Source organism: Perognathus longimembris, chromosome 6 (genome assembly GCF_023159225.1).
Source record: "Perognathus longimembris pacificus isolate PPM17 chromosome 6, ASM2315922v1, whole genome shotgun sequence".
NCBI classification, from domain to species: Eukaryota; Metazoa; Chordata; class Mammalia; order Rodentia; family Heteromyidae; genus Perognathus; species Perognathus longimembris.
Window position 1 is genome coordinate 86117930 of NC_063166.1, and position 135330 is coordinate 86253259.

The following is a 135330-nucleotide window of genomic DNA, read 5'->3' on the forward strand; positions in this document are numbered from 1 at the left end:
AAAACTGATGAACCTTTGGACAGATTAATTGATTTTTTTAAATGGAAAGAAAAAAAAGACACAAATGACAAATTTCAGGACTGAGAGGGTAGACACGAGCCCTGAGAGCCACCGTTAAGGGGCAGCGAGGGAATGATTTAGCTTGCCAGCTTCCTGGATGAACAAGTCCCTGGACTGACACAAACTACCACTCTTGCAAGGAGAAATGGAGAGCCAGGATAATCTCCTACGATTCTTCAAGGCATTTAATATACTGTTCAAGGCAATGAAAACGGAAAGAAAAGAAGGAAACAAAGAAACAAAGAAAGAAAGAAACAAACAAAACAAAGAAGGAAACAAAGAAGAAACAAAGAAGAGAAACAACCGCCCAGGCCTGTCCTGTTCCACTGGTGAATTCTAGGGCTTGCAGCGTGACCCTGGGGGGGGGCGCGGTGACCTGAGCAGCGGGCGGGGGGAGTCAGGGGTGCCTGGTCGGGGCTCAGCTCCCCGCAGGCCCATCGAGAGCCACACCACGCTGCTCAGTGTCTGCCTCTGAGCTTGGCGTTTATCTGCAGCCCCGCTGGAGCCCATCCTGGAAGGTGAGCCAAGCCATGTTCTCTTCGCAGAGGACCTGGCCCCCAGGAGCGAGCGAGGGGAGCACCTGCTCACTGGTCACCTGGTCACTGATCGCCTGGCCGGTGGGGCAGCAGCTGCGCTGGTGTCAGGAAGGAGGGGCCCGACAGGAGGGTTACTTCTGCCCCCCGTGAAGGGTGGCCCGGGCCAGGACCAGGCAGGAATGCCACAGCAGCGCCAACAAGGCCGGGGCCAGAATGGGAGTTGAGGACTCTGTCCAGAGGAGGGTGGACTTCAGGGTGGGGCGAAGGCTCTGTGTCCCAGCCCCACAGTCTCTGTGCTGAGCCTGTGGGTGCCGTGGGGAGCCTGGAGGACGCAGGATCTGAGGTGTGCCTAGAAGGAGCGGGACATTTTGGAAAGGAGGGGGGCATGGTACAGAAGGCTGAGACGCTGGACTGAGGAGCTGGGGTTGTTCCTGGCGCCACCAAGAGCCACGGCCCGCTTCGGACTAGAGTGCTGCGATGGAAGGGGTCAGGGCAGGGAGGGAGCTACAGGGAGAGGTGAGAGGCCACCAGCCAGGCGAGAGGACATCAGAGGTGGCAGAGGAAAGCTTGCGAGGCTCGTGTGGAGGCCGGCAGAGGCCCGGCCCCGTGGGAGCCCCACCACGGCCCGTGTCCGGGTGACCGGGTTCAGGACGCGTCTGGTCCACACAGCTGTGCATCTTGCTACCACTGCCGAAGACGTCACCGGTCAAACCGCAGGGGCCAGAAGGTGCCCTCTCCGCCCCCTGGGCTCAGGGAAGACCTGGCGGGACTGAAAAGGCCTGGATCCACCCTGCGTGGAGACCCTCACAAGGCCTGGCCCCCCGGCGGGCATCCCGGTTTGTCCCCAGCCCCAGCGTCCTCAGAGGGCCATCAGGAATGTCCATTTCTGAAGAGACCCCAACAGCCCCAGGCCCTTGCCACTGGCCACACCAAGCCCGGGACTCAGCATCCTCGTTTGTGCCACAGGCACCCACTGCGGCTGCAGCAGCTCCCGCAGCTCAGGGGAGAGGTGGGGACGGTGGCAGGCCGGGCTGGACACGTGGTAGTGCGTGGCCCAGAGCCCGGTGCCTACCTGGGCCCGCAGCAGGCCTGGGCGGTCAGAAGCCGCAGCCGGGCCGGTGTGACGGGACAGAGGGACGCTGTCTTCTTCCTTTGCTTTGCTCCCCGTGACACAGGACAGGCACTGACAGGGGTTAAGGCCCAGCCTAGCCCTAGTGCTACAGAAACGTCTGGGCACAGAGAAATGTGGCAGACACTGCAGAGAGCAGATAGACGAACTCCAATAATCATGGCGGCCCCAGGCATCTGAAGGCCTCCCTGACATCCGTTACAACCAGCCCAGGGTTCACAGACACCCCACCCCGAGCCCCTCTCCACCCACCCACTGCAGAGACAGGTGTCAGACAGGAGCTGCAGGCTGAGTCCCACTGAGCCGGTAGGTGCAGGCGCCAAGTCCAGGCACTGCTGCAAGGGACGCCATCCCGCCAAGGTGCTGATCCCACTCAGTGGAGCCCTGGAGATAGGGAGGACCCCCTGGGCAATTCCAGAGGGCAGAGGCCATAACCCTGGCCACGCGGCCCGAGACCCACCTCACCCAGGATCTTGCTGGGGACCCAGCACGAAGGTGCTGGCCAGCTCATAGCTAGGGCTCCGCCCTCCTCCCCCAGCTGGTGCTCCCAGGCAGTCAGGAAGCAGGACGCTGAGCTGGGGCCGGGAGGAGGTGAGTGACTGGGAGAAGCACCCAGGACAGTGGAGTAGCCCAGATGTCACAGCCCAGGCTACGTGCCAGTGTCCCGCCGACCCCGGTGGCTGAGGAGGCCTCTGGAGAAACAGGCCTAGGAGCCACTGAGGTGGGGCTTAGGGCCTTGTGTATCCTGGACCAGCCCCCTCCCCCTCCCCACTGAGGCTCCCCTGTGCTCCTCAGGGGCCCGGCTTCCAGAGCAGCCCGGGGAGCAGTTCCTGGGGACTCGGGGCACCAGAAGGCTTGTAGTCAGTCTGAGGGGCCTCGGCGGCCACGGCCAGCCCTCCCCAGTCCAGAGCCATCTCAGACCCGGGCCCGGGAGGCAAGCGACACAAGAAGACCACACTTCACCCAGGTTGAATCACTGCATTTTACTAAGTGCATGGGTCCACTGGGCAGCCATCAGCCCTGTGGCAGAGAACTTTCCAGAACTGTCCACACATGTCCTTCTGAGGGATTCTGCACCTGAAGCCCCCACCCCCACAGACCACACCAGCCTGTTTGCGTGTCCATGTCGTGAGGTTCATCTCTCAGCTAATCCATAAGAAAAGTAGAGTTCATTCCCTGGGCGTCTAGCCCTAGAAGACGGCGATGCACAGCGTCGAGATTGAAGTGTGCCCATGGCAACGTGTCGCCGAGAGGAAAAGGCTGGTCACGGTGGCCCAAGGGCACATACGAAATGGTTGGGGTGCAGTCAGTACAAAGGCATTATGAAGTATTCTTTGGAGCATGAACGAAAGTGCAAAGACAGCCAAAGGCAACCGCAGAGATGGGGAAGCTGCAGCCACGGCGGCCGGGGGAGGGAGGGTGCGCGAGACCGCGGGGGGCGGGGGCCGGCGGGGGCGCGGACGCCCTGCGCGCGACCCCGCGGGCTCCGGGGCGGCGTGGCCTGGGGCCTGTGTGTGACGAGCCGTGGCGGCGGCTCCCGCCGGCACCGGAGTCTACTGGCCCAGGGGACTCTCGAGGCCCGGCCGGGCGCCGGGGGCCAGGGCCCCCCTGCCCGGCAGGGGCTGGGGCGCCGGCAACCTCTGTGGATTGCTGTCAACAGGCGTTAAGGCAACAACTTTGTCAAACCCAGTCTGAGTCGGATGTGCGGTTCTTAGCGACGTGTGGTCCTGCCTCGGAGCCCCGGGCACGTGAGGCCTGGGGGTCTGGGACCCCTCCTCCCGTGACGGAGAGCCAGACGCCGGGGTGATGGGGGGGGGTCGGAGACCAGACCCAGCATCCTCAGTCGGCCAGGGGCACTGAAGCAAGCATACAGACAGAGCTGGCCCACCCCCACTTGGAGGGTTGGGGGGGGTCTCCCCCTGCTCCTCTCTGCTCTCCACAGACCCCTCCTGAGGCCTGCTGTCAATCCCACCAGGACGGCACAGTCCAGCCAGCCTGACCCATCGTTCTCACTCCGGGGTACTGGCGGGCACCCCGGGGTGCTCCGAGGCCTGGCTCAGGTGTCCCACGGGAGAGGAGCCGGGCCCATCCATGCCTCACAAAGCCCCCCACGCTTCCTCTGCTTAGCACTGCTGGAGCCCCACAGGGGGCCGGGACAGCGGCCCGGGGGAACTGACCTGACACAGCCGTGCAGGAGCCTGGTGCGCAGTCACCCCACCTGCCCTCTCCTCTCCCCACAGCCCACCGCCTGCATGCACAGGTAGATGGCCTACAAGGTCCACAAGGGTCAGAGGGCAGGCCCGTCTACTCTGTGGTCTCAGGGGTCAGAGGGCAGGCCTGTCTCTCTACTCTGTGGTCTCAGGGGTCAGAGGGCAGGCCCGTCTCTCTACTCTGTGGTCTCAGGGGTCAGAGGGCAGGCCTGTCCTCCCCATGGCTCAGGGCATTGGACAGTGCATTGGGGGGTCTGATGGCCAGCTCTGTGAGCTAGGACCCCTGCTCAGAACCCAGCCCCTGCTGCTGCAATGCAAAGCAGCCCCAAGTCCCCGCGTGGTGGGCCTCACCATCCAGACTGCCCCTCCCAGGTTCGTGTCTCGGGGTTGTGACCCAAGAGGTGGCTAAAGTGTCCCCTGCTGGCCTCGCAGCCTGAGGCCGGGGTGGGCGTGATGGCCTCCACCACTTACAGCCAGGCAAGATGACACAGACATTCCAGTGTCTCCACAAAGAACCATCCCCTGGCTCGGCTCCCTCTGGGAACGGCCTGGGAGTACCTCAGGACCAAGCTTGCACAGAGAGCAGAGTGGCTTTTCCCCAGCCCTCAGCCTGGGGCTGGAGCCCCAGGGCAGCAGAAGGCAGGGGGCTTCCCCTTCTGGCCACCAGTACCCTGGACCGAGACCAGAAAGGCCTCTGACCCTGCGGGAGAAAAGCTGACCCTAACTCAACGCCTCCACGCCTGCCGTCGAAGACATGGAGTAGCCTGACCACCAGGCTCCTGGGATGATCCGGTCCACCGCGGAGAGCTCCAGAGGGGTCTCCGATGTGCCAGGTGACTTTCCAGCCTCTGAGTGAGGACTCAAGCAAGGCACGCCCAAAGGGCTAGGGTGTCCTAAGGGGCCAGGCTTCTGATACCCGCTCTGCTCAGACCACACGTGAGGAAGATGTGGCCTGCTCTCCAGAGAGCCCAGCCGTGATAGACTGGGTCAACTCTCTGTGATTGAAGAGGACAGAGAGGGAGATGTTTGGATAGAAAACGCCAGTGTCAAATAGGCAATGGCAGCTTGGGGCAGGGCCTGGCCACAAGAACGGGCCGGCACTGGGAGCCAGCAGCACGGAGCGCTGGCCTAGCACGGAAGCATGCCTGGCCCCTCCGTGGACGCCGGGACCCCGCCGGCCCCACCTCAGCGTCTCTGTTACTCGCCGGTCCCCTGGACACACCTGCAGGGTGGGGCAGGCAGCGCGGCCCTGCGGAGCTCGGGCCGACCCGCTCCCACTGTTGCCCAGGAGCCTGGACAGCCGGCCCCCCGCTAGACCCGTCCACACAAAGCCTCTCGGGCCTCCCGGGCCTCTCGGGGCTCCCTCCCCAGGCCTCCGTCGAGAGGAGCCCAAAAGGAAAAGCGCAGAGCAAAAGAGCAGCCATGGGCGGGGGAGCCTGCGTGTGTGCGCACCGTTTGCGTACTCAGCGCGGGCTGCACGCGTGCACGTACACGGTGGAGGATGTGGGTAATGCACGTGTGAGCACACCTGGGTGGAGGCATGCACCTGCCGTGTGTGCGCGCGCGTGTGTCTGTATGTGCCTGCAGGAAACTGTGTCTGACATCAGAATGCACGTTGGAGTGCTGCGTGTGGCCTGCGTGTGTTTGTGCCTGTGTGGGCGTATGGGGGCTGGTATATGCAGAGGCCTTGTGTGTGTCAGGGGGAGCCATGTAGTGTGAAAGCATGCTATTCCTCCATGTGTCTGCTTGTGTGCACCCATGTGAATTGTGTGGCTGAACTTGTGTGAGGCTATGAAAGCGTGCGCCTGCCACGTGTGGGCAGTAGGCGTGCGCGTGTCCATGCATGTGCAGGAATGTGCTAACAGGCATGTGGGGACATGTATTGTAACACAAGTGTGCGGAGACGTTCCCCGTGGGTGGTCGCTGGCCCTCACACTCACGCTTGTCCTTACGCTCACCTAGGAAGGTCTCCCTGCTGGGCTCCTCTGATGGTGGGGCCCCAGGGGCAAGGGGCAGTGGCGCTGCACTGACCTGGAGAGGGGGTTCCACCCCATCATCTCCCAGAACGGGGTCCCATGCCACCCCATGGTGGTGTACCTCGCCTTCCAGGCCTTGCCGAGGCTTACTCTTGGCGTGAGGCAGGTGAGGCTTGGCGGGCTCCCTCTGGCTGTAACCCAAGGTCCCCTGCCGTGCCGCCTGGTGGCCAGGGCTCAGGGGCCCTCGCCTGCCATCCTCAGCAGCAGAACCCAGCCCAGGTCACCCCGCTTCTCCCCGGGACAAGGCTGGGGTCTGCAGGTCTGAGGCAGGGCACAGGACAGGAGTTCCCGGGGCAGAGGCGCCCCCTCCTGCAGCTCCGGGGTCTGAGCATCCCAGGCCTTGGGAGGAGTGGACAGGGCTGGTGATGCCAAAGGCCACACTCGTCCCCCACTCGTGCCCCCCTCCCATCAGAGGGCGGAGGGACCGCAGACGCCAGCCAGAAGGGCTGGGGGCCCCTCATCTACCTACATTCCCAGCAGCGTCCACACTTCGCCAGCACAAACGTGGTCCCTCAGAGCCAGAAAATTCCCACACGGAGCTATGTGTGGACAGACAGGACTCCTGGCTAGCGGCCTAACAGAGGGGCCCCCGGAGGAGCCCATGCACGCTGGGGGTGTGGGGCAGGTGTGCCAACCCACTGCAGATGGCAGGCAGAACTCCCAAGTTCCCATACCTGAGCACCAATGGCCAGGCCCAGCCGGCGTGCTTCCCGGTGGGCAGGACGGGTGTGTCTCCCTGACCACAAGGCTCTAGGCCACCTGTAGTTCTGCTCAAAATGGGCCTCCAACAAGGGCATGAAAGTGGCTCCATGGCTCTTCCCATGGCCATATTCTGGGGACGCCTACACTTGGCCAGCCCATCCCTGGCACACACAGCAGGGGGCCACAGCTGCAGGGAGCCCCCCCCCCACCATGGTGCTGTCACCTACAAACACAAGAACACAGCTGCAGGGAGCCCCCCCCCCCATGGTGCTGTCGCCTACAAACACAAGAAGTCTCTGGGATGGGCACTGAAGGGCCCGACCGGGATTCCACTCTGCTTCCTGGCGCTGGGCTCATGCTCTCCCACCCTTGCTGCCCCGCGGACCTCAGACACCCCGGAGGCAGGACGCCTCCAACTCTCCAAACTCCAGGAGCCCCAGCTGCGGGCCCCGTGTGTGGGTCCTCGGCCAGGCACAGGGGGCTCCCGTGGGAAGGACCCTCTGCTGGGCCGTGGCGTTGGGTGGGGGGCGCATGGCTGCTGGAGGAGGGTTCCTGGCTGGTGACCGTGCAGCCCCACCTTGCTGCTGGGGTCTGTGGGGCATGGAGCGTGGGTGAGGCGAGGCCCTGGCTAAGGACAGTGCCCGCCCGCCCACCAGCTGCTAGCCATGGCCTAGAGGCAGGCACCCCACCCTCAGGAGAGGAGGAGACACAGGCTGCTTGACCTCAGACATCCTGAACTGGGGTACTGCAGGCCCTCGCGCACCCCAGGGCAGCCAGAGACCCCAAGGACCCCCTTCAGGAGAGCCTGTGGTAAGAGGGCCCACGGGGCTCTCTGGAAAACCAGTTTGGGCCCTGCGGCCTCTGCCTTCCTCAGCTCCAGGGGCTCTGAACTTGGTGTGGCGCCCGCCACAAGGCCCATGGAAGGGGGAGGACAGGGAGGGTGCTGGCCGGAAGCCCTCTAGGAGCCCTAGCTGTGTGGGCGCCGGCACCGGCCAGGCGCTGCCTCGTGGGGGCGGGGGAGCGGTCAGGAGTCAAGGGGTAAACAAATACCTCAGCTTCCCGCAGCCTCCTGAGCTGCCGTAAAGCCGTCCAGATCCAAGGCCGGCCCTGGACAAGGGCCAAGCCTGCCCTCAGCGCGACGTCCCGCCAGGCCCTGCTCCCAGCCCGGGCCCCTCTGGCCACGCTCCACCCCCCACCTGTGCAGGGCCACCTGTCCCCAGTGGACTAGAAAGGGCTGGCCCTGCCTCAGGCGGCTCTAGAGGCCGCCAGGACCCAGCGCTACCGCCCGCCGCTGGTTGGAAAGGATCTTCTGTAAAGCGTCACCCCATGAGCCCAGGAGCCCAACCTGCCCGCCCCCCAGCAAGGGCCACGCGCGCCAGCCCCCACGGGGGTCTCCGCCGCCGTGCCCTTCTGTCACTCGATGAGAAGGCCCCGGAGGGTTCCAGCCCCGAGCCGGGAGGGGGGCCGGAGGCGGCAGGCGTGTCCGTGGCCCACGGCGGCGGCCTCACTTCCTGGGTCCGGCCCAGCCCACGTCGCCGAAGGGGCCCTCGCCGGTGGCGGAGCGTGGCGGGGGCCCGCAGGGCGTGCAGAGGTCAGAGTCCGTGTCGGACTCGCCCTCGGCGATGTAGGGCCTGACCTTGGCGCACGGCGCCACGGCCGCGTAGCAGCTGCCGAGGGCGTCCAGGTTCTCCCTGGACTGGGAGATGCTGAAGCCGCTGAAGGAGCGCTCCAGTTCCTCGTGGTCCACGGACGGGATGGAGATGGACGTGTCACTGTCCCGCAGGGCCTCGTGGGGCCGACCGGCGGGGGCGTCCTCCAGCCTCAGGAACTCGGTGCTGGCCCGGTTGCCCCCGCTGTAAGCAGACAGGGACCGCTCGTGGGCGGGAGGGGGCGGGATGCGCACCAGGGAGCCGCGGTCCCCCACCGGGGAGGTGCCGTGGCGCTGGTGGCCCTGCGGCTGCCACGACGTGGACGGCGGGCCCTGGGCGGGGGGCGCGGGGGGCGCGGCGTAGTTCCTCTGGCCGGTGGAGCTGGTGGAGCGGACGATCTTGATGATGCAGCCGTGCTTGTCCGGGTGCTCGCGGCTGTCCTCGGGGCTGTGGTAGGGCGGGGCGGGCTCGGGCTCCTTGGCCCCGAAGTAGGCCTCGGTCTCGGCTGCGGGGATGCCCATGCGCTGAGTGTAGATGCTCACCAGGAAGTCCAGCTTCTTCTCCATGGACAGGACCTGCAAGAGGGGCTGCTGCCGCGGGCTTCTGGGGCAGGGGACCCCCGCGCACCCCGCCTCAGAGGTGGAGGGAGATGCGGGGTTCTCCGGGGCTGGGGTCGCGCGACCCCCGTCCCGGGTGCCAGGCAGCTCTGTTTCTCACCCCACACCTGCGGCCTGGGGACAGGCCAGCTCCAGAACAGATCCCCAGATAGCGGCCATGTGGGGTGGTTTCTGAGGCGTGGGGGGTGAGTGGCAGGGGTAAGGGGGGCAGAGGCGGGGACAGCCGGTAGAGCTTCTGGCAAACCCCACAGCAGGTGACCTTCCTAAGTGACCTCGATGCGAGTCATGCCCAGACCCACCCGCCGGGATGTGGGGAGCAGCGGGCCTGGGGCACCTCCTCCCGGGACCGGAAGGGCACCCGGGACACCCCCTGCCTCGCGACGGCCATCAGAAGGAGACACCTCGCCCCGAGAGCGGCGGTGTCAGAGGCAGCCCGCGACGCGGCTGCTCCCTCCACGGCCTCTCCCACCTGCTTCTCCACCTTCCCAAGCCGTCCCATCATGCTGGGGTCCTCAGGCAGGTCCGGCTCCGCTGGGCCCTTGGTCCGGTCCTTGTCTGTTATCGCCGGGCCCCGCCCCACAATCTGGTCCACTCTGCCGGGAACAGAGACCCGGCCCCCAAGGGTGAGTTTGGAATCGTGAGGCTGGGCCCCTGCCCCCTCCTCCTGGGCCAGCCCACAGCCCCCCAGATCTGGGCTCCACACCCTCTCAGAGCCGACCCGGGGGGCGGCAGGCGCCAGGACAGATGGACACCGGTGCCTCGTGGTCTCAGGCTGCCTCCTTCCACTCTGGTCTGGTCCCCACTCCTTCCATTCCCATGGGGCCTGGCACATTACTGAGGAGTAAAGTGATGGTGCTTCTGCCTGGCCCAGCCCCAGCCCCAGCCCCAGCCCCAGCCCGGCCCTTGGCCTGCACACCCGTCACCTCTCTCCGGCCCCATTGCCACCCACATCTCCCCTCTCCTCCCTGGCTTGGGCTTCCAGGTCCTACAGCCAACCAAGCTCCCAGGGCCCGTGATGGCTGGGGCTCCAAGCACAAAGCCAGCGTCCCCCCTCCCCTCCCACTCTCTTGAGCTTTACTCCTACGTAATGCGCCAGGGAGGCCTCCACACCAACAGGTAGGACACAGACGACGTCAATGTCTCCAGCAAGGACAACAGAAGCGGGGAGGCGTGAGAGCTGTTGCTCCATGCTCCAGGACAAGGAAGGGAACACGGGCCACACAAGAAACTGCCACACACAACCACAGGAGAGGAGAGGGGAGGGGAGGGGAGGGGAGGGGAGGGGCTGCCGCCAACCAGAGGTTGAGTGTGTGCTATGTGCATGTGGTGTGCTTGTGCGTCGTGTGACCTGCGCACGTGTCCGTGCCGTGGGGACTGTGTGTGCAGGGGGCAGAATTCAGCTGAGCTGATCTCTGTCGAGGCCAAAGGTCACTATTGACAGGAAGGAAGGGGGCTGCTTTGCCCCGGTTGGGGGTGTGGAGCTTGGTTCGTCTGACGTGGCACTAATAGATCCTCAGCAGATCTGTGGAGAGGAAAGGCCATGCAGACCATGCAGGCCATGCAGGCCATGCAGGGTGGGCTGGGGACTACAGCTTCAGGAAAGCCAGCAGGAAATACGGGGCCCCCACAGGGCGTGGCTGAAGCGCACACCCCCGGCCGGGCCTGTGGTCCCACGGGCCCCACCACAGGGCTGCCCCGCCCATCTCGTGGGGTGCTGGGCAGCGGGACTCAGGAGAGGGGCGCGACTGGCGTTGGCTGGGTGCAGCCTGCTCATGCTCCACTAGCCGCATGCTGGACGCGTGCAGAGGGCAGGGGCTGGCGGGAGGGGCCCTCTAGCTCCAAGCGGATGCCGGCGGCCATGGCAAGGGACGGGGTCCTAGAGCTCCAGTGTCCACACGGTCCAGGCAGGTGCACAGCCCCTTCACCCTGCCACATGACGGGCCACCGGTCTGGTAAGCCTCAATGGGAGCCTTGGGTCAGGCTCAGCCTAGAGTCGCCTGCTGCTGGGGTGACCGGGCGATGGTCCCCGGAGGCCCCCACGCGGCCTCCTCCTGGCTTCCGCATGGGAATCAGATTCGGGCTGCGGTCCCTCTGGTGGAAAATGCTCAGCCTGTCCTTCTGGGCTCTTCCTGACGTGAACCTGCATGAGCGAAGGCTGGGGGAACTCCCAGCCACGGCCCAGACACCGGAACGCCACGCCCACAGCTCCCCGCCGAGACGGGCTCCTGCCTCAGGGTGCGGGGAGCCATCGGTGGTGAGCTGGAGACCCTCGCGGGCAGGAAGCACAAGCACAACCCCACCCCACCCTCGCCAGGGTCCTCTCCAGGGCAGAGCTAACTCGGGAATCAACCCTCAGCCTCCTCAGAGCCCAAGGCAGTGGGCAGAGGTGGCACCTGCCGCTGGTCTGGGCTCCGTCTGTACAGATCACCTGGGCCGCCCAGGGCCGCTCTGCCCCTAAGCCAGTGACGGGGCAGCACTGCCTATCTGCCCTGCACCTACCCCCGCCAGTCACGCTGGCTGGAGGGAGCAAGCTACAGTCTCTGTGGTCCCAGGAAAACCAGAAGGCCTTGGCATCTGAACTAACTACGCAAGGGCCTGCTTTTGCCAGCGGACTGTCCCGAGCTCCACCTCCCCGTCGGCCGGGAGGGCCACTGCCATGGTCGTGGGTAATGCCACCGAGGGCGTGCAGTGGCACCGTGCCCACACGCCCAGCCTTGCCCTAGGGCCTCCTGTTCACTAGGCAGCAGCTGAGGAGGCGGGTACTGCTGCGATCGCACCTCAAGCCGGAGGGGAGCCACCGGCTGGGATCCGGGCAGCCCTGAGCTCAGGGCAAGGCACATGCACGCACGGCCTGAGCCTGTGCCCAGGCAGTCACGAAGGCCGTGGCCTGAGCAGGGGAGGAAACCACTTCCTGGCCATCGATGCTCTCCGCTTCCATCCAGAGCAGGCCTTGCTAACGGGAGCCCCCGGGGCCCCGGCTGCTGAGGAGGCCCTGGCCCTGCCCGCCCTGGTCTGAGGAGGGCTGACCTTCTTCCTTACACGCATTTTTAGGAAGGGAGACACGCCCCCTGTTCCGTGGAGAGGAGTGCGAGGTGCTGCCGTCATGTGGTCTGGAGCGAAAGGGCTGGCCGTTCACAAAGACAGGCCGGGAAAGAGGTGCGGCGTCCTAACCTAGGAGAGTACTGGGGCGACTCTCTCGGAGGGGCCGTGGGTCCTTTGGTGGGGTACTTCTTGTGCCGGGGAGTTGAAGGGGGTGGGGGGCCCACAATCATATCTATCCTGGCAGTGTAAACAAGAAAAGAGACAGCAGCACAATGCATCGTCAAGCACCTCGCGGAGGAGCTGCGGGAAACGCACAGAGCCCGGGACAAGGCAGCAGTGGTTCTTCTGAGACACGGGCCACTCAACACCTGCCACGCCCACCTTGGCGTGGGTCACCCGGCTTCCCAGCACAGCACCCCATGCAGGAGCTGGGCCGTGGCGGGGGAGGGGGCAGGTCTCGCTGCTGAGCCTCCAGTGCCCCGTCACCGGAGCAGAGGTGCATAGGACAGGCTGGCCTCCAGGAACAATGTCCCCAAGAGGGGGCTGGCCACAGGCAACAGGAGCTCAGCGTCAGGTGCCAGAGGCAACCCAGCCCTCCTCTGGCCAGTGAGTTTTGTCTGCTTTCCAGACAGTAGGGAAGGGAAAGGGGAGATGTGGGCTGGAAATGCTGCCCAGCAGACACGGCTGTAGAGAGCCGTAGAGACACAGCGCAGGCCAGGGGCTAGGGAGTCCCACTCACCGCACAAGTCCTGCTGCTGCTTGGGGGTCCCCGAGGGGCCCTAGCCTGAGCCTGCTGGGGCCGTGATAGGGTCCCGCCTGTAGGAGCAGCTGAAGGCCTAAGACTATTTATTCCTTGGCACCTGTGGCAAGTGGGTGGGCACAGTGCAAAGGGTCGCTCCTCATGACTGCCGTCTGCAGGCCCCAGGCCGGCCCTGCTGGGCCTCAGTGATGATAGAACCAAGCCTAACCATCTGTCCACCCTCCATGACGACAGGCCCCAGGCTGTCTACCTGCCCACCCTCAGAGGTGACAGACCCCAGGCTGTCCACCATACCCACCCTCAGAGGTGACAGACCCCAGGCTGTCCACCATACCCACCCTCAGAGGTGACAGACCCCAGGCTGCCCACCATACCCACCCTCAGAGGTGACAGACCCCAGGCTGTCCACCATACCCACCCTCAGAGGTGACAGACCCCAGGCTGCCCCCCTCCCCACCCTCAGAGGTGACAGACCCCAGGCTGTCTACCTGTCCACCCTCAGAGGTGACAGACCCCAGGCTGCCCCCCTCCCCACCCTCAGAGGTGACAGACCCCAGGCTGTGTACCTGTCCACCCTCAGAGGTGACAGACCCCAGGCTGTCCACCATACCCACCCTCAGAGGTGACAGACCTCAGGCTGCCCCCCTCCCCACCCTCAGAGGTGACAGACCCCAGGCTGCCCCCCACCCCACCCTCAGAGGTGACAGACCCCAGGCTGCCCCCCTCCCCACCCTCAGAGGTGACAGACCTAAGTGCCACCTTCAGGCCTGAAAAAGCACCACAGCCCTGCAGGACCCCCTGTTGGCTGAAGTCCGTGGTGCACCTCAGAAGGGCCTGACAGACGCAGAGCCCCTGGCCGGTACCGTGGCATGTGTACCTGTTGCACGTTGTCTGTGGCTCGGCGTGGAGCCCTGTGAGCCTGGGGGGTTCCCAGGTCCTCTACGTGGGTGCACACAGGCTCTCACTGTGTCCACAAACCGTGTGCACGTGTGATTCGTAGGGAAAGTCGGGTCTCAAGTTCCCACACCCAGATGAGCCAGCAGGTGCCTGGCCGCACGCTGCACACACACACCTGGCTCTGCTGCCCAGCCAGTGGGACCCATCGCTACGGGAGTGGTGGGCAGCCGGAGTTGCAGGAGGACAGTGGTCCCTGCCCGCAGGGCCTATAGATTCATGAAATGCTCCCTCTCCCAGTCATACACCCATGCGTATGTGCGTGCGTGCACAACTCACACACACGTCACACACGCATGCGCCACACACATGCACGAACACACACACGTGTGTGCATGCTCCCATGTGTATGTGTACATCCACACTCGTGAGTACACATATACGCAGTGGGCACGTGCACACACAGCTGTACACACAGTGGGCACGTGCGCACACAGCTGTACACACAGTGGGCATGTGTACACACAGTTGTACACGCAGTGGGCATGTGCACACAGTTGTACACGCAGTGGGCATGTGCACACAGTTGTACACACAGTGGACATGTGCACACACAGTTGCACAGCACAGTACAGGTGAGTGGGGTGAGAAGGGAAGAACAGACAAACTGCGTGAAGACTCGGCAGAAAGCAACAAGAAGCTGACGTGGTGGGCGAAGGCCCCCGGGGCTGGGCACGGCCCCTGCCCTGCACGCGCCCCGCCCCAGCCCTGGGGTCCCCCAGCCCAGGCCTGGGCTCGGCCGCAGGGTCCTGCCCTTGCCAGCCTGGACAGGTGGGGCGCTTGCCTGGACTGCAGGCTCTTGATGCGGGACAGCATGTCCAGGTGTCCAGCCGAGTACTGCTCGATGACGTCCATCACGTCATATGGCCGGAGGCTCTCCTTGAACTTGCGCTTGGACACCAAGAACCTCATGACACTGCAAGGCAGGGGAGCCGTGAGCTCTGCGCAGATGCCGTCCTCCAGGCCAGCCCCACATCCATCTGCCGGTCGCCCCAACATCTCCAAGCCCACAGTCGTCGAGGACGTAGCCCTGCGGAGTGGCTGGCCCTGGCATCTAAGCCACGCCTGCCCCCCCACACTGGTCATTCAGTCCTGGCCTCAGGCTGACCCTTGTCCACCCCAGACCTTGCCCAAAGCCCCCACGATCCCTGAGCCCCAGGGGCCCAGGGCTCAGCAGGCCCCTGTCGGTGCAGACACAAGCGTCAGGAGACGGGGTGAAAAGGGGTGACCGTGAAGCTCCCTCGGGCCAGTGTCCCAGGCCCCCCGTGGCCTTTCCTCTCCAGGTGACCCAGGCCACTGGCTGCCCTGGCTGGCCTAGGAGCCCCCGCAGCAGTAGGCACAGGGCGGGAGGCCCCAGGGTCCCTCACCACACAGCGCGGATGCTGACTTTGAGGCCAGGGGTCAGATCCTCGGTCACGAACTCGCAGTTACAGCTCTTGTTGTCTTCCACAATGTCCTCGCCCGGGAGACTCGCTTCTGGGTGGAAGGAACGCAGCCCGTCAGAGCGTCTGCCAGCCTGGACCGTCCCCTTCCTACAGGCCCCCTGGGGTTGACCCTCTCGGCTGTGGCCTACGGGGAGTCACTGAAGTGGGGGTTCAAGTGGGTGAGTGGATGGTCGCGGGTTCCATCCACGTGCAGAAGGCAGCTCAGCCACAAAGGAAGAAACCCAGACACGTGCAGCACAGAGGACCCAACACCGTGCTGGGCGAGAGGCCAGGCACGGTGCATCCACGCCGTGCAGAACCATGCACACGACACGCACAGAAGAGGAGCTGGAGTCTGGGAGCAGGCCCCGGGGGCCAGGGCTGGGGAGGGGAGCCGGTGGTGAGTGGCAGGCTCCGGCTTCCCTCCCGATTGTGACAGTGCTCTACACCTGGACTGCAGTGGCGGCGGCAAGCAGTGTGGATGTGAGACACCACTCAATGGTGTGCGTTAAAATGGTTCACCTGACGCAACGTTTTCCTCGAAGCAAAAGGAACAGCCCCGAGCGGCTCCCACCTTGCTCTGTGTTTGGGGGCTACCTCCCTCTCTGGGCAGCCCCCTTCCCACCGAGGGGAAGGCGGGGCCACGCCAGACCCACCTTCTGAGTTCTGGCGGGACGCTGCGCCCTTAATGCGGAAGGCCTGGCGAGCCCGGCTGCGGTCACCAAAGCTCCAGCTCTTGGGCACCTTGCTTGGGCTGTCGTCGAGGCTCTGGTCAGCGCTGGGGGACCGCCGCACCGCCTGGGCCTGGGGGGACCCCTTCCCCTTGGCGGCCACGCCTCGAGGGCTGGAGAAGACACGATCTTTCAAACTGACCTTCTGACTGCTCCCAGGAGAACCGACGGGCGGGCAGACAGACAGACACACACACACACAGACAGAGAGACAGCAAGAGAAGTCACTCTGGAAAGCCCATGGCCGCAGCTTCGCACAGCCAGTGTCCTCCCAGAGGACAAGAGGGAAACGCAGGCCTGAAGAATGACCAACCCCGCGAGGGCTGGGCCGCGGAGGGCGAAGGGCAGGGCGGTGGGACACCAAGGCCGGTCAGCAGGTGACACGCAGACGCATCTCCAAGTGCCCGGAACCGGGCTCTTCCCAGGGGTTCCTGTCTGCACTGGCCTGGCCAGTAGCTTTCCTTGCCGGCCCTTCCCACTGCCCCCAGCCTCTCCCTCTGACTCATGGTCAGGGGAGGCCACCACGAGCCCGATGCTTGTCCACAGAAGCCCAGGCGCCTCCTGGCCTCCACTGGGGGCCACTGGGGGCCAGCATGTGCCCAGGGTCAGTGGTCGACCGCGCCTGGACTCAAGGGAGCACGTCTCCTTGTGGAGTAGCGGCAGGGACAAGGCCTCTCCATGGCCAGGTGCGACACCCACAGGCCCGCTGGCCCAAGCCCTGACCTCAGGGGGAAGGCACCAGCCACAGCGACAGGACAGTGGCCAGCCTCAGGAAAATGTGTATGTGTGTATGTATTTATGGCGGTACTGGGGTTTGAACTCAAGGCCTTGTGCTTGCTAAGCAGGTTATCCCTTGAGTCCTGCTCCCAGTCTTTTTTTTTTTTTTTTTTTTTTTTTTGCTTTAGTTATTTCTCAGGTAGGGTCTTGACTCTTTGACGAGGGTAGGCCTTGAACTCGGAGTCCTCCTACCTATGGCCTCCTGTGTGGCTAAGATCGTGGGTCTGCACGCCTGTTCAGCCTCCCCACAGAGTTGTTTTCAGTCAGGCTACAGTTTCTAAGCTTCCAAAGACCCTGCGTCTCTCTCACCCCCATCCTTGGCACCCATGACAGCCTGGCCCGGGTTGCCCACCTGCAGTGGCCTCCAGGTCCAGGCTGGCCGCTTGCTCCTCCCGCCGGGGCCCCCGCTATCACTGTGACTCCACGTGGGCCGGCCAGCCTTCCCAGGACAGCCTTCAGGCAGGGCCCATGACAGCCAAGGGCCGAGGAGTCGGGGTGGGGGGTCTCAGCGGGGCTCTCAGACGCCCCAACACATAGTGACACTTACTATGCTCAGACCCCACCCCCATGCCCCCCTGCAGTGGCCCCACCAAGGATCCACAGCAGACACACACAACAGAGTGCAGAGGTGACCACCACCGCGGAGAGTCAGCCACGAGGCCCTGCACAGCCTGGACACCGCGGACCTGGCCGGGGCCCTCCCACCCTGCTCTGGGCAGCTGGCCACTCGAGATCGTCTGTGTCTGCTCATCAAGGAAGGGGCAGAAACGGGGGCCAGCGGCCGGCCACACGGCCACTCGGGAAGAGCCTGCTGACTGCAAGGGGTCCTGGGAACATCAGGACCGGGGCCCTGCTGGCTTGGGACCTCCAGCCCGAAACCTGCACCTCTGTGCCCCCCCGGTCCCCTACCTCTGCAGCTCTGTGTCCCCCACCTCTGCAGCTCTGTGCCCCCCGGCCCCCACCACTGCAGCTCCGTGCCCCCCGGCCCCACCTCTGCAGCTCTGTGCCCCCAGGCCCCCACCTCTGCAGCTCTGTGTCCCCCACCTCTGCAGCTCTGTGCCCCCCACCTCTGCAGCTCTGTGCCCCCCACCTCTGTACCTCTGTACCCCCCAGCCCCACCTGTGCAGCTCCGTGTCCCCTAGTGGCCAACCCAGCCACATGGGAGCCAGAGCCACTCAGAGCCCCTGTGGCCTCTGCTCTGGCCTCATGGAGAACCCCAGCTGGTGCAGGGAGAGCTAAATGTTGGCACCACCTGCAAATAGCTGAGGACTGTGGTAGCACTTAGACTTGTCCAGCTCAGGGACACTCTGGCTTCTAGAATGTTCCTTGCTACTCTTTTGGATGCCTTCTCTATTACAGAGGCCGGCCGCGCAAACGCAGTAAAGGAGGTCCCTGTCCTCCGGGGGAGGCCCTGGCGCTGGGAGGATGTTTTCCGGAATCCCTCAAGGCCATCTTCTGCTCTTGCCCTCCAACTTGCACACAGAGGGAAGGGGGCCGAGCAGCCCCCTGGCGCCCGGTCTCGGCTAAGCCGGTGCCGAGCAGTGCGGGAGAGCTGCGTCTCAGCCCACAGCCGGGGCGTCGCCGCCGCTCCTCTGGTTTCCCGACAGTTGGCAACCGGGAAACGCATCTCCCACCACCCCAGGTGAGCTGGGGTGGCAGTCGGCAGCGTGGGGTCAGGGGCCGCCTGGAGAGGGGCTGGGGGAGTCTGCAGGACCCTTCCGGGGAGCCGTCCCAGGGCCAACCACTTCTCCCTGCTGGTGGCGATTTCCTCCCAGTCACTCAGCGCCAGGCCGGAGGCCCCTCCAAGGACCCCGGCTCTGCGCGAGGCCTCGCCCCCGCAGTCACCCCATCTCAGTGTCAGCTCTGTGTCTCCAGCTCTCAACACCGCTCCCCCCCAGGCCCTGCCGGAGGAGGGAGGATACAGAGGCAGCCCGTCCGCCTCCTCCACCACTGGAGCCTACACGGCAGCAAGGGGTTTGGGGGGGCTCCCTTCCCTCGCCTCTCAAGCCTCCCGCGAACAAAGAAAACTCCAAGAGGGACTCCCGGGAGCCTCCCGCACGCCCCCTCGAGAGCCGGTGGCCAGCCCTGACCGGTGCACCAGGCGCATGCGGGCCAGGGGTCGCTCGGGACCTGCCGGGAGGGCAAAGGAGCCCTCTCCTCTCCCCGCGGCGGCCTCCCCAGGGCGAATCCCAACAGGGCCCGGCAGTGAGATGGCCCCCGCCCCAGCACACAGGGGCCCAGCTCAGCAGTGCGGGGAGCCGGCATCCAGACAACTGCCCAGCCCATCTGGGGACGGGGGATGCCCAGGAGAGCGAGGAGACTTGCCACGAGTGCCCACAGCAGAGCCCTACACTTCCAGACGCTTCCGGTCACAAGCGGTCTAACGCCGGTCCTCTCTCCCGAGGGCCCAGCTGGACACAGATGCTCTGGGCAAGCAGACAGCTTCAGCCAGAGCTCAAGCAGGCCGCGGCGCCCGCGGGAGGCTTCAAGAGCCTCCTGCAGGTGCTCACTCCAGGACACAGAGAGCCAGGAGGCCCCAGGCGGGGGAGGGGGGATCCTGCAAGCCCCTCTCCCAGGTGGAGAAGGACCCGGAACATGCACGGGTGCAGATGCACAAGCATGCTGCTCGTGCTGACCGGCCGCATGCACACAATGGGGGGCTCTTGCAGGACGGCAGCGGCCCGCGTGGGGCTAGGCTGCACTGCCAGGGAGGGGTGGGCGGGGCAGGGAAACAGGAGGCAGAGGCCCCAGAGCAAGCAGGAGAACGGATGCCCTCACGCATGGACAGCAGACAGGGGGCAGGGGCGGGAAAGGTGTGGTCAAGGTGCAGGGGATGGGGAGCTTTTCCACCGTCCTGTTTCTGGTCTGCCCTAATCCAAGCCTGCAAGTCACCAAGTGGTAGCCATGGCTTCAGGCTTGTGGAGGGAGGGGTGAAGAGCCCAGAACACAGGACACAGCCTCCACGGTGAGGGAGCCAGCTCAGGACCGGTCCTCGGTGCCCAGTACAAGTGCCAGTCTGACCAGCCCAGGGGGAAAAACCTCTCTCTGATGGGCACCGTTGTTTCCGCATCAGTGACCCCGGCCTCGGCAGGGCAGGGCTTGGTGTGGAGGAGGGAGGCCAGGCGCCCGGCTCTGCCCTGTGCTCTGGGCATCAGGGGAGTCAGAGCTGGGTAGGGTGCTGCCGTGGCTCATCCCGACCTCTCGTAAGCGGGGAGGGCGAGAGCGTGCAGCGCGGTCAGTCCGTGCGAGCATTGCGTGGTACCTAGAGTGTCCAGGGCAGCATCCACACAGGCACCCTCGGCACGGTCTGCCTTTACTGGAAATGAGGAGAGCACAGTTAGTCCCGGGGGTGGGGGCGGGGGGGCAACAGGACCGACCAGAGAGCGGGGACACTGAGGCACGGCAGACCCTAGGTGGTCCTGGCTCGCGGAGCCAGCTGCAGCGCTCGCATCTGAGCAAGGGCACTGAGGGCTGTGCGAAAATCTTCAGCAGCCTGGAAAAGAAAGCAGTCCCCTATTTTTGGAGAGAAAGAATCCCCGTGGTTTCCTCCAAAAATACCTTTTCCTTCCAAAGCCAGAGTGTGGGTTCATGTCTTAAAAGATGTATTATTATTACTGCATTTTTTTTGTTGTACTCATGCCAACAACAACAAAAAAAAAATACATGAGGTAAGACTTTAAAGCAAAAGGCTAGCTGTGATAGACACGATCTTGGAAGTGACCACTCTGAAGCATGCGTGTGTTACGGGGGAAAGGTGCCGCTTAGCTTTACCAGTCAGTCAGCGAGGTTTCGCCATGCCAGCCTGTGGTGGCCCAGTCCAAATGGCCTCGGCGCGCCCAGGAGGCAGCGGTGGGGAGCTCGGGAGAAGGGGCGCCTGGGTTCAAGGACTTTGCCCGTGTCAGATCGCTGTGGTGAGGGGAACCCTAGGAGGGGCCTTGCCAACACCCCTGCTGCCTTCTCCAGAGCCCCCCGGACACCTCAGATTTGCATCCGCACTTGAAGGGGTGAACATGGTTAAGAAGAATCCTTCCCTTTCCTTCAGGCTCCTCCCTGGCCCCCCGCAGCTGGTCCCTCTCAGTTCCTCCAAGGAACTGACGTGTGTGGCGACGGTTTCAGATCAGAAATAAGCGGGCCAGGGAAGAAGGGGTTTGCGTCTGCTTTCCTCCCACATCATTTAATGTCAACCGGAAGTCCCCATTACATGCTGCCCACACGCATCTCTCCGTCTGGGCCTTGGGCAGCAGCCTTGGCCTCTTCCCAAGGACGCCCTGAGCCTGCAAGCTACAGCCCACATCCTTGAGTCTGCAAGCTACAGCCCTCACCTCGGAGTCTGCAATGAACTACAGCCCACACCCCTGAGCCTGCAAGCTACAGCCCACACCCTTGAGTCTACAGTGAGCTACAGCCCACACCCCCGAGCCTGCAAGCTACAGCCCACACCCCCGAGCCTGCAGTGAACTACAGCCCACACCCCTCAGCCTGCAAGCTACAGCCCACACCCCCGAGCCTGCAGTGAACTACAGCCCACACCCCCGAGCCTTCAATGAACTAAAGCCCACACCCCCGAGCCTGCAAGCTACAGCTCACACCCCCGAGCCTGCAGTGAGCTACAGCCCACACCCCCGAGCCTGCAGTGAACTACAGCCCACACCCCCGAGCCTGCAGTGAACTACAGCCCACACCCCTCAGCCTGCAAGCTACAGCCCACACCCCCGAGCCTGCAGTGAACTACAGCCCACACCCCCGAGCCTTCAATGAACTAAAGCCCACACCCCCGAGCCTGCAAGCTACAGCCCACACCCCTGAGCCTGCAAGCTACAGCCCTCACCTCGGAGTCTGCAATGAACTACAGCCCACACCCCTGAGCCTGCAGGCTACAGCCCACACCCCTGAGCCTGAAAGCTACAGCCCACACCCCTGAGTCTGCAAGCTATAGCCCTCACCTCAGAGTCTGCAAGCTACAGCCCACACCCCCGAGCCTGCAGTGAACTACAGCCCACACCCCCGAGCCTGCAGTGAACTACAGCCCACACCCCCGAGCCTGCAAGCTACAGCCCACACCCTCGAGTCTGCAGTGAACTACAGCCCACACCCCCGAGCCTGCAAGCTACAGCCCACACCCTCGAGTCTGCAGTGAACTACAGCCCACACCCCCGAGCCTGCAAGCTACAGCCCACACCCCCGAGCCTGCAAGCTACAGCCCACACCCCCGAGCCTGCAGTGAACTACAGCCCACACCCCCGAGCCTGCAGTGAACTACAGCCCACACCCCCGAGCCTGCAGTGAACTACAGCCCACACCCCTGAGCCTGCATTGGGCTATAGCTCACACCCCTGAGCCTGCAGTGAGCTATAGCCCACACCCCCGAGCTTGCAAGCTACAGCCCTCACCTCAGAGTCTGCAGTGAACTACAGCCCACACCCCCGAGCCTGCAGGCTACAGACCACACCCCTGAGCCTGCAAGCTACAGCCCACACCCCTGAGCCTACAGGCTACAGCCCACACCCCTGAGCCTGCAAGCTACAGCCCACACCCCCGAGCATGCAGTGAGCTACAGCCCACACCCCTGAGCCTGCATTGGGCTATAGCGCACATCCCCTGCTAGGTTTGGCTCGCTAAAGACAAGCAGCCTTAGGTTGCCTAGAGATGTGGAGCTGAAACTGCACTTGTGTGTGACCAGTTCACTACACGATGGCGCCATCAGCAAAGCTCCTGGCCTTCTGGACCTGGCTAGGGACGGCAGCACCTCCCTTCTCCCCTTCGGTGGTCCGCAGGCCACACCTCCAGGAACGTGCTCCAGAGCCCCTTCCCATCCCTCGGGAAGGAGGGGGCCCCAGGGGCCAGGCCCAGCTCGGCAGAGAGGATATGTCTGCCCCCAGCCACACAAGGCCCCTGAGACCAGGGCTGAACCTCTAATTGTCTGTTGCACTGAGTGTCACGGTAGCTAGTGGCCCCTGTGAGGGGTAGCAGGGCTTGACCAGGGCTGAGCAGGATGGGCTGCAGCCAGCGGCCCTCCTTGAACACGCTGCTGCTTGGGCTAACGTGATGTGGTCAGTTCCCGCTGAGCTCTAGGCCCAGGCAGGAGCTGCAGGCAGGCCCGGGATGGGCCCCGAGCCCAGGCCAGCCAGGCAGGAAAGCACCAAAATATACAGAAGGCCACGACCTGTGAAAGAGAGGAGACCCACCCAGCGGAGAGGCAAAGCCAGGGCTCAGAGGGCCCCGGGCACGGAGCGGGAGGGTGAGGAAAGGCACGGGAGCAGGAGGGCAGGTCACGAGAGACACATCAGAGTAGCACAGGCCTGGCCCCCTCCCCTACCCCCCCCCCAGACCTCCATCCCAAAGCCCCACAGGGACGCTCTGAACAACGCCACCCCCGTCACCCAAGCATTGCTGGAGCTGAGGGCCCCGGCCGGCTGGGGCCCACCACCGTGTGTCTGCCTCCTGGGCCAGGCACCAAGGACGCACACAGACACTGAGGGAGAGGCCCCGGGGCCACACTGTCTACCTGCTCAGACCGGCTCGGGCCAGCCATGTCCTGCCAGGCGGGAGGCAGAGATACCCATCCAGAGGCCGAAGAGATGTGGGCACCGGTGCCCACTCAACTGACGGAACCTGGGGACAGCGGGCAGCCACGTGCTCCCGGCTACCCGGGCTGCAGAGCCCTCTCTGAACAGCACCTACGCTCTGGGTGCTGAGGAGGAGCTCACGCTGCACCGCGGGGGTAGGGACGCCACCCTCTGCTTGCGGGCAACGGGCGTCGACCCCCAGGGAGGGGAGTCTTCACAGACAGAACCTGCTCCTCGCTCCACAGCACAGGGGCCTCCAGTCGCCTCCCAGCCCGGAGCCAAGTGTCCATGTGGAGGCCCTGGAAGCCCTGCTCAGCTGAGCGCTAAGCGGGGGTGTCGGGGGGAGGGCCTGGCCGGCGGGCAGTGACCCTCAGGGAAGGGTGTGGGAGGCACAGGCAGGCAGGGACCACCAACACGTGGGGAGGAGACAGGGGTGGCAGGGGTGGAGCGGGGGAGCCACGGAACATACCGGAGAGCCGGGGGCTCCCGTGGTCCTCACCTTGAGTCCTGCTTTCAGGGTCAGCACCTCATCCCAAAAGACAGAGCAGACGAGAAAGGGGCCCCAGAAGGGCAGTGACAGTGATTAAAAGCACTTGGGGGCAGCAAGATTTTCCAGATGGGGGCAGGAGAGGGAGAAAGAGAGAGAGAGAGGCTGAGACGAGAACCGCACAGGGAGGGAGGGCCGCAGCCAGGGCAGCAAGCGCAAAGGCCCCGCGGGCAGTCGCTCCCAGCAAGGGCACGGGGCCAGGCAGGCTGGGGGGTGCAGAGACGGGCGGAGAAGCCTCCAGGACCATCACTATTGGGATCCATCTCTGTCCGCCTCAGGCAGAGCTGGAGCGAGCCCAAATCACAGACAAAGGGGCGGGGCTCCCCTCCCCCGCCAGCTCTCAGCGGAGGCCAAGCCAGGGACTGAGGGGTGGGGTGGGCTGGTCTCCAGGAAGCTGGACGGCCTTTCTCCTTGCACCTGGTCTGGGGCCGGACGGGGCTCTTCTTACCCCACTGTCAGGGACGGGAGCCAGTGCTGCACCAGCCGCCCACCACACTCCCCAGCTAGCTCCCTTAGTGGCCTGATCACTGCCCACTGCCCACGGGTTGTGCTCAGTAGGCGAGGCCTCTTCCACCAGGACACCTCCTGTTATTCACCCTCCTTTCCTGGGGTTCAGAGGAGAAGGGTCACATCCATCTCCAATCGGCAGAGAAGGTGGGTCGGCCAGATTCCACCTCGTCCCACCGGAGCCCACAGGCCCGCACATCCTGCCGCCCGGTCACCCTAAGGTCCAGGCAGGTGCACCTGAGACCCGAGGTCTGGGGCTGGCATCGTGCCGCCCTGCGTGGATGGGCCGGGCCCGGGGTGGGGGAGGGGGACACGGTGCTCGCAGCCCCGCAGAGATGCCCCGTGGGCTGGAGTTTTAGACTGGGGCTTTGTGACCCCCGTCCTGGCATTCTTTTCAATGCTAGGAAAACAGGGCTCCTGTCCCCCTCTACCCAAGCAGAGCTGGCAGCGAGTGCCACCTCAGTGGCCTAGACGAGCAGCACGTGGGTCCCGTCGGAAGCTAGCCAAAGGGACCTGCGAGGTCTGGACACCCACGGAGGGCTGGGTGGGAGGGGCACGGGCCCCTCCCGAGGACAGGACAGGACAGGCTGGTGCTCTCCCACGTGTCCCGAGCGAGGGCCTCTGCCAAGTGTGCAGTGGGAAGCCCGGCTCTCCTTCCTCTGCCCACCCCAGCGGGGCTGAGGGCCTTTTGGTGGGGGGCGGGGTTCAGTTGGGGGGTCTCAACTCAGACTAACTGCAAATCAGGCCAAATGTGAACCGGAAGCCCTTGAACAGAAACACCTGCCCCCGGGCCCCTAGGGCTGGGGTGCACAGGGGGAGTGGGGTGGGAGCCACCCCAGAAGGCCCAGGGAGAGGCTTTGAGAGAGAAGCGGTGACAGAGCACACGGCAGCCTGTGTGCCCCGGAGGCGCAGGGCACACACGGAGGAGCGAGGCTGGAGGCTGGAGGGACTGACCTTGGTGACGGCTCCGGCGGAGGCTCCTTCCTTCAAGGAGAGAAGAAAAGGGTTAGTCACTCCTCAGGCGGCCCCCGGAGGGCTGGGGGCCGGGATGGCAGATACTTCCCCCCGCACGCGCACACACACACACACACACACACACACACACGTCACACCCGTCCCCATGTTTCCACGGTGCTCGGGGGAGGACGTGCTACCATAGAGAAGGCCACCTCTCGGGGGCCGGCCGTGGGAGGGGGAGTCCGGGCCTCGAGGCACCCTGCCTTAGAGGTTCCTTCCACGCGCACCGATGGACACACATCTCAACAGAAGGCACACGGTTTCGTGGAGTTCCAGACGAAGCGACTGCCGAAGAACGCTCCTAACTTGCTGGAATTTTTCCTTCTGTGTCACGGAGGCTGAACCGGCCAACTGTCCATCTCATTCTGCTTGTAGGGTCATTTCAGACATTTTCTGTCTTACAGGGAGTGATCTTGCTCAAACCCTGGGGACGGCGGCTCCCGGGTCTCCTGGGATACTAAGAAGGCTCCCTTGGTGCACTTGCAAGCACTGTGTGCACCAGGAGGCACCACATCAGTAGAGCACAGTGACAGCAGAGGAAAGGGACCCAGTCAGACTCCCTGCTTGGCCCAGAGCCTCTGAGAATGAGACTCTGGGTCTCAAGCCACTTGGGTTCCACATATTGATTCAGGAGCACTGCCTCTCAGAGAGGGTTGGCCCATGCGATGGCCCAGACTCGCAGCCCCGCAGCCGCCTAGCCAGCTAGGATGCAGACATCAGAGCAGCAAAGGTACTCACCGTGGGCCCCTCCCTACCCACAATGCAGTTCTGCCATGTTCTCCAATCTACCCACAGTGCAGTTCTGCCATGTTCTCCCATCTACCCACAGTGCAGTTCTGCCGTGGGCCCCTCCCTACCCACAATGCAGTTCTGCCATGTTCTCCAATCTACCCACAGTGCAGTTCTGCCATGTTCTCCAATCTACCCACAGTGCAGTTCTGCCATGTTCTCCAATCTACCCACAGTGCAGTTCTGCCGTGGGCCCCTCCCTACCCACAATGCAGTTCTGCCATGTTCTCCAATCTACCCACAGTGCAGTTCTGCTGTGGCTTGTCCCCCACCTACCCACAGAGCAGTTCTCCACAAACTTGAAGAATCTAACCTGTGAAGAATTTACTCTTCCTTTGTTCTGGAGGCCATAGAGCCAAAGCATGGTGTGACAGGGCCATTCTCCTCCAACGCACCAGGGAAAGTCTGCCTGCCTCTCTGGCCCTGGGCCTCCAGTCCTCTCCTTGGTCGCCCCCTGTCCTCATGGGACAGCTGCAACATAGCAGAAGCTGGGAACAACCACGATGCCCTCACCTCCACAAAGGCCCTTTTTCAAATAGGGTTGCATTCGAGGCCCTGTGTCAAAGGCTCAGTCTGTGGACAAGTTCAGAGCGGAATGGGCCATTAGGAGGCGAGGCCAGGTTGGAGGAAGTGGGTCACCATGGGTGTGGCTTTGCGGGCATGTCCTTCCTCTGGCCTCTTCCTGTCAACTTCCTGGCTGCTCTTAGGTGAGCAGATTTCCTTTTCCGTGATGCTCTGCCTCGCCACAGCCTAAAAGCAGTGGAGCCCAGCTGACCATGGATTCCAACCTCTGACACAGCAAGCCAAAATAAAGCAAACCTTCCTTTGTCACAGAGACAATCCCCAGCTAACATGGTACTTCTGACAACACCAATGGGGCAGTGCAAACTTCCTTGGTGGACCTCCCTTTCTTCAGCGTGCTCCCTCCAACCACCTTCCCACATCACGGGCTTGTTCTAGCACTCGCCTCACACCTCCGACTCAACTCCAAACTTAATTCCACATTTTTAGGCTTTGTGTTCCTTGTAGTAATGAGGTTTGAACTTAAGGCCTCATGCTTGCTAGGCAGGTGCTCTATCACTTGAGCCATACCACCAGACTTTTTTGCTATCATCACTTTTTTTAAACAGGGTGTCAAGTTTTTGCCTGGGGCCAGCCTCTGATCAAGGTTCTCCTGCACATACTTCAGCAGGGCCGGAGTCACAGGCAGGTCCTGAGAAGAGGGTCTTGCTAACTCTGAGCAGGCTAGCCTCAAACCACAATCCTCCTGATCACCACCCCAAGTAGCTAGGATTATAGGTATGGCTCCCATTTTTAGAAATTCATTACAACAGAACCCCATTTCCCAGGCTCAGAGAGAAGCTAGAACTGCCATAACACAATCCACAGTCTGGCAGCTTAAGCCACAGTACGCTATTCTCTTAGAGTCCTGAAGGAAAGAAGCCTGAAATCCAGGGGTCACAGGGACAGATTCCTTCCCCAGAGGAGAATGTGCCCCTCCGCATCTTCCTGAGTCACGTGGCAGGCGTGGATCCCCCCTGCATCTTCCTGAGTCACGTGGCAGGCGTGGATCCCCCCTGCATTTTCCTGAGTCACATGGCAGGCGTGGAGCCCCTGTGCTTTCTGAGTCGCATGGCAGGCGTGGATCCCCCCCTGCATCTTCCTGAGTCACGTGGCAGGCGTGGATCCCCCTGCATCTTCCTGAGTCACGTGGCAGGCGTGGATCCCCCTGCATCTTTCTGAGTCACGTGGTAGGCGTGGACCCCCCCCGCATCTTCCTGAGTCACGTGGCAGGCGTGGATCCCCCCTGCATCTTCCTGAGTCACGTGGCAGGCGTGGACCCCCCCTGCATCTTCCTGAGTCACGTGGCAGGCGTGGATCCCTCCGCATCTTCCTGAGTCACGTGGCAGGCGTGGATCCCCCCGCATCTTCCTGAGTCACGTGGCAGGCGTGGATCCCCTGTGTTTTCCTGAGTCACGTGGCAGGCGTGGATCCCCCCTGCATCTTCCTGAGTCACGTGGCAGGCGTGGATCCCCCTGCATCTTTCCGAGTCACGTGGTAGGCGTGGACCCCCCGCATCTTCCTGAATCACGTGGCAGGCGTGGACCCCCCGCATCTTCCTGAGTCACGTGGCAGGCGTGGATCCCCCTGCATCTTCCTGAGTCACGTGGCAGGCGTGGATCCCCCTGCATCTTTCTGAGTCACGTGGTAGGCGTGGACCCCCCCGCATCTTCCTGAGTCACGTGGCAGGCGTGGATCCCTCCGCATCTTCCTGAGTCACGTGGCAGGCGTGGATCCCCCCTGCATCTTCCTGAGTCACGTGGCAGGCGTGGATCCCCTCTGTTTGGCTGAGTCACATGGCAGGCGTGGATCCCTCCGCATCTTTCTGAGTCACGTGGCAGGCGTGGATCCCCTCTGTTTGGCTGTCACATGGCAGGCGTGGATCCCTCCGCATCTTCCTGAGTCACGTGGCAGGCGTGGATCCCCCCGCATCTTCCTGAGTCACGTGGCAGGCATAGATCCCCTCTGTTTGGCTGAGTCACATGGCAGGCGTGGATCCCCCATGTTTCCTGAGTCACGTGGTAGGCATGGAGCCCCCTGCATTTTCCTGAGTCACGTGGCAGGCATAGATCCCCTCTGTTTGGCTGAGTCACATGGCAGGCGTGGATCCCCCATGCTTCCTGAGTCACGTGGTAGGCATGGAGCCCCCTGCATTTTCCTGAGTCACGTGGCAGGCATGGATCCCCTCTGTTTGGCTGAGTCACATGGCAGGCGTGGATCCCCCATGCTTCCTGAGTCACGTGGCAGGCGTGGATCCCCCTGCATCTTCCTGAGTCACGTGGCAGGCGTGGATCCCCCTGCATCTTTCTGAGTCACGTGGTAGGCGTGGACCCCCCCGCATCTTCCTGAGTCACGTGGCAGGCGTGGATCCCTCCGCATCTTCCTGAGTCACGTGGCAGGCGTGGATCCCCCCTGCATCTTCCTGAGTCACGTGGCAGGCGTGGATCCCCTCTGTTTGGCTGAGTCACATGGCAGGCGTGGATCCCTCCGCATCTTTCTGAGTCACGTGGCAGGCGTGGATCCCCTCTGTTTGGCTGTCACATGGCAGGCGTGGATCCCTCCGCATCTTCCTGAGTCACGTGGCAGGCGTGGATCCCCCCGCATCTTCCTGAGTCACGTGGCAGGCATAGATCCCCTCTGTTTGGCTGAGTCACATGGCAGGCGTGGATCCCCCATGTTTCCTGAGTCACGTGGCAGGCGTGGATCCCCCCTGCATCTTCCTGAGTCACGTGGCAGGCATGGATCCCCTCTGTTTGGCTGAGTCACATGGCAGGCGTGGATCCCCCATGCTTCCTGAGTCACGTGGTAGGCATGGAGCCCCCTGCATTTTCCTGAGTCACGTGGCAGGCATAGATCCCCTCTGTTTGGCTGAGTCACATGGCAGGCGTGGATCCCCCATGCTTCCTGAGTCACGTGGTAGGCATGGAGCCCCCTGCATTTTCCTGAGTCACGTGGCAGGCATGGATCCCCTCTGTTTGGCTGAGTCACATGGCAGGCGTGGATCCCCCATGCTTCCTGAGTCACGTGGCAGGCGTGGATCCCCCTGCATCTTCCTGAGTCACGTGGCAGGCGTGGATCCCCCTGCATCTTTCTGAGTCACGTGGTAGGCGTGGACCCCCCCGCATCTTCCTGAGTCACGTGGCAGGCGTGGATCCCCTTTGTATTTTCCTGAGTCACGTGGCAGGCGTGGATCCCCTTTGTATTTTCCTGAGTCACGTGGCAGGCGTGGATCCCCCATGTTTCCTGAGTCACGTGGCAGGCGTGGATCCCCCCTGCATCTTCCTGAGTCACGTGGCAGGCATGGATCCCCTCTGTTTGGCTGAGTCACATGGCAGGCGTGGATCCCCCATGCTTCCTGAGTCACGTGGTAGGCATGGAGCCCCCTGCATTTTCCTGAGTCACGTGGCAGGCATAGATCCCCTCTGTTTGGCTGAGTCACATGGCAGGCGTGGATCCCCCATGCTTCCTGAGTCACGTGGTAGGCATGGAGCCCCCTGCATTTTCCTGAGTCACGTGGCAGGCATAGATCCCCTCTGTTTTCCTGAGTCACGTGGCAGGCGTGGATCCCCTTTGTATTTTCCTGAGTCACGTGGTAGGCGTGGATCCCCTTTGTATTTTCCTGAGTCACGTGGCAGGCGTGGATCCCCTCTGTTTGGCTGAGTCACATGGCAGGCGTGGATCCCCCCTGCATCTTCCTGAGTCACATGGCAGGCGTGGATCCCCCCTGCATCTTCCTGAGTCACGTGGCAGGCGTGGATCCCCCCCCGCATCTTCCTGAGTCACGTGGCAGGCATGGATCCCCTCTGTTTGGCTGAGTCACATGGCAGGCGTGGATCCCCCATGTTTCCTGAGTCACGTGGCAGGCATGGATCCCCCTGCATCTTCCTGAGTCACGTGGCAGACGTGGATCCCCCTGCATCTTCCTGAGTCACGTGGCAGGCGTGGATCCCCTGCATCTTCCTGAGTCACGTGGCAGACGTGGATCCCCCTGCATCTTCCTGAGTCACGTGGCAGGCGTGGAGCCCCTGTGTTTTCTGAGTCACATGGCAGGCGTAGCTCCCGCTGTGTTTTCCTGAGTCATGCAGCTCTAGGTGTCTTTGGCCTGGTCTGCCTTCGCCTGGCATCTCCGCTGGGACTGTCTCTGAACCTCCCTCTCCTTACTGGGCCACTGGCATGCGATCCAGGAGAGAGCTCAGTGTGGCGTGGATGCTAAGGGTCGTCCACGGGCGCCAGGGTGTGCACGTTCCAGACCCTTCTGTCTGGACCAGGACTCTTCAGAAACAACACTGTGGGGGCAGGCCTCCCCAGCCTTCCTGCATGCCCATCTTCATGCGAGCACCGTGAGGGTCACTGCTTCTGTGACCAATCAGCAAGTGCCACCGGCAGGCATCTCCATCCCAAACTGTGGAGGAGCCACAAACAGGACCGCCTGGTGCCACCTCACGCCCCACTCCTCACCCTCTCTCTACCACCCTGCCGCTCCTCTGGAGACAGCAATCTCCACCCAGTCGGCACCAATGGAAAGAGAACCACACAAGGACCAGTGGCCCTTCCCATCCCAGGGCTCCCGGGACCCGGGAGGCAGCACCCAAAGCTTCTTGCTGCTCACCACAGCAGCACGGACCCCGCACAGACCCGGGGCTTCTCATCCCGCCCCAAAGCCCCAACCCATTCTGGGAGGCACCGTGCTGACCTGAAGGTGAGGCCCGATTTGCTCTTGAGGTTCCTCAGCAGCTCCAGCTGGTTGAGGGGTGGGATGAGTCTGGAGCAAAAGAAGGAGAGGCCGGTCAGCCTCGCTCTGCAGAAGCAGGAGGGAAACGGCAGAGGCCCACCCGCGGACCGGACCTCCACACGGAGCCCCCTGGGCCCGGGCCCGGGCTCTGCCTCTGCCCTGCCAAGCTCCAGGGTGTCTCCACTCTGGGCAGGGCCAGCATGAACACCATGTTGCCGGGCTGTCATGAGACCCCAGCCCTGAGTCTGTAGGAGAGGGCACCACCTCCCCTCCTCACCCCAACTCCTGAGCACCACCTCCCCTTCCCACCCCACTCCCGAACATCCCAAGGGCCAGTTACAGCCACAGACACAGCACAACACGCTCAAGGTCCTTCTGCCAGCCTTTCCTGCCAAGGCTGGGGTGATGCAAGGAGTCACGAAGGAGCGCTTGGCTGGGCCGGGAGCAGCTTATTTCCGCATCTGTAGAAGCAGCCTGGGCAGCGGAGGCCGGAGTCCTGGCCTCACCAAGCCTGCAGAGATCACCTGGCCTACTTCCTCCTCCCCCCCAGATCTGGCCTTACCCCAACAGCCTGCTTCCCGGCTTCCAGCTGTCGGCCTCAACACTGGACACCCCATCACCATGCCCACAGGCTCAGGGACAGGGTGCAGGGCTACAGGCTCACCTGGGAAGGTGGGTGCTGGTGTAAGAGGTGAGCCCCCCCAGCTGACTAAAACTTCTTCCTTGCCCCTCTGGCAACCTCTAAGACCTGCCCCAGGCTCCCAGCCCCTCACCCCCACGGCCTGCCCCAGCCCTCACCCCCACAGCCTGCTTCAGACCCCCAGCCCTTCACCCCCATGGCCTTTCCCAGACCCCCAGCCCTCACCCCCATGGCCTTTCCCAGGCCCCCAGCCCTTCACCCCCACAGCCTTTCCCAGGCCCCCAGCCCTCACCCCCACGGCCTGCTTCAGACCCCCAGCCCTTCACCCCCACGGCCTGCTTCAGACCCCCAGCCCTTCACCCCCATGGCCTTTCCCAGGCCCCCAGCCCTCACCCCCATGGCCTTTCCCAGGCCCCCAGCCCTTCACCCCCACAGCCTTTCCCAAGCCCCCAGCCCTCACCCCCACAGCCTGCTTCAGACCCCCAACCCTCACCCCCACTGCCTCCATGTACTTTCTCTCCTTGTTTGGGGGAACATCTGGGGGATGGTGGAACCCAAGTCCAAGCTACCCCTCTCTTGACTTGGTCTCTACCCTGCTCCAAAGCCTCCCGATCCGCAAAGCCTCATGTACCCCACTTGGTCCTCAACCCCTGGAGCCCCAGCCAGACTCCACCCAGGGCCCCTAGACTCTGAGGCTCCTCGCCAGCTTGTCTCCATGTCTCGATCCTTCCTACCCTCCAGGCACAGAGCACAATACCTGCCTTCTGCACCCCAGGTCCTGTGGAAATGTGGGCCCCCGCCCCACCATCTGCATGGCCTTGCCGCCTCCTCGGGGGTGCTGGGCGCTGTGTACCTCACTCAGACCACCTCTCTGCCAGCCCCATCCTATAGACGCTCCTTACCCAAACACCCAATGGCTACCATGGCCTCGAAGACAAAAGGACCCCGAGCGCCCTGGCCTCACCCAACTCCAGCCTCACCCGTGCCCAGATCCAACCTTGCTCTTCCATCCAGAGCGGCCAGCACGCACCCAGTGTCCACAGCCTCTGCCACCCACAGACCCCTGCACAGGGTGCCCCCAGGGCGGGAGACCCCGGGGTGTCCTCCCGAGAAGGAAGCACAGGCACCGCAGGCGTGGCTGCCTGGGCCCCTGGCTACGAATCTCACAGCCCAGGAAGGCCAAGCCCTGGAGGCACTCTGAAAACGCTAGCCGTCAGGGGAGAGCACGGTGAATTCTGCCTCCTTCTTCCGCCTTCCCCCGGAACCCCTCCCCCAGGTCATCCACCGTCCAGCAGATCAGCTCCGAGCAGGAGCCAGCAATCGGTCAGTCCGCTCCTGCTATGGTGCGGCAAAGCCCAGGGGCCGGCCAAGCCCGCCCTGGGATGCAGCTGGCCTCGCAGCCTCTGTCCATCTGTCCATCCCACCACTGCTCACCCACCCTCCCCACCACTCAGCCACCCGCCTCTGGGCCTGGAGCAAGTCCCTAGGAACACCTCCCACCCCAGGTCCCATGCACACAGTCGCAGGCCAGACCCAGCCCCTGAGCCAGACGGGACACATGCCCAAGACACAGGGAGCGGCCAGCAGGGCAGACAACATGGGGCAGAGCCGTGCACAGCCCGCCCACCACGGCAGCCGCAGAGGCCGAGGGGGCGACGTGGCCCTGGGGCGGTGGCAGGGACGGCCCCAGGCAAGAACTCGGACTGGCCAGGGAATTCAGCCAACTTCAGGGACAACTCAAGCCATGTAGGCTGGCAGAGGGCCATGGCACTGCCTGGGCAGGGGACATCCTATTTCTTTCTCCCAGTTGGCTGGCAGTGATGGGCAGAAGGAGCCACCAGATCTAGGGGAAGCCTGTCAGCACCCATGCAGACCCCGCCCACAGGGAGCAGGGGGCCTGGGGATGCAGGAAGAAGACACTGCACCTTGGCCATCCACACCTCTGTGGTCTGGAGGGAGGCGTGGATGGCCACGGGGCCTGGCCCACGACTGCCAGTACACAACCACCCTTCCTGGAGAAGTGTGGCCGACAGACCGCTGCTCCACGGAAGGCGGCCCAGCCTAGGGGCCAGGGCCGACTGGGACATGGGCCACCAGCTAGCATGGGGAGGGGACCCTCATCCTGCACGTGAGCAGCGCAGCAGCCCCAACCCCAGCCAAGAGCGCCATGTCCTACCTCTACCTACTTGGCTGAGCACAGCCCAGAAAAGCCACCTGATGGGCACTCTCTAGAACAGGGAGAAAGGGCCGCTGGGGTGGGCACATTGCTCAGAAGGGGGCGGGTAGCTGCTCTTGCTGCTCTGCTCCTGGGGCCTGGGTAGCTCAGGGGACACAAGCCCAGAGAGAGACTCCAGAGGCAGGTGGCCCAAGCAGGGCCTTGGCGAGAGAGCCTGCCCTGCTGGTCTGGGAATTCTCAGCCAGGATCTACTCCCGCCCGGGACGCGGGCCCCCCAGCCACACCGCAAGCCCTACAGCCAACACATTGCTCCGTCCAGGTGTGCGGGCAGGGGCTGGAAAGGGGCAGGGCAAGGGGCCGCAGTTCTAAGACAAGGCAAAAGCAGGCCAAGGAACAGCAGACAGACTAAGGACAGGGGTCACAACAAGAAAGCAGAAGGCAGAGCGAGGGAGGAGAGCTCACACTGGGTCAGGGAGAAAAAAATGGTTCATGAGCTCCAGGCAGGAAGGGTCACAAAGTGACGAGGTTGGCAGTGCTGGGCATGAGGACCACAGGGGCGGTGCTTTGGAGTTGGTAGACAGTAAGACTCCCAAGGCCTCATCCTCCCAGCCCCGTGGAGAACAAGAAACACACACACGCACGCACGCACACGCACGCACACACACACGCGTGTGCACACACACGCGTGTGCACACACACACACACGGCTTTAGTCCCATGCATGTCCTACCTGGAGGCCCCGTAGGTTTGAGTTTGCGAGCTTTCAAGTGTTTTCACGCACACACACACAGAGGGAAAAGAACCAAAAATTTTTAAAGAACGGGATAAAAAAATAAAAATGAAAAAGAAATAGTCAAGGGAAGTGGGGGAAACAAAGAACAAAGAAAATTAGCACAAGGCTCCGTCCTGGGCTGCGGCCTGGCTGGAATCACAGCACTGGGCAACAGGGGTACCAGAGTGTCCCAAGGGACAGCAGGGCCAGGCTCAGCACTGGGTGACAAGGTTACCAGAGTGTCCCAAGGGACAGCAGGGCCAGGCTCAGCACTGGGTGACAAGGGTACCAGAGTGTCCCAAGAGACAGCAGGGCAGGGGACAGCACTGGGCAACAAAGGGTACCAGAGTGTCCCAAGGGACAGCAGGGCCCGGACAGTGCTGGGTGACACTGGTGCTGGAGTGTCCCAAGGGACAGCAGGGCCCGGGACAGTGCTAGGTGGCACTGGTGCTGGAGTGTCCCAAGGGACAGCAAAGCCGGGCTCAGCACTGGGTGGCACTGGTGCCGGAGTGTCCCAAGGGACAGCAGGGCCCGGGACAGTGCTAGGTGGCACTGGTGCTGGAGTGTCCCAAGGGACAGCAGGGCCCGGGACAGTGCTAGGTGGCACTGGTGCTGGAGTGTCCCAAGGGACAGCAAAGCCGGGCTCAGCGCTGACTGTCAGGCTGCCCTAGGGTGGACAGGTGAAGCGCTGTGCCTGGCTCAGCCTCACCCACCTAGTAGGAGGACACCAGCCATGAGGAAGCCACCAGAGGGGCCCTGGCCTGGCAGCCTCAGGCTACGTGGACTGTGCCCAGCCCTCAGTACCTAGCCTAAGCAAGAGACCAGCACTCACAGCTCCTGGGAGCGCTGCCTCCGCTGTCCAGCTGGCCCATGGGGACAAAGGCCTAGGGAGCTCTTTCTTCTTTCCTGTCCCAAACATTATGGTGTCCTGGGCTCTATCCTAGTGAGGGTACCTGAGAACTGATGGCAGTGGGGTTCCCAGCCCTGGGCTGACCCTCGCTCGACAGTGGGGCTCCCGACCCTGGGCTGACCCTTGCTGGACGGTGGGGCTCCCATCTCTAGGCTGACCCTCGTTGGACAGTGGGGCTCCCGGCCCTGGGCTGACCCTCGTTGGACAGTGGGGCTCCTGGCCCTGGGCTGACCCTTGCTGGACGGTGGGGCTCCCATCTCTAGGCTGACCCTTGCTGGACAGTGGGGCTCCCAGCCCTGGCCTGACCCTCGTTGGACAGTGGGGCTCCCAGCCCTGGGCTGACCCTCGTTGGACAGTGGGGCTCCCGGCCCTGGGCTGACCCTCGTTGGACAGTGGGGCTCCCGGCCCTGGGCTGACCCTCGTTGGACAGTGGGGCTCCTGGCCCTGGGCTGACCCTTGCTGGACGGTGGGGCTCCCATCTCTAGGCTGACCCTCGCTGGACAGTGGGGCTCCCGGCCCTGGGCTGACCCTCGTTGGACAGTGGGGCTCCCGGCCCTGGGCTGACCCTCGCTGGACAGTGGGGCTCCCGGTTCTAGGCTGACCCTCGTTGGACAGTGGGGCTCCCAGCCCTGGGCTGACCCTCACTGGACAGTAGGGCTCCCGACCCTGGGCTGACCCTTGCTGGACAGTGGGGCTCCCGGCCCTGGGCTGACCCTTGCTGGACAGTGGGGCTCCTGGCCCTGGGCTGACCCTCACTGGACAGTGGGGCTCCCATCTCTAGGCTGACCCTCGCTGGACAGTGGGGTTCCCAGCCCTGGGCTGACCCTCACTGGACAGTAGGGCTCCCGGCCCTGGGCTGACCCTCGTTGGACAGGGGGGCTCCCGGCCCTGGGCTGACCCTTGCTGGACAGTGGGGCTCCCGACCCTGGGCTGACCCTTGCTGGACAGTGGGGCTCCCATCTCTAGGCTGACTCTCGCTGCTGGACAGTGGGGTTCCCAGCCCTGGGCTGACCCTCGTTGGACAGTGGGGCTCCCAGCCCTGGGCTGACCCTCGTTGGACAGTGGGGCTCCCGGCCCTGGCTGACTCTTGTTGGACAGTGGGGCTCCCAGCCCTGGCCTGACCCTCGTTGGACAGTGGGGCTCCTGGCCCTGGGCTGACCCTCGCTGGACAGTGGGGCTCCCGGCCCTGGGCTGACCCTCGCTGGACAGTGGGGCTCCCGGCTCTAGGCTGACCCTCGCTGGACAGTGGGGCTCCCGGCCCTGGGCTGACCCTCACTGGACAGTAGGGCTCCCGACCCTGGGCTGACCCTCGCTGGACAGTGGGGCTCCCGGCCCTGGGCTGACCCTTGCTGGACAGTGGGGCTCCCGACCTTGGGCTGACCCTCACTGGACAGTGGGGCTCCCGGCCCTGGGCTGACCCTCGCTGGACAGTGGGGCTCCCGGCTCTAGGCTGACCCTCGCTGGACAGTGGGGCTCCCAGCCCTGGGCTGACCCTCGTTGGACAGTGGGGCTCCCATCTCTAGGCTGACCCTCGTTGGACAGTGGGGCTCCTGGCCCTGGGCTGACCCTCGTTGGACAGTGGGGCTCCCAGCCCTGGGCTGACCCTCGTTGGACAGTGGGGCTCCCAGCCCTGGGCTGACCCTCATTGGGCAGTGGGGCTCCCGGCCCTGGGCTGACCCTCGTTGGACAGTGGGGCTCCCGACCCTGGGCTGACCCTCGCTGGACAGTGGGGCTCCCATCTCTAGGCTGACCCTCGCTGGACAGTGGGGCTCCCATCTCTAGGCTGACCCTCGCTGGACAGTGGGGCTCCCATCTCTAGGCTGACCCTCGCTGGACAGTGGGGCTCCCAGCTCTGGCTGACCCTCGCTGGACAGTGGGGCTCCCAGCCCTGGGCTGACCCTCACTGGACAGTAGGGCTCCCGACCCTGGGCTGACCCTTGCTGGACAGTGGGGCTCCCGGCCCTGGGCTGGCCCTCGCTGGACAGTGAGGCTCCCGGCCCTGGGCTGACCCTCGTTGGACAGTGGGGCTCCTGGCCCTGGGCTGACCCTCGTTGGACAGTGGGGCTCCCGGCCCTGGGCTGACCCTCGTTGGACAGTGGGGTTCCCAGCCCTGGGCTGACCCTCACTGGACAGTAGGGCTCCCGACCCTGGGCTGACCCTCGTTGGACAGTGGGGCTCCTGGCCCTGGGCTGACCCTCGTTGGACAGTGGGGCTCCCGGCCCTGGGCTGACCCTCGTTGGACAGTGGGGTTCCCAGCCCTGGGCTGACCCTCGTTGGGCAGTGGGGCTCCCGGCCCTGGGCTGACCCTCGTTGGGCAGTGGGGCTCCCAGCCCTGGGCTGACCCTCGTTGAACAGTGGGGCTCCCGGCCCTGGGCTGATTCCTGTTGCGGCTAGGCTCACTCGCCCACCCCTGCACAGACCCAGCCCCTGCTGAGGACAGGACCTTCTGCCTAAGGCTGTGGGCTACCAGCTCCTGCAGGGCATGGTTCCGGAAGGATCTAGTGCCCAGGCCATGGGCACCTCAGGAGGGACTCCCTCATGTCCCCTCACCACACACAGCAAAGTGCAGGAAATGGGGGCAAGAAACAAAATCGGCGTGCTATAAATCAAAGGACAAAAACAATACTTTGAAAGAAACCACACTGAATTCCTTTTTGAAAAAGACATACATTTTAACAACAAAAAATAAAGAAACAAAAAGATCAATCAAAATAACAACAAAAACGAGGCTTGGCCTCGAATTAAACAGTTAACAAAATGACAGCACGAAGCCTGGTGCCGGGCATGGGAGGGCGGTACCTGTACATGGGGACGGTGACCGTGCGCTCGTAGTACTGCCACGTGGAGTGAAGGTCCGTGCGGGACAGGTTGGTGGCGTAGAACCTCCAGGCAGACTGTGGGGGGACAGGGCGGTCAGCAGGGAGGCAGCGGGACACGGAGCCCCCCCACTTAACCGGCCTGGGCTTCTGCTGTCTCCACGTCACACCACCATCCAGGCATCACCACAACCCAACTCCACAGCCTTTCTGTGTCCTGAGGGCATGGAGGACCCCCGGGGCCTCCCCATGGCTCTGTCCTCCCTTGGAAGTTAGAAACACACCCAGGCCGTAGGCCTCCAGAAAACAACTGGTCCCTGTAACCCAAACTGCAGCACCCGGCCTTAACAGAACACGCAACTCCATCAGCTTCTCTCCCACGGAAACTGCCCCCTGGCTGCCCATCAGAGCCAGGCTGAGACGTCCCGGTGCCGGCCTCAGTGGCACAGCTGTTCTCTAGACCTGCCGCTGCCGGGCCACCTCGGAGAGGAGGTGCAAGGTGGCCATGCCACATTTATCATTCCCTGCTTAAACCTTTAACCACGAGGATTTACAGTCTATTTTTTTCTATTCTCAATAGTAGGGTGAGACTGTGGGTAGTTTTGTTCTTCTTTGTTCTCTTTCACAACTAGAAAACAATAACCATTTGGTGTTTTATGGTGAAGGATAAATGCAGGCACCCAAGGTCAAGACCACAAGCACCACAACTTCATCAAAGAAAGCTGGCCCCTGACAACCCGCGTGCCTGGAGGCTCTCCGCGCTTCGACTCCATGCTCACGTGGCCTCGGTACCCTTCCTTCCTCTGAGCAGGACGGGAGTGACCACAGCTCAAGCTTGGGGCCACAGAGAGGTCTCAGGTACTACTCAGGACTGGAACAAAGACAGGAGCCTCGAACCCCACCGCTGTAGAACAGAGGTGTGAAGGGACCTGCCTCCCTGGGGGGCACTGGGACAGGGCCACCTTCTGCATCTGCACTACGGCTGCGCTGACTTGCCTGACCATGACTGGCTGGACGGACTCCTGCAGGGGAGCAGGGCCAGGGCCCGCCCCCAGTCAGGCCCATCTCAGGCCAAGGCCTCCACAGGCCCAGATCCGGGCGGGTGACACTGCACTGTCCTTTGGACCCAGAGGGGCCCATGACTGACCTGGATGAGGCCAGCCGCTGGGTTCCGCCTCTTCTCGAAGTGCTTCTGCCGATGCTGCTCTTGGACTTTCAGGGCAAAGCCAGACCCCAAAATGCCCTGCAAGCCATGGAGGTGAGAGCAGGTCCAGGCACTTGGGTCCCTCCCACCCCGGTCTATGCGTTCGGGCTTTACAAGCTCTGCCTCCCCACTCGCAGCCCTCAGTGCCAGGGACCAGGCTGGAGACAGCCCTTAGATCTGGGTCAAGAAAAGCTCTGGCCAGCAGGAAGCATGGCAGTTCCCACAATGAACCCAAGAGGGAGCCTCCTTCCCTGCTCTGCCCACACAACGCCATGCCAGCCACCAGCTGCTGCTGTGGCCTCGGTCCGCAGGGCTTCCCCTCCCCTCCAGGCCGCTCTGGTCTCAGAGGGTCGGCGGACACAGCCTGGAGACTCTCCAGAATGCCCTGAGGCGCTGGAGAGGCAGAAGAGGCCAGCGGGCCGAGGGAGGCCCCACTTCAGTCTGGGATGGTACCCTTCTCCACAGAGGGCTAGGGACTCTGTCCCAGGTTCCCCCTGTCTCCAGGGTGATCTATGGGGAACGTGAGACTCTGTCTCCCCCAAGGCAAGATGAGACCCTGGGCTTACCGCAGGCAAAGCAAAGAAAGAGACGCCAATGAGGGTGAACGTTGCCGCCAGGAGCCGCCCGTTCCAGGTCTGAGGGTACTTGTCCCCGTAGCCAATGGTCGTCAAGGTGATCTGAGGGGCAGAGGATTCAGGTCACTGGGCCAGCTTGGCAGCCACAGAAGCCCACAGCCTGGGTGGCGTGCCCCTGCTGACCTGCAGTGGCGCTCCTGCACCTCTAGGGGCAGCGCCTGGCCTGCACAGACCCGGGACTACTTACCTCTCCCACAACACCCACATGAGGACACAGCAAGCTCAGGGTCTGTCGGGGGTTTTTAGCCCCCCGCGCTCCCCCGACCCTCGGGAGAGACGGGGAAGGCACGCCCCGACCTGACGAGCCAAGAAAGGAAAGGGTCGGCAGGCCGCCCGCACCCAGCCCTCCCTCACCGGAGGACAAGCAGACCTGGGAGTCAAGTCGGCGCAAGATCTCATTTATTGGGGAAGTACGTGCCACTAATATAAGGCACAGGAGCCAATCAGGTCTAAGATCGGCAGGAAGGGGCGGGATGAGCTGTCCATCAAGGGCGGAAGAGCCTACAGAACCGCCTCCGGGTTATCACCAAAGACACTTGTAGCAGCTGCCCGTTGTTGTTAGGCGTCGCCATCTTAGCCACACGTGGCCCCAAGACTGAGACACAGGCGGGGCCGGCTAGTTGACTTCCAGGTGTGCCCCACAAGGGTCTAGGCCAGCTACCCTGCAATCCCATCCCAGCCCCGTATCTGTGCCCTCCATCCTAGAAGAGAAGCTCCCCCCCCCCCACCCAAGGTTCTGTTCCCAGTTCACTCCAGGAACCAGTTTTCCCTCCAGATGCAGAGCCCAGAGAGGCTTCTATTCCCTGGCGGTGTCTGGCCCAAGGTCCTGGACTGCTTGCTCTGAGGTGGGGAGGTGGGCACCCAGGAAGCAAGCACTGAGCAAGCCAGCATCCAGGGCAGAGGAAGCATGAGAGACCAGACACAGCCCTGGGCTGCCTGCGACCCGCAGAGTCAACCAAGACCAGAACAGAGAACGGGCCAGGCCCAGACCATGGGAGCCGGTCCAGCGGCAGCTGCCAGGAGGCAAAGGGACAGAGGTGACTCCACAAGAAGGTGATGGGAGGGAAGGCCAGCCTGGGCCCTGGCATGGGGTGCAGAACTTCCCCAAGGAAGGGGTGCCTGCCATGAGTGTCTCCTGGCTATGACAAGGAGGTGGGCACAAGAAAATCCCTGTGAGACAGGGCCTCAGGTACGTGCAAGGGCAAGGTGCAAGCCTGGAGCTGTGTACTTTCGTGGGGGCCTGGACCCCATCCCCGGGGGGGTTTTGTAGTCACAGGAGGTGCCTTTGAGTGGAGCCCTTCGCACCAGCCTCGCTCCCAGCAGGCCTGCTTCTGCCTCTGTAAGGACGAAGGGTGTCACCCTCACGGTTGTAGCAGTCTCCACTAATACCCTGCACTCTGGCCTGGTCCCCAGGGACGCCACCCATCTGTTTCCCAGTGACGCCGGCTACAGAGCACCTGGAAGGCACCTCCACCAGCACATTCAGGGCCTCCCCAGGGGCCGGAATATCTGGCAAGGGCCACTCAGAGTGCCCCCCAGGGGAGTCCAAAGGTGTCCAGCAAGGCCCTTCTTGGAAGGGGCATCAAGAGCAGGCCACCCAGGCCCGGGAGGGTGATGTACAGGGCAGCAGGGAGTCGGGGGGGGGGGGGTTGGTTGTGAGAAGAGCCGCCAATTCCCAGCTCTGTCACAACCGACAGGGTCAGCTGGGAAAGGTGAGCCCAGGGGAGTGGTGTCCCTTTCTTCTCTTGTCCCTCACTATGGCGGGCAGGAGCAGGGGTGGGACCAGGAGCAGGCAGCTTGAGACCCAAGGGCCAGGCCTCCAGGAGAGTCCCAGGCCCCGGAGGCTGAGGCACTGCCCCCCCCCCCGCCCGCCTCCCGGTCCACCCTCCCCATTGTGCTTGGCCTCTGCCTCCTGGACTTTCTCCTCCCACATCCTGGTGAACCAGAAGGGTGGCGTCCACGGTGACTGGTGAGGAGAAGAGGCCAGCGTCCACCCACCATCACAGGCATCCAGCAGGCACCTCCCAGGAGACAAGATCCCCAGCCCCACAGGAGAGCAGCAGGAGGAAGGCAGGGAGGAGGAAGGAGGTATCTTCAGGGTGAGTCCGGGGCCACCGCGCAGGACTTACCAGGCCCCACCAGAGCGCGTCTGCGTAGGTGTCAAAGTGGTCGTTCTCACCCTTCTCTGCCAGGTACACCAGAAATGAGGCTAGGATGAGGCAGAGGAAGCCAATGTACCAGGCGGTCACCAGCTCCTGTGGGGCAGATGGGTGGCGCTCAGCCCGGCCAGGCAGCCCCGCCCCGGGCTCTGCCGCTCCAGGACGTGGCGGGGGTAGATTCTCATCCAGAGGCAGCAGAGGCTCCGCTGGGGTGGACCCCCACAGGACCAGTGGGGGGGCCAAGCCACCAGGGTCAAGGGAGGCCACTCGTGGTACAGAGCAGCCACGGTGCCCTTCTCCTGTGCACCCTCAGCTGGCCAGCTGGGGAGCACTGTGCCCGCAGCCAGCTCCTCTGAGGATAACAGAACTGTCGGGGCCTTTCAGAGACAGCACCCCAGATGCAGACCCCAGACAGCCTGTTCTCAGCACCAACACCACGGCATGCAGAAGACAGGGCCTGGGAATCAGGGGGCGACCCTCGCTAACAAGGGCTTAGTGGGAAAACGGGGGGGGGGGCTTAAACATGTGCTCTGTGCCCCTCACCTTAGCAGAACTGGGTCTCGGCCACTGGGGGGCCTGGGACCCCCTGATCTTAGATCACATGGCCACAACCACCCCATGTGTCCCCTGGCCAGCAGCCACCGTAAACCACAACTTAAACAGTTACCCGGCAAGTGCCTCAAGTGGGGTATAGACCCAGGCACTCAAAACCAGGAAAGGGGAGACAAGCACCGGGAAAGTGGCTCCAAGGGATGGCCAAGCAAGCTAGCCTTGCAAAAATGCTTTCTGGGGACAGGTGACAAAGATAGGTTACGTTGTGCACAGAAGGAAGGGCTCCTTCGTGTCGGATCAGCCCCGACTCCATTCAGCCTCACTGGCTGTCCATCCCCCAGCACCAGGAACCCCCGGCAAGCCCACGGCAGTGGAGAATTCCCAGAGACGGGCAGCAGGCCCCAGCCTGGGGCGGGTCCTCGGGGGCTCTGGGGCCCCTCACCTTGCTGTGAGCATAGACCACCGAGCCCAGGAGCTTCCAGGTGCCCCCTCTCCGGTCCATGCGGATCATGCGCAGGATCTGTAGGAACCGCAGGCTCCGGAGGGCAGAGGTGGCGAAGACGTTGCCCTGGGAGCCTGCAGCCAGCACAGCGATGGAGGCGATGAGCACCATGATGTCTGAGGAGGAGGAGCAGAGCTTGTGAGTGGACAGGCAGGCCTGGCAGGTGGCCTCTTGCTCCCCTGCAGGGTGGGGTACCCCAGGGTTCCCCTGCAGAGTCGGGGCGGGGTACCCCAGGGTTCTGAGAAGAGGGGCAGCCGGGCCCGGCAGTCCATGCAACATGCCGGCACGGGGTCTGGTAAGCGTGGGCCTGCCTGTGGGGTCCAGGGCCGGCTGCCCGCACTTGGTCCCTCCCACATCTAGGCCACCTTTGCCAGGGGAGGGGTGCAGTGAAACTTCCAGCCCTCCAAACACCAGCTCCTGCCCTCACCCCTCAGTGGCCATCCCGCCGAGCCTCACCAATCACACAGAAGGGCTTCCTGGCGAACTTGAGCCTCCCCCTCCAGCCACGGTACCGGCAACAGCAGCCCGCGGCCCAGATCCTCACAAAGTACTCCACACCGAACACCACGATGGTGACGATTTCCTAAGGGAGGGGAGGACACAGCTGAGGCCTGGGAGGGGCTCCCTACACCGGGGGGGGGGGGGGGGCGGGGGCGGGGTGCCCAGCCCCGGGACAGAGCCTCAGTGCCCACAGGGCCTCCAGCTGTGGAACCTGGAACACCCCACCTCCCTCTCTGGGCTGGGGGTTCTGCCTTGTCTGAGTGCGGGCGTCTTCCTGTCCAAACTGAGAGGCATGTCTCATCTGGAGGCGTCTGTCCTTTCTGAGCTGGGGGGCGGGGGGGAGCGCTGGGGGGGAACTGTGCAGGCAGGTGAACTGAGGGTGGGGATTCTGCAGGGTGGGGACTCCGCAGGGGAGGGCTGGGCTGAGGGTGGGGACTCCTCAGGGCGGGGACTCCGCAGGGGAGGGGTGGGCTGAGGGGGGGGACTCTGCAGGGGAGGGGTGGTCTGAGGGGGGGACTCCGCAGGGGAGGGGTGGGCTGAGGGGGGGACTCCACAGGGGAGGGGTGGTCTGTCTCCACAGGGGAGAGGTGGTCTGAGGGGGGGACTCCGCAGGGGAGGGGTGGGCTGAGGGGGGGACTCCTCAGGGTGGGGACTCCACATGGGAGGGGTGGGCTGAGGGGGGGACTCCGCAGGGGAGGGGTGGGCTGAGGGTGGGGACTGCTCAGGGGAGGGGTGGGCTGAGGGGGGGACTCCGCAGGGGAGGGGTGGGCTGAGGGGGGGACTCCGCATGGGAGGGTTGGGCTGAGGGGGGGACTCCGCAGGGGAGGGGTGGGCTGAGGGGGGGGACTCCTCAGGGCAGGGACCCCACAGGGGAGGGGTGGGCTGAGGGCGGGAATTCTGGGCTGGGCTGAGGGCGGCCCAGGGTGACTGCAGACAGCCCAGCTTCTGCTCAGCTCTCAGGCAGCGGGGCCTGGGGCAGCTGAAGGAGGGTCTGGTGGGATTCGTCTCCTTGAAGCCCCCCCCGTTACCAATGGCAACACAGAATCACAGTACTGTTGTCAAGGTGCCCGCTCCTCACGTGGCCCCGTGTGTGAGCGCCGTGGCCCCCACAGCTGTGCCTACGTCTTCTGGGGAGCACCCCACAGCTCGTGGGAGCACCTGAGCCCTCACCCTTCAGAGCAACAGCGGTGTGGACTGGGATGGCGCGGGCTGTCACAGGCTGTGATGCCACTGGGGACAGCCCGCAGAGGGCTCCAGGAGGGCAAAGTGGGGAGACCGGTCCTTGGTGGTGGGGCCCCTCCCCTCCTCCTCTTTCCAAGTGGCAGGGTACCCCCCTTCCCTGCCCCCCTCCCCATGTGGGGGCTCACCAGGATGTACAGGGCCCCCTCTGAGCTCTTCTCGTACTCCTTGATGGTGGAAAACACTGAGAGAACAAGGCAGGAGAAGACCAGGAGGAACCTGAAAGACACCGGAGGGTCAGCCATGCCGGCAGCTCCAGACACAGGCCTCATCCTGCCCTCCCACCAGCAACCGGCAGGGTCCAGGGGCCACCCGAGGAAGAGTGGGGCACCGGGCGCCGTCCCCCACGGAGGCGCCGAACAACCATCTGGGGACCACGCGTCCTGTCCCCGCCCCTCAGGTGCCCCGCCCTTCACCACCAGCCGCCCTGCCAGCCCCAGGCTTCGGGGAAGTCCTCAGAGCTCTCCGCCTGCTCCTTGACGGCTGTCAAGTGAGGGCGTCCGAGGCCCAGCTCCAGTGCAGGAAGGCAGGCAAGGAGCACCCTTTACTCTGCTATGCAACCATTTCCTCCCGAGGTTCGGAAGAAGAAAAGTTTTCCAGTTAAGTCTGGCGCTTAACACAAACGCCTCCTAACATCTCTTCTGGCCTTGCCTGGGCTGCCTGGCGCTTTCTTCTTTCCTGGAAGTTTCAGGAATCCTCCTTACTAGCCTAGGTTTTTTACTGTAATCACTTGCTCTGTCCTTTATTATCTGGCTCCTCTTGACCCCCACATTTCCCCCAGGAGCTCTGTGCCTTTCTTGGTCACGTGACCCCTCTGACAAGTTGAACGCATGCTTCCTCGCAGGGAAAGGACAATGGCCAGGTGCTCCCAGTGAAGGCCCATGCCCACCCTGGCCACAAGAACACCTGCCCAGCACCCTAGTCCCCGGGTCCGCATCAGTGCTGAGCCACAAGGGCAGGAGGAACACCATGACCCAGCCTGTGCCATTCACCAGGCAAAGTACTGGGGACAGGACTATGAGAGATGCACAAGGCAGAAGCTCACATAGTGAGCAGAAACTGCACAGTGCCTCTGAGGGGCCCAGAGGACAAGCGAAGGTCAGAGACAGCACTCAGCCTCCCAACCTCACCAGCTAGCAATCAAGACCGTGCGCCACACCCCACACATCTCCCTGAGGAGGCACAGAGACCTGCAGGGCAAGACCATCATGGTCCAGCCCGAATCCTCCCATCTCCGTGGCACTTGGGGAGCCAACCTCCATCGCGGAGCTCCCAGCTCCAGCTGTGCTGAAGCCCCAGCAAGGCTGCTGTCCAGCCCCCCCGTTGGCCCTTCCCTGAGGCACATGGTGCCCCCTCCCAACGGCCCTTCCCTGAGGCACAGGGTCCCCACACAACCCTTCCCTGAGGCCCAGGTCCCTTGAGGCCCTTCCCCAAGTTACCTCCCACCAGATAGACCAGCTGTGGCCCGGTTGGCAGGAACTGCCCCTCATTTGTGACCCCTGAAATCCTAAAGATATGATGGCCAGGCCCCGCCAGGCTGCTCAACTCCGAGGAAGAGATACTGGCAGTGGCAACAGAGGCTTCTGGCACAGACAGAACACAGGAGACGCCACGGTCATATTTCAAAACTGCAATTAATTTCCTTTGCTCATTAGCCAATTTATTCAATTAACTGAGTCCTGAAAAAAAAAGAAAAGAAAAAGGGAAATCATGTGGGCATCTCACATAGCTCATGAGCCTCCTACCAGTGTTTCTGTCTCCCTGATGGGCTCTCTTCCCAGCCCAATGGGAAGAAACAGGAGGGAGGACAGGAGGTTCTAGGAAGGAACGGGAGGGAAGATGGAAGGTTCTAGGAAGGAACAGGAGGGAAGATGGGAGGTTCTAGGAAGAAACAGGAGGGAGGATAGGAGGTCTTAGGAAGGAACAGGAGGGAAGATGGAAGGTTCTAGGGAGGAACAGGAGGGAAGATGGGAGGTTCTAGGGAGGAACAGGAGGGAAGATGGAAGGTTCTAGGAAGGAACAGGAGGGAGGATGGGAGGTTCTAGGAAGGAACAGGAGGGAGGATGGGAGGTTCTAGGAAGGAACAGGAGGGAGGATGGGAGGTTCTAGGGAGGAACAGGAGGGAGGATGGGAGGTTCTAGGGAGGAACTGGAGGGAAGATGGGAGGTTCTAGGGAGGAACAGGAAGGAAGATGGAAGGTTCTAGTGAGGAAACAGGAGGGAAGATGGAAGGTTCTAGTGAGGAAACAGGAGGGAAGATGGAAGGTTCTAAGAAGGAACAGGAAGGACAGGGGGTTCTAGGGAGGAACAGGAAGGAGGATGGGAGGTCTTAGGAAGGAACAAGAGGGAAGATGGAAGGTTCTAGGAAGACATAGGAGGGAGGATCGGAGGTTCTAGGAAGGAACAGGAAGGAGGATGGGAGGTCTTAGGAAGGAACAAGAGGGAGGATGGGAGGTTCTAGGGAGGAACAGGAGGGAGGATGGGAGGTCTTAGGAAGGAACAAGAGGGAGGATGGGAGGTTCCAGGGAGGAACAGGAGGGAGGATGGGAATCCTTGGAAGGAACATGAGGGAGGACAGGATGTTCTACGAAGAAATAGGAGGGAGGACAGGGGGTCCTGGGAAGAACCAGGAGGGAGGACAGATGTTCTAGAAAGCTAGAGGGAGAATAGGATCTTCAGGTAGGAACAGGAAGAACAGGCAGCTCTGTGTGCCAGTCAGGACTTTCAGAGTTGAGCAGCAGAGAGAGGGAAACTCAGGAGGACGCAGGTCCAGGACCAGCCCAACCCAGCAGAGCAAGGCCAGTGCCCCAGGGGGACGACCCTGCAGGCTGCCCCGCAGAGGTGTCCTCCGGGCGAGCCGTGCCGAGCAGGAGGGATGGGCAGGCAGGAGGGGAAGCAGCACGAGCAGAAGCCTTGAGGGAGAGGAGAGCAAGCATGTGTGGGATCAGAGAGAGTAAGGGACAGATCTTCCGACTCTGCACACTGAAAAGCATTCTCCTAAGTTAAAATTAGGCCAAAGGGTGAACAAATGCAGCAGCGGAACTCATTAAACACTATGTTGAAAATGAACTTCCCGATTTGTGGGTGGGGGTAGGAGGGAGCGAAGGAAGGGGTGATATTGCCAAAAAGAAATGTACTCACTACCTGACTTATGAAACTCTTATTCCTCCGTATATTATAATTTTTAAAAAGTGTAAGGCCAGGGTTCAGAAGGTGGCCTAGTGGTAGAGCACTCGCCTCCTATACATGAAGCCCTGGGTTCGATTCCCCAGCACCACATATACAGAAAAAGCCAGAAGGGGCGCTGTGGCTCAAGTGGCAGAGTGCTAGCCTTGAGCAAAAAGAAGCCAGGGACAGTGCTCAGGCCCTGAGTTCAAGGCCCAGGACTGGAAAAAAGAAAAAAATTAAAAAGGTATAAGGCCAAGGTGCCAAGTAAGCTGATCGATCCTCTCAGGTCTGTTCTTAAGGGGCTCTGGCCAGGCGTCTAGAACTTCTAGAAACACCAAAGGCAGGCCCAATGTATGGCTCTGAAGACTTTTCTAGCAGTCAGTGACCCACACGCATGAAGCCAGTGATTAACGCTGGAGGGAAATGAGCCCAGCACCTCATACTGTCCAGCAGAACAGCTTGGTCAGGGAGGACAGCGACCGCGTCTGTTCCTGGTACACCCCACTCCGGGAGGAGAGCCGGCCCTGCAGCCCCGCCAGAGACAGCCTGCTACTCCACATTTTGTTTTTAAGTTCTGGGAACAGACGGAACAGATGGCCCCGTGGGAAAGGCGGCGCGAGGCGGCTGTGAGGGAAGTCGCCCACACTGCGTTCCTGGAAGCCGGGAGAGACGGGGCTTGGGGTACAGCTGGGGGCTGTCCCCAGGCTCAACACTCCCTGGAGAGAGGGGACCCAGGCGAGGCCAGAAGAGGAACCCCAGCGGCAGCAAATCCTCTCCTCACCTGCGTGAATCGGCTGGCTGAACGGGGCAGACGTCTCCAGCCCTCCTCTACCTGTGGACACCTGGGTGGCCACCAGCCACCCTGCCCAGGACACGGCCACACCAGACACATTCTCCACACCCAATTCAGGGCTCTTGGAGGCAGGCAGAGCTAGGTCACTCTGCCTTCTGCTCCTAGGACGGACAAGTCCTCTAGCCTCAGGGATGTAGGGTGCTTCAGAGAAGCCCCACTTTGGGGGGTCCCAGCATGGAGAGGCCTGGCCCCATACCAGAACAGGTCCTTATCCTCAGGCCCAGCCCCCGGCACAGGACCGGCACCGTCAGGCCAAGCCAGATAAAGCCCAGCTAACTCGCTGGTCACTGGCCTGGAGCTGTGCCACGCCTGGTAGAGGCCACGTCCCATCTTGCCGTCCCTCCAGTAGGCCTTCCCTCCTCTATCCTGCAGCGCTGTTTTGGCTCCTTACCCTCAAAGAGACCACAGCGGAGGATGAAGGACCCATCTCTTCCTTTTAAGAGAGGGCAGAGGAGCTGGGAATATGGCCTAGTGGCAAGAGTGCTTGCCTTGTATACATGAAGCCCTGGGTTCGATTCCTCAGCACCATATATATAGAAAACGGCCAGAAGTAGCGCTGTGGCTCAAATGGCAGAGTGCTAGCCTTGAGCAAAAAGAAGCCAGGGACAGTGCTCAGGCCCTGAGTCCAAACCCCAGGACTAGCCAAAAAAAAAGAGAGGGCAGAGACCTTGGGAGTCCTGGGTCCACAATGGCCTATGACTGTGCTCAAAGGGGCCCGGAACCTTCCACAGAACCCAGCCTGTGATGAGACATGCAGACCTGGAAGTCACTGCTCTGCTCACCAAGGTGGGGCTGGGGAAAACTGGAGGCAGCAGCTCTAGGAGCTGCAGGCTGGAGACCAGGCTCTCAGCTGCAAGGCTGGCTGCATCTCCCCTTCACCACCAACAAATCGAAGCATGGAGTCGAGGCGGGAGGAGGCTCTTTCCCATGCCCTCCAGCCTGGGAACCACCCGGTCTGCAGGCCCAGACAAGACAGGATGATGGTTTTTGTGCTGCCCCAAATTACAACACAAGGGGTTTCAAAAGTAATTATGATAATAGATTCAACTTCAAGACGCTTTCCTGGAAGCGGTTGCCAAGGAGACAAGCATCACAAGCAGCTGGTCCCCAGACCTATTCCTGGGCCAGAATAGGGCAGGCAGGGACCTCAGATAGCCAGGGCAGCCCCACGGGAGACAGAAAGAGGCTGCCAGGAGCCTGTCACCAGGAGCCCTTCTGTGTCCCCATGTGCATCAGGCTCAGCATCACAAGCAGACAGAAGCCTCATGGGAGGATTCAGGGTGGACGGAATCACAGACAGGAGTGTCATGGGAGGATTCAGGGTGGATGGAATCACAGACAGGAGCGTCATGGGAGGATTCAGGGTGGACGGAATCACAGACAGGAGCCTCATGGGGGGATTCAGGGTGGACGGAATCACAGACAGGAGCGTCCTGGGGGGATTCAGGGTGGACGGAATCACAGACAGCAGCCTCATGGGAGGATTCAGGGTGGACGGAATCACAGACAGGAGCCTCATGGGGGGATTCAGGGTGGACGGAATCACAGACAGGAGCGTCCTGGGGGGATTCAGGGTGGACGGAATCACAGACAGGAGCCTCATGGGGGGATTCAGGGTGGACGGAATCACAGACAGGAGCGTCCTGGGGGGATTCAGGGTGGACGGAATCACAGACAGCAGCCTCATGGGAGGATTCAGGGTGGACGGAATCACAGACAGGAGCGTCCTGGGGGGATTCAGGGTGGACGCAATCACAGACAGGAGCGTCATGGGGGGATTCAGGGTGGACGGAATCACAGACAGCAGCCTCATGGGGGGATTCAGGGTGGACAGACTGCCTTTACCAGCAGCTGCAGGAGAACCTCAGTGGACAAGAGCTAGAGCCTGACCCCTGGGCAGAGGTCAGATCCTGTCCATATGGAACCGGAGCACAGAGAGAATGTGGTGGACAGGGGGCAGAGGTGAAGGTACCTGGGGATGAGGGGACAGCCAGCACTGGTAGGTTCTCAGATACAGAACGGTGTGTGTGTGCGTGTGTGTGCGTGCGCACACATATGAACCCCTGCAATCCAGGGAGGCCCTCACCCCCATTGGCTCCTCTGCTTCCACCTCTCCCCTCCCATCCCTCCATCCAATTTCAGGGACTCTTTTTTTCCTTAGAGAAGACAAGACAAAGCCGTCGCTGCCTCACCCACCTCCTGTCCGATCTCACCTCCCACACAGGGGCTTGGCTGCTGTCTAGAGGTTGGCGGGCGGCCTCAGACACCAGTGGACACCGGCAGACTCTCTCTGGGACCGCAGACTCCCGTCTCTGCTCCCGCTGAGACGGGAGGGGTCTCAGCCCACTGTATACACTTAGTGACTTAAGGACCCCACCCTGTGAGCAGCTGGTGCAGGCCTGTCATGGCTCCCCACCCGCTGACCCCCGCTCAGAATGCCGGGGAAGCCGAGTGGGAGGGAACCGGCACACCGTCAGACTCGGAGAGGACCGAGTTCATGCAGCAACCACCACAGCAGTGATGTGCTCACACCCTCATCCCACAGACAGGAACATGGAGACGCTAAATTAACTTGCTGTGGCTGAGGAGGGAGTCCAGCTGGAGCAGGCTGGCGGGAGGGGGGGCGGGGAGGGGAGTTGGCCTCTCTTCCACTGGAAAGGAATCCTGCGTTCCCAAGAGTCCCCTGCAGAAACCATACTGTCCATTCCCATAGACAGCGCACTTCCCAGGGGAGGGCTGGGACCCGGGAGGAGGGAACAGCCAAGGTGAGCGGCGGAGCGAGTTCCCTGCGGGCCAGCTCACACCAAGCTAGCTCCCTGGGGATGGTCTGCCATCTCGTGCATTAGGGCACAGCCAGCACCACGGCCTGAAATCTAATTGTTCCCCTAATAAACTGCTCTACCACCAGACCTGCTGCCTCCTCCAATGTCGGAGGTGACGAGGACAAGTGCTGGCGGCAACTCCAGGCAGAGCTGATGGATGGGAAGCCTGGCTGCTCCATCGCGGAGCCCTGGGAGGACCAGGCCTCGCTGTCCAGGGACCCCGATCCTGTCCTGTCCCAGGGTCTGCACAGGCCCAGCACACCAGAGCCCACTGGCACAGCCAGGAAACACCCTCCAAAGCCAAAGGCCCCGGAGAGGAGACCAAAGGGCCCTAGCAGAGGTAGGGCCCAACATCAAACATGCCAGGTGCTCACGAAATGGGGAGACCTTGCCTGGACACATCCCAGGAAGGCCCAGCTACTGATCTGGACCTCAAGGCCTCCCAAAACTCCCATGGCATGAAGTGCTCTCAGGGACTCAATGTCCACACTGACGAGTGACCCTCTCTAGGACAGGGGAGTTGTGGAGGTCAGAGCCACCCCGCCCATTGCTCCCTGGCCACCCGATTCAGAGAACCCTAAGACTCCTAAGGACCCCAGGTCCCTGAAAGGTACCACAGCAACTGTGGGCTCCCTGGGAAGGGCTGGGTGGGAGCTGCGGGCTGTAGAGGGTTCTGGAACCCCAGCAGGGAATCCACCAGCTCAGCGGTGGAGGAGACGACTCTCCTGCGCACCATCTCTTGACCACAGCCCCATAGTTCATTGACTCCCATTAGTCCCACACATGGGCTGCTCAAACACCCAAGGGTCCCACAGAACCCAGGGGTCCCACACCGGGCTGCTCCTGCTCAGGTCCACGTCAGTCCCCTGGCCAGACTGCCCAGAGTGGCAGCCCCTCCTGAGAATCGCAGCCTCTCCGGGCCTCCTGCACACCTCAGAGCTCATCTGGACCCAGCCGCACCCACTTGCCGCCCACTCCAGCAGCCTTCATCCCATCCTGGAGCTATGGGAAGCCCCTCTCATTTCAACCCCAGAAGGAGGGGCTGGTGGCAGGCCTCAGCCCTGGCGACCTCCCGCACGAATGCCCTGGCCTGGCTGGCCTAGCACTACTAATTGCTCCCTTTCCTCCCCTCCTGCTCTTTCTCCACCTCTGGAAGCCACCTCCCTGCCCCAGGGCCTTTGATCATCTTCTTGCTCCCTGTAGTTCCTTTCTACCCCCTTAGACCCCCCAGGCTTCCTTCTTCCCTATGAAGTTGCTCCCAGCAGCCTCCTGCCAGAGTCCTGAGCCATCCCCCTCCTACAACTGTGTGCGTGCTGTACCCAAGAGCTGGGCCCCATCCACTCTGCCCACTCCTCCACCCAACACCTGCACACAGGGGGCCCCAGCTGCAGCTAAGCTAGCCCTTCTGGAGAGCAGAGGACCAGGCAGCTGAGTGCTGTCTGCCTGACCGCTACCGCCTGTGAGCTGGGCTGGGAAGGACAGGAGCCAGGACGCGACGGCAGCAGGGAGGTGACTCTGTGTGGGCCTGGGACCTGGAGGCACGTGGGCTGGAGCCAGCAATGAGACAAACAGCTCAGGACGGAGGACTGATGTGTGTGTACCACAGGACATGAGCACCAATGCGTGGCAGAGTCACTCGCAGAAGCCTGGCGGCACAGTCTAAAGGGGCACTAACAGAGGCACACTGCCAGCCATGATCCCCGGGAGCTACCAGAAGGTGCGGGGCTTCAACACAGGGAGCAGGTACACTCGTGGGGCCTATGCTGGGCCCCTCTGGCAGGCCTTCCCCAGCTGGACCCCACATGCACACCTCCAGTGGTGGATTGATCTCGGCCACGTGTAGACATCCAGTGGTGGGTTGATTTCATCCACGCGCACACCTCCAGTGGTGGATTGATCCCACCCATCTTTGCACCTCCAGTGGTGGATTGATCCTGGCCACATGTACACCTTCAGTGGTGGATTTATCCTGACCAAGTACACACCTCCAGTGATGGATTGATTCTATCCATGTGCACACCTCCAGTGGTGGATTGATTTCGTCCATGCGCACACCTCCAGTGATGGGTTGATCTTGGCCATGCATACACCTTCAGTGGTGGATTGATCTTGGCCATGTGTACACCTTCAGTGGTAGATTTATCCTGACCACATACACACCTCCAGTGATGGGTTGATCTTGGCCATGCATACACCTTCAGTGGTGGATTGATCTTGGCCATGCGTACACCTTCAGTGGTGGATTGATCTTGGCTATATGTACACCTTCAGTGGTGGATTGATTCTGGCTACGTGCACACCTCCAGTGGTAGATTGATTCTGGCCACGTACACACCTCCAGTGATGGATTGATTCTGTCCCTGTGTACATATCCAGTGGTGTATTGATTTTCTGTTGGGCTCTGGCTATACCTTTAAGGGGCAGTCCTGAGAGGCCTGCCTCTTCTCCCGCCCTGGGGCTGCTTGGCTGTTAGCCACTCCTACCCCCTTCCGGGTCCAGAACCGGAAGAGGTAGCAAACCAGCCCCGCCTTCTGCATCGGCCACGTGTGTGTGTGTGTGTGTGTGTGTGTGTGTGTGTGTCAAAATGGCGCGGGGCCAGGCCCAAGGGGCGGTCCTATGGGATGTGATGACCGCCCATAGAGGAAGTTCTGTGACATCACTATGATGGGCAGCTTATCAGCCTATCGCTAGTATGCAGTTAGTCCCTCCCCTTCCTGCCGCCATTACTGTTATATAAACCTCTCCCCTGAGTAAAACCTGCTTGACTCCCGTGTCGATCTTTAAGTGTGCGAGGGGAGGAGGGGCGTCTCACGACTACGCACCGCCAAGGTCTGCACATTGGGCCGCACTCCAGCTTTCCGCCTGGCGGGACGGGGCAGGAAACGCACAAGGGTGAAAGGGGTCCCGATAGATTTCATCCACGCACACACCTCCAGTGGTGGATTGATCCCATCCATGTTTGCACCTCCAGTGGTGGATTGATCCTGGCCACATGTACACCTCCAGTGGTGGGTTGATCTTGGTCACATACATACCTCCAGTGGTGGATTGATCTTGGCCACATGTACACCTCCAGTGGTGGATTTATCCTGACCAAGTACACACCTCCAGTGATGGATTGATTCTATCCATGTGCACCCCTCCAGTGATGGACTGATTCTATCCATGTGCACACCTCCAGTGGTGGAATGATTTCGTCCATGCGCACACCTCCAGTGATGGGTTGATCTTGGCCATGTGCACACCTCCAGTGGTGGATTTATCCTGACCACATATGTTGGGGTCCAGCCTTGGCCTTGAGGAGGAAGGGCATTGGAGAGCGCGCCCGAGACGCCGCCCTTCCCCCAGCCCTGGGGAATGCGGAAGCAGGCCACAATTCTCTGGATCCGGAACCAGAAGAACTGGCTTTGCAACCAGCCCCCAACTTTCTCGCCAGCCCATGTGCCCCCCATTCTCGCGGGCTTTTCACCCCCGGGGTGTCGCTATCCAAGTGACGTTAGCTCATGAGGGGGTCCTATGGCAAGCCCAGCCAATCGTCAGCGCTCTGGCCGATCACCCTTCTCTCGTCCCCTCCTACCATATTAGCCTTTTCCCCGCCCTAATAAATCAGATTGCTCACGAAGCATCTCCGAGATCCGCGCACGCCTGGCTTTCTTCACGGGTAAGGAGGTGGGTAAAGCGATCTCGTATGGCCCCATGCACCTGAGGTCTTTCCTGAGCCCCCCACTCCACCCTGGCCTTACCTGCGGGTCGGGTGACCAGGGGAGAGGGTGAGAAAGGGAGCTGTTAGAGCAGAGCAGAGCCTTGATCCCCGCGCCAGGGGAGACGAACAGAGCCCAGCACACATACACACCTCCAGTGATAGGTTGATCTTGGCCATGCGTACACCTTCAGTGGTGGATTGATCTTGGCCATGTGTACACCTTCAGTGGTAGATTTATCCTGACCACATACACACCTCCAGTGATGGGTTGATCTTGGCCATGCGTACACCTTCAGTGGTGGATTGATCTTGGCCATGTGTACACCTCCAGTGGTGGATTGATTCTGGCCACATACACACCTCCAGTGGCAGAAGGCTCCATCCACAGACAGAACCCTATCTTGACCTGCATCCTCTCAGGTCAGCTCTGGCTCTCAGTCCGCACATCAGCCTTTCTATTGTACTGATAGGCAGTGCAGGTAAACAGATGTGGAGCACATGGGAATGGCCCACTTGGTCCACCTGAGGACAGATGTGTGCCTGGATACATGATAGGCTGCTTGTGGCTCAGTGACTCAGAAGCATGAGAGCCCACGCCTCCATAGACAGGCTTGTCAGAGTGACAGAAGCTGAGGGAAGAAGATGCACTGAGACACTCTAAGACACACTAGGCCTAGCATCGTTAGTCAATGAGGAAATCGCATTAAAAGCCATGAATAAAGGAAAACGCTGGGAGTCCAGCTCCTGGTTTGTTCAAAAACTGTGCAAGAGGAACAAAGGCATGGAACCAGTCAGAAAGAACAATCACTCACCTTCATGTTCTAGACTTTCTCCAAATTGCTGCCAGGGTGTGCGTTGCTTTTGTAATAATTTTTAAAAGAAGTAGTAAGCCAGATGCCAGTGGCTCACACCTGTAATCCTAGCTACTCGGGAGGCTGAGATCCAGAGGGCTGCTGTGCAAAGACAACCTGGACAGAAAAGTCCGTGAGATTCTCTCCCTAAAATAACTGCAAAAATCTGGAGGCATGGCTCAAGTGGCAGAGTGCCAGCAGAGCAAGCAAGCCAAGCAAGTATGAGGCCCTGAGTTCAAGCCCTAGTACCGACAAAATAATGACAATCCAGAGCAGCCATGCCCAGGTGTTTCTGTGGCAGACAAAGGAGGCCGGCCAGGCAGAAGGCCCACAACCTTCTCACTCAGACCCAGCACTGCCTCCCTACCGCTGCCATCGACAGCAGCCTCCCTCCACGCTGACGGAAATCAACAATCCAGGAAGGACAGAGGCACCTTGCGTCTTTATCCCAGAAGACATGGCTGCTCCTTGGTAGTGCCTTCCAAACACCATCCCTCTCCAAAAGCTAGCAGCAATGAGCCACCCTCTAAGAGCTCCACCCAAGAATGAGACAGCGCTGTAGACACGTGGTCAGGACCATGGCCAGCACCCCAGCGCCCTGGCCCATCTCCTGGCATATCACTAACACCCAGATATGTCAGGCTTTCTTCTGCCTCAGTCACCTGGGCAGAAGAGTGGCAAGCAGGACCTCAGCTCCTTCCCTGACTCTTGCTGGCCACCTCCCACAAACAACCAACACAGAGCTACTTAGCAACACTTGCTGTCTGGTTCAAGGAAAAACGTCATCAGAGGGAGATGACAGCATTTTTGGAGCAGGCTTCTTCCTCTAAGAATCTTTCCTACAGACATGGACTCGTGTTTGTGCCGGCGTCTGCTTGCATGGAGCCTCAGTGCATCAGTCCTGGTAGAAGGGAAACCCTGGAGCTGGCCTCAGTTTCCATTAATGGGGAACCTGCGTATCCATGCATCTGGGCCCACAGGCCTGTAAGTAGAGAGGTTGGGTGTTCCACCTACTTAGGCTGGGCAATGTCAGGACAGACACACCGCAGGCAACACACACAGTCACAACCTGTACAGAGGTGTGTGCGCTGGACCACCAGAATGCGTGCCAAGAATATCTGGGAAGAAGCTGTGCTCTGTTTGTGTCTACCTCCAGCCCCTCACTAGACATTTTTAAATATGTCTCAGAGTTTTCTACACTGCTTTGTTCTCTGTGTGTGTTTTATGTGAAAATGACCTGCTCTGGGAAGGAGATGGGAAGGGGAAGTAGTCCCCCAGGCCTGGCCCTAACACCATACCCAGTCCACAAAGGACCTCCCAGGCTGCCTGGGGGTAGGGAGGCCAGCTCCAAAAGCCTCTGATCTGCCTACTCCAACCTGCACTCAGCACCTCTGGGCCAAGTTCTGCCCCGCCACTGGGCCTGCCCCAAGGCAGGGCTGTCCCTCGTGGAGGCCGGCCTGTTGGCTTTGCGCCCAGGAGCATATTTCTGGGCTCTGAGCTAGGCAGTCACAGGGACTTGCTCGCAGCTCAGAGCTCAGAGCCCCCACACTCACCAAGAATCCATGTCCACAAGCCCTTCCGAACAAGCTTTCCAAATCCCTGCCTCCTCACTGCTCCTCATACTGGAACCCAAGGAGTAATTGGCCCTTCCTCCTACTCCCCAAGCCTAAACAGAAGATGAGCTCCAATGTGATGCTGTCTTCCGCATAAGGAACAGGACGAGGCCGGGCCTGGAGGGCAAGGCAGGTCCAGGTCAGGACTCAGCCCCTCCACAGCCGGGAGGAAGGTGCGGCAGTGCTCTCCCTGCAGCCCAGGCAGCCTGAGGCTCCTGGTATCACACGACTCCCCAGAGCTCTGCAGAGTCTATTGCCGATGACTGTCAGAATGTTCTGGAGCAATCACTTTTCTAGACATTCACAGGTTATCCCCAGTAATGCAAGAAGAAACAGAAGACCTAATTTTGTTTCAGTCGTGTAGCCAGCAAAACCCAGTGGCAAGAGGATCTAGAACCAACCCCACCTCAGGTCCCCGCTCCAGAAGCCTCTGCTACCAAGCCCTCACCCTCTGTTCAGAGAAGTTGCTACCGGAGCTGTGGAGCGTTAGCCAGAAGCCCTTCCCGCCAGCCACTTGAGGACAACAGGACAGGGACTTGCATGTCATTTAGTCTCACCCTCAACTTGCCTGGGAATGAAATGATAAAGGGAATACAAAGAGCCCAGAAGACTCTTGCAGCCAAGTTCTGTGCCAGGGCTGCGGCCGAGTGCACTAGCTGCCTTTGCAATTATTCTCAGCCTGCTTGAAGAATTTTGTTCCCAAGATCCCACCCAGGAAACACAGACCCGGAGCCCAGGAAGGGGACACATCCCACAGGGGACACACCTCAGATGCCCAGTAGAGACCTGAGCCTGGTCAGCAGGAAGAAGAGGGCCTGGGCACACAGAGGGTGGAGCCGGAGTCGGCTGTGGATGGCTGGGCAGCAGTGTGGCGGTGTGAGTCAGCCCCAGGCCGCTCTTTGGGGACAACCTCAGAGCAGCCTGCCCCTCTGCCCTCCACTCTGGATTCCACTACACCGTGCACACCGTGGGTGGGCAGTTGGACAGGTGCCGCCTGGCCGCCTCCAGCCTCAGCCTGGTGCGTCACCGTGAGCCAGCAAGGCACCATTGTAAGAAGCCCCTGCTCAGGAGCTGTCTGAAAGCAGAGCTCAGCTCCAGCCCCTGAGGGGGAGGGCTAGCCCGGTACACATCCACACACTCCAGGGCCAGCACTCATGGAGAAGTGGGCCCAGCCTTGCCAGCTGCACCCCAGCCAAGTCATCCGTGGTCTGCGCGGGAAGCTAATGTCCAGGGCTTACATCAAGTCCCTTCTCAGCGTCAAGGGCTTGCTGGTATCTCCTTCCCACTGAGCTGTTTTGCAAACCAAACTGCTCCTCTCCTCCATGCTCACTCCCAAGGACGAGGCACAAGGACCATTCAGCAGGACACCCAAGCAGGACGTCTCTGAACTCCCGCAGATGCAGAGCAAGAACTCCGTTCTAGGGAATGGCAACACCCCTGTGGCCAGCTCCTGGATGGGCACGCAGCAAGCCTCCAACATTCAGAACCCAGATCTCACATCCAGATGCATACCTCTAGTTACCCTGCAGCCCCAACCAACTCTCAAGGCCAAGCCACTAGCAGACAGGCATGAAAATTTTCCAAGGGCCTGGCTGAGGGTCAGGAGGCCAAAGGACACTGCCTAGGACAGCTGTGTCACCCCAGCCACCACCCCTGTGATGTGGCCCCATCTGCCGAGCCTGGCAGGTCATAAGCACGGTGGCAGGCCTGAGCATGCAAATATCAGCACCAAGCGTGGTGCCCGTGACTCACATGACACGGTTCCCCACCACACCCAAGGCTGCCACTCCCACTTCCTGACAAGCTGGGGTCCAGGGTTTGGAGCTCCCCAGCCGGGAGGCAGCACCGGTGGGATCTCTGATCACAATCTCTATCATCTGGAACTCCCAGGCCTCCAGTGGTGGGTCACATCACTAAGGCTCACACTAACATGGAGGCAGGCCCTTGGTGCGAGGCTTCATCTGTCCACAGTATAGATACTGACCAGTGGTCTCACAATTCAGTTTCACTACGTATATACCGGAAGTATCTAAAACAACCCACAGTAAGGTAGTCTGCTTTACCTGGGCACGGTGTGGAAAAAGACATAGGACACATGGCAAAGTCTGCCCAGGCACACTGTAAGCACTGCCACCATTATCCATGACCCACTGAACCTAACTATGGGGTGCCAGCACCAGCCTGGAGCCAGCCCTCCTCCCAAAATGGGCCCCGTCCCAGCCCCACCTGGTCCTGTCCAACCTCAAGGACAGGCTCAGAGAAGACAGCACAGACATGACCATTGGGGCCTCACACGTGCAAACGCAGTCAGGTCCCACGAGGCACTCCCCTGAGAACGCGTAGCCCTGAGACTTGCACATTTCCAGACTCAGCTCCATCATCTATGGCAGACTGGCCAAACAGACTGTGCGACCACAGGCCAGGCCAGCCCAGCTCCCAGTGGGCAGCATACTGACTAGTGGGTGCTTATCACCCCCCCACCCCCGCCCAGCAAGCATGCTGCGCAGAGTGTCAGGACTGAAGCCCGCCATACATTTATTAGCTAAAGAAGCTGGGAGCGTGCCACCTCCGGACTCTGTCCAGGATCTGGACCCCACTGCAGGCTCTTCCAAACCATGCCAGGTTCAAACATTACTCAGAACTGGAGAAGGCCTCGACTCACGTGCTCCAGCCTGGTCCACATCAAAGGTCTTTAGGCCCACTGACCACGTCCTGTGTCCTTCTGAGGCTGTGTATAGACTGGTTTGAATATCTGACTCAGACAGATTTTTATAAAACTAAGACTTCTCTCCCCCCACTATAGTCAGTGACACTGCCCAGGAAGCTCCCTGCCAGCCTGCTAATTAACTATTTGTTCTGTTCCTGTGCAGAAACAAGAATGTTTAGAGATTTACCCCCATGAGTAACCGAGACAGACTGATTTAAAATATTCCATCGTCTCAGAGTAATTACCTTAAATTACTGTAAGGGTTAGAAATTCTACAAAGAGATTTGGAAGATGGACAAGCCCGGGCCCCAAGGAAACCCAGGTCTCCCTGGAAACCACTCTGAAGCATTTTCACTTTGGGGGAAATTTCCATAAGATTCTCTGACTCCTGAATCAATAGACATTTCCTCCTCGGGAGGGCTGAGGCTGTGGAGAAGTTGAGAGCCGGCCGCCATTCACAGACTCGGGACTCTCCCTGGTGCAGCAAACACAGGCAGCAGAGGCCTGCCCTGTCACTCGGGGGCTGAGGCTGCCCCCCACCTGCCAGAGCCCTGGGAGGGAACACAGAGCTGGGAGGGGTTGAGGAAAGGGGCCCAGAGGCACCCACGGCACTGGGTTGTCTGGCCCAGGCAGGAAAGGGAACACAGAAGAGCCTGGAGGGAGGCCTTGGCTGCGGTGGGCACTGCGTGCAGTGGGGAGTGGCCGCGGGTCAGGCCCTGGAGCCGCCAAGAGCTCCACAGCAGCACTAGCACTGACTGTGAGCGGAGGCACTCGGGGACTCTGGTGGCCAGCCCTAAGACTCAGCCGAGCGGGCCCAGCCCCAAGGATTCATTCAACACCAGAGTTTCCATTTAGCCGACTTTACACATCATCTCCTCCTGGCCATGCCTGGACCAGTGTTGGGAAGGCTGTGCAGTCTGCTCCCCGGCTTCCTTCCCAGCGGCGGAGGCCCACCTACAGCTTACACGAGAAAACCAACAGGGGGCCTGGGTTTCGCTGCCATGCTGTTCTGGCAGGGACCGTCCCATCACCATCCCTCTGATGCCTGAGTCACGTGAAGACACAGCCAGGCACTGTGAGCCTGGTGGGCCAAGTGCAGCTCCAAGAGCTCACCCTAGGGAGCTCCCCAGAGCGGCCCCCTTGAACACCCGTGTCTGCCCAGTGGGGGCCTTTTCTGACTTGGTACTCCACACAGACTGTCTGTGCAGCCTCCAGGCTGGGTACAGGACTCTGCCAGTTCCATGGGTCCTTCTATAAAAGCTCACAAGGAGTGAAAAATGGCTACAGCTCTGCCAGAGGGGCACTGTAGGCCCCTGTGGCTGGCGGGCCTGGATGCCCTCACCCACAACCCCCAGGGCACAGGGCAGTGGCCTCCTTCCCCACACCGGGCAGCCACTGTCAACCAGGATTCTGTCAGGAATGGTCAAGGGGCTGGCACACCTGGGCCTCTCAGAACCTTCAGAAACCAGGCTCAATGGCTCAGGGGAGCCCAGGGCTGAGTAGACATGGGGCTCCCTTCCACGGTGAAGGGTCCTCTTCCCACAAGGCTGCCCAACCCAGAGAGAAGAGACTCCATTCTGCGATTAACTACTGAGCAAACCAAAGGCCCATGCATCGGGGCCAGTTCATGGAGTCCAGCCGGGGACACAAGGTCTGGCCACATGCTCCAGAACCCCAGGATTCCACACCCAGGGGCCACAGCTGCCTTCGGGGACATGTCACCCATCACAGGAGACACATTTGGCAGCCTGACTAAAGGTGGACTCCCTTGTCAGTCGGTCTTGCAAAGCCAAGTACAGGGGAAGGCTGTCTCCATTGTACTGACAAGAAAACAAAGGCTTTCAGAGGTTCTGAGACAAACTTGATTGTCTGACTCAGAAGCAAGTCAGGGCCCAGAGACCCTGCTCTACACTCTTCTTCCTGCCTTCCCCTGCTGCAGCCTCCCTCCAGCTCTCATCAGGGAGCTGGGACCAGGAGCTGAGGAGGAGGAGCATGGGGAGGAGTGAGGGAGGGCCTGGAACAGGTGGGCAGCCTCCATGGTGAGTCTCACCTGAAGTCTTCCACGCTGCAGTGGCAGAGGCTGCTCTGGGCTGGAGCTGATTTGACTTGGGATATTCCATAAGAACAATACAAGCTCCACCTGGCAAGACAACACACACACACACACACACAGCACGCACGCACACACACACACGCACGCGCACACACACACACACGCTACCAACTCTGGAGGCTGCCACTTTTAGGCAGCAGGCAGCAGAGACAGAGGGGCTGACCAAACCTGATCAAGGGCCACACAGGGCTCCTGGCACAAAGGAGACTCCCAGAAAATGATGCATCCAAAAGGACCACACCCGGTCCCCTGGATTCTGAGTTTTGTCCTGCCCACATCTCAGATGTCACCAGTGCCGGGCCCTGGCCAGCCACAGCCAGGACCAACAGAAGCCTTTTGGCCCCCAGACAGACAGGCGGGGAGGCAGCTGCTCCCACCTTGCTGGAGGAGGGGGCAGAGGTGACTCGAGGGGCACAGCCCCCACACTGGGGAGTCTCCAGACGGCCTGCCGAAGCCGTGGACACTCCTCAGGCACCTGCCCTGGGGGCAGCCAGGCAGCCACTCCATAGACCTGCCCCCAACCCGCCCACATCACATTCCAGAACACACACTCAGCACAATCATGGCACACACAATCATGTACTCAGAGTGCAAGGGGGCACCTGGCAGAAGACTCCCCCAGAACCCGCTCCTCACTTCCATCCCAAAATACCTCTTTCACACAAAATGGCCGAGTTCTGCACTCTTCCTGTATCCCTGGTTAGCTGGAACAAGAGAGCAAGCATCTCATACTGGGAGGCTGTGCACACTTGCGTGTGTGTGTGCACACGCACACACGCAGCAACTTGTAAATACCACGAATATCCATAAGCACACAAACACCAGGGCCAAGCCAGGAGCAGGGAGGAAGCAGACCCAGAGCCCAAGGCCCCTAGAGGTACAGCCCACTCCAGGACCAGGGCTAGGGCCCCAGGACAGAGAGCAGCCTCCCGCTCCTGGCCTCCTCTCTGCCAAGGAGATCCACAGTCCAGATGTGCAGGGGGCCTTCAGCAACTGTGCACGGGTCAGGCTTGTGCTGGGAGAATGGGGGGGGGGGGCGAACTCAAGCCTGGCCAGGAACGGGGGGTCGCAGGCAGCTGTGGGGGGCGGAACTGGGGTGACACTAGGATCCCTCCCCATCTCTGCAGCCTATTAGCTCAGAGGAGGGTGAGACTGAGAGGCCAGCTGTGGAGCGGCTGCCCTCTCCCTCTGCCCCCACTTGCCCAGAGGGGCCCAGAGAGTGCCCGGAGACTCTCCGCTCTCCCTCCCCGCCGGCCTTTTGTTCGCGCAGTGGCCCGTGGGGAGGGGCCTCCGGGGGCTGAGGGGGCTGGGACGCAGCACATCTCCTCCTGCCGGGGAGGGACGGGCGCAGCCCAGCCAGGCGCCTCGCCCCACCGCGGTGGCCCCTGGCCAGGACCCCTCCGGACCCATCTAGAGGATCGACTCCCTCTGTGAGCGGGGGCCGCAGTGCCGGGACTGGATTCCAGGGCGGGCGCGCACAAAAGGCCCCTCCGTCCGCCGCGGCCGCGCACCCGGGGTCCCCGCAGTCCGCCCCTCCGTCCGCCGCGGCCGCGCACCCGGGGCCCCGCCGTCCGCCCCTCCGTCCGCCGCGGCCGCGGCCTCGCGCTCGGGGCCCCTCCACGCGCCGCCGCGCGCGCCCGAGGCCGCCCGGGGCCGGGCCGGGCCGGGGTCGCGGCGCGCCGGCTCGCCACTCACACGTAGGCGTGGTAGATGAAAGCCCAGCCGCGGGGCCGCTCCAGCACGTTGTAGAGGAAATTCTGCAGCTTGCGGTAGAAGGCGTTGCGCTTGGGGGGCTTCCCGGCCCCGGCGCCGCCCGCGCGCGGCTTGCTCAGGATGCTGCCGCGCTTGGGGGCCTCGGAGCCGGCGATGAGCAGCGCGCCGTCGCGGGTGGAGTCCGGCGCGCCCGGGTCCAGCCCCACGAAGCCCACCTTGAGCTTCTTCTCCCCGCTCGGACCGGGGTACACGCCGCCGTTGCGCGATTTCTGCACCATGGTGCCGGGCGGCGCCCCGGCCGGGCGCGGGCTCAGCGCGGACGGCGCGCGGGGGGCGGCGCGGGACCCAGCCCAGGCCCCCGGCCCGGGAGCCGCATGGCCCAGGCGGCGGCGGCGGCGGCGGCGGCGGCGGCGGCGGCGGCGGCTCGGCGCTCCTGCCGGGGCCGGCCGCGCGCGCGCGCGGGGACGCTGCGGGCACCTGGCTCCTCCGCGCGCGCCGGGCCGCCGGGCCGCCGGGCCCGGGGCCGCGCTGGCTCCGCCCCGCGCCCCGCCAGGCCCCGCCCCGCACCCCGCGTTAACTCCTGCCGCGCCGCGCCAGCCCGCCGCCGAGGAGTCGGTCCGGGTGTCTGCGCCCCACCCTCCGCCCGCGTCGCCCAGCCCAGCGCGCTTGGGCAGGGCACTCGGCCCCGCGGCCACCCCCGCGGAGGGCAGGTCCAAGTCGGCGCCTCCCCTCGGACCCCAACGCCGGGCCGGCCCCTGGCCAGCCGCGGTCTCTGGACGCCTGGGCCCCGTAGCCAGCCGGGAGGGTGAGGCCCAGCACGTAGGGATCTCACGCTCTTGGGGTCCAGGCAGACCCCGAGTTTAGGCCCCAAGTCTGGAAGAATCTAGAGAGTGTGCAAGGGGGATCTGAGGAGGCTTTCTAAGACACGCGTGGGGGTTGAGGACATGGGCTTCACCGAGAGAGGCCAAGAAGCAAGAGGAGAGACAGATGTGAGCAGTCAGAGGTGAGGCGGGGACTTGGCCTTGCAGATCCCCGACCGTGCCTCAGCAGAGGCTGGAGATAGCCAGGGGCGCGTGGAGGCCCACGGACGTGTGAGTCCAGGACACGGGGCCTAGATAAGTATCAGCCTGGCGTGGGAAAACGTGGCCTCTGCGGAGCCATTTCTCCACCCTGCAGCGAGCTGAGCGTCCAAGCACCTTCCCCTGCCACTAGGGCCTCCTGCATTCCCGGGAAGCGCTGGCCCCAGGTGTACCTCTGGCCTGACTCTCTCCAGCCGCCTCTCACCTCCGCCGGCACCACATGATCTCGCTTTTAAAAATTAAGACAGAGTGGAGCCAGGTGGCTCATGCCTGTAATCCTAGATACTCCGGAGGCTGAAACCTGGAGGATTCAGCTCAAAGCCAGGCTGGGCAGAAGAGTCTGTGAGACTCCATCTCCAATTAATTCGTATTAATCACCCTTGTCCGGGGAGAACAACTTCTCAGGTTTGAGGTCAGAGATGGTTCCCAGGTACCACTAGCAAGTGCCTGACACTGAGCTGAGGGCCAGGCTCAAAGTGCTCTGGAGCTCCAGGGCATCAGGAGGAATGACTATCTTCATTGTGCCTTTTAGGAGAAAAGGGGATCCGTCAGATGACCCCACAGTCTCCTGGGGGTTGTAGAACATGAAGCCCCCCCAAGCAGGGCGGGGGGAGGTGAAAAGAGACCTGGCTTGGTGTTCAGGGGTCTGTATGCCCCGACCGTCTGTTTTCCTCCCTACTGATGGTGCTTGCACTAGCAGCTTTGACACCTCCCAGATTGTTCCAGAAACTGACTCCTGCATCAAAGATTAGAACCCTCTACTTCCTCTATTTATAATGTCCTCTCAGTGAGCCACCTCATTAATCATTTATGCTCCCAATATTGTGTCTCACACACTGGTGGGCCATGGGCCCATGTCAGCACTCTGGTCACCTATATGCCCCCGCCCACCTGGCCCACAACTCGATGAAGTAGATCGTGTAAACTCAGTGGTGAACTTCATGCAGGCAACAGGAACTCCGTTTTACTTAAAAGTCAGTGGGGAAAGCTTTCAGACTCAAGCCATCTTTGCCAAGACTGCATCGACAGGATTCCAGACTTGGGGAGTGGAAAAATTCAAATGCACAGGCCGCCCTTCTCCAGCTGGAAGAGCTCCGGTGCCGGGCAGTAGGCAGCCTCCAGACCGGGAGCTGTCCTTTCAGCACCCCTGGACCCTGCCTGCTTTGGGCAAGAAACCTGCTGAGCTTCTCCTTCTGCTGAACTGCTGGAGCCTCTGCTAGGAAGCCCAGGTTCCATGCTCTGGCCACCCAGCTTCCAGTGGAGGGCATCGTGCCCAGGTGTTTGGCCACCCTGGTTATGAGGACCAGTGGCAACAAAAAAACAGCACCCTAGAAAGCACTTGCCCCTTTCTCCTCAATCTTCACTGCACCCCCTCCTATGAGATAAGACCTCCTCCTGATTGTGGCCTCCAGGAAGACAAAGGAGCCAGCAGGAGCCCAGAGGGGAGGAGATTTAATCTGGGGAAATGAGAAGAGGCAGGTTCTCAATCACTTGAGTTGGGTCAGAGCTGCCGCTGCTTCAGTCCTGTAATTTGGACAACAGGAAGTGCCTACCCAGGCAGAAAGGCCCAGCCGCCACCCCCCCAAAGGAATTTTCCATTATTAGGAGGAGGAAGGACTGTGTTTTCCCAGCACATGAAGAGCAGGGAAATAGGGGAAAGATTTAAGATTTGAAAGCATTGATTTTTTTAGACATCTTGACTAACGCCTATTGGCTGAAGTCAATAGAAATTTAATTTATAGTTTTTTAAGAAGAACCAGAGCTCTCAACACGCTCCCTCAGGCTTTGGCAAATAGCTAATTGAACGAGGAAATAGACTTAGGCTTCCCAGACATGCCTTGACAATAGGAGTCCCTGGCACAGGTGACAGCTGGTGACAGCCAGGAAGTAGAGGTGGCTGACACCTTCTGAAGAGGGCTGAAGTCAAGCTGCAGGTCCAGGGCCTCCAGAGCCCTGCTCGCCTCGGGCCCGGCAGCTCTCCCCACCCCCCCCACCCCCCCCCCCCGAGGTCCTCCTTTGTCAATTCTGCCTGTTTCATATGCAGTACTCCCACATTCCTTCCCACAGCTCCAGGCACATCAAGAAGCCATGACAGTGATCTCTGTTCTCCGGCAGACAGGAGGACTACGGAGGCCAGGTGGGTGTGGCTTCACCACAAGGCGCTCTATGCCCACATTCCTCTAGCACTTTGACACTATCCAAATACTTTCCAAACCAAGGCCCTCCTACCTGAGATTGGGCCTTGCCATTTGCTCTCAGAGCACCCCAACCTCTGCCTGAAATTCCCACTTGGCACACCGCTGCCTCAGTGTCCCTTCTCATGGAGGGCTCCCCCTCCCCAGAGTACTGTTTCCTATTCCAGCATCAGTGGTCACCCGGCCTCTCCTTAGGGAGGCCCTGCCTGCGGCCTTCCCTGTCAGCCCCTCTCCCTGCTCTGGTTCCTCATCACTCTCTGAAGCTGCCTTTCACTTGCTTGTCTGTCAGATGCTCACCCACCCTGTGCCATGCGGGGGGAACCTGACAGACCCTGGTAGCCCAGAGAGTCCACAGGAGAGCCACATCAGCATTCACTAATGAGTGAGTGGCCGCTTTGATCGAGTGTCTAGATTGCTCTGAGACTCTAGCCAGACATGTGCTAGGTGATGGTCCAGGCTTGTGTAGCTCAGAGGTGCTGGGTAGCCCCCAGGAAGATGTGGGCAGTTAGATCTCAGGGCCTTGGAGACAGCTCCTGAAGGCAAATGTTCTGCTACCTGCTCAACACAGGCTGTCAGTGACAGAGCTCTGGCTCCTGCCCGCTGTTAACTTAGACATGCTCGAGCACCTCACTGGCCCAGATGTCCAGTAGGCTTTGGACTGAGCTCGCTAGCCTGCAGTAGGATCTGTGGGCTGTTGGAGTTACTCTCCTGACCCAGTCCCTCCAACCAGATGAGGTCAGCAAACAACACACCAGGGGGAAAGCAGGTTCTCTAGCAGGCCAGTGGCACATCCATCTGGACCAAGGGCTCCACAGACATCCTTGTCAACAAACACCAAAGCTACATCCCACACCCAGCAAAAGCACCATCCTTCATGGCTATAGGTGGGGGAGTAGCGCTAAAGCTGGGCCCCTGCTGCAGAGCAGCCCCCAGGTGACACCAGGCCCCTCTCAGCTTTTCAACCTTGAACAGACGTTGAGTCCAAGCTGGACTCACTATTTGTGTCCCTCATTTGTTGACATCCTAACTAATGCACCGTGGTGATGTAGGAAGCAAGAACACTGGGGTGAGTGGCTTGTTGGGGTACCGCCCCATGGAGTAGTCCAAGCCCCTTCAGGGAGAGACCACTGGGGGGAGTAGCTTGTGGGGGTACAGCCCTCTGGAGCGCTCCACGCCCCTTCAGGGAGAGACCAGAGGCCTGGATTCCCTCTCCTCCACTCTGCCATGTGAAGCCCAGGAAAGGGAATTCTCATGGGAAAGGGAGGCAGGAGTCACACAGCACAGACAGTGCACCCCACCCCATGAAGGACATGAAGGGCTATGAGCAGCTATCTGCCTGAAGGTGTTAGAGTGGGCTGGGCAGCTGAGTCCCACAAAGTGCCCACAGGATCTTCCTGCTGTCTAGCTCTAGCCTGCTGGGAAAATGGTGCTTTGATGGCATCACAGAAGGAACACGCATGCCTGTGTCTCACAGTTAGGAGCTTGGCTTACATCTGTGACTTGGGCACACATGTACTCTCTCGATACCTTGGTTTCTTCCGCTGTTAAATGAGGGGAAGACAGTGAATCCATTGCAAGGTTGCTGTGACAGTGGGATGGGGTTTGGGAAGCACTTAGAACAGTGCCTTGCTCATCTAAAACAAAACAGAAAGGCGTTATATAAGCATTAAGGTAAAAACAAGCAGGTTGCCTCCAGGCTGGCTGAGCATGGCTCTGCAGGCTCTGCCTTCCTCCGGGAGACACACGGAGTAAGCAGATGAGGGTCAAAGGCAGCCAGCATGCCAGCTGCAAGCAGCCTCAGCCTCTGGGAGCCGGGGCCACTGGGAAGAGCTGCCTGAGCCCAGGGCTCAGCCCACAGCTGCTCCACACTGCAGCTCCAGTCTCCACCAGAGCAGCTGGTGGAGGCTCCCCCACTATCTTCAAGGAGAGGGTCCAGAGAACACCAGCTGCTCCCCACTACCATCCCAGGCCTGCCTTTGAAGCTCTGCCTCCTGCTCTACCCCTAGCTCCAGCCTGCCTGTGAACAAACACAGTGGCCCTTCCTCCATCCTCAGCTCTGTAGCAACACCCAGTGCCCAGCAAGCCAGCACCAGGACAGGGGCCTCCTCCAAACCCACGAGGGGCACGTGACAGATGAGCCCACCCTTCCTGGCTCATGCCTCCCCCCTGTCCCTGTGCTTTGGGCCCCACCTTGAGCCACACAGACCCTGGTGTGGTGAAGCTGAACTGACCACCATGGTGACCAGGACCATAGCCAACCTTACCGCTGAGCCATTTTTGGCACCACCATTTCATCATGCTTGCTGCTGCCCCTGCCCTCTTCTTCCTCTCCCAACCAGCCCCAACGTGACACACCAAGAGTGACGAAGGAGCCCAGCAGTGAGCCCGAACCTCCAGTTCTCCACTCCCATGGGGCTTTCCTCCCACCAGCAGAAGCCGCCTCCAGCTGTTCACCTGCCAGCCCACCCACAGTCCGCTCCACCTGGCAGGGCTCCCAGACAGGGACAGCCGCCACTGTGCTCCTGAGCCCAGCACCCAGGGAGCACCTTCGGAGACCCAGCCCTGACCCCAGGCAGCCAGCAGCCGAGACAGGGCCAAAACACACAGACATGCGTGTGTGTGTGCTCGCTGTACACACTCTGCGTGTCAACATGCATTCACGCACAAAGCACGTGTGCACATGTGCACTGCCAGGCATATGGCTTCCCAGGGCTCTGAGAGTTCCCCTGCATCCTCCCTGAAACCCACGCGATGCACGGAGCGCACCTCTGGACCCAGGCCACCTCCACAGAGGCGCAGTCCTGCACCGGCAGACATGGGCAGAAACAAATCCTCATGCTTACAGGCCACTCAGAGGTACACGAGGCCCTCGGGGGTACATACAGCCTCCCTAAAGGCCTGTCAGCCCTGGAGTGGCGGCACTGGAGAAGCTTCACAGTCCTGCCACTGGGGTGGGTCTGCCACAAGACTCAGACCCAGAGGGCGGGGAGCCCAGAAGCCACTGTCCACACAGGAGTCACTGCCGGGCCCAGGCCTGCTACCACTCTCGGAGCCTGGTGGAGGGTGGGAGGTCTCCTCTGATGAGGTTAAGGGAGGGTGCAGGGACTATAGGGAGGCCTGAGGAGTTTTGGCTGTGTGTCGCCAGCTAAACAGACTCCAGAGTCCTGCCCCAACTCCACATGAATCTTTTAGAGCTTCCCAAATGCCCATCGGAGTGCCACTGTGTCTTAGAACCTGCTTTAAATTATTCCCCAGCCCCTAGCACTGGTCTCCCACCCCATATCGGTGTGCAGGACTTGTGCCAGACCCCAGCTGCCTCCGGACAGCACCCCAGCACCTGCCAGCAGGCCCATCTCCCGGGGTCCAGGACTCCCAAAGAGCAGTCCAAGTGCTCCAGCCCTGACAGCCTCCCCTGCCAGGCCCTGTGCACTCTTTGTGTGGTGTCACCTGCCCTGCCCCCCACCTGTCCAGCGTCTACTGGGCTCCCTAGGCTGGTGCCCAGGGCGTATCCTAGGTCTGACCCCACTGGACCACCAAGGGCTCCCCTCTCCCTTCTCCTGTTTGCAATGGCAGGGGGCCACAAGCCCAGGCCTAAGAGGGACCTAGCCCCCTGCCCCAGTGTTCCTCTTCCTCTCAGCCTGACTCAAGTAGCAGCAGGGGTATCAGGGTGATGTCACTGTGTGGTCACGTTGCCCCAGGGCCACAGTACTCCCAACAGGATCCCCAGCTCAGCTCCCCTGCCCCTCTGCTCTGATGTGTGGTTGGCCCCTGCCCCTCTGCTCTGATGTGTGGTTGGCCAAGTCCTCTTCCCTGAGTGCTTCGGGAACAAGTCAGAGCCCCGGGGCTGCAGCTGCAATGGGGGCCAAGACTTTACCCTCACCAGAGTTTGTGGTGGGATAGACACAGGAAGGCCCCTCTCAACGGTCAGCAGGAAAGTCCTGGCAGCCTGAGAGATGACTGCACAGGTAGAGACACCAGGAGCTTAGCCTAGACTCTGTCCCCTTTAGTCACTTCCCGCCCACACTCTAGGACCCCCCCACACACCTTGGGTTGGCCCAGGATCTACAGCAAAACTTAGAGCCCTCTAGGCATTGGGCACAGAAACTTGGGTCTTCCTTCCTTACCCCATCCCAGAAGAGGACCCCTGGACTTAGAAACCCTTCTAAGAATCACCCCCTTCCAGAACACTGTGGCCACTCATCTGTCAAGAACTCCATTGGAAACCAAGAGCCCGCCCCCCCATCTTCCATCCTGCACCTCCTGGGAATTCACAGGCTGTATCTTTCTTCGCCCAGGAATGTGCCTGCCTGGTGTAGGCAGTGTGGCCCAGCACCAACACTGGCCAGCAGGACAGGTGGGCCAGACAGCAAGCTGACCTGACTGAGCCGCAGGGGCTGAGCAACTAGGGCTCCCAGAGGAGGCCAGAGTTTGCAACAGCAAGCAGAGATGGGGTGGGGGTGGGGCTCTGAGGCCCCTTGGGGTCTGTACATGGGGCGTCCTCCAACTCCAGGCCATTCCCGTCCTGTCTTGTTTGAGCCCAAGTGGGCAAAGTGTGCACGGACAACTTCCTTGCACCAACAGGTTCTGTGGAGTCACAATAGGTCCTCCTGCCAGCGATGGTCCTGGACAGGATAGCGGTCCAGGAAACAGCTGCTGTCCTCGGGCATGGTCCCCAGACAAAATACAGGGCACCAGTGGAGTCAGAATTTCAGATGAACAACTGACACCCTTTTAGTGTAACTATGTCCCCCCCACACACATACACATACACATACATACATACATACATACATACATACATACATACATACATACATAGTGTGTCGGTCCTGGCCCTTGAACTTGTGGCCTGGCATTGTCCCTGAGCTTTTTTGCTCAATGCAAGCTCTCTACCACTTGAGCCATGACTCCACTTCTTTTTTGGGTGATTAATTGGAGATAAGAGTCTCACAAACTTTCCTGCCCGGGGTGGTTTTGAACAGTGATCCTCAGATCTCAGTCTCCTGAGTAGCTAGAATTACAGGCATGAGCCACCGGTACTTGGCTATCCCAAATACTTTATGCTACAAACGTATTTGACATCTATGTGAAGGTCAGATTTGACGGGGCATCTTGTATCTTTATCTGGTGACCTGGCCACCTTCCCTGGGAAGCCTCTGACACGTAGGGTCTGGTGGGCAGCCATCATGGTGCTACCTGGTGACCCACGTTGTCTTCACTCCCTCTGCCTCCTTCATAAGGTGTTGCGGGGCTCATTCCCACTCTGAGATTGGGTGGAGACACCAGCAGCCCTTCTGCGGGCTTCCCTGGATGGTGTGTCCCTCTCTCTGGCTGGCAGAACCGCCTCTCACTCCGGCTGCACTGTTTCCATCTGCCCAGTATAGAGGGCTGAATGCCCGCAGGTCTGAAGAACTTGACACCTGGAACTTGTGATGACATCTTTGTGTGCAAGAAAGGATTTTGTGAATGCAAGTGAGATGAGGATCTTGCAGAGGGAGATTCTCCAGGACTCCACGGAGGCCTGGCTGTGGTCACAGGTGCCTTAAAAGGGGGAGGCTTGACACCCACCAAAGAGGTGAGGCGATGTGATAACAGAGACTGAGGTGAGTGGGCCATAAACTAGAGCCAGTCCCCCCCCCCCCCCCCCGTTTCCGAAGCCTGCAGCCCCAGACGGGAAGGACCGTGGGGCCCTGGCCTGCAGCGCCTTGCTCTCCATGGTGCTGACTCCGAAGGCCACATCGTGTGTGCTCATCTGTGACCGGGGCCCCGGGAGACTAACGCACTGGGGCCTGGGGGTGGCCTCCCTGCACACCCCTCCGCAACTGCCGCAGCCCCACACCCCACCGCGGGCGGGCAGGGCAGCCGGGGGTGGACCCCGCGCGCGGGGCCCGGAGACGGGCCAACAGCCAGCCGCCAGCTGCGCAGGACCAGCAGGCCTGGGCCTGAGGAGGCTGCCCGACGCGGGGCGAAGGGACGCAGGGCGAAGGGACGCAGGGCAGCCGTGCCGGCCGCTGGGCGAGGGCAGGGCAGGGCCGGCCTCCGGGCCAGGACAAGGGACCGCCAGGAGGCCGAAGGCACCGGCCGCGCAGCTTCTCTGCCCCCCAGGGCCGAGGGCCGGCGGGGCGCCGGGACGGGGGCGGGCCGGCGGGGCGGGCCGGCCCTGGACCACCACCCTGGGGACGGCGGGCCCCGGGGGCGCCCCGGGGTGCGAGGGCGGGCGGCGGCGGGCGCGGCGCGGGGGGGGGGGGGCGGGCAGCAGCGCACACAGCCGTGGGCTCGCTCAGTTTATTGGGGAGCACGGGCACTGAGCGTGGCGGGCGCGGAAGCGGGGGCGGGGGCGCCTTTCCTCTTGAAGAACTTCCACTGGACCTTGATGGCGAGCATCCAGTCGCTGACGTAGAGCCTCTGGCAGGCGGAGGTGCAGACATGCGCCTGGCGGCGGGGCGGGGCGGGCCCGGGGACGGGGCGGGGCTCCGCGCCGCGGAGGGGGCGTGGTCCGGCGCGGGGGCGGGGCTCCGTGCCGCGGAGGGGGCGGGGCCGGGGCCGGGGGCGGGGCGCGGCGCCGCCGGGGAGGGCCGCGCCGCGGCCGCCCGCGCTTCACTTGCCGGCCTTCTGCGCCTTCTGCGCTGACTTGGTGACCTTGCCCGCGCCGCCGCTCTTCTTCTCCACGTTCTTGATGACGCCCACGGCCACCGTCTGCCTCATGTCGCGGACGGCGAAGCGGCCTGTGCGGAGGGAGGCGTGAGCGGCGGAGATGCGGCACGCATGCGCGCTGGGGCGGCCCGGCGGCCCGCGCCGCACCGCGCCGCCGCGGTCCAGGCGCGCGCGGGCTGCGGGCTGCGGGCTGCGGGCTGGCGGGCCGGGTCACCCGCTGAGAGGCCGCAGGGATGAGGCCGGGGCGCCGGGGTTTCCACTCAGCGGAGGTTCACCCTCCCCGCCCTGCCCGGCCCAGCCCGGTGAAGGGGCCCCAACCGATCGGCCGCCCCCTCCCCGGGGCCCTCCTCTCCCAGTGGGGCGTGGGGGCGGGGGGGCGGCTCTCCTAGAGCTGGGTGCCGCCCGCGCTCGGTCCCCCTCACCTAGGGGCGGGTACTGTGAGAAGCTCTCCACACACATGGGCTTCCCGGGGACCATCTCCACGATGGCCGCATCGCCAGACTTCAGGGACTTGGGGTTGTCCTCCAGCTTCTTGCCAGAACGACGGTCGATCTTCTCCTTCAGCTCTGCGAACTTGCACGCGATGTGGGCCGTGTGGCAGTCGATGACGGGTGAGTAGCCGGCACTGATCTGCCCCGGGTGGTTCAGGATGATGACCTGAGGAGAGTTGCACGAGACCGTGAGGCGTGCCTCGTGCAAGGCCAGAAGAGGGGAGGGCCGACACTGGGGGTGGGGGGTCATGGATCCCCAGAGCCACGCGTGAGTGCTGACCGGGGAGGAGGTTCACGCCGTGGAGGTCCCCTTCCAGACCTGAACTCGTGTCCTTGCTGAACGTGTGAGAAGCCACTAAACAGTAGACGCCCACACTATTTGAAACACCAGTCCATCGGGCCAGGGGGAAGGTAAGTGTAGCAAAACGGAACTCCTGTTACTACATTTGTTACAACTTAATGGACTCCATGAAGAGTTGATGGAGGAGGGTGCAACTTCAAATGTGGGAAATAAAGTGTTGTGGGAGTGTACCAGGCAGTGTTCTTCAGAGCTGGGCAGAGGTGGCACACTCCCGTAATCCTAGCTACTCAGGAGGCTGAGACGTACAGGATATGGTTTTAGGCAACCCAGGCAGAAAGGTCTGTCAGACTCCATCCCAAAATAACCAGCAAAAAATAGGGCTGGAGATGTGGCTCAAGTGGTAAAGCATGGGCCAAGAAAAGCAAGCAAGCCCAGCAAGTGCAAGGCCCTGACTCCAAACCATGGTACTGCAAAATAAGAACCAAACATGGATCTCACAGACAAGATACAGCAGCCTAGAGCTGCACAGAGGCTGCAGCTGCAAGGCCTGGGGGGTAAGGGGTCCTCTGCCCGTGACTCTGCATGCCCACTGAATATTCACCTAGCGTCCTGAGTGGACTCAGGGTGAGAGGGATTGTCACTTCAGCACCAGGTGAAGGGCCACCAGCCACCCACCCAGGATGTCCTGTCCTGCTCTGGGAAGGAGTGCCCTCCTCACCACCACCACACCCCCCCCAGCACACCCACCCACCTGGGAAGTGAACTGGGCGGCCTCCTGAGGCGGGTCTGACTTGCTGTCCCCACACACGTTGCCCCGGCGGATGTCCTTGACAGACACGTTCTTCACATTGAAGCCCACGTTGTCTCCGGGCAGGGCCTCGCTGAGAGCCTCATGGTGCATCTCTACCGACTTCACCTCCGTGGTGATGTTCACGGGCGCAAAGGTCACCACCATGCCGGGCCGAAGGATACCAGTCTCCACGCGGCCCACGGGGACCGTGCCAATGCCTGGGCCCAGAGGAGGAAGTTATGAGGGGCGTATGGGTGGAGATGGGTGGGAGCAAGACACTCAGGCACAGAGCCTGGAACCATAGTCCTCAGCAGCAGGGTGGGAGCGTGGCCACGGGGATGGGGGTGGGGAGGAAGGGGCCTGGAGAAGGCAGAGGCCGAGATTCTGACAGAGGTGGCTCAGTCAGGAAGGACCAGAGTTCCCAGAAACTCAGGGACAAGAGACAGTGCAGTGTGGAGAAAGAACAGCTACTCCCTGTCAGTCCTCTTCAAAGTCTCCGCCATAGCAAGGGGCAGACCAGCTCACCGGAGCCCCCACCAGGGGGCTCCCTGAGACAGACACAGACCCCACCCTTCCCCTGGGCCTGCTGACAACAGACTGTGGCCGCCAAGATGGTAACTTCTCTCTCAGTCCGGGGTTCTCCACTGTGTCTCTGAGGCTTGGGTAGCATGATGGGAGGACAGAGACGGAAGCTGCGGCTGGTGTCTGTGCTGGGGTGACACCCCCCCCACCTGGCACAGAGAGCATCTTTGGCTGGAGTCCCCTGTGGGTCTCATCTATAGGGTTCTATTTAGTTTGTGACCTGTGTTTCTCATTCCTGGACTGGGACCTCTGGAGGGGAAAGTGTGAGTCACCTCTGCTCCCACCTTCTGCCACCAGCTACTGGCTCAGAGCTGAGTGCATGCCTGGAGGGAAGGGGACCCTGGCCAACAGTGGACAGATGGAGGTTGAGGGGGTAAGGGGGCTGGGTGGACAGATGGGAGAGTGGGTAAGGGGGATGGGTGGACAGATGGATGGGAGAGTGGGTAAGGGGGATGGGTGGGCAGATCAATGGGAGAGTGGGTAAGGGGGCTGGGTGGACAGATGGATGGGAGAGTGGGTAAGGGGGATGGGTGGACAGATGGATGGGAGAGTGGGTAAGGGGGCTGGGTGGACAGATGGATGGGAGAGTGGGTAAGGGGGATGGGTGGACAGATGGATGGGAGAGTGGGTAAGGGGGATGGGTGGACAGATCAATGGGAGAGTGGGTAAGGGGGATGGGTGGACAGATCAATGGGAGAGTGGGTAAGGGGGCTGGGTGGACAGATGGATGGGAGAGGGGGTAAGGGGGCTGGGTGGACAGATGGAGGTTGAGGGGGTAAGGGGGATGGGTGGACAGATCAATGGGAGAGTGGGTAAGGGGGATGGGTGGACACATGGATGGGAGAGGGGGTAAGGGGGATGGGTGGACAGATCAATGGGAGAGTGGGTAAGGGAGATGGGTGGACAGATCAATGGGAGAGTGGGTAAGGGGGATGGGTGGACACATGGATGGGAGAGGGGGTAAGGGGGATGCGTGGACAGATCAATGGGAGAGTGGGTAAGGGGGATGGGTGGACAGATCAATGGGAGAGTGGGTAAGGGGGATGGGTGGACACATGGATGGGAGAGGGGGTAAGGGGGATGGGTGGACAGATCAATGGGAGAGTGGGTAAGGGGGATGGGTGGACAGATGGATGGGAGAGTGGGTAAGGGGGCTGGGTGGACAGATGGATGGGAGAGTGGGTAAGGGGGCTGGGTGGACAGATGGAGGTTGAGGGAGTAAGGGGGATGGATGGACAGATGGAGGTTGAGGGGGTAAGGGGGCTGGGTGGACAGATCGATGGGAGACGGGGTAAGGGGGATGGACAGATGGATGGGAGAGGGGGTAAGGTGGATGGACAGATGGATGGGAGAGTGGGCAGGTGTATGGCGGGGAATAAGTAGTCCCCTCAAAAGGGGTGGTGTGAGGAGAAACAGGGAGATGAGCAGGCTTCCTGTCGGGCTCTGGTTGCAGGAGAGGGCTCGGTCAGGGTTGGGGCGCAGCTGGCGAGCACCTGGAAAGCAGTGAGCTCTGACACAGGGCCCTCACTCACCGCCGATCTTGTACACGTCCTGAAGCGGCAGGCGCAGGGGCTTGTCCGTGGGGCGGGTGGGGGGCAGGATCGTGTCCAAGGCCTCCAGCAAGGAGACACCGCTTGCGTTCCCTTCCTTGCGCTCCACTTTCCAGCCCTTGAACCATGGCATCTAGGTAGGAGAAAAGACACTGATAGAGCATAGCCCACCTACCGGGCCGTAGCCCTCAAGGATATTCGGGCATCTGGAGGAGGCGCTTGCCTTAGGGCTGGCCTCAGAAGGGGGCATGGTAGCCCCCAGGCTGCCTGATGCCTGACATCTGGCTAATTTGGGGCGGGGGGGGGAAATAATGAGGGTTTGGACCTCTGGGCCTTGTACCTGCTAGGCAGGTGCTCCACCTCTTGGGCCACGCCCTCAACCACTTGTTCCTTGGTTCTCTGAAAGTGTCCCCTCTTGTTCGGACCAGCCGGGACTTACATCCCCCGTTCTGATGTCATAGGAACGGCAGGCCCGTGCCCGCACTCCCAGCTTTGTGTTCTGTTCTGTTCTGTGGTTTGTTGTGGGCTGTGTTTGCTGTTGTTGCTTTATTTTAAATCCTTGTTAGTACTCAGGGCTTTGAGCTCTCACTCAGCTCTTTCGCTCACAGCTTGTGCTCTACCTCTTGAGCCCTGCCGCTGGCTCTGTTGTTGTTGGTGTTGTTTCCGTTTAATTGGAAATAAGTCTCAGATTTGTCCTCCTTGAGTTGGCCCTGACCCTTGATCCTCAGAGCTCGGCCTCCTGAGTAGCTAGGATGGTAGGTGCGAGCCTCAAGCACCCTCCCAGCGTTTTACTGGTTGTGATGGGGTCTTGAAAACCCCTTGCCCAGGCTGGCCCAGAACCCCAGCCCTGCCAGCCTCCATCCTCGGACTACACGTGTCAGCCACCTCACTCAGCACTGGCTAAGCTGTTTTGCGCCTCACCAGGTACTGGACCACTCACACCTCGCCTCTCTGCTCATGTCTTCAGCCACAGGGACCCTGGAGCGGCCCAGGCTTTGCTGCGGTGCTTCTGAGGCTTGTGAAGAGCCCCCAGCCCTGTCTCGCTCCTGCAGCTCCCCAGCCTGTGGCCAGAGGGCTCCTGAATAGGGCAAGAGCCAGGGCGGAAAGGGACAGAGCCAGGGCAGTGGGCAAACTGTGGCCAGTGTCTAGCAACGGCCCCAGACCCAGAAGCTCTTCTGGATCCCACAGTGTCTCCAGGCTGGGCCCCACCAACACTGGGCCTTTCTGGAGGCAGACGGTGAGTTCTCCCTCTGGCCCCTACCACAGACTGGGAAACGGGGGCCTGCTGTCCTCCTGCCCTCATCTTCCTAGCCGAATCCCAGACACCCCAGGTCCACAGGTGGCTCGCTGACCATGGGTAGTCAGGCCCCTGACACACCTCACAACAAACTCACAGCAAGTGCCAACGAGGGGTCCCTGCTGGTTAGAGGCCCCGCCTTGGGATGGCAGAGGGCCGGCGTGTCCACTGCTACGTGCTGGAAGGGTCCCTGTGACCCAGAGACAGGTAACACTTAGCAGAACAAGGTGGAGGTGAGCTGGGAGCACTCTCCCCCTGTGAGTGCTGTCTCTAGACTCCAAGCTGTGGGCTCCATGCAGCTCGTCCAACAGCTCCCTGACTGCTTCTAGAAGCTTCCATTCCATGCCACCTTCCTTAGTTCATACAGCGGCCAAACTGGCCAGAGCCAAGTGATTGCCTTCCTTGGACCAGGGTCTCCTCTGGATGGACAGAGTCTTAGGACGACCACCCCAGTTCCCCCCAAAACGTCACCCCTCTTCACCTCCAACAAGAGGCAGCATCCAGAGCCCCTGGAGTGCAGGGTGTTCAAGCCTCCGGCTTGCGTCAGCCCTCCACATGCCTATCCAGCACAGGGTCCTGCACGTTCTTCAGAGACCAGCCCACCCTCCATGCCCCAGGGAAGGCAGCCGACAAGGCCCCTCGGCTTTGCTGACCCTGCACAAAGCCCAGGGCCAAGACAATGCCTAGAAAAAGCCACCTCCCTTACAGTAGGATTCTGGGGACAAGACCCACAGTGCTGTGCCTGGCACTGCTGCCCCTGGAGCCAACTTGGGGAGCACTCCTAGCAAGAGAAGAGCCCTTTAGCTGCCTTTGCCGGCCTGCTGGGAACGCTGCACTGGAGGGCTTCCACGAAAGGCCCTTTGCCATTCAAGCACCCCTACACCAGTGTCTGTCATAGCAACGCTGGGCTGAGCCCAGCCCCCTGACCCTGTTCAGTCTCTGTGCCTTGCCCTGACTCCGCCTGACCCAGCATCCACGTGTCCTAGGCCTTTAGGGAGGGGTGGCACAGCCAGCCCACCCCCCACCCCCGTCCCTCCAGCACTCACATTGGGCGAGGGCTCCAGCATGTTGTCACCGTGCCAGCCCGAGATGGGCACAAAGGGCACTGTGGCCGGGTTGTAGCCGATCTTCTTGATGTAGGCGCTGACCTCCTTCACGATCTCATCGTAGCGCTTCTCACTGTAGGCAGGCTCTGTGGAGTCCATCTTGTTGACACCCACGATGAGCTGCTTCACGCCCAGAGTGTAGGCCAGCAGGGCGTGCTCACGAGTCTGCCCGTTCTTGGAGATGCCCGCCTCGAACTCACCGACGCCCGCAGCCACGATCAACACCGCGCAGTCCGCCTGCCCGGCAGGGGCACAGTGAGCGTCCCCGTGCCTCTCTCCCAGGCCCTACCACACAGGATGTCCCGGGGATGGAGACTCTGGGTGTCCGCCTCAGCGGCAGTGGAGGATGGGACAGCTCACCCACCAGGGCCTGCGGCAAGGGACCCAGATTTGGGAACCACTCTACCACCCATGTGCTGCTGGATGCATCCATCACTGGGCCCCTCTGGGTGTCCCCTGTCCGCCTGTGCATGCCTCCAGGAACAGCTGGTTGTATAGTCTGACTGTCTGCATCTCTGCTCACATTTCACTGTCTCTATCCTGGCTTCTGTGTCTGTCTATGAAGGGTACGGGGGGGGGGCACATCTGTCCCCACTGTTTGGTCCCAGCAGACGGTGCTGGATATCTATGCAGGCTGAGATCTGGGCCCCTGACTCAGTTCTCTGTGACATGGGGGGGGGGGTGCCCTGGCGGAAGCATAGGCAACCCCAGTGCTCTGGGACCAGTGTCCAGGAGCCTCCAGGAAGGCCCTCACTCTGCCCACCTGGGACGTGCCCGTGATCATGTTCTTGATGAAGTCGCGATGGCCTGGGGCGTCGATGATGGTGATGTAGTATTTGGTGGTCTCGAACTTCCAGAGGGAGATGTCAATCGTGATGCCACGCTCCCGCTCTGCCTTCAGCTTGTCCAGCACCCAGGCATACTTGAAGGAGCCTTTCCCCATCTGGAGAGGAGGGAGTAGGACTCAGGGTCCTGGTCTACCTTTTGGGCCGGCTCCTGGGCCCTGGAAGCAGCCGATGAGAGGCAGCTGGGCCCTGAGACTCTGGTTCAGCCCCAGTCCCAGTGCTGCCATCATCCACAGGGTCAGCCTTGTGCTGTTGCCACACCACACATGGCCACCAGCAGGTGGCGTGAGGGCCTAGAAGCTGACAGACCTGGTTAATGCCCTCCCTAGAGGACAGCTCCCCTTTATCTGAAACTGGGGTGCTCCCACCCCTTCATCAGCAAGAGGAAAGTTATACCATGGGTTTGGGGATGTCAAATAAAAGGCAATCTGTTATTTTTAACAAGAAGGAAAGGAAAAATGGGATGAGGTTTTGATGAGGGCCTTGTTTTCCATAGCTGGTAAAAAAAAAAAAAAAAAAAAAAAAAAACAACTCTCAAATAGTGCTGAGGTACCCCCTTCTTCCCTCCATCAGAGCAGAAGCAGGGCCTCCCCAGGATCAAAACTGGCAGCCTTTCACAAACACTTGAGTGCCTGGGAACTAATGACACCCCCACCCCCACCCCAGCTGGGCAAGAGCTGTGCTTCTAGAACCTCCATGGACAGACTTCTGCCCTTGGAGAAGCTTCCAGAACCTCCATGGACAGACTTCTGCCCTTGGAGAAGCTTCCAGAACCTCCACAGACAGACTTCTGCCCTTGGGGAAGTTTCTAGAACCTCCATGGACAGACTTCTGCCCTTGGGGAAGCTGCTGATCCTGGAGCGCCCACTCAGACGGGAGCAGACCCTGGCCCTACCCCCAGCCCAAAGGCGGAGTGACATGGCTTCGGGGCCATGCACGGGGTGGTAGCCCAGAGCACCCTGTCCATCATCCCCTGGCTGTCCCCTCAGGCCACGGTGCTAGATGAGGTCTCCCCCAGAGCCCGGGGACAGAGGACAGGGGCAGAGAGCACACCCCTCCTCATGGCCCCTTCCCAGACCCCAGCCTCAGCCAGGAGAGGGAACAGCGAGCCCCGCTCATCCTCAAGGCCTCTGGAACCCCACTCCAGCAGCACCTGGATAAGCAGCCCTCCCCACCCCAGTCTGAGAAAATGGATGTGGCAGGCGAGCTGCCCATCAACCTGCTATTAATAGCATCCCTGAGCCCTAGCCTGGCCCTGGGGCAAGAGAGGGCAACACCCCTGGGGGCAAAGGGACAGGCTCAAGGGCCTCGAGGCCCTGCCACGGGCTCGTGGGCGGAGCAGGGTCACCACCTCTCTGGCCCTGTCCCCCACCATGGGCACATCTGGCAGCTCAGTGCCCTAGAAGGCTCTCGGGGAGGAAAGCTGCCCATCCCTGCCCCGCGGTCTCCCCCGCCCCGCCATCTTCCCCATCTGGACTCCCAGGCACACAGGCCCCTTGCCCAGAAGGAGAGCGGCCGAGCCGCCCGCCGTGCCCTCTAGGAGCCAGTGCCTGGCGCGCAGGGCACCCCCTCACTCACCTCAGCTGCCTCCTTCTCAAACTTCTCGATGGTCCTCTTGTCGATGCCCCCACATTTGTAGATGAGGTGCCCGGTTGTGGTGGACTTGCCTGAGTCCACATGGCCGATGACCACAATGTTGATGTGAGTCTTTTCCTTGCCCATTCTGTCGGGACTGGGGAGAGGCTAGCCCGGCGGGGGCTCCGGCTCTGGGGGTGCGGTGCTACGCGGGGATTCTGTGGGGAGGGCCGGTGGGGGGAGACAGGGGATGGGTGGCAGTGGGGCACCCACCCCCCACTCTGGCCTGGTGCAGGTGGGCAGCACGCCACGGCCCCTCTCCCTCTGGGCCTGGCCCCGACCCTGGGGAGCCGGGTGGGGGCAGGGCCACGCGCTCCCCCAGCCCCCACCCCGGCCCAGACGGACCACGCTGCGAATGGCTAGAGGAGCCTCTTCCCCACGCCTAGCCCCACTGGGACGGCAAGGAGCAGCAGGCTGGGCGAGCCCTGCCCGCGGAGCAGCCAGGCACCGAGTGATGAGTCACGGTGCTGGGCTCTCCAGTGCCCTGTCCTCCATGTCCTCGGTGCTGCCCCCAGCACCCCCCACCCCACCCCCACCCCCTCTGGCAGCCCAGGCTGCAGACACTGCTCCCCACCCCCACCTGCTACCACCACGGAGAGATGGCCAGTGCTCCCAGTGCCCCTTCTCAGGCGGAGGGCGCCATCTTCCTCTCATCCCTGCTTGCAGGCTGGCATCCGGAGACGGGCTGCGTGGTGCCAGCCTGGCGCCCAGAATAGCTCAAGCCCTCCTCAGGTCCCGGCAGAGGGCAGAAGGCAGAGCCAGGAGGTGAGGGTCCCTACTCTGGCCCAAAGAGGAAGGCAGTGCTCCCCAGGGACACCTCCAGCCCTGCAGGGCCACTCGGTCCCCACCAGCACCCTTTTCCTGCGGTACCGACCGCGGCTCAGCCTTGGCTCCGTTTGAAAGCTCGACTGGGAAGGGAGAGCCCAGGCGTGGGCACGCGGCCCCTAGGGTGAGAACCCCCCGCAGGGCAAGGTGGGGTCCTCGGGACTGCCCACCTCTCCATCCTTCATTCCCCTATGGCACCGGCATCCGACCCCCGCAGCCCCCCTACCCACCCTGCAGGGCAAAGCCGTCCCAAGGTCACGGCAGCGGTCGCCAGGCCCCAAGAGGCCACCGCCACTGCCAAGTAAACAACCACCACGGCGGGGACCCACCCGTGTCCTCCGCGTGCGCGGGCGGCGTGTGGGTCCAGCGAGAAGCCCCCCGGCGCAGGCAGGGGCGGGGGCCAGGGCGCCCTTGTCCTTACCGGAGCGAGGGCTCGGCGAGAGGGACCGGCAGCGGCCAGCGAGGGTTTTATCCCTGCAGGAGGGGGTCCACCTATTGACGTGCGGGCGCAGTGCACTGCGCCCCTGCGCTACGGCAATGCGGTACCGGCGGGAGGCGGGGCAGGCGGGGCCAGGCAGGGAAGGGATGGGGGGGGCGCCACCGCGCGCGGGGGGGGGGATGCGGGAGGGACGCGGGAGGGCTGGGGAGGGCTGGGGAGGGAAGCCAGAGCACGCGCACAGACCGGGAGAGAACGGGCGGGCGGCTGGGCTGCGGCGCAGAGAGCTGGGGGCAGGGATGGAGAGACGGCGGAGACTGGGGAGACAGAACAGCCGCTGGAGCTGGGGCCGCACCTGGAGCTGGGGCCGCACCTCCCACATAGCCAGGGTCCCCGGAAACAGGAGCGCCAGGCAGGGTGGGGAGGCAGGGCCCCGAGGCGCGGAGCGGCGTCTGACCGTCCGCCCGCGGAGGGACAGTGGGTGGCGGTGCCCAGCGCCTTGTCTGCGCCACTCGGCACCCTGGGCTGGCGAAGCTGTCAGCAGATCCAGCCCGGAGCCACCCCCCTCTGAGACCCTGAAAAGAGGCCTCTCCTGCCTGTCCCCTGGGCGCAGGGCTGCCTGAACCCCCTGGTGTTTAATCCTGGGCAGATGTCTCAGCTAATGTCATAAAACAGGTCAAAACAGAGCCTTCCCCACTCAGACCTGGCTGAGGGAAGCCCCTCCTGTCCCTGGCGCTGGCAAGTGGGGGTCCTTGGGGGTGCGCATGCATTGTGGGGAGGGGGTGTGGCCGCCCTCCTTCCCAGGACCTCTCCCTGTCATCCCACGCAGACAGGGGTCTTTCCCTGCGCCTCCTACTCAGCTGGGGTCTCTACCACCGCAGGGGCTGTAGGCCCGGCAGACAGGGATTGGGGGAGCCTGCTGAGCCACGGCAGTCCCTGTGCCCAAGCCTCCACCCGTGGGTGTCCCTGGGGTATGATCGAGGGAGGCCTGGTTCCCAGCCCGGCACCTCCTCTGTGGAGAGGCCCAGGGCGACCCGGACACAGGAGCGGGTCCACCTGTAGGCCAGCTGGCAGGTGTGAGGAGGGAGCAAAGGTGAGGCCCGGGTCGTGGGACGGACACGGGCCTTCCGCTCCAGCCAGGGGCAGGGTGGGCCTCTCAGATGACCTGACACTTCCGAGTGCTGCTGATATCGTCAGTCGGGAGCCAGAAATTAAAAATAAATGCCTGGTGAGACAACACAACCAGCCCTGCCCCACGCTCCAGCTGGCCCCGACACCCAATGCCTCCTCTCCTTGCCAGGTTGGGCCAGGATCGGGATTGGAGGCTGGCTTTCTGTGGGTGCCCTGAGGGGCCCAGGCTGGGCAGGCAAAGGTTCAGGTCCTGGGGGACTCCCATCAGTACCCAGGGCCCTGGCGGCCCCTAGCTCCAGGGCCTGCATCAGACACCACTCCCCGGGCCACTGCCCATCCCCTCAGGACAGCAGTGAGCCAGCAAGGTCGAGGACCAGGCCTCACCCCTAAGCCAGAGAGGCTGTGCCACCCAGATCAATGGACACAGAGAGCCACAGGAAGTGACCTCCCTGAGGACCCGGTGCCCTGACCTGAGGCTCTGGAGGTCCTAATCCTGAGTCTATGTATGGTAGCGACGCTGACACTGCAGAGCAGCCCCGATGCTGTCAGTGCCAAGCAAAGCTCACAGCCCTAACCACCTAGCTACAGATAGTCCACCTCTTGAGTGACTACAGTTGCCATCTGAATGAGTTCCTCAGGTGCCACTAACAGCTTAATCCCAGAGCTGGTGGCTCATACCCATAATCCTGGCTACTCAGGAAGCTGAGATCTGAGGATCTCCATTCAAAGTCAGCCCAGGCAGGAAAGTCTATGAGATTCATATCTCCATTTGACCCCCAGAAAAGCCAGAAATGGAGGTAAGGCTCATGTGGTAGAGTGCTAGCCTTGAGCAGAGAGATCAGGGACAGTAACCCAGGCCCTGAGTTCAAGCACCAGGAACAAACAAAAAGAAACTTAATCCCAGGACAACAGTGCTGGGAGGTGGGGTCTTGGTGGGGGATGACCGGGTCCCGAGGGCCCACCTCACCCGCGGGTCGGTCACCTTTCCCTGGGTGGGGGTGTCGGAGGGCCCACCTCACCTGTGGGTGAGTGTCCCTGGAATGGACATAGGCAGGGTCTCTCCTGCTCTACGTCCCGCCACAACACACCCCAGCGCATCCTAGGCTCCAAAGCTGTGGGAAGTAAAACTCCGTTCCTTTTCATTTCTAAGTCAATGCCACCCAGTCGCAGCAAAAATAGACTGGCATGGCTGCTAACTATTGAGCTGTGCTTGTACTGCTGAAAGATACTAAGTAACTATATTAAACACAAAATAAGAACCAGAATGTCCAGCACTTGGAGTTCACTGTGTGTGCAGGGAAGGGACTACAAGGCAGGCTCGAGGCCCCCATGAATCCATGAGGAACTGAGCACAGAGGGGTTAGGCATGCTGTCTAAGCTTACACAGCAAGTAGGAGGCTCAAAAGACCTTGGCCAGGCCAGTGTAACTTTCGGTCAGAGACACAGGTCCCACCCTGGCCATGACCTGTGCTGCCTGTCCCCTGCCAGCATCCGTCTTGGGCCCCTATGACAGCTCCTCAGTCTCCAAGGGCAGGCCGAGTAGGCAAGGAGCAGCCTCAGGGATCTTCTGGGCTGTGAGGCCCTGCTCCTCCTCACCCCCCATTCCTGGAGCCCCCAGGGCCCATCCTTGAGCTGTCTGGAAAGACTTAGCAGCCTCCTTTAGGCTGGCTGGGCTTTCACAAGCTTGGGAATGAAGGTCCAGCTAAAATTAACTATTATCAAGCTGTCAGCCCTGGAAATAAACTTGCTTCCCATTGGGTGCCAGTGATATCACTGTCAGGTTAATAATAGCGCGAAAGCACAGCTAGCCACCTGTGCCTTGCTTTCCTGGGGCCTCGGTCTGACGGGCACCCGCCAGCCCACTGCCCCCAGGTAGACTGGCACTGCAGGTGGCTGGACTGGGCTTGAGGTCAGGGCGAGGGCTACGGTGGGCTGCCCTCAGGCTCTCACAGAGTCTCTGGATGACTGGTCCCCTGCCTTAGGCCCTAGAACATGTGCTTTTTTTTTTTTTTGGCCAGTCCTGGGGCTTGAACTCAGGGCTTGAGCTTCTTTTTGTTCAAGGCTAGTACTCTACCACTTGAGCTACAGCACCATTTCTGCCTCTTTCTGTGTATGTGGTGCTGAGGAACAGATCCCAGGGCTTCATGTATGCTAGATGAGCACTTTACAACTAGGCCATATTCCCAGTCCCAACACCTGCATCTTATCTGCCTGCCTACCTGGAACAGAGGGTCCTAAATATCCCGTGCGTGCGTGCGCGTGCACACACACACACACTTGTCCCTGGGGGGGGCGGCAGATGGCAGGCGCCCAGGAGCCTTGCAAGCCTTGGAGACATTGCAAATTAAGCTGTCTCCATGGCAGGCAAGGAGCTCTTAGCTCCGGCTCCGCTTAGAAAAGCAATAACTTGCCTTCCTGACTCAGGGGCTGGCTGGTGACAAGTGGACCTGCCAGGGTCAGGCACAAGCCACCCACAACACTCAGGGCTCACCTCAGCCCGCCCAGGAGCCCCCACAGGGAGCCGTTGCCATGGTGATCTGCCGCATAACAGGAAGACGGCGGCTCCTTGTCCTTCGTCCTCCTCCAGGGAGCTCAGCACTCCTCTGAGGAGCCCAGAGCAGCCCAGGCAGGCCTAGGCTCGGGGCACATTTCTGCTCTCACAGCCAACGGAGGCGGGGACAGCTGGGCCCTCTGGATGCCAAATACGAGGCCGAGTGAGCCCAAGAGCAGGCAGCTCCTGGGGTCAGGACCGGGGCAGTGCCTCCAATATCCAGAGGCAAAGGGGGCTCAAGGAGGGCTCTGCAGATCCACTGACTCCCACAGGCCTGCCCAGACCCCTCAGGAGGAGAGGGCAGAGTGCTGAACAGCCCTATCTAGCTCCCTGCCCTGGAGAGGAAGAACGCTCACCGAAAATACTTGGACCATTCTCCTTATTTGATGCAAGCCGTTATTTTCTGTTTCTTCTTTGCTGATGGTGTCTACCATGAATGCATTTTGAATTTCATTCAGCGCTGACTCTCCCTTATTTGATCAAAAAGTGTTTACAAGTGCTTGTTAGTGGGCTGGGAGTATGGCCTAGTGGTAAAGTGCTTGCTGCGTATACATGAAGCCCTGGGTTCGATTCCTCAGCACCACATATATAGAAAAAGCCAGAGGTGGCGCTGTGGCTCAGGTGGCAGAGTGCTAGCCTTGAGCAAAAAAGAAGCTCAGGGACAGTGCTCAGGCCCTGAGTTCAAAGCCCGGGACTGGTTTAAAAAGAAATGCTTGTTAGTGTAATAACCTGGGGGGGAGGGGGAATGAGAAGCCCCGCCCCATGTTGTCATCATTGCCCCACTGCGGAGCATAAAAGGGGTCCCCCATGTTGCAGGAAGGGAACCACCACTCCCAGCCTTGGGGGGGGGGGGGGGAGGAATATAAGAGAGCGGGATTCCCAGGAAAGAGGAGGAGGCCCGAGCCCTGGGCTTGTGGTGACAATGCACATTAAGGATAAGGTTTCTTTTTATTTTATTTTATTTGGTTTTTGAAAAAATAATGAAGAAAGCAAGGTGGATGTGGTGAGGGGCCAGAGGGGAGGAAGGGATAACAGGTATGACAAGAAATGCATATGCATTTACTACCTTAAGCATGTAACTGTAAACCCTCTACACATCATCTTGACAATAAAAAAAAAAAAAAACATGATGAGAAAGAAATAACCAGGCCTTTGGAGGTTGGAGATGTCACTCAGTTGGTAGAGTGCTAGCCAATGAGCAAACACATCAGGGTACCCAGTTTGAGTCTCAGTCTCAAACCTAAAAACATTAAAAAAAAAAAAAAAAAAAGAAGAAGAAGAAGAAGAAAATTAAGAGATGTGCTCGTCATGGTGTAGCCAGCCTCAGTCTGCGCCAAGAGCAGGAGAGATCTGTTGTATGAGACAGGTAAGTATTAGGGTTTTGCTTTCTAAGAAAAGAACTGTCAACTTAAATATACAAACAGCACAAAGGACAAATAAGAATATACAGCAACAAATACATAATGTAAAACTAAAATGCAACATAGAACATGTAATTTAGAACAGTAATCCTAGCTAACTCAGGAGGCTGAGATCCAAGGATCATGATTCAAAGCCAGCCTGGGAAGGAAAGTCTGTAAGACTCTTACCTCCAATTAATAACCAAAAAGCCAGAAGTGAGCTTTGGCTCAAGTGGTAGAGCACTAGCCTTGAACAAAAAATCTCAGGGGGGGGGCTGGGGATATAGCCTAGTGGCAAGAGTGCCTGCCTCGGATACACGAGGCCCTAGGTTCGATTCCCCAGCACCACATATACAGAAAACGGCCAGAAGCGGCGCTGTGGCTCAAGTGGCAGAGTGCTAGCCTTGAGCGGAAAGAAGCCAGGGACAGTACTCAGGCCCTGAGTCCAAGGCCCAGGACTGGCCAAAAAAAAAAAAAAAAAAAAAAAATCTCAGGGATAGCACCCAGGCCCTTTGTTCAAGCTCCAGGACCAACACACACACACACACACACACACACACACACACACACACACACACACATACACACCCTAAAATACATGCCTAAAGAGCAAGTTTGCCAATTTTGATATGAATAACCTGGCTGAGAATAAGCACTGTTATTGCTAATCATGCTAGTGTTACTACCACCGCTGATGCTACGCATTCTCCAGTTTTGGAGAACCTACTACGTGTCAGAAACTATACTAAATACTTCATACCCATGATTTTGTTCAATTACCAGATCAACCCTACTTGATGAGTGTTAGTTCCTCCTCTAAAATAGGGTCAGTTGTGAGTAATGGAACTGTAGTAGCAAATAAATCTGACTCACAAATCTGTGCTCTTAAAAAGAGTAACACAAACCTGTAATCTTGGCATTCACCAAAGAGGCAGGGGGATCTTGTGTTGGAGGCCAGTTTGGACTACTACATAGCCTGAGCCTATCAAAACAAAAACCAGCTGGGCGCTGATGGCTCACACCAGTAATCCCAGTTTAAAAAAAAAAAAAAATCTGCAATCCGAGGAGGCCCAAATCTAAGGATCTCAGTTCAAGGCCAAACCAGGCAGGAAAATTTGTGAGGCTCTTTCCTCTAATTAACCACCAAAAAGCTAGAGGTGAAGCTGTGGTTCAAATGGTAAAGTAGCCCTAAGCAAAAACAAACACTCAGGGATAGCAGCCAGGTCCTTAGTTCAAGCCTCAGGACCGGCACACATAGACACACACGAAGAAATTTTTTTGTTTTGTTTGTTTTTTTTGCCAGTCCTGGGCCTTGGGCTCAGGGCCTGAGCACTGTCCCTGGCTTCTTTTTGCTCAAGACTAGCACTCTGCCACTTGAGCCACAGCGCCACTTCTGGCCATTTTCTATATATGTGGTGCTGGGGAATCGAACCCAGGGCTTCACGAATACGAGACAAGCACTCTATCACTAGGCCATATTCCCAGCCCAGAAATTTTTTTAAAGTTCAACTATAAACACACATGGAATATGACTCAATTGGGGGAGGGGCATACTGTAGTGGGGATTGAATTCAGGCCCTGTGCTTGCAAGTGCTCTACCACTGGAGCCACTCAGTTCATTTACTTTCAGGTCTGGCACTTTTGCCTCACGGGCCTTGACTGACTGATTCCCTTCTACCTCCAGTTCCTGAGGAGTGAGGATTAGCAGAGCACTAGCAGGCTCAATCCTAATGGACTTGAATACGACATCTCAATGAAATTGTTTCTCTTTTTCCGAAGAAAAGGAAAGGAGATGCTGGCCGGTTGGGAATGAGGTGGGCAAGTCAGTCTGACCCAGAGCTCAGCCTGGGGAATGTGAGGGGGAGTCAGGACAGACCACTGCGGAGCTGGAGGTGACCAGAGATGACCCCGACCCGCGCACACTGAGCTCCCCCACCCAAGCCCAGGTCCTTCTGCATCCCTGTTCCCAGTCGGCTCCAGCTCCCAATCCCAAGTTGCTTCAGGTCTCCTTCCAAGGCCCGGGGCTGTCAGGGCCCTGCCAGGCCTCCCAGGCCGGAACCACAGACGGCACGCACACACTCGGTCACGCAGGAGATCCGGGGGGGGGGGGGGGTGACAGCCCTGGGCTGCGGGTCTGTCCAGGCCTGCCGCACACGCACGACGAATCCAGCCTGGTTTTGTCAGAAGTTCCACCCCTCTGGGGTCCCCTAGACTGGTCATCTCCTCGGGGACCCTGCTCACCTCTCCCACAAGGCCTGAGGTGCTGGGCACAGCCCGTGAGTGGCAAGCGAACCGTGTGGTGGGCGTGCAGCAAGCCCCAGCCGCGCACGCGCAGGCTCTGGAGGTGGCCCGGGCCCGGAGGCCGCGCATGCGTCCCGGGCCAGGAGCCCGCGCATGCGTCCCGGGCACGAGTTTCTTTACCCACTCCGACCCCTGGCCCGGCCGGGCGGGCCGCGCGGGGGCGGGGCCTCGCAGGCCTCGGGGCGGGGCTTTGCTCGGAGCTCCGCCCCCGCGGCGCGCCCGCAGCTGCGCACTGGGAGTGGGCTCCGCGGCCTAGCGTCCAGCCCGGCCACCCGAGAGCGCGTGCCGAGGCCCGGGAGCGGAACGCGGGGCCGGGCGGAGCTGCCGCCCCCTCGCGCCGGGGCTCCGCGGGCACAAAGCGCCTTTGTGCGGCCTGGCATCCGGCCCGAACCCCGGCGTCTCCCCCGGCCGCCCAGGCCCGCGCCCCGCGCCCCGCGCCGGGACCCTCGTCCACGGCGAGGCATGGCCGCCATCCCCTCCAGCGGCTCGCTGGTGGCCACCCACGACTACTACCGGCGTAAGTCAGCCCCGCTCGGCCCCGACGGCCTCCTCCCCCAGGCCGCCCCGCACGCCCCGCCCCGCCCGCCCCGCCCGCCCGCGGCTGACCGCCTCCTCCCCCAGCACGCCCCGCACGCCCCGCCCCGCCCGCGGCTGACCGCCTCCTCCCCCAGGCCGCCCCGCCCCGCCCCGCCCGCCCCGCCCCGCCCGCCCCGCCCGCGGCTGACCGCCTCCTCCCCCAGGCCGCCCCGCACGCCCCGCCCCGCACGCCCCTCCCGCCCGCGGCTGACCGCCCCCTCCCCAGCACGCCCCGCCCCGCCCGCCCCGCCCGCCCGCGGCTGACCGCCTCCTCCCCCAGCACGCCCCGCACGCCCCGCCCCGCCCGCGGCTGACCGCCTCCTCCCCCAGGCCGCCCCGCCCCGCCCCGCCCGCCCCGCCCCGCCCGCCCCGCCCGCGGCTGACCGCCTCCTCCCCCAGGCCGCCCCGCACGCCCCGCCCCGCACGCCCCTCCCGCCCGCGGCTGACCGCCTCCTCCCCCAGGCCGCCCCGCCCCTCCCGCCCGCCCCGCCCCGCCCGCCCCGCCCGCGGCTGACCGCCCCCTCCCCAGCACGCCCCTCCCGCCCGCGGCTGACCGCCTCCTCCCCAGCACGCCCCTCCCGCCCGCGGCTGACCGCCTCCTCCCCCAGGCCGCCCCGCCCCGCCCGCCCCGCCCGCGGCTGACCGCCCCCTCCCCAGCACGCCCCGCACGCCCCTCCCACCGGCGGCTGACCGCCTCCTCCCCCAGCACGCCCCGCACGCCCCTCCCACCGGCGGCTGACCGCCCCCTCCCCAGCACGCCCCGCCCCGCACGCCCCGCCCTTCCCACCGGCGGCTGACCGCCCCCTCCCCAGCACGCCCCGCCCCGCCCCGCCCCGCACGCCCCTCCCGCCCGCGGCTGACCGCCCCCTCCCCAGCACGCCCCGCCCCGCCCCGCCCTCCCGCCCGCGGCTGACCGCCCCCTCCCCAGCACGCCCCGCCCCGCCCCGCGGCTGACCGCCTCCTCCCCCAGGCCGCCCCGCACGCCCCGCCCCGCACGCCCCTCCCGCCCGCGGCTGACCGCCTCCTCCCCCAGGCCGCCCCGCACGCCCCGCCCCGCACGCCCCTCCCGCCCGCGGCTGACCGCCTCCTCCCCCAGGCCGCCCCGCACGCCCCGCCCCGCACGCCCCTCCCGCCCGCGGCTGACCGCCTCCTCCCCCAGGCCGCCCCGCACGCCCCGCCCCGCACGCCCCTCCCGCCCGCGGCTGACCGCCTCCTCCCCCAGGCCGCCCCGCCCGCCCCGCCCGCGGCTGACCGCCTCCTCCCCCAGGCCGCCCCGCACGCCCCGCCCCGCACGCCCCTCCCGCCCGCGGCTGACCGCCTCCTCCCCCAGGCCGCCCCGCCCGCCCCGCCCGCGGCTGACCGCCTCCTCCCCCAGGCCGCCCCGCACGCCCCGCCCCGCACGCCCCTCCCGCCCGCGGCTGACCGCCTCCTCCCCCAGGCCGCCCCGCCCGCCCCGCCCGCGGCTGACCGCCTCCTCCCCAGCACGCCCCGCCCCGCCCCGCCCTCCCGCCCGCGGCTGACCGCCCCCTCCCCAGCACGCCCCGCCCTCCCGCCCCGCCCTCCTGACCGCCTCCTCCCCCAGGCCGCCTGGGCTCCGCGTCCAGCAGCAGCTCGAGCGGTGGTGCCGAGTTCCCGGGAGAAGCGGCTCCCCAGCCGCCGGGTGAGTGCGGGCGGCGGGGCGCGGACGGCGGGGCCCGCCCGGGCGGGCGGCGTCTTGACCCCCCCTTGCCCCTCTCAGGTCTCCCCAAGGCCGACCCCGGGCATTGGTGGGCCAGCTTCACCCTCCCGTTCGTGGCCCCCGTGTCGGAATCCCCCGAGCAGTGAGTCCCTCCCACTTGGCCGGGAGGGGGGAGGGGGGGAGGGAGGGAGGGAGGGAGGGAGGGCGGGAGGCCTACCCGCCCACTGACCCTGCTCTCCCGCAGATCGCCGCCGCCGCAGCCGGCCCCGGCCTCCAGCAGCGCGGTCACCGGTGGCCTGGCCCCCGCAGCCATGAGGAAGCAGCCTGGGGGCCAGCCGGGCCAGGCCGGCGCCGGGCCCCCGTGCTGACCAGGCGGAACCTCCAGTCCAGCCCCGGCTTCTGAGGTGCTAGGCCAGAGCTCGGCCCGCCCCTCCGCCCCGCAGACTAGGCGGACTCCTGCAGAAGCTGAGAGCCCCTCCCTCCCGGCTGCACTGAGCCCTCCCAACCCCAGCAGAAAATAAACTCCACGCAGCTGCCCATCCCCGCGGCCTATCTGAACCGTTACTGAGTCCCCAGCCCCAGGTCCTGCTCCAGGGAGGCCCCCTCGTGTGGGGGCAGAGGCCCTGGGGGCGCTGGAGCTAGACAAGAACTCCAGGGTGGCCTCTGGCTGGGCTCTCTGGGAATCTGAACCTGTGGCTATGGGTTGGGGAGCCCTCAGCTGGAGAGGGCTCCCCACTTCCCCTTAGAAGACACTGATGAGGCCTTCCCTCAAACTAGGGAGGCTGGTAGAATAGACAGGTCTGTGAGTGCACAGGCTCCTGGGGCTGCTGTGCAGAATCTCAGACTGGACTTGCGACAAAAGCTTCACAAGGCTGGAAAGCCAAGCCCTGGGTGCAGCACGGGATTGTGCCTGTAGTAGCCGTGCACTTGGGTGGGTTCTTCTTCACGAGCTCCTTGGAGTACACCGAGGCCCAGTACACCTGGGCATGTGAGAGGTACCGTCTTACAGGGAGACAGCTGGGAGTCCGAGGGACCTGGCCTGGGCTTTGTGAGCACCCTGAAACTCACCTTGACACCTGAAAGCTAGTTTTATCTGCAGTAGGGCATTCCAGCCAATGCCTTAGTGCTGCCGCTACTGTTGCCAGTGTATTTTTTTTGAGGGAGGGTAGTCCTGGGGCTTGAACTCAGGACCAGAGCACTGTCTCTGGCTTCTTTCTACTCAAGGCTAGCGCTCTACCACTTGAGCCACAGCGCTACTCCTGGCTTTTTCTGTATATGTGTTGCTGAGGAATCGAACCCAGGGCTTCATGCATGCAAGGCAAGCACTCTACTGCTAGGCCACGTTCCCAGCCCCAGTGTATTCTTCAGAAGAACAGGTGTCTGTCAAGTTTATGCAAATAGCTATTGCCATAAAATAAGAATACAGGCTAATAGTCTTGCGACTTCTGAAAGGATGAGGTAGGTACAGAAAGAAATTCCTCACCTTTATTCACCAAAGTGCTATAAGCTATAGGTAATAGGAAAAAGGGAGGCTTCCTTAAGTCAGGAGGCCAGAGCACTGAAGAGCCTTGCTTTTTGTTTGTTTTTATTTTTTTTGCCAGTCCCTGGGGCTTGAACTGAGGGCCTGAGCACTGTTCCTGAGCTGCTTTTGCTCAAGGCTGGCACTCTGCCACTTCAGCCACAGCACCACTTCTGGCTTTTCTGTGTATGGTAACGAGGAATTGAACCCAGGGCTTTGTGCATACTAGGCAAGCACTCTAACACTAGGCCAAACTCCTGGCCCCTTCCAGCATTGTTTTTAAAGGCCTTCAGAAAATCATCTTCAGCTATGCACTCAGCCCTGGTAGTTCTAGTTCTACTGGTGCCAAGATAGCAGTGAGTCCGCCTCCGGAACACACCAGTACAGCGCCAATCCTAAGATTCTGATTCCAGGGCCACCATCCGTGTGCCATAAGTCTGGAAGAAGTGATGGGGAGGCGGGGGTAGCTGCTTGCCAGTGCTTTGGCTTCAGACTCAAAGTGCCCATTTGTGAATGATAAAATACTTAGGAAAGCCACAGCTAAGAAGTGCTGGGTGAACAATGCAGTTGACGAGGAGTGTGTTTCTGGGCACATACTTTGTTAATATAATAGCCAGAGTTATGGCTGATAGCAGACCAGTGCGTGTCAGGGTCCTAGGAACGTTAGACACAGCTTCTGCAGCCCAGCAACACCTAGAACCAACCTAGAGGCGCATCACTGGCGTCTGACATCTTTCCGCACATGCTTGGGTGTGTCTGGATACTAACTAGTTTAATCTCTCTTACAAGGTCAGAGACGGAGTCTTCTGAGGGGCCCAGACTTTTGGAAACTCAAAATTCAGTTCAAAGAATTTAATTTAGATATGAGTTTTAGAAGCTGTCAGAGTTAAAGCAACACAAAACACTGGATCTTGATTTAATACAAGACAGAAGTTTTAAAAGGCAATAACAAGACATTGGTAATTAAAGGCCTCACTACAGAGAAAATGAAGTACAAGATACTTTAAACACAAGGTTCTTATTTCCTAGGCCAGTTACCTGAAGAAAAAAGCCATGTGTAACACGTCATCACATTGTTAATACTGAAACTGATTTTTTAAATTAGTTATTTTTTTTCTTGCACACAGCTGGCATTCTACCACTTGAGCCTTGGCGCCCGCTCAGCCTTTGTTTCTTAACTGGAGATGGAACCTCACGGACTTTTCTGCCCACGCTGTCTTGGAGCCTCCATTCTCCAGATTTCAGTGCCTCAGTAGCTAGAATTACCACCCACACCTGGCCGGGGACTGATGCATTTGTTTGTTGCCGTTGCTCATGCGGGGAAGAACTCGGCCTCCCATTCTCACTTGGCTTTTTCAGAGCTGTCTCTCCACCACTTGAGCCACACCACTTCTCAGTTTTCGCTGCTTAATTGAAGATAGGAGTCTTCTGGTCTTTCCTGCCCAGACTGGCTTCAAACTGTTGATCCTCGGGTCTCAGCCTCCTGGATAGCTAGGATGGCAGGTGTGAGCCACCAGGACCCACCCTGAAGCTTAGATTTTTTTTTTTTAGAATTTTAAAAATTGCTTTTCCACCAACCTTTAATATGACTTGTGTTGGCTTTTGTAATATCCAGCTCTTTTCTCTTTGCTACTTTTTTTTCCCAGTTGTTTCTCAACTCTTAGAAACCCTCATTTCTAGTGGAAACTAGGAAGTTAGCGTTTGAAGTGAGTCCAGTGTTGCTCCTTGGAGGAACACTTTGATAATTTGTAGAAGCATGTCCTACCTCACTGCACAACTTTCTGTGCTTATAACAGCCCCAAGCCTCTGCATGCCGCATAAAGACAGAATATAGCAAGTATAGGTGTTATGTTTCGTAGTGACTCTTTCAGTGACTTTCTTAGAAATGGCCCAGATATTCAATAACGGTTACTTAATTTAACTTAGATTTTTGGAAACCTTGTAAGTAGGCATCTTACAAAGTAAAACTGCTGAAGTTTATAAAGTTTTATTTATAAAGCTGTATCACTAAAATTCATTTTCTTCACTCATTCTCGGCTGTTACTGCTGAACTGTTCATGTGAGTGAGAGGTCTCAGAGTTGTAACAACTAGGCAGCACCCTAGGGTATTCTTGTTGACAAGTCAAGCAAATATCAGAAATAGCATAGGAGAAAGGAACAACAGGGGCTGGGGATATGGCCTAGTGGCAAGAGTGCTTGCCCCGTGTACATGAGGCCCTGGGTTCAATTCCCCAGCACCACATATATAGAAAATGGCCAGAAGTGGTGCTGTGGCTCAAGTGGCAGAGTGCTAGCCTTGAGCAAAAAGAAGCCAGGAACAGTGCTCGGGCCCTGAGTCCAAGGCCCAGGACTGGCCAAAAAAAAAAAAAAAAGAAAAGAAAGGAACAACAAAGGTAACCCAGGCACAAAAGTGCACCCCTGCAAGTCCAGCACTTAGGAGGCAAAGGCACGAGGGCCAGAATCTGAGGTTTGAGCAATATAATATAGCAAGACACTGGTACTGGGCTTGAAATCGGGGCCTCATGCTTACTGGCTGGCTTGCTCATGGCCGCTGTTCTACCACGTGAGCCATGCTTCCAGTCTGGCATTTTGCTGGTGGTTTTGGAGGTGGACACCTTTCTGCCAGGGTTGGCAATGACCCGTGATCCTCCGGGAGTCAGCCTCCTGAGTAGCTTGGACTCTAAGCCTGCACCGCAGGTACCCAGATCCTCTCTCCTTCTCTCTTCCTGTCCTGTGCCCTCTTCTCTTGGGCTGGATTTCTAGTTTTATCATCTAGTAAAACTAACATAAGTCTGTTTGACTAAGTCCAAGTCGGGAGAAACTACATCTGTATCACTTTCAATGCTGACAGTTCTGGAAACTTCCCTGTTTCTATTCTGCCAACACCTAAAACTAGCTTTGCTTGCCAGAAATGATTCTAAATTGTGAACTTTAAATAAAAAGTGCTGTATATACAGAGAAATATCCCATATACATAAAACCTCCATGTATATACAGGCAACATAGAATGGTCTAGTTCTGAGTAACAGAGTAGCATAACCTCCCTGGCTTACATCCACTTGCATTTTTACCCAAATTGTATTTCTGGCAGGGGGGGGGTTCACCTTATTCTGAAGGCTAACGTTTGTGCAAAAGACTTTACTTGTCCAGTTTGCAGATGGCTCCTTCTGGGCCTCGACAGGACATCACACACTCTACTACGTGGCCCCCGCTGCTGTCCTCCAAACAGCTATTTCTGCCTTTCTTTGTTTTGGGGGTTGGTGGTTGGTGGTTTTGTTTTGTTTGTTTTGCCAGTTCTGGGGCTTGAACTCAGAGCCTGGGCACTGTCCCTGAGCTTTCCTGAACAAGGATAGCACTCTGCCACTTTGAGCCACGGCACCACTTCTGTTTTTCTAGTGGTTTTTGGAGATGAGAGTCGCATGGACTTTCCTACTGGGGCTGGCCTGGAACTGCAATCAGATCTCACCCTCCTGAGTAGCTAGGATTACAGGTGTGAGACACCAGCACCTGGCTGCAGACCTGACATTTTTTACAAAAAGGTAACTATCCATGTCACAGGAGCCCACACAGACAGGCTCATCTGGGACGCAGGAGGCTGCGGACTCTCTCGGGTGGCTGAGAATACATCCAGCAACGTCATTTCCAGTAAGCTGTTTCCTTGCCAGTGTCAAGAAGTTGCTTTTAGGAGACTGTGAACCCCTCAAGAGTGCGAGGATCGGGTGTGGCAGGGTGTGGCGGGGCCGCTGGGCTGCGGGCTGTGGAAGGGAGGTGTGGGCGGGACCCATCAGGTAACAGACCCCGAAGGCCAGGGGCAGACCGGCAGAGCACGTGGCTGCAGGCTTTCCGAAGGGCATTTCTGAGGCTCCCACCCTTAGAAGACGTCTTCCGTTTGAACTTCAGCTTCCAGTTAAGTCAGCTTCTGACCAGCAAGCTCTAAAACAATCCTCTCAAGTGTCCCGTTATCAGCTTTCAACTGTGACAGGAGTGAGCCCACGGCACTGAGCTCCTTCAACCCAAAGATTCCCGTCCAGTGGCAGAACCCAAACCCAGAGTCCTTTGTGATTTCACCATGAACGAAAGAGCTGCCCTGAGAAGAAAGGGCAGGAGGCACTGGCTGAAGGGGCAGAGGGAGCCTTCGGCCAGTGAGAACCAGAAGGGCCGTCATGGCGTGGGCCGAGCGGGCTGAGCCGACAGAGCGGACCAGCCATGACCTCTTGCGGAAGCCTTTCCAGCTCCCGTGCTCACACACCCATCATCCCAGCCAGCCCAGCAGAAACCACCAGAGAGGAGTCCTGCCTGGTCTCAGGAGAGAAACAGCTGCCCCACCCCAAACCAGACCCACGGGGCCCCTCTGAAGCCTCATCTGACCTTGGGAAAAGCGGACAGGAAGTTCCCCTTCTCTTCCACTCAAGCACCGCAGGCAGAGACCTGGGAGAGCCGAAGCTGGAACCTTACCTCTCTCTCACTGTCTCCGAGGTCTAGGACACCCTCTGCAGGCCTCTCACCAGACGCCGGGAACAAATCTTCTCAGGTGAGACGAAAGGGAAGGGTTCAGTTTATGTGGTGTGGGTTCTGGGTGGCACCAGAGCCCCCCAGCCGATGAAGATGCACAAGGGGGCTGCGGTGCAGGGTGTGGCAGGGTCGATGTGCCTGTTGCTTCGACTCTTGTTGGCCCCTATGTAGAGCAGTCCTCTCCCCGAGGACAGGGCAGGCCGCCTGGGACCTGTGGCTGGTGTCAAGTAGGATAGGAGGGAGTCTAGGCCTCTGCTCTGCTCTGCTCTTTCCAGTGAGCCAGACTTGCCATCTTCTCCGTGTGTCCTCGACCTCTGTTGTCTGTAAGCCAGAGGTGCCTTCCATCCAGGTCCGGGAGAGGCACAGGCCGGGCTTCCTGCAGGCTGTTCAGAGCAGGTTCTCGTACCTGGTGAAGCTGGCTAGCTTCTCGCGCAGGTCTGTGAAGCGAGGCCTCTGCTGGGGATCCCGGCTCCAACAGGAGCCCATCAGCTGATGCACGTTGGGCGGGCACTCGGGGGGGCAGGGCATTCGGTAGCCGGCATCCACCCTCAGGAAGGCCTCGTGGTTGGACATGCCTGTGGGGGGGGGGGCGTGGAGAGAGGGAGGCTGGCACCACCGGAGCCACGCCCAGCACCTGCCATTCCCTCCCCGGCACAGGCTGTAGCACCCACCCTGGGGACCCGAACCCCGGGGGTCACTCCAGGAGAGGACAGAGGACGCACTGCAGGGGTGTGACACGGGGAGGCACGTCTGCTGGACTCTAGGAGCTGCCCCACCTCCTCCCGCTCGCGGCTGGTGACAGGACGACAATACCTGGATAGGGAGTCTGACCCCTACTGAAGATCTCGTGGAGGAGAATTCCAAAGGACCAGACGTCAGACTTGACGGAGTAATGCCCTCTGGAGAGCGCCTCGGGGGCCGTCCACTTGTAGGGGATGCTGTGGTCATGAGAAAGGTAGATGTCCTCCTGCAACCACACAGGGGCCGGCTGATCCACGGGGACCACTGTGTCCTCTGCCTGCAGCTTGGACAGTGCAGGGGCTGGGGTCCTGGTGGGCAGGTCTGCAGCCGAGCAACACGGACTCCTCTGACCGTGACTACCGCCCTGCTGCCGCTAGAGGGGGCCGTAGCCAACGCTGGCGGGTCAGTGAACGGGGCTCCGCGCAGCCCCAGGGGCTCACTGCCGGAGACTCTGGGCCCGGGGGCAGCAGAGGGCAAAGCTATGAAGTGCAAGATCAGTAAAAGCATGAGGCTCCAGTTTATCTCTGGGTGCCCAGAGCCGAGCCAGTGTGACCCGGAGTGAGGCCACATCTGTCTTCTCCATGGCTGGGACTGCAGCTGGAGCCCAGAGGAGAGGAAGCCCAGAGGAACCTACCTTGATAAGTCTGGCCAGCCCAAAGTCCCCGACTTTGCAGATGTTGTTCTCCCCCACAAGGATGTTCCTGGCAGCCAGGTCTCGGTGAATGTAATTCTGTGATTCTAGGTAGCACATGCCCTCGGCCACCTGTGATGCGATGTCTGCCAGCTCCGAAACAGGCAGGGCCTTCTCATCAGACTCTGCAGGACCACAGAGGTCAGAGTCAGCTGGCCAGCCAGGGCCACCATCTGCCCAGGCCCCGGAGGCTCGGGCTCCACCTCTGGGGCGAAGGGCAGGAGCGCTGGTTTAAGATCAGAACTGGGCCAGTCCAGTCCTTCCACAGTTGTGCCTGGAGTCCCAGAGCAGTGCGCACACCCTTTGCCCCTGGCTTCCCGGAGGGGGGCGGGTCCTCAGGGAAAGCCCTCAGCGCACAAAGATGTGCATAGCCAGATGTCCACCATGCTCCGGCACCTGACCGCCGCACCCTTCCAGGGGCCGGGCGGCCGCAGAGCCGGGGGCTGGGCTTATCTGGGTGCTGGTGTGAGATCCACACATTTCATTTCCGACTGCTGAAGCCCCCAGAAGTAGCTTTTGACAGTCGGGTTTATTATGTGAAAAACAGGCTACAAAATTTCTCAGTTGAGCATCCCAAATGTTAATGACACACAAATATGTGTATCCCCAGGCACACTCAAACACATACTAAATGTCATTTTTCCTAAGTACAATATTTTATTCTATTATTTAGAATTAGGTAGCATCTCGATGGCTTGAGAAAGATTGTCTTGGTTTTGGCATTGAAGAAGCTGATGAAGCTTGTGAGGTATGTGCGTGTGTGTGTGTGTGTGTGTGTGTGTGTGTGTGTGTGTGTGTCCATTCACACACCCGAGGGAGGGGCGGCAGGTCCCAGGTGGGAGAAGCTGGGGCTTCACAGGCTGCACTCAGCCCACTGATAAAGTAGCCTCCGTTGACTATGGGGATGAAAATTGCAAGTGGCTTTTTTTTGGTCTGGGACGGAGACTCCAACTCTGTTCTGATGTTCCTCCTCAATGGATAGTGCTCTACCAACGGAGCCATGCCTCCAGTCCCAAGAGTGGTTTTTCTTGTCTGTGCTGAGCTGTGTTTAGTCAAGTACATTAACCACATTTCAAGTCATTTCTTTTTGGCAGTACTGGGGTTTGAACGCAGGTGGGGGGTGAGGGGGTACGCGCGGTATTGGGGCTTGAGTTCAGAGCCTCACACTCTCACTTGGCTTTTTTGCTCAAGGCTGGCACTGTACCATTTGAGCTACACCTCTATTTCCACTTTTTGCTGGTTAATTGGCGATAAGAGTTTCATAGACTTTCTTGCCCTGGCTGGCTTCAAATCCCATAGCTCAGTCTCAGCTTCTTGAGTAGCTGAGCCTCCAGTACCCAGCTGAACTCAGTGCTTTGTGTTTGCTAGGCAAGCACTCTACTTTTTTTGTTTGCATCCTTGCAGAGATGTTGTTATAGAGGTGATGTACAGAGGGAGCACTTGAGCCATTCTTGCAGCCATTTTTCTTTTCTCTTTAGCTCTGAGACCCAGATTTAAACTTGGTACCTGAAGCTTCTTCTCATCAGCTAGCACTCTACCCCCTGAGCTATGCCACCAGCCTCCAGCCCTTTTGGATCGGGTTATTTTTTAGATAAGGTCTTGCTGCTTCCCTCGGCTGGCCTGGAAAGTGACCCTTCTGCTTTACCCTTCCCACTGCAAATGGGACGAGAGGCGCTCACCACTATGCCCAACCTTAGTTGAGATGAAGGGTGTGTGGATTTCTTGCCTAAGCTGGCCTAGAACCTCAGTTCTCCTGATATCCAGTTTCTGGGTAGCTAGATTACAAGCATGAGCCCCTGGTACCTATCTTAAGTCTCTTTTCTATTCTTTTCTTTTCCTGAGCTTTGGTGCGCAAAGCTAGCGCTATCCCACTTGAGCTACAGCTCTCCTTCCAGCATTCTAGCGATTCACTGGAGATAAGAGTCTCACAGACTTTCCTGCCTAGGATGGCTTTGACCTGAGATTCTCACATCTCAGCCCCTGAATAGCTAGGATTACAGGCGTGAGTCACTGGAGGCCAGCTTAAGTCATTTCTTGATCAAACAAGGGATTCGCTGCTAGGGCACCAGCCTAGAACAACTTTTACAAAGGGCACAAGCTGTCTGAGAATTCCCTGGCTGTCCAACAAGAGACCAGCGATCTGCATTTCCGTTTCCTTCCCTGTGCATGTCTGGTTCCCCGTGAGCTCCGGGAGGCCTGGGCGGGCGGGGCTGCTCACTCACCCCGCAGCAGCTCCAGCAGGCTCCCCCTGGGCATGAGCTCGGTGATGATGTAGACGGGGTCCCCCAGGGACGCCACGGCATACAGCGCCAAGATGTGCTTGTGCCGCAGCTTCTTCATGGCCTGGATCTCCGACTGGAAGGTGTGCTGGTGTAGGAGGTTGTCTGCGGAGGCGGAAGCCTCAGTGAGCAAGGCCCTGCCCCCTGCAGGGGCTCCGAAACCACAGATGCCCCGGGGGCCGGGGGCCCAGGCTCCCAGCACTAACAGGAGGGCTGCCACAGCCCCGCCCTCCGCGCCCCAGGCTCCGTGGGCCTGACTGGCCGGATCTGCCCTTGCCATCCCCATGTGACCCATCCTGCCTGAGCCAAAGCCTCTGGGCTCCTCTGGCGGCTCTGGTTTGAGGACACACCTGAGAGGCTCAGGGGTTTAGGTGAACCTTTCAGGCTTTCAGTGATTATTAAGGATTTAAGTTCCTTTGTGTAGCAAGTGCATTTAGGTAAAAACGTGGGTGCATGCAGGCACTGGTGGCTCACGCCTGTAGTCCCAGCTACTCAGGAGGCTGAGATCTGAGGACGGTGGTTCAAAGCCAGCCTGGGCAATAAAGTCCCTGAGAGTCTTATCTCCAATAAAGTACTCAGAAAAAGCCAGAAGTGGTGCTGTGGCTCAAGTGGTAGAGCGCTAGCCTTGAGCACAAAGAGGCCCAGGGACAGTGCCCAGGCCCTGAGTTCAAGTTCCAGGACTGGAAAAATAAAAAGAAATAAAGCCACGGGCGCAGTTGGAAGAAAGAAGGCCCGCATGACGCCGTGCCAGGTGGTGCTGCGTATATGCGTCAGGGCCCCGCCCGCCCCGGCGGAGGAAGGTCAGGAGGCCCTGCCGGCAGGACGGGTGCGGAAGGCCTCCTGACCAAGACCGCCCTGGCCCTACTCACCTCGAGAGATCACCTTGATGGCCACTCGGACCTGGTCTTTCCAGAGCCCTTCAAAGACCTCCCCAAAATAACCAGCCCCGAGCTTCCTGCACAGCGTGAACTCCTCCAGCGGCCGCTCCCAGTCATCCCAGTGGGGCAGAGGCTCCGACTTGTGCTAGGGAGAGAGAGGTGGGGCAGAGGAGGCCCTCACGCATTCCCAGGAAGGGGCCCGCTCTGGACCCCGCACAGGAGCTTGGGCTTATCCCCAAGCTCAGGGCCCTGCCCAGCATGGCAAAGGCTTAGTGCCCCGCCCGCCCTCGCCTGGGCCAGGGTCCCCTCTGGCTTTTGGCTCTCCAGGGCTGCTGGCCCCTTTGGCCATCGGCTGGAATTCCCCGTGTGGGGCCTCCCTGAGCTCCTACACGGCACAGCTGACCTCTGGTGGCCACTGTGAGTGACCAGGCCGGGGCACCCGCCTCCTGGCCCTAGTGAGCACGTCCCAGGGCGGCAGCCTACCTTCCAGCAGGGCACCGTCAGCCGCAGGCCAGGGGTGAGGCCCTGGGCCTTGTGGTAGTTCACCAGCGCCGGCAGGCTGGGGAAGGACACGGCCTGGTTCAGGTGCAGCCGCCCCCCGACGTGCCGCCAGATCCGGTAGTGCCGAACCGCCTGGGCGTCCCGCACTGGGGGCAGGGTGGTGGAGGGGGCGTGAGCAGGCACCCACGGGCGGGGTCCCCGCCCCCCCTTCCGCCCGGCCCTGCAGGCTTGGGTCCGTGGCTGGCGAGGCCCATGTCCTCTGTCCCTGCTCTTGCCCTGACCTCACAAGCCTCTGCCTGGGTGGCATCTGCCCACACTCCAGACACGGAGGCTCTGGGCCACACAGGACAGTGCAGGCCACGCACCACGCTGCAGGCCACCCACCCATGTGCAGGCCACGCACCCTGCGCGCAGGCCACGCACCCCGCACACAGGCCACACATCCCACATGCAGGCCACGCACCCCGCACACAGGCCACGCACCCCGCACACAGGCCACGCACCCCGCACACAGGCCACGCACCCCACACACAGGCCACGCACCCCGCACACAGGCCACACATCCCACATGCAGGCCACGCACCCCGCACGCAGGCCACGCGCAGGCCACGTACCCCGCTCGCAGGCCACGCACCCCGCGCACAGGCCACGCACCCCACGTGCAGGTCACGCACCCCACGCAGGCCACGCACCCCACGCAGGCCACACACCCCACGCAGGCCATGCATCCCACGTGCAGGCCACGCACCCCACACACAGGCCACGCACCCCACGCAGGCCACACACCCCTTGCGCAGGCCACGCACCCCACGCGCAGGCCACGCACCCCACGTGCAGGCCACACATCCCACATGCAGGCCACGCACCCCACGCGCAGGCCACGCACCCCACGCGCAGGCCACGCACCCCACGCGCAGGCCACGCACCCCACGCAGGCCACGCACCCCACGCGCAGGCCACGCACCCCACGTGCAGGCCACACACCCCGTGCGCAGGCCACGCACCCCACGTGCAGGTCACGCACCCCACACGCAGGCCATGCACCCCGAGTGCAGGCCACACATCCCACATGCAGGCCACGCACCCCGCACACAGGCCACGCACCCCACGCGCAGGCCACGCACCCCACGCAGGCCACGCACCCCACATGCAGGCCACGCACCCCACACGCAGGCCACGCACCCCACACGCAGGCCACGCACCCCACACGCAGGCCACGCACCCCACACACAGGCCAGGCACAGGATGGGCCCCCTGGGTCTGTCTTCCCCCAGCAGGACTGGCAGGAGAAGACCCGGGAGGAGCCCCCATCCCAGGGGGCCGCCTCGCTTCCTGCCCCGCAGAGGGGCTCAGGGCTCCCACGGGACCACCGTGTGGACCACCGTGTGACAGGAGCCCAGCGGGGGGCGCGGGCAGGGAGGGGGGCAGCGGTACCTGAGAGGACGTAGTCGGCGCCAGGCTTCTCACTGACCCTGACCAAAAACGAGCCCGTGGAGCTGCCCTCCGCCTGCAGCCGGTGCGTGGCCTCGGAGCGGGAGATGCGGCCGAAGAACCACCTGCAGGGAAGCGGGCCTGAACCCACGGGCCTGCACCCAGCCACGCCCGCTCTGGCCCCCGGACACGCGCTCCCGCTGCCCCTCCCTCCCCACCACCCACCTCCTCCTCGTCCCTCCCCCTACCGCCCCACCTTCTTTCTGCTTCTCGTGTGGGCTGGATTCTCAGGGCCATTGTCCCTGAGGTGCTGACCACCAGGCCCTCCGCCAGCCACCTGTGTCCCCACACTGTCCCCATCACGGACCCCTGCCTCGGACACTTTTACAGCTTAATGCACTGCTGTTGCTCGCGGGCCTCTGGTATGCAGGAGGTGCTAAGTGCAGAGGACAAGGACAGAGCTGAGCTTCCTGTCAGCAAGGCAGCAGGAACCCCACCGCTGGGCCCCCCCCCCCCCCAGCCTGAGCTCAGAGCTGCCTCAGACGCGCCCGGGGCCGGCATCCCTGTAACCCAGCTGAGAGAGGACCGGGGACAGCGCGGGGTGCCAGGCGGGAGGGGCGTCAATGCGGCCTTCTCCCCCACACCCTGTGGTGACAGGCCTGCTCCAGTGGCCCAGCCTCTCCTAACTAGGTCACATGTCTGGTTCTGGCTGTTTGGAAAGTGAGTAAACTCCGCACCCCAAAGGCCCTGGCACTCCCACACAGACTTTGCTACCGGGGTCCTGAAAGCCCAGCCTGGCCTGGTCCCCTGTCCTTACTGGACCCTCACAGAGGGTCATGGGTGGAACAGGGAAGCGGTCCTGTCTCCAGAGGTCACACGTTCACAGGGTCAGCCCTGCCAGGTACCAGGGTGGGCAGACCCGGGGTGGACCCAGCCCGCTGCACAGCCGCCGTTGTACAGCCTTGGTCTCCTGCCCTTGTGCTCTGCCCGCCCCCCCCCCCCGCCGTGCCCAGGCCCCCCAGCCCCAGGGCCACTCACGGCTCAGACTCCACCGTCTCCTTCTCAGCCAGGTAGTTGTGGGGCACGTAGCCCTCGGCCAGGGCCCCGCCTGCTGCATCGAGCAGCGTGGCCCACCACCACGGCTCCTCCTTGCGAGACACGTGGAACAGGTCTCCCGCCCGGAAACTCAGCTCCTCATCCGTTCTGGCATCAAAGTCCCAGAGGCCCACATACTTGGGGCCCAGGTGGTCCTGGCCCCGGGACACCATGGCAGCGCAGCAGCAGGGCCAGCTGTGCGCGGCGTGAGGCACCTGCGGCTGGGGGGAAGAGGCGGGGCTGGCCCCGACAGGCGGCCCGTCCCATTTCCTCAGGACAATCGAAGGCAAGCCACTCCCAGCGCCCATCTGGCAGGTCCTAGATCCACCCAGAGAGCCTGGCCTGCCCGGCCTCCCCGGCGCCCGCCCCGTATCCACCATGCTGGGCTCCCCTGCCCCCTTCCTCATGTCCTCCTCCCCGCCAGTCATGTTGAGCACTCACACTGTCTGTGGCCAAGTATCCGATATCACATCAGATGGGAGACAGGTGGGGTCCGGCTGAACGCACAGCCACGTGGGTGAGTCTTGGAAGTGTGGGGTAAAGTTGAGGAAAGTGGTGAGGGCCCTGAGCAGGTTTCCAAGCATACACCGCAGCCTCTCTTCCACCAGGAAGGCTCCCTTCCCGAGGGCTGGCTCCCACGGGCCAGAGACAAGAGCTGGGTGGGCATGGCAGTCCCGAGGGCCAGAGACAAGAGCTGGGTGGGCATGGCAGTCCCGAGGGCCAGAGACAAGAGCTGGGTGGGCATGGCAGTCCCGAGGGCCAGAGACAAGAGCTGGGTGGACATGAAGTCCCGAGGACCTGAGACAAGAGCTGGGTGGGCATGGCAGTCCCGAGGGCCAGAGACAAGAGCTGGGTGGGCATGGCAGTCCCGAGGGCCAGAGACAAGAGCTGGGTGGGCATGGCAGTCCCGAGGGCCAGAGACAAGAGCTGGGTGGGCATGGCAGTCCCGAGGGCCAGAGACAAGAGCTGGGTGGGCATGGCAGTCCCGAGGGCCAGAGACAAGAGCTGGGTGGGCATGGCAGTCCCGAGGGCCAGAGACAAGAGCTGGGTGGGCATGAAGTCCTGAGGACCAGAGACAAGAGCTGGGTGGGCATGGCAGTCCCGAGAGCCTGAGACAAGAGCTCATGGGCATGCAGTTCCGAGGGCCAGAGACAAGAGCTGGGTGGGCATGGCAGTCCTGAGGGCCAGAGACAAGAGCTGGGTGGACATGAAGTCCTGAGGACTAACTCCTTGGACAGGTGTCCTAGGATCTGGCCTGACGAAGAGGCCAACGGGGGTAGATGGGACCCGAGTTTCCTGCGGTGAAGGAGTTGAGGTGGTGCTAGAGGGTTGGTGATGACTGTGGACCAGGAAGGGCACACCTGGGCCTGGGTATGACTCAGCCCAGGATAGGCACCACGACTGCCCACCTGAGTGGGCAGCCACTCCAGTGCCCACCTGGCCTGGAGGAGCCACCTCCCAGCAGCCTGCTGGGCCAGGACCTTCTTGGCTAGGGAGACCCACAGGGCCCTCTGGGTCCCAAAGGTGGGAGCAGGTGTGGGGGCCGCCTGGCCAGCTTGCTGGAAGTGGAGCTGCACTGAGCCTGCCTGCAGTGCACAGGGTCTAACAAGGACAGCACCGGGGGTGCACAGAGACTGTGCGCAACGGCTGCGAGTATCCACGTCACCTCGGTCCCCCACTTCCTGCCCCCCTCCCTCCCTTGCCAGCTCACCATGACCCCCACCCACAGCCAGTGAACCTGAAACTGATTTTCCCCACTCCAAGTGCTCCTACCTAGAGCTCCTCGGGACAGCCACCCTGGGGAGGGGGGTGGGGGGGATGTGTGCCAAGGCTGTAAGGAAGTGTGACCTGGGACCTGGAACCTGTGTAGTAAACTCCTCATTTGAGCCCCCACCCACCCTTCCTGAGATGCTGAGGAGCCAACTCAGGGCCTCAGCTACATAAGCAAACACTACCACTGCTAGACCCCAGGTCCTAAGTTTATTAAGAGGAAGACTGTGGAGCCATCCACCTGCTTCATTTTGAGGTGAAGAATAGGCATGTGGATTATTTAGCAGGTTTACAAGTACTCTGGCCTTCCCAACTCAGGTCCTACCACCCAAGCTGTGAAGGAGGGCAATGGACGGGTCGGATGAGGACTAGCAGGGAAGAAAAATGGTGGTCGAAGGTGGCGGGGGGTGGGGGGTCCATGTGAGGGGCCCGAGACTTGGGCCTCTGGATCCAGGCGGAGTCCAAGGGCGGTGGCCCGGCTTAGATGGTTCTAAGCCACACCAGGGAGCAGGGAAGTCCCCAGGAGAGCCAAACCTGCTCCGCCACGGCTGACAGGGCACCCAGGAATGCCACGTGGGCCAGATAAACCTGCTTCCCCGCAGAGCCTCTCCTGCAGAGGCCCCCATCCCAGCCCCGTGCCTCTCCCCAGGCCCTGGGCCTTCCGAAGGCCCAGCCTCAGAGGACCAGCCCATCGTGCCCATGGCTGCTCAGCTGCCCAGGAGCGGGGGGGTCCCCAGCCCCAGCCTGAGCCACCCCGCTGACTCCAGCGGGAGGTCAGAGCTTCTGGCTGAAGAGGAGGTGGCCCAGCGGGCCTCTCTCATGAGGCTCACTCCAAACCCTGCTCCCCACCATCTGCAGGGAGGGCCCACCTCTCCAGACTCCCAGGACTGCCTTTCCCCAGCCGCAGCCAGGCTGACCCGACTCCCCCCAGCGACCCGGGGCTCGTTCCTTCCTTCCTTTTCGGGGCTGGGTGTCCCCACCCCTGCTCCCTTCACCCACCCTACCTCCTCCCTCTAGGAAGTCTCTGACTGCTTCTGCTTCCGGCAGCTCCGCCCTGCCTGAGGGGTCTCCTGGAACAGTGCAGGTCCAGCCCCAGGTGGGGCTTGTAGTCAGCCACGAGGAGCAAGCGGGCCTCGGTGGGTGCAGCACAGCTCTAAGACCCATCTCCTGGGGGAGCGGGGAACTGAGGCCCACCTTTCTGCCCACAGGCTTCTGGGTATGGCTGCCAAGAGGTGGAGCGCAGCGCCGTGGGACCCTGAGCAAAGACCCTTTGGCGCTCTGTGACAGGCCAGTGTGGTGACTCAGATCCTTCACTTCCTGGGGAGCGAGGGACTCCCCCACATGCAAATAGGGCCTGCTGGGACAACCCAGCCGTCCCAGCTTCAATCCCAGCCTGGCTCAGGGAGGCCTGAAGAGCTGGTCACAGGTTCCTGCAGCCTTCACAGGGCCCCGTGGGCTGTGTGGGTGCCGCGTGGGTACCCGAGCCCCCGGGGGATAGCCTGCCCTCCCCCTGGCCCCGCGGGCTGTGTGGATGCCCCGTGGGTACCTGAGCCCCGGGGGACCATCCTGCCCTCCCCTTGGCCCCATGGGCTGTGTGGGGGCTGTGTGGGTGCTGCGTGGGTACCCGTGCCCTGGGGGGATAGCCTGCCCTCCCCCCACCCTGTGTGCTGTGTGGGTGCTGCGTGGGTACCCGTGCCCCGGGGGGATAGCCTGCCCTCCCCCCACCCTGTGTGCTGTGTGGGTGCTGCGTGGGTACCTGTGCCCCGGGGGGATAGCCTGCCCCCCCAACCCCGTGGGCTGTGCAGGTGCTGCGTGGGTACCCGTGCCCCGGGGGGATAGCCTGCCCTCCCAACCCCGTGTGCTGTGCAGGTGCTGCGTGGGTACCTGTGCCCCGGGGGGATAGCCTGCCCCCCCAACCCCGTGTGCTGTGCAGGTGCTGCGTGGGTACCTGTGCCCCGAGGGGATAGCCTGCCCCCCCAACCCCGTGTGCTGTGCAGGTACCCCTGCCGCGGCGGGGGGGCAGCCCCCATATGCTGTACTGGGTCCAGGTCTCTGCACCTTTGCTAGCTGGATGGATCCCATCAGCCCCCCGTGCCAGGCTCTGGGTGGTAGGGGCTGGTATGCAGCAACCTGTGCAGAGCTCTGTCCCCGGGAGCAGGTTTACTGCGTGCTACCTTCATGTGCACAGGCTTGCCACTGCCCATGGGGGGCAGAGAGGGCAGTGTTCCTGTGGTCTCATTAGGGTGCTGGGTGGCTGGGTGTGTAGCTGGGGTCTTCCAGGGAACTGTGTGTGCGTGTGTGTGTGTGCACAACGGCACCAGGGCTAGAACTCGGGGCCTTGCACTCTCACTTGCCTTCTCCCCTCAAGGCTTGCACTCTGCCACTTGAAACACATGAATATTTCTGGTGTTTTGCTGGTTAATTGGAGATGAGCGTCTCACAGACTTTTCTGCCCAGGCTGGCTTCAAACCTCAGAATCTCAGCCTCTTGAGTAGCTAGGACTACAGATGTAATCTGTTGGCAGCAGCCAACTACTGGCTACTTAAACAAAACCACAGTAGGAAATGGGGCCTGACAGTCTTGACCCTGGGAGGAAGTCAAGTTGGCCCAGGATAAGACTCAAGAAGGGAGTTGCCGGTTCCAAAGGGGACTCCTCTGCCCAGCGCCTCCCTGGGGCCCTGCTGGAGACACCGGGGACTCGGGCCACAGTGGGCAGAGAGCAGCAGTTCCCTCTGCCATCGCGGCAGCATTGGTGGCCTTGCACGTGGTAGGTATCTACCTGGTGAGCACATGCCTGTGTCACCAGCCTGTGTCAAAGAGAGGCCCGTAGTGAGGCGTTCTGTGTCTGGCACTGCTCCAGGCTGTGTGGCGTCCCTGGTGGGCGGTGGCGGCAGGCACGGTCCTCGGGAGGCCCCGCTGGTAGTGACGACTGATCGCACGGGCCCGGAGCCCTTGGTCACGTGAGGCCCAGGTGAAGCCGCCTGTGGATGGCACCCAGCTTCTCCCGAAGCGTAGCAAAAGAGGGCCGCTCCTCTGGGCTGCCCTTCCAGCACTCCAACATGAGCAGGTACACCTCTGCCGGGCAGGCAGCCGGGCGCGGCAGCCGGTACCCTCTGCTGATCTGCTGTAGGGTCTCATGGTTGGTCATTCCTGGGGGCGAGGGCACCAGAGGGACCAGGCAGAAGCTGTCGTCAGCACCTGGGGGGCTCAGCCTCCACCTCCCTCCAGCCTGGGGCCTGGCTCCCCGCAGTGGTCAGCAGGTAGGGGTGCCTCCTTCAGGTGTCCCCTCTGAGACGGACCTCCCCGATGAGGCCTTGTCCCCTCCAGGGCGGCTCACCTTCATAGGGACACTGGCCATAGGCAAAGACCTCATAGAGCAGGACCCCAAAAGACCACACATCTGACTTCTGGGAAAAAACGCGGTAATTGGCCGCCTCGGGTGCAGTCCACTTCACTGGGATCTTGGAGCCACTGCTTGGGGAGTAGATGTCATCCTGGGGACAAGAGGACGTGGCGGTGGGCAGGGAGGAGGGGAAGTGGCGGGGGGTGGGGGAGGGGGCAGTGCCCTCCCCTGTGAGAACCCCCCCACCCCCCCACCCCCGCACACCTTGAGGAGGCGGGCCAGACCAAAGTCAGCCACCTTACAGGTGAGGTCATCACCCACGAGCACGTTCCTGGCCGCCAGGTCCCGGTGGACAACGCGCCGCTCCTCCAGGTAGCCCATGCCCTCGGCCACCTGGCAGGCGAAGCCCAGCAGAACAGGCGGGCTCAGGGCCTGGCCCTCGGGGCCTGCAGGGAGAAAGCAGCTCACAGCCAGAGCCCGGAGACCGCCACGGGCGGGCCCAGGCTCCCGTGGCTACAAGGGACAGGGGCCCAGTGGGCACGAGTCGGGTGGAAAGCATGGTCCTGGGCTGCCCCGTGACCCTCCGGCTGCTTCTTGGCTACTGGCCTGGGCCCGTAGAGGCTCAGAGGGGGCCAGCGCCCGGGGTCCACGATCATAGTCCACAGGCTGTGGTGACAAAAATGGGCTCCCTTCCTGCCTGGACTCCATCCCGTCTCAGAACCACCAGCCTCCGTCTGAAGCTCTGCTAGCCAGAGTCCAGGCAGGGTCAGACATCGGCCGACCTGGCCAAACCCACTCCTTGGAGAGCCCTGAGTGTTTGCCTCCCAGCCCCGAGGGGTGTGCCCCTCAGGCCAGAGGAGACACCTAGAAGCACCATCCCCTAGAAGGAGACAGTGGGAGGAGGAGAGACCTGTCTGGGAAAGTTCCCTCTGAAGGGAGGAGCCCAGAGTCCAGCCAGCGGGAGGCGGCACAGAGGGCCCAGGAGGTGGTGGCCCGAGAGGCTTGGGCCGGGGGGCTGCAGGGCGGTGGGTGGGTACTCACTGCCCAGGTAGGCCTGCAGGTTGCCCCTGCCCATGAGCTCAGTGACAATGTACACGGGCTCCCCCGCAGAGCACACGGCATGCAGCCGGATCAGCCGCTCGTGCCTCAGGCTCTTCAGTGCCTCGATCTCCTTGGTGAGGTCGGCCAGCTTCATGTCGGCTGGGGAAGAAGGAGACACTGCTCCAGGTCCACCCAGGCCCCCACCACGGTCCCCAGGCTTTGGGCCCAGAGGCGGGGGTCAGAGGGCCTCACCTGACTTGATGACCTTCACCGCCACCGGCATGGAGCCCAACCACAGGCCTTCCCACACGGCCCCAAAGTAGCCTTCGCCCAGCTTCCTCCGGAGGACGAACTCCGAGTGTGGCCGCTCCCACTCGTCCTGCACGAGGGCCTTCTGTGGGGACAACACTTCCATGGCAGAGGTGGCAGGAAGGCCTCCCCACCCGCTCCCGGAAGAGCCGCGGGCCTCTGCACCCCAGCACACAGGCCGCAGAAGAGCCGCGGGCCTCTCCACCCCAGCACACAGGCCGCAGAAAGGAGAAATCACGCTGACTAGGTGTGCCCTGGACTGTGAGACCTAAGTGGCCCCTTAGTCAGAGGGAGGGAGCGGACATCCGTCCTCAAACTCTCATTACCACCCCTGGCCAGCTGCCATGAGGTGGCAGAGAAACCTAATTGCCACCCTGCTGCCACCCCCCCAGCAGGAATGCTGCCTGCAGCCTGAGACCTGGAAGATCACAGGGCCTCCTACAGCTTCTGCCCCCGGGCTGGGCTGGGGCAGCGGTAATACCCCCCCCCCCAACAGGTCCCTCCTGCTCCCCTGCAGAGCAAAGCACAACGGACATCCCCCCTTTCCCTCCACCAGAGGAGCAGGATGGGGGCAGGGACAGGCTCAGGCCTACCGGGGCCACGCAGGGCTGCAGCAAGGGGGTCTGGAGCAGCTTCCAGTTGGCCTTATAGTAGGCAAGCAGGGCCTCCAGGCTGGGGAAGAGCCGGCCCTCCTGCAGGTAGAGGCTGCCACTGGGCACTGTGCAGATGCGGTAATGGCAGACTTTGGCCTGGGCCCGGACTGGGGACAGAGACAACATCAGTGCCTTGGCTGCCCCTGCCCAGACACCCTGACCCCAGTCTCCCAAGTGGCCTGGCTCAGACTTGACAGGAGGTGCCTGAGGTAGCAAGCACTATATAAGGGGGGGGGGGGGGCGGGAGGAGCAGATGCAGGCCAGGAAGCAGTGGGAGGACCCAGAACCCAGAGAACATAAGAAGTGTTTTAGAGTGTGTGTGTGTGTGTCTGTGTGTGTGTGTGTGTGTGTGTGTGTGTGTCTGAGTCCTAGGGCTGAAACTCAGACCTTGGGCACTGTCCCTGAGCTCCTTTTGCTCAAAGACTAGTGCTCCACCACTCCCGCCCCAGCTCCACTTGCGGCTGAGTTCACTGGAGACCCTCCAATCTCAGCCTCCTGAGTAGCCAGGACTACGGGCGTGAGCCACCAGCACCTGGCAAGCTTCATAGTTCCTTGTTCTAGTCCCCATGAGGAAGTGCATAGAATGAGGAGGAAGGGAGAGAGAGAGAGAAGGAAGGCGGGCAGGTAGGTGGGTGGGCAAGCAGGCTGGCTGACGAGCATGTTGCCAGCATGAGGAAGGGGCTGGGAGTCTCGGGACCAGCCCTCCCCAGGCCAGGAGGGGCTGGCATGGTGGGGCCAGGCACGAGGCTCTTCCGGGAGGAGCGTGTGTCCGGCCCTCTGGGTACCTGAGAGTGAGAACCCTCCGAGGCTGCTCTCGCTGGGCCTAACGAGGAAGGCCCCCACAGCGTTGGGGGGTGACAAGAGTAGCTGCTGGGCCTCGGTCCTGCTGATCCCCCTGAAATACCAGCTGAAAGTGAAGGGGGCAGCGGTCACCTTGCAGGTCCCGCCCCGGGTGGCCCAGCCCAGGCTCTGCACCGCCCGGCTTATCTTTCAGAATATCAGGCTGCAGAGTGAGGGCTGGGTCGGCTACCATCATGTGACACAAATGTGGCTTCCCACGGGCGAAACTATCCATGTCCTGGGCACAGGCTGTGGTAGCCCTGCTGCAAATGACCCCCAGTTCCCTGCTCAGGAAGTGACCGCCAGCCCCAGGCTGGCCACAGGCACAACCTAGCAAACTTGAACCTCTGCTGAGCCCTGCAGGGAGCTCCAGGAACACTCTCTGGGATACGGGGCCAACTGTCTGGGACTAATGACACAGTGAGTAGGGTCACCCTTTCATCTCCAGCCAGGCAGTCATTAGCTCTCCCACAAGCGCTGCCCTGCCTGCCATGCCCACAGCTCCAGAAGCCCCTCCTACACCGGGTGGCTATGAGCCACCCCCTGGCTGGGCCTGCCCCTAGCTTCCCAACGCCCTGAGAGCCAGGGAGGCCCACGGGAACCCACACCCCGCTGAGAGCCAGCCCAACCCCCAACCCCCTGGGGAGCCAGCCATGATCATGGGGCCCCACACCCCCTGAGAGTCAGCGGGAAGCATGGGCCCCCGGGCCCCTGAGAGTCAGCCCTGAGCATGGGCTCCCCATACCCCCTGAGAGTCAGCCCTGAGCATGGGGTCCCCATACCTCCTGAGAGTCAGCCCTGAGCATGGGGTCCCCATACCTCCTGAGAGTCAGCAGGGAGCATGGGGGCCCAACCCCTGAGAGTCAGCCCTGAGCATGGAGTCCTCATACCCCCTGAGAGTCAGCCCTGAGCATGGGCCCCCCACACCCCCTGAGAGTCAGCCCTGAGCATGGAGTCCTCATACCCCCTGAGAGTCAGCCCTGAGCATGGGGTCCCCATATCCCCTGAGAGCCAGCGGGAAGCATGGGCCCCCCACACCCCCTGAGAGTCAGCCCTGAGCATGGGGTCCCCATACCCCCTGAGAGTCAGCCCTGAGCATGGGGTCCCCATACCCCCTGAGAGCCAGCGGGAAGCATGGGCCCCCCACACCCCCTGAGAGTCAGCCCTGAGCATGGAGTCCTCATACCCCCTGAGAGCCAGCGGGGAGCATGTGGTTCCCTACCCCCCCCAGAGCCAGCAGGGAGCACGGGGGTCCCTTACTCCCCCACCCCAAGAGCCAGCGGGGAGCCTGTGGGCCTGCTCCCTAGTCCTTTGCCCCCACCAGGAAGCAGGTAGCAAGGGCCGCGCCTCCAACTTCCCTAGGCATGTGAAAAATGGCCCTGGAGACTGTAAGAGCTGAGGAACCCCAGGAGGCTGGGACTCAAGGCTGATCTGCAGAGGCCAGGCCCAGGGCTCAGGGCAGGGCCAGTCGGGTGCAAGAGCAGCAATCCACTGGGTGGCTGCATCTGGCTGGGCTAGCCCCACTTCCTCCCTGCTTCCCGGCTGCTCCTGCCCAGCATACCCCTCGCTGCGTGAACTCCTAGCGCAGGAGCACCGAAGGAGGTGCCCAGGTCCCCAGTCTGGGCAGGGCAGGCCTTGTCTTGACAGTAGAGACTGCAGTAGCCACCATGCCTGGGCTAACTCCTCAAGGGGAAGATGAGTTGGCCATGCCCCAGGACTCGGGCCAGCTGCTTGAGAACGTGACAGTGACCACCACACAGCAGGGACACAGCAGGGCCCTCTTGGGCTGGCCCTTGGCACGTGCCATAACCAAGGAAGATCCTTGGCCCTGTTGATCCTCAGTGTGAGGCTCTCCAAAGACCCACTCAAGAAAGGACCGGCCCTCAGACGGCAGGCTTATGCAAATGGCCAGGTGTCCATGCCAGCCACTTGCTGCAAAATTGATTGTTCCAGGCCTCAGGAGCTCAGGCGCTCCAGGAGCCGGGGGCGGGGGGGGGGGGCTCCCTGAACTGCACCCACTCTCCAGGCACACCTCTAGACCCAGCCGAGGGTGATGGGAAGGAGAGGTCAGCTCACGGTTCCGACCGGCTGCGTGGGCACCCGGAGCCTCATGTCGTGGCCTCCAACCCCAAGCAGCGTGAGTCCCATCTCAGCTGGTAGGTGCATCCCAGGCCCCAGACCAGGTCTGCAAGCAGTGGCCATTCACACAGTGGGGAACACCATAACAAACCCGTGAGAGGGCAGGGTCCCTGGCAGGCCGCCAGCTGGGTGCGCGCCCTGCTCACGCTTGGGTCCCCCTCCACAGAACCCACTGTTCTCCTGGTCTTCGTGGGGACACCTGCGCCCTTCCTGCGCACACTTCCTACCCAAACCCCGCATGACTCCGCTTCCCGACCCCCCCCCCCCCCCCGCCTCCCGACTCCTGGGTTCGCAGGCGCAGTACTCACGGTTGGTCTAGGAGGGCCTCGGGGGTGGCTTTGGCGACATAGCTGATGGGCACCAGCCCGGTGCTGGGCGGGCCTGAGAGCTTTTGCGCCAAGATGTAGTCGCCCTCCTCCTTGAGCGCGTAGAGCCGGTCCCCGCGACTGACGCTCAGCTCCTGGGCGCAGCGCGCGCTGAAGTCGTAGAGCGCACGGAAGAGCTGGGCTCGAGGCAGCGCGGGGCCGCCGGGCTCCCCCGCGGCGGGGGGCTCGGGCGCCGGGGCCGCGCCAGGTCCCGGGGGCTCGGGGGCGCCCTCCTCCGTCTCCCCGTCCGGCCAGATCTTATCCCAGAAGAAGGACAGAAAGGCGAGCCGCTTCCGCAGGAAGAGCTCCATGCCGGGGGGCGCCGGGCAGGGCGGCCCCCGCAGGCGCATGGGGCCGGCCAGGGGTCAGCACGCAGGCCGGGTCCCTCAGCAGAGGCGGCCGAGCGCGGCCGCCATGGGCCGGGGCCCCGAGTGCCGGGAGAAACTGGAAGGGCCGGTGGGACAGCCGGATGTCAGAGCGGGGCCGCGCGGCGTCCCCGCCGGGGCCGCGCCCACCCAGCGGCCGGCCACCCCACAGGGCGCTCCGGCCCTCCCGCTGCCCTGCGCGGGGCGGACGGCAGCCCCTTCTATCCGGAACCGCTCCGGAGCCGGGTGCCAGGCCGCCCCCGAGCTGCCCGCCCGCCGTCCCCGGGAAGCGGGGCCGGCGCAGTGTCAGCTCGCCGGGGACCCGGGCGAGCCAGGTGAGGCGGGCGGGCGGCGGGGCTGGGGCGGGGCCCTCTGAGGTGGGGGCGGGGCATGGTGGAGCCGGGCGGGGGCGGGGCCGGGTGAGGCGGGGGCGGGGCGGGGCCCTCTGAGGTGGGGGCGGGGCATGGTGGAGCCGGGCGGGGGCGGGGCCGGGTGAGGCGGGGGCGGGGCGGGGGCGGGGCCCTCTGAGGTGGGGGAGGGGCATGGTGGAGCCGGGCGGGGGCGGGGCCGGTTGAGGCGGGGGCGGGGCGGGGGCGGGGCCCTCTCAGGTGGGGGCGGAGCATGGTGGAGCCGGGCGGGGGCGGGGTGAGGCGGGGGCGGGGCTGGGTGAGGCCGGGCGGGGGCGGGTGAGGCGGGGGCGGAACCAGGTGAGGCCCGCCGGGGGCGGGGCCAGGCGAGGCGGGCCGGGGACAGGTGAGGCGGGGCGCCAGGTGAGGTGGGCCGGGGGCGGGGCCATCTGAGGTGGGCCAGGGGCGGAGAGCCAGGTGAGGCAGGGCTGGGGCGGGGCCGGGTGAGGTGGGGGCGGGACCCGGTGAGGCAGGCCGCGGGCGGGGCCGGGTGGGGCAGGGCCATCTGAGGCGGGGGCGGGACCAGGTGAGGCGGGCCAGGGTCGGGGCCATCTGAAGCGGGGCCGGGGCGGGGCGGGGCCGAGTGAGGCGGGGGCGGGGCCAGGCGAGGCGGACTGGGGCGGGGCCGGGTGAGGTGGGGGCGGGACCCGGTGAGGCAGGCCGGGGGCGGGGCCGGGTGGGGCAGGGCCATCTGAAGCGGGGCCGGGGCGGGGCAGGGCCATCTGAAGGGGGGCGGGGCCAGGTGAGGCGGGGGCGGGGCCAGGCGAGGCGGGCGGGCCCAAGGCAGGGTCCGTGCAGCAGTTGCCCTGGGAGAGCAGGGTCCTTGGAGGCAGACTCCCGGCACTAGGAAGCCGGATTTGTCCGAAGATCTGGTTGTATCTTTAAACGCTGGCCAAGTCTCTTCGGTCTCCAAAGCTGTACGGGGCAGATGCCACACACGCGTGGGGACCCTGGTCCAGCCTGGGGAGGGCAGGGCCTTCCCGGGTCCGTGGAGGGGCGCAGGGAGCTCGGGATGCCAGGCTCGGGGCTATCAGCCGGGGGGGCGGGGGTCAGCATGCAGGGAGTGAGTGCCTCGCACCCCGGTCCTGCACACTGAAGAAAATTCTGTCACTCAGGGAGGCCTGGAGTATGCCCGAGTGGGGGAGCAAGCCCTGGCCAACCCAGCTCGCGCATGGCCATGGAACAGATCTGGGGCGGGGTGGGGGGGGGGGTCCTTCCTGGCCTCTCCCCAGCCCAGCACCTCCAGCACCTGAGCAGTCTTTCTTGAGCTACTCCTCCCGCACAACTTGCACCTCAAGTTCATATGTTGTGATTGAATGTCAAACCACGGAGCAGGTGTGACAGCTGTCCATTGTGGAGGGGCTCTCCACCTTCCCCCTGCCTCAAGACCCTCCCCCTCCCTCCGCCCCCAATGTGGAAGGCCTCAGGACCCTCCCCTCCTCCACCCAGTGCAGCAGATGGATTTGTCTCTGAAATGCATCTGGGCCCGTTTATGGGTGTGATGTAGTAAGGATACCATTACAAGATCCATCTATCTATCTGAGATGGGTAGCTGAGCCCCACCCTGAGGCTTAAGCAGCTGAAGTAGGCAGGAGCCATAAGGGGTTGGGCTCCTTGCCATGGAAACCTGTCCTGCGGGGGAGGGAGGTCCAGAAGAACATAAATATACAAAATTAGAGGTGGCCCTTCCATTCACACCCACCAGTCTTGCGGAGACTCTGCCCTGCCGTTCGCAAGTTGGAGTTTTGAGCCCTTCATACCCATGCTGAACCTCGTCTCAAAGCCACTGGGTCCTGACCTCCAGGGATCAGCATGTTCCACATGCAGCTGGAGCCCAGAGGCAGACCTGGCCTGGCCCCACACTGGTCCTCACACCTCCCGTTGCTGGAGGAGATGCTTAGAGCATTCTGCCACTGTCAGAAAGGACCCCAAGGTAGAGAAAGTCTTCTTTCTCCTTTTACAGGCGAGGAGTATGTTCTGCCTACACTCCTTTGAGGTCAGAGCAGAGGAACTTGTGCTGGAGAGTGGGATCCAGCATGCAAAGAAGGTCGCCCCCTAGGGAGCGACCCTTCAGAGAGACAGAGGCCTAGAGTCTTGGGACCAGGGCCAAAGAGTTCCTGGGAAAGTTAGCCCTCCCTCACCTATGCATGGCAGGTGATTCTACAGGGAGTACCCCCACATTGCAACTTCACCCTGCACCCCACACTTCACCCCCATATGCGGCACCCACCCCTGACTGTACAGTGCATACCATACACCCACACTGACTCTGCACCCCACACCCTGCACGCACTTGACCCTGGCCCAAGCCCCTTCCCAGCTCCCACTGCACACAACCTCAGACTCATGTCCCCCATTAGGCCTTTGCCCTGGGGATCCCTCTGTCCTAATATGCTCCCCGCTTCTGCCCTGTGGGCCTCCACACCACCGCCCTCCATCCACCCTGCCCACCTCCACCAAGCCCCGCTGCCCCTTACAGAGCCTGAGACTTGCAGGGGCACCTCCCTGTTCACTCCACCCGGAGGATTTGCCCCACTTCCTGGCCTCATCTATCTGGTACAACAGGACTTGCCAGCAAGCCATAATGCTCCTCTCCTGAGTCCACCTCCCCTCCTAGCTCAGAGTGAGGGGAGAGCCCTGGGAGCGATTGCTCTGCATGAGATCAGATGACCTGACTTTGAGCACAGTGCTGACTTGTGTGCCTTGATTTCCCTATCTGTTAAGAGCACTAAGCTTGCAGTCACAGTGAGGACAGAGATCAGGGGAACTGAGGCCTCTGGGGAGGGAGGCTGAGGCTGGGTACATGTGTCAAGAGGGGGCAGCTACACAGGCTGTGTGGCTGGGGGGGGGGGTCACTTCCCTCCCTTGGGACTTGCCCTAGGCTACACCACCCTCCTGGCCCAGGAAAGTTCTACCAGGGGCAGCAGACCCCAAGCACTCACTGCCCATGGGGGGACCTGGCCAGGCTGAAAACAAACTGGTTCAGCCCTGCCATGGGGCATAGGCCTGCAATGTGGAGCCATCGCTGGAAGACGGGGCCTGGAGAGAGAGGGCAACCAGGCAGAGCCTCCTCTGGCTGTAGTCACAGAACACCCTGGAAATAACACAAGCATAGCTGGTGTTTATGGCAGCTGGGAAGGGATAGAGCCGTTCAGACGTCAGTTGCCACTGCAGGTACCCTGAAGGGCCCCTTAGGTTTGGGTCTGCCCACCAGTGTCAGCAGCCTGGCTTGACCTCGTATCACAGCTTTGAAAGATGTTCAGTGGGGGAAAGGGGCACGGTGCACACCATCTCTTCTCCTTACAAGTTCCTGAATCTGAGATCTGAAAATGAAAAGCTTAACTGAAATGCAGATGTGAAAGAAGGGGACATCCGTGGTACTCAGCAGACACTATATTGAAGATCAACTATACAACTTGTGGATGGGGACGGGGGTGGGGTGGGGGGGAGAACCTGGGAGTAAAGGAAGGAGTAACACTGTCCAGAAAGAAGTGTACTTATTACCTGGCTTAAGAAACTGTAACCCCTCGGTACATCACCTTTGTAATAACAGTAAAAAATATATATATACTTTTACAGCTGTGAGGTGGGGAGTGGACAAGGCCAAGTTAGCAGGCCAGCCCAGGATAAGCGGGGCCCTAGAAAAGGATCTGCTCTGCCCACCACGCCCTTCCCCTGGGGCAGGGGCCAGTCCTCCTTCCCAGGTGCCGGTCTCAGTGGCCCTCAGCGGCTACTACTGTGAGCAGTTACAGAGGTAGGGCAGGCTCAGAGCCCACAACCTGAGCCTCGGTCCCGAGGCCTGGAGGGGTATAGGCGTGGCTGACAGCTCGGACTGGAAGGAGGGGCCGCCCTGACCTCTGTAAAGGGGGTTCCTCCCCCTCCCCTGGAGGGGGCCGAGTGCCTTGGGGGCCTGAGGGCATTGCCAGGGCCCAGGCCCACTCCCTGGTGGGCGACCTCTAGGATTTTGGTGTCGCCTCCTCTCCCCGGATCCTCCCACGTCCCAGGCCCGCAGGACCGGCTCAGAACGGCCAGGTCGCTGGGGCCCGGCTGTCCACCCGAGGTGTGGGGTGCGGGCGCTCCTCCTCCCTCCGCGGCCGCCTCGGCGAAGCCGGGGACCGACGGCTCTGCTCCCGGGCGGGGCTGGCGGAGGCCCGGTCCGCAGAGGGTCGGGAAACCCGGCACTCCCGCGGCACCCAGGGGCGCCCGGCCCCGCCCCGGGGCGTCACAATGGCGCCCGGTTCCCGTGGCAACGCCCGGGCGCCGGCGGCGAGCGGACGGGAGCCGAGGCCCAGACTCGGCGCTGAGGCTCCACTCGGCGGGAAGCCGGGCGCAGCCCAGCACGAGGCGAGGAGGCCCGGGGGCTCCGGAGACGGGGGTAGGTAGAGAGAGGCTGCGCACGCGGGCGCTGGGGTGGGGGCGCGGGGGCGCGAGGCGGCCTGCGGGGGTGGGGGGCCGGGGCGCGGGACGCCGGGTTCCTGGGGCGGAAGGAAGGAAGGTCTGGGGACTCCGCCCAGCCCCACATGGCTTTCCGCAGAGGCGGAGCTCCTCCAGCGGGGCCGGGCGCCGGCCGCCAGCGAGACTGGGCCCCTGGTCCCGACTTGCACTCATCCTGGAGTGGCAGAGCCTATTTCTGCTGCCCCAGGGTCCTGCCCTGGAGGGGGGCTGCCCCTGGGTCCTGCCCTGGAGGAGGGCTGCCCCAGGGTCCTGCTCTAGAGGAGGGTTGCCCCTGGGTCCTGCCCTGGAGGAGGGCTGCCCCAGGGTCCTGCCCTGGAGGAGGGCTGGCCAGGGTCCTGCTCTAGGGGAGGGCTGCCCCTGGGTCCTGCCCTGGAGGAGGGCTGGCCAGGAGCCTGCTCTGGCCCTTAGGCTCTAGGAGGACTGAGGACTGAGCCAAAACTGCCGTGTTGGGGGGGAGGGAGGGGGCTTGGGGTCCTCACCCAGTCTCTCAACTCTGTTAAGCATTCATCCAACCCTTGGTTGACAGCCTGGAATTTCCAAGTAAAACCACTGACCCAGCATAGGGTACTAGAACCTGGGGCAACAGCCAGGGATGTCAGGGGTTCTGGCCCTTCTCGGGAGCCCTGACCCCAGGAAGGCTGGCCCTTCTCTAGAGAGTCCTGACTCCGAGGCGGCTAGCCTTGTGGCACAGCAACTCCTCCACAGAGTTCAAACCCTGGAACCACAGATAGAGTGGCACTATCTCTAGGAGGCTGAGACAGGAAGATCCCTTGAACCCAAGACTGGAGGCCAGCCTGGGAAACATAGTGAGAACCATCTCAAAAATAAATAAGAACTGGCACTAATGGCTCACACCTATAATCCTAGCTACTTAGGAGGCTGAGATCTGAGGATTTGAAGCCAGCATGGCAAGAAAGTCTGTGAAACTCTTATCTCCAGTTAACCACCAAAAGGCCACAAGTAGAGCTGTGCCTCAAATGGTAGAGTGCTAGTCTTCAGCAAAAAAAAAAGCTCAGGGACAGCGCCCAGGCTCTTGAGTTCAAGCCCCAGGTCTGGCACCCACACCCACACCCACAAAATAAACATATACCTCAAGAGATAGAGCACCTGTCTAGCTAGCATGAGTTAAAACCTCAGTCTTGCCAAAATTAATTAATTTTAAAAAGGGATAATATTGGTCAAGGTACTTATACACTAATGTGTTGAATTGTAACCCTTTTGTACTACTACTTAAAGATAATAAAAAAGATAATTTAAAAACAAAGAACAAGGGCTGGGAATATGGCTTAGTGGTAGAGAGCTTGCCTAGCATACATGAAGCCCTGGGATCAATTCCGCAGCACCACATAAACAGAAAAGGGGGGAAGTGGTGCTGTGGCTGAAGTGGTAGAGCTCTAGCCTCCAGCAAAAGAAGCTCAGGGACAGTGCCCAGGCCCTGAGTCCAAGCCCCAAGACTGGCAACAAAGAGCAAAACAACAACCTTGGAAGCAGACCTAGGTAGCAAGCGGTTTAGCCTTAGGCTCCAGCTGTGAGATGAGATGGGGCTCTTCCCTCTGCTAGGGACTTTTCCTGGAGTCAGCACATCCAGGGTCAAGGCCCCAGCACACTCCCGGAGCTGGAGAGATGGCCATTCCTCTCTCTTTGGCTGGCCTCTGTCCCCTGCTCTGCAAGTGCAATGAGGGTGTTCTAGGGGAGACCCAGTAGGTGGCTGTACTGCCCAGGTCACCCCAAGTCCTGCTCACAGCCCTAAGGGCCCTTTCCTCCACCTGGTGTCAGACCAGACTCACAACAGGCCCCAGAGCTCATCAGTTTCTGCTCAGAGCATTCTGGCCCCAAGCCCTCTCCCGCAGCCTTGTGCTGTTTACGCTAGAGAGGACAACATCATGTCCTCCCAACATTCGCTTTGTCCAGCTGTACAGTCAGTCCGTTCTGGCCCCCTAGAAGCTTCTTCCCAGGGGAGGGAAAAGAGGGCCTGGGTGTGTGTCAGGGGTCAGACTAATTACCAAAGCTTATGCTCAGCCCCCACCCCCAGCTCCTAGACAATGAACTTCCAGGTGACAGGCCTGGGCCTGGACAAGATGAAGCTGGACAGTCCGCAGTCCTTCCTGGACATGGAGGAGGTGGAGGAGGTGGAGGAGCAGCAGCTACTGGAGCCAGAAGCTTGGAGGACCTACATGGAGCGGCGCAATGTCCTGCGCGAGTTCCTCACCACAGACCTGAGCCCCCACCTGCTCAAGCGCCACCACGCCCGCATGCAGCTGCTCAAGAAGTGTTCCTACTACATTGAGATCCTCCCCAAGCACCTGGCCCTGGGGGACCAGAACCCACTGGTGCTGCCCAGCGCCCTGGTCCAGCTCATCGACCCCTGGAAGTTCCAGCGCATGAAGAAGGTGGGCACGGCGCAGACCAAGATCCAGCTCCTGCTGCTCGGGCACCTGCTGGAGCAGTTGGACCGGGGCCACGCAGAGCTGGATGCTCTGCTCGAGTCACCTGACCCACGGCCCTTCCTGGCCGGCTGGGGGCTGGTGGAACAGCAGTTGGCAGACCTGTCTGCGGTCATGGACAACTTCCTGGCCATGATGGTGCCGGGGCGCCTGCACATCAAGCACCGCCTGGTGTCCGACATTGGGGCCACCAAGATCCCACATATCCGGCTCATGCTGAGCACCAAGATGCCGGTCATGTTTGACCGCAAAGAGTCGGTGGCCCATCAGGATTGGGTCAGCCTGCGCTGGTTTGTCACCGTCCAGCCAACAGCACCGGAGCAGTTTGAGCTGCGCTTCAAGCTGCTGGAGCCTCGGACACAGCAGGAGTGCGCACAGTGTGGCCTGGTCCCTGTGGCTTCCTGCACCTTCGACGTCCACAATCTGCTGCCCAACCGCACCTATAAGTTCACCATCAAGAGGGCGGAGAGCTACACACTGGTGTACGAACCCTGGCGGGACAGCCTCACCCTGCAGACCTTGCCGGGGCCTCATGGGGCCCCACCTAGTCCCAGCCTCAGCCTGCAAACCTCACCAGGGTCCCGAGGGGCCACGCCCAGCCATAGTCTCACCCTGCAAGCCTCACCGGGCCCCCCTGGGGCTGGGCACACCCAGCCGCCCCTGACTGCACCTTCCGAGAGATGAGTTTCTAGTATTTATCCACTAATAAAGAGGAGTATACACACAGAATCACACACCCCTATTTAGGTTTTAAGGCAGCAGCATATGTGTTTTCCTGACAGCCCCCCAGCCCCCCACACCTGACATCCCTCCCAGGGAGCCCATGGTGGGCCTTCCAGGACAGCGGGCCACTAGAGTAAGAAGTGCCAGCCCCTGACAGCAGAGATGAGCACTGCTCCCAGAGGACCCAGCCACCCCTGCCCCAGCACCCTTCTCCCATCACACCAGGCTCTGCTTTCTCCTCTGCCTCCTAGCTGGGGCTCCCCGAGGGGGCTGACACTCAGAGCCCCGTCTCCACACCACTGGGGCAGTCGTAGCCCTCCCTTGTGCTACCATGCCCAGCTTCCTTGCAGCAAGAGGGCCCGGGGCCTAAATGACATTTGATTTTAAAATAAAAAAAATGTTATTTTTCTCCCCCCAAGAAAAGCTGAAGTTCGTTGGCACCCTAAGGTGGGTGAGGGTCTTGGCAAGGGAGCCTATGCCACAGCTCGAGAGGTGTGGCCCTCCCCCAGTCCACCGACCCTCTGTCAGCTGTTGCTGTCTTCACGCAGGTTCCCAAGCCCCTCGCTCGGCCCGAAGAGCCCTCAGTCCTCCAGTGGGGTCACGTGGCCCTAGCACAGACGGGAGGCATGGATATGCAGGATACCTTGGGTCAGGGTGAGGGCTGGGAACGGACGTGCCACCCAGGCCCAGCCTGGTGCCCAGTCTGCAGGCCCAGGAAGGTAATCTCCCAGAGGTAGGCATGGGGCAGAGCCACGACTAGGGGATCCTTGGTCCTGAGGCGTAGGTTCTTTTCTAGCACACAGCCTACAGCCTGTCAGCACCCTCGCCCACTGCCATGCTTCCTGTTTGTTTCCCCGATATTGCAGGGCTTGCTTTCTCCTCAAGCTCCAACCCTGACTTAAAACCACTGTCATTGCCTGGTACCAGTCAACCTCCACTCCCCGTTTCAAGGCCCCATCCTCAGGGAACCCTCTATGACCTCTCTGGCCTATTTCAGGAGGTATCTCAAAACATGATTCTTTTATAGTCACTCAAGAAATGTTTCCCAAGCAGTGCCCCCTGCTGTCTTCCTCTGGGACACACAGGCTCTGGGACCTCTGCTCCAGTGTGTCTGCAGCCTCTACTCCCTGGCCCGGGGGAGAGGGCATGGCCTGCCATGCTATTCCTGTCAGCTGGTGCTGGACAAAGCTAGGAGACGCAGCCACAAATTAGTCACAGACTGGGACTCCAAGCCCAAGTTGTCCCTGAGGAGGGGCTATAGTGCCCAACAGCCCTGGAGAGAGATTTCAGACTCTGCAGAGTGCCAATCTGAGGATGCTGGACCTAGCTGCATAGGATTCTCAGCGCTGGTGCACACTAGGCTGTGGGCTGGTCCTGAAGCAGGGGACGGGGCTCCCCAGCTGCGTCTGGTCCTGCAGCAGGGGACGGGGCTTCCCAGCTGCGTCTGGTCCTGCAGCAGGGGATGGGGCTTCCCAGCTGCGTCTGGTCCTGCAGCAGGGGATGGGGCTCCCCAGCTGTGTCTGGTCCTTGCCAAGCCTCCTCCTGCTTCCTGTGACATGGCCGACACCCCTAGGTTGCACAGCCCACACCTTGGCCCATCAAATGGGATGCCCTTGTTTTTATCCCAGGTCTTAGGCTTGTCAGCCTCTTAGCTTCAAGCAGGATGAAGCCAGTCCTTTCTGCTCCTAGCCAGACCCCAAAACACCTACAAGTGAGAAAAGCGTTCAGAGTAGCATTTCTAATAAAATCAGTATTTGGTCATATAATGCTGAGTTTGAGATTTACAAAACTCAGTAGATTTTGATTAGTAAAAAACAACAAACCCAGTCAGACACCTTCCTGAAGAGGGCCGATGGTAGGGCAACAGAGGGCCAGCCCTCCTCACATCGACCGAAATCATCTCAGGCCTCAGGGCTCGTGCTGCTCGCTCAACCCTTGGAGAAGGGCCTCCTGGGTTCCAGACCCCGGTGAGCACGCTGCAGTGAAAGTGGACACCTGGCCAGGCTCCTGGCCCCCAAGCTGCTCAGGCCCCGAGAGGAGGAGGCTGGCCAGGCTGGTGTGAACTCTGGCATGGCTTGGGCCTCTCCCACCCCAGCAGGTGCCCCTGAAGGGTACAGGGCAGTGGGACCAGAGAAAAGGGCTTTCTCCTCCAGGGAAGCCACCTATTGAGCATCTCAGAAAGTGACTGCTGCCTTTTAGTTTAGGAAATAAGGCACATGTATGGCAATTACCCATGGATCTAAGGTCAGAGGCCACGGCCCCCTGCTGCCTGAGACACCCCTGTGATGGCCGAAGCCCCCTCTGCTGATCTGGGACTCCCTGTGGCCACCGTCTTCCCCTTGCCAGACAAGAGCAGCTTTCCCAGTGGGAAGCAGTTGTCGCCCCAGCTCTGCCTCCAGGTTCAAGCACAACAGGGTTGGTGTGGGTGTGCTTTCCACCCAAGGAGAGGCCAACACACACAAGGCCATCACTGACCCGTGAGCTTGGCTAGCGAAGGGCCTTGCCCCAGCAGCAGTAGAGGAAGCCGGCTGAGGGCCAGCCATGGCCGCCAAGGGCGTGACGATGGGGCAGGGGCCCAGGCCCACAGGGGAGGGTGAGGAACATCCCCACGGGCTGCCAGGAGTCGGATCTCTTCAAGAACACACGGCTGACCTCCTCCGGACCCGCACCTGCTTGGCAGGCACAAGGCACTTCTGGGCCTCGTAGAAATCCAGGAGACGGCTCCAGAGGGGGCAGCAGCGCAGCAAGATATGGTCTCCTGGGGGGAGAGTTGGGCAGTCGGCAGCTCTACCCTGAGTCTGCCTCGCTCCAAACTCCCCCCCAAAGCTCCAGCCCTTACCAATCAGGCAGAGACCCTCTTGAGCCCGAGTGAGGGCTACATTCACTTGGTTGGGGTCCACGACAAAGCCCAGAAACTTCCTGAGCCAGCTCTTGGTTGGCCGCCCATCCACGTCACTCCTGGGGCATGTGCGGACAGTGCTCACCAGCACATAGCGCCACTCGCTCCCTGGGGGAATTGAGCGGTGTTGTTCTCTGTGCCTTCGGCACCCATTTCCCCAACTCCCTGGGGAGTGGCTCCCCAGGGCCAGGCTTACCTTGGCTCTTGGTGATGGAAGACACAGTCACACCACTGACTCCCTCTCTCTTGAGGCCCTGGCTGATCGTCACAGCCTGTGCATTGTAGGGCGTAAGGATGGCAATGTCCTTGGGGTCCACTGTCCGGTCCAAGGTTAGCTGCTTGGTGATGCGGACCTGCGCGGGGGAGGGACCCTAGTGCCTCTTCTGCCCTGGGCAAAGGAGCCGCACTTGATCCCTGGAATCAGCTCCCTCAAAGAGGCTCTCTGTCCTCCTCAGTCCTTCCTCCTGTCCCCCTTCTTCCTCTGTAAGCCACCCACCACCCACCAGAAAACACTCACCACCTCTGCCACCTCTTCTGGGTTGGCCCTAGAGTTCTCATTCCCTTCATCCGTGGACACCATCAGTATCTGCTCATGGCCCTGCAGGTGGCCAAAGATGACAGGGCAGCTCTCCCTGCCCGCATGGCTGAAGAGGCTGGGCGGCCGCTTCAGGTTGGGACAGGTCTTCAGCTTCTGCGCGTAGAACTCCTTGGAGGGGAAGGCGCAGATGCCCTCGTGCATGCGATACTGCGTGTCCAGCATAAAAGCATCCCTGTGATACCGCTCAAAGAGGGACCGGTCCATCCCCAGGTTCTGCAGATGCTCGCTCTTCACCACAGGCCGGAGCTGCTTATGGTCCCCAAGCAGGACCACCTGGAGGCACAGGCAGGCCTGGATCTGACACGCCCAGACGCCAAGGCCCTCACCGGGCATGCCTTCAGTGCCCGGGACAGGCTGCCCCCAGGGACACCAGCCACCCCTCACCTTCTCAGCCTTGGAGAAGCACACCAGCGGGATGAGGGCTTCTGGCTCGGTGGCCATGCCAGCCTCGTCAATGAGGATCTGACGCACATAGAGGCCTTTCAGGCTGGATGACGCCGCACAGGTACACGTGCACAGGATGACCGAGTGCTGGGCCAGCTCAAACTTCCGGGCCTTTGCCAAGGTGCTCTTGTACCTGGGTAGGGCACTGTCTGTCACCTGGATACCCCCACCAGCAGGCAGCTCCACGTCCCAGTCCCGACACTTACCAGGCTAGGTCCTCCCTGGAGAAGACTTCCCCTTTCTGCAACCGGACATCAAACTCCCTCACCTGTTGTGCCCATGGGTTAGCGGGCTGTCGGATTCGGTGGTGCAGGGTGATGCTCCTAAGAGAAAGAGGGTTCAGGGAACTGCCGCCCCACATGGCACTGTCCGAGCTGAGAGGCCCCTCACCTCCACCCAAGCACAGACAGGCCACACCTGAGCTTCTGGTTTGGCCTCCCCTCCTGAGAGGTCTTTCTGGGCAGGCCACTGCCGCCTTTGCCTGGGATCGGGAAGTCCATGGCCTCATACTGCTCGCCATACACACGCAGCGGCTTCAGCTCTGCCCTCCATCTCAGGAGCAGTCCTGGGGGGTGAGCCGATTCATCAGGGACCCCCTCCCCACGCCCAGTGCCCCTGCTAGCCCCATGCATCACCCCACACACCTGCCAGGACGTCCACCGACTTATTGGAAGGGCCACAGTATAAGATGTATGGGCCCCCAGATGGCTCCTCTCCGTCGGGGCCACGGCTGGACGGTGTCTGCTCTTGGTTCAATTTATGGAACCAGAAGATGATGTGGAGGCCCACAGCTGTCTTTCCTGTACCTGTGTACAGAAAGAAAGGTGAGCCCAGCCCCACCGCCCACGCTGCCCTGCCTGGGGTAGCCCCCGGGTCCCCTGAACCTGGCCCTACCCGGAGGACCCTGGATGAGTGTGAACGGCTTCTGCAGAGCCTTCCTGACGGCGGTGTTCTGGCTGGGGTTCAGCTTGAGGCAGCCTCCAGGGATGTCATAGGCCTGCCGCTCCAGGAACCTGCTGGTGGTCGCTGGGGGGCACAGGAGGGGGCACCCCTGAGCACCCAGCAGGGTGGGGAGGAGGAAGAGTGAGATGGAGAAGCCCCATCCTTACCGGGGGGCCGCTGGCGAGGCGGGTGGCAAGGCTGAGGGATGGGCTTGCCCAGGGCAATGCTGATGACCAGTGGGGAGGCATTCTCCAGCTGACGCACTGCTTCTTCCTTGCGGCTATGGGTGAGAAGAACACAGGAAATCAGAGGACGCTCAGGGAGAGGGGCAGTCACCCCCGCGTCTCAGGCCATGGTGGGGGAGGGGAACAGTCACCCCCACGTCTCAGGCCATGGGGGGGAGGGGAACAGTCACCCCCGTGTCTCAGGCCATGGGGGGGAAGGGGAACAGTCACCTCCGTGTCTCAGGTCATGGGGGGGAAGGGGAACAGTCACCCCTGCGTCTCAGGCCATGGGGGGGACAGTTACCCACAAGTCTCAGGCCATGGGGGGGGAAAGCTACCCCCATATCTCAGGCCGTGGAAGCCACTCACAAGTCTGGAAGTTGTTTGGGCAACACCTCAACAGTGAACTGGGTGCTGGGCCTCTGCACCTCTTCTGGAATCTTCTCCATGGCCATGTGGTGGATGAAGAAGTGCACTCTCCCAGGGACCTCCTGCCCGTCCTCAGAATCCTCCTGGCTCCAGTCATTGGCCAGCCCATGAGCCACCCAGGTGTAGGTGTCGGGATCAATGCTCAGGCAGGGGCTGAGGCCGATGGGTGCAGAGGGTGGGCAGGATGGAGGGGCCTGGAGCCCCTCTAGCCTGATACAGAGGTAGCTGCAGCTAAAGAGAACATCGATGCTATTCTCCTGGAGGAAGGCGGGGTCCAGGAAGAAGGCACCCTGCAGCTGCCCCTGTTGAGTCCGCTCTTTATCCCAGGAAATGTGCACGTTCTGCAGGGTGACAGAGTCACTGTCTGCGACCGTGTTGATGACAGACTCCAGGGAGCAGAGTGGCCCCCAAACCTGGGAGTACTCCTCCGTACGGCAGTACTGGTCCCTGGAGGCCTGGTGGGGGTGGCCAGAGAAGCAGTCGCCCGGCCTCTCCGTGTGCTCCAAGCAGAGGCTGAAGCCCGGGGCCACCGTCCACAGCTGCAGGGTTGGGGCCAGGAAGCCCCGCTGCAGGCTGGTGCTGAGCTGCACCTGCAGAGTGTCCCCGCTGCCCAGCTCTCGAGCCACCTCTACACAGCTGCCATAGCAGCTGGGGCTCACCCGCCCCACCTCCTGTGGCTGGGTCTTCGCTGCACCCTGGTCCTGGACCAGGGCAGCCAGCTCGGGCCACTGCTGCCGCTCCACCAGTATCAGCAGCTGCTTCCACAGGTCTGGGTCGATGGCCTGGGTGTGCGGGTCACACAAGGGACCCGGCTTCGGGCAGGGTGGTTTGGATGTCTGCACGGAGTACACACGGCGGCGCCACACCAGCCGCAGGCCCGGCCTGCTCACCAGACTGTGGGGCTGCTCAGCCAGCTGCAGGGAGCGGTAGCGGACGGGGTAGACGTCAGGCAGGGTCTCCTGGTTGGCGGGGAAGAGCAGCTTGAAGCAGCGGGTCCCTGCCTCTACATCCACCACAAAGCCCAGCTTGCCTCGAGGCTGGGCCTGGAGCTGGGTGGCCAGGTGCAGACTGTAGGCCCGGCGCTGGTAGCTCTGGGCGCAAGCATACTGGCGGCTGAAGTCCTGGCAGAGCCCGTCGATGTCCCTGGTGGAGTACACAGAGCCCCCACAGTCCAGCGCCAGCAGGATCAGCCGCTGCAGCACCAAATCCAGGTACCTGCGGATGGGTGAAGTGGCCCAGGTGTACCACTCCACCTGCAGCGAGTAGTGGCCAGCGGGCTGCTGCCGGCCCTGGCTGGAGCGGCAGAAAACGGAGCGTCCCAGGGCCTTCCTGAAGTCCAGGCTGGCGGGAGCCAGCGAGGGGTGCATGTCGTCGGTGGCAATGAGGTCCACCATCTGGTTATAGTCCTGGTTGCGAGCCGCTTGCTGGATGCTTCTCCAGAGAGAGGTCAAGAGGTGTAGCCGTGTGGCGGGGGTGCCGTGGGGGCGCAGGTGGTGGCGGAGGTGCAGGGACAGGGGCACGAGCGCTCCGTGCTTCTCACACACGGCGTCGAGCTGGTGGCTGCTGGGCGGGGGCTGCTGCCGCAGCGGGGTGACCACCCACGTGCGCTCATGGTCCATCAGGAACTTAGCCACCAGGCTGTTAAACTGGATCATGTACTCTTGGACCATAACGTGGGCCGTGCGGAAGCCCAGCTGGCTGTCCTCGTCCGGGGGCTCGTAGGGGCAGGCAGCCCGCAGGCGGTGCCGGCGCAGTGCCCGGGAAAAGAAGCAGGCTGCCACCACACAGGCCTCCACAGAGTCCAAGCAGCCCGGCAGCTCCAGGCCAGCGCCTCGGTGCCCCTTGATCAGTATCTCGGCCTCTTCATAGGACAGCTGGCAGTCAGAGCGGACAACAGAGGGTGCAAAGCGCAGGCCCTGGAGCCGGCCGCTGCCCTTGTCCATGGTGAGGAAGAGGGAGATGGCGAGGCGGTCCTGGCCTGGCAGGAGGCTGAGCGCATCCTGGCAGAGGCTGGCTGGCAACATGGGCACGGGCTCCCTGTCAGGGGCATAGAACACAGAGCCCTGCCGGCGTGCTTCCACATCTAGTGTCCCATCCCGGGGTAGCAAGCTGGCCACGTCAGCAATGTGCACAGCCACCTCACACCTGGCGCCCAGGTCCCGGACACTGAGGGCATCGTCAAGGTTGCAGGCCCCCTTGGGATCCACAGTGAAGGTGAGGAAGTGGCGACAGTCCTCTCTGTGGCCTGTGGCCATTCTGAGCTCAGTGCGGTACTTCTGCAGTGCCTTGGACACCGAGGCCGCGTCTGGTGAGGGGGCCTTCAGGCCGTGCTCCAGGTTCAGGGCTCGAAGGCCGTGCTCCCAGGTGGTAGCCTCCGGCAGCACCTCGAGGACGATGCCCAGCGGGTAGTAGAACCGCTCCCGCCACAGGACAATGTGCACCCAGAAGAGCCGGGTCCGCCAGGCATTGGCCGCCAGGCTCTCGTGCCTCACCCGCTGCACGCGACCCTGGAGGAGGCGGTGGATGGGGACCTGCTGCCGGTCCTTCAGCTCAGCCACGAAGATCTTGGTGACGGAGCCGTTGATGGGGATCATGATGCGGGGGTCCCACTCGTCCATCCGGCACACGAAGGCCAGCTCGCGCCTCCTCCTTTTCAGCACACCGACCACACGGCCCTGCAGCCGTCCCGGGGCACTCCTGTCGCCAGCCGCGGGGCCCAGCACCTGCACCAGCACCTCATCCCCTGTGAAGGCCATGCCGCAGTTCAGGCGGCCCCTGACCTGGAGGGAGCTGCAGGCGCCGTCGTCCAGGGGGATGGCCGACGCCCGCTCGAAGGTCTCCAGCAGGAAGGTGCAGCGGCGGTACAGCTCGGGCTC

The 135330-nt window shown here is 61.7% G+C and overlaps 7 protein-coding genes across 18 annotated transcripts in view; 2 read left to right on the top strand and 5 right to left on the bottom strand.

Moving 5' to 3' along the window:
• Window positions 1-8177: 8177 nt before the first annotated feature.
• Window positions 8178-65353, bottom strand: Kcnq2 (potassium voltage-gated channel subfamily Q member 2). Of its 6 annotated transcripts, none has more exons than XM_048349721.1 (17): window positions 64977-65272; window positions 45581-45671; window positions 44169-44295; window positions 43653-43828; window positions 42629-42754; window positions 40431-40541; window positions 39808-39903; window positions 38644-38738; window positions 34893-34922; window positions 31308-31376; window positions 25202-25231; window positions 15776-15999; window positions 15063-15171; window positions 14480-14611; window positions 12111-12218; window positions 9409-9532; window positions 8178-8897 (listed from the first exon to the last, which is right to left on the bottom strand). In XM_048349721.1, exons 1-17 carry the CDS (start codon window positions 65270-65272, stop codon window positions 8178-8180), a joined length of 2664 nt encoding a protein of 887 aa, XP_048205678.1. The 6 variants fall into 6 exon arrangements, with proteins under 6 accessions (XP_048205678.1, XP_048205679.1, XP_048205683.1 ...); XM_048349722.1 differs by lacking the exon at window positions 12111-12218 and adding an exon at window positions 19890-19943; XM_048349726.1 differs by lacking the exon at window positions 12111-12218 and having other exon boundaries at window positions 15063-15168; window positions 15776-15963.
• A 9186-nt stretch (window positions 65354-74539) lies between these two features.
• On the bottom strand, window positions 74540-88485 carry Eef1a2 (eukaryotic translation elongation factor 1 alpha 2). Of its 5 annotated transcripts, none has more exons than XM_048349734.1 (8): window positions 88403-88485; window positions 83463-83677; window positions 81803-81982; window positions 80980-81276; window positions 78619-78769; window positions 76466-76722; window positions 75345-75579; window positions 74540-74993 (listed from the first exon to the last, which is right to left on the bottom strand). In XM_048349734.1, exons 2-8 carry the CDS (start codon window positions 83604-83606, stop codon window positions 74866-74868), a joined length of 1392 nt encoding a protein of 463 aa, XP_048205691.1. In that variant the 5' UTR covers window positions 83607-83677; window positions 88403-88485; the 3' UTR covers window positions 74540-74865. The 5 variants fall into 5 exon arrangements, with proteins under 5 accessions (XP_048205691.1, XP_048205689.1, XP_048205687.1 ...); XM_048349732.1 differs by lacking the exon at window positions 88403-88485 and adding an exon at window positions 84761-84896; XM_048349730.1 differs by lacking the exon at window positions 88403-88485 and adding an exon at window positions 84766-84873.
• Window positions 88486-92409: 3924 nt separating this feature from the next.
• Ppdpf (pancreatic progenitor cell differentiation and proliferation factor) lies at window positions 92410-94979 on the top strand. 2 transcript variants are annotated; one of them, XM_048349743.1, is made up of 4 exons: window positions 92410-92680; window positions 94322-94399; window positions 94478-94559; window positions 94662-94979. In XM_048349743.1, exons 1-4 carry the CDS (start codon window positions 92626-92628, stop codon window positions 94783-94785), a joined length of 339 nt encoding a protein of 112 aa, XP_048205700.1. In that variant the 5' UTR covers window positions 92410-92625; the 3' UTR covers window positions 94786-94979. The 2 variants fall into 2 exon arrangements, with proteins under 2 accessions (XP_048205700.1, XP_048205701.1); XM_048349744.1 differs by lacking the exon at window positions 94322-94399.
• A 5673-nt stretch (window positions 94980-100652) lies between these two features.
• On the bottom strand, window positions 100653-108237 carry Ptk6 (protein tyrosine kinase 6). The gene is made up of 8 exons (XM_048349736.1): window positions 108008-108237; window positions 106973-107094; window positions 105521-105684; window positions 105029-105182; window positions 104103-104264; window positions 101824-102005; window positions 101262-101415; window positions 100653-101023 (listed from the first exon to the last, which is right to left on the bottom strand). Exons 1-8 carry the CDS (start codon window positions 108235-108237, stop codon window positions 100836-100838), a joined length of 1356 nt encoding a protein of 451 aa, XP_048205693.1. The 3' UTR covers window positions 100653-100835.
• A 4412-nt stretch (window positions 108238-112649) lies between these two features.
• Srms (src-related kinase lacking C-terminal regulatory tyrosine and N-terminal myristylation sites) lies at window positions 112650-119002 on the bottom strand. Its single transcript, XM_048349729.1, has 8 exons — window positions 118468-119002; window positions 115966-116087; window positions 115121-115287; window positions 114471-114612; window positions 114219-114377; window positions 113442-113623; window positions 113172-113328; window positions 112650-112984 (listed from the first exon to the last, which is right to left on the bottom strand). Exons 1-8 carry the CDS (start codon window positions 118872-118874, stop codon window positions 112791-112793), a joined length of 1530 nt encoding a protein of 509 aa, XP_048205686.1. The 5' UTR covers window positions 118875-119002; the 3' UTR covers window positions 112650-112790.
• Window positions 119003-123510: 4508 nt separating this feature from the next.
• On the top strand, window positions 123511-128741 carry Fndc11 (fibronectin type III domain containing 11). The gene is made up of 2 exons (XM_048349742.1): window positions 123511-123675; window positions 125784-128741. Exon 2 carries the CDS (start codon window positions 125794-125796, stop codon window positions 126877-126879), a length of 1086 nt encoding a protein of 361 aa, XP_048205699.1. The 5' UTR covers window positions 123511-123675; window positions 125784-125793; the 3' UTR covers window positions 126880-128741.
• Window positions 128742-129431: 690 nt separating this feature from the next.
• Window positions 129432-135330, bottom strand: part of Helz2 (helicase with zinc finger 2) — a 12331-nt gene continuing 6432 nt past the window's right edge. For both annotated transcript variants that reach the window (XM_048349720.1, XM_048349719.1), the window contains 11 exons: window positions 132395-135330; window positions 131969-132081; window positions 131754-131885; window positions 131504-131665; window positions 131277-131424; window positions 131066-131182; window positions 130800-130992; window positions 130335-130688; window positions 130014-130170; window positions 129758-129925; window positions 129432-129676 (listed from right to left, as the gene is read on the bottom strand). The exon at window positions 132395-135330 is cut by the window's right edge and continues 764 nt beyond it. In XM_048349720.1, the coding sequence (XP_048205677.1) occupies window positions 129552-129676; window positions 129758-129925; window positions 130014-130170; window positions 130335-130688; window positions 130800-130992; window positions 131066-131182; window positions 131277-131424; window positions 131504-131665; window positions 131754-131885; window positions 131969-132081; window positions 132395-135330 (4605 nt within the window). In that variant the 3' untranslated portion in view covers window positions 129432-129551. The remainder of the gene's footprint in view (window positions 129677-129757; window positions 129926-130013; window positions 130171-130334; window positions 130689-130799; window positions 130993-131065; window positions 131183-131276; window positions 131425-131503; window positions 131666-131753; window positions 131886-131968; window positions 132082-132394) is intronic.

Excerpts from the sequence above, each read along its gene's own strand:
- Kcnq2 (XM_048349721.1), bottom strand. The coding sequence starts at position 65,272 with ATGGTGCAGAAATCGCGCAACGGCGGCGTGTACCCCGGTCCGAGCGGG. Across the intron at positions 40,542-42,628 it reads ACGCGCTCTGGTGGGGCCTG|ATCACCTTGACGACCATTGG; the intron begins GTAAGTCCTGCG and ends TCTGCCCCTCAG. Across the intron at positions 31,377-34,892 it reads CAAACCTACGGGGCCTCCAG|ACTCATCCCACCCCTCAACC; the intron begins GTAGGACATGCA and ends CTTTTGCTCCAG.
- Eef1a2 (XM_048349734.1), bottom strand. The coding sequence starts at position 83,606 with ATGGGCAAGGAAAAGACTCACATCAACATTGTGGTCATCGGCCATGTG. Across the intron at positions 78,770-80,979 it reads TGCTGGAGCCCTCGCCCAAT|ATGCCATGGTTCAAGGGCTG; the intron begins GTGAGTGCTGGA and ends TCTCCTACCTAG. Across the intron at positions 76,723-78,618 it reads GGACGTGTACAAGATCGGCG|GCATTGGCACGGTCCCCGTG; the intron begins GTGAGTGAGGGC and ends CTCTGGGCCCAG.
- Ppdpf (XM_048349743.1), top strand. The coding sequence starts at position 92,626 with ATGGCCGCCATCCCCTCCAGCGGCTCGCTGGTGGCCACCCACGACTAC. Across the intron at positions 92,681-94,321 it reads CACCCACGACTACTACCGGC|GCCGCCTGGGCTCCGCGTCC; the intron begins GTAAGTCAGCCC and ends CTCCTCCCCCAG. Across the intron at positions 94,560-94,661 it reads GTGTCGGAATCCCCCGAGCA|ATCGCCGCCGCCGCAGCCGG; the intron begins GTGAGTCCCTCC and ends GCTCTCCCGCAG.
- Ptk6 (XM_048349736.1), bottom strand. The coding sequence starts at position 108,237 with ATGGTGTCCCGGGGCCAGGACCACCTGGGCCCCAAGTATGTGGGCCTC. Across the intron at positions 107,095-108,007 it reads GAGACGGTGGAGTCTGAGCC|GTGGTTCTTCGGCCGCATCT; the intron begins GTGAGTGGCCCT and ends GCTTCCCTGCAG. Across the intron at positions 104,265-105,028 it reads CATCAAGGTGATCTCTCGAG|ACAACCTCCTACACCAGCAC; the intron begins GTGAGTAGGGCC and ends CCGCCTCCGCAG.
- Srms (XM_048349729.1), bottom strand. The coding sequence starts at position 118,874 with ATGCGCCTGCGGGGGCCGCCCTGCCCGGCGCCCCCCGGCATGGAGCTC. Across the intron at positions 114,378-114,470 it reads GGTGAAGGTCATCAAGTCAG|CCGACATGAAGCTGGCCGAC; the intron begins GTGAGGCCCTCT and ends CTTCTTCCCCAG. Across the intron at positions 112,985-113,171 it reads TGGCCAGTGTCCCTATGAAG|GAATGACCAACCATGAGACC; the intron begins GTGAGCCGCCCT and ends CCTCGCCCCCAG.
- Fndc11 (XM_048349742.1), top strand. The coding sequence starts at position 125,794 with ATGAACTTCCAGGTGACAGGCCTGGGCCTGGACAAGATGAAGCTGGAC.